Below are 113145 nucleotides of genomic sequence, written 5' to 3' on the forward strand. Positions count from 1 at the left end.
GTAAAAACTGGAGAACATTTGTTCCAAATTATTTTTTTCTTAAATTATTATGTTCATCATATTACTATGGCTATAGGGTTTCAAATTAATGTGTTACTTCTTCACGAAACGTTTATAGTTTTTGTACGTGGTATAAATTTAGATATGCGAGTACTTACCTATTTTATATAAGAAGCACATGTTAATTGAAAACCATAGAATTTCCTTGAGTACAATCCAAGTAAAAATATAGAAATATTATATTGAATTTTCTTTCTATATAATACAGTTGTATTCTTAGGTACATAATACATGTTCTTCTGAGATAGTAATTGTATCGTATTTTAATAAAATCTGACGTCGACGTTTTTCAGTTTTCATTCACGGAAATACTTAAAATTTTATAATTTATTCAGAAATATGAATTTTAAAAGTTCTGGTATAAAAACCAAGGCAACTACATAACTTTAACACAAAATAAATTAAATAAAAATAGTGAATGAGAATAAAAACTTCATGTATACGTTTAGTTTGTACTTTTTTAGGCTTTAGTAAGATCATTCCAATAATTATTTATTTTGTTTTGTATATTTGTATATTGCTTAAAATTTTATTGAAGTAATATACTAGCTTTTATATAACTTGGAATTTACCTTTTGCAGAAATTTAACTTTTAACTTCTAAAAACTTTCAAAACTTTAAAAAGTTTTGAACTCTTTTGATGTTAATATTTAATTTCAGGCTGTAGTTAAATAATAATTTTACAAAAATGCCCAAAAGGTCATAAAAAAATTAATTGTTTCAAAACGTGGTAATTTCGTACCGCGCAAGACCAAATGAGTATTTACTTTGTAATCACACGTGACTTTTTTGAAGATTGAAACTTGACAGTTTATGACAGATAATACACACAATATTTGCACGTCAAATAACCACAATGTGTCTTAAGAGGATATCAGAAACGAGAACTTTCAAGTTTAATCAAAGTCTCTAATGAAATTCGAACACACTTGTGGCTTAAATTGATAATTAATGTTTTGAACGTAATACAGCACAAACGTATTGTAAACACGCGACATGTTACACATATCCACCTTCAAATATTACATTTTGCATTATTTAACTTACGGGTCGACCGCTATAAAGTTAACACGAGGGATTTGTTTACCGTACAAGCAACTGTGAATTCTCATTAAGGACCATATGATCATTCGTGAGTTATCCGTGCAATCATTAACCGTACAAAATGGTTTTACGGTTTAATAATTGTTTGACCATATTTTCGATTTGTAATCTATGGCGACTTCAGTGTTGTTTTTGTTTTAGTAATAATTAATTGAATTCTACGCATTAGTTGCCGTGTTTAGGTATACTCCAGTCAAACGGTTTCTTCTTTGTACATGTCGTGTGGTGCATATTTAAGGTTATATTTCCTTTTCAGTTTGCTGCGAGTGGATTTTGTGTATTGTAAACCGTTCGAATTTTTCCGCCAAGACATTGATTTATTATCTTGTCGAAATTCGTCGACGGAGTTATTGGGTTTCCCGTTCGATAAGTAATTTATTATTGGTCAATTATGGGCTATTGCATCGGAAATACCTAGCTCGCTCTTCCGCTTTCATTCTTATAATAATAATACGACATTTAAAGACAATAGAATACTTTTATCGATTAACTTTTTAAGTGGCTACTGATAATATTTCTCGGTTACATCGGTCGTTCGTTATATACGGTTATGACAAGTCTCAAACTCCCAACTACATAAGTACATAACATATAATAAACAAACGGAAAATTAAATGTTTTCATTTTAATTACATTCCTCATTCTTTTGTTCTACAATCGATTGGTCGACGTAATGGCTGTTGCCCACGAACGAGAACTTAGCACTTGGACTTGAAATTTGTCCGTGATAAGTGTATTTTTTATAAACTTATTATAAAACGTTGCTTTCTTAACAGATACTATGATGGAGTTTGCAAAAAGGAATTCAATTTAGAAACTTTTACTTTGAATTTTAAAGTAATTTCTTTTTTTAATTTATATGTTTTATTCTGTGGGGAATAATAGTTTTTAGAATTAATATCTAATGGTTTTGTTCTACATTAAATTTACTTTTTACTGATTTTGTTCTTATTCGTAAACAAGCCTATTGAAACAAAACCACACATATAAGAGAACAAAAATGTATGCCTTTGACAATATTCAATGCGTATTATCGAAAGTACATAGTCGTAGTGCTATCGATCAATCTGCGAGTATTACTGTGAGTTTCGACTTTCGATTACATTTGCAAAGCGTGTTAGGGTCTTAAACTTTTTTTTTAGCTTTTCAGAAAGACGAATTGAAATTTTAACTTTTTCCAAAAACATATGGTATTTGCCCTTCAATCTAACATTACTCTCCGTCTTTATATCAAATCGCGTGTTTTACGCGTAGACTGTAAGTTGTGTATTTTGGAACAGTGGTAAATTGTTGTCTTCTTGAACTATTTGTTTATCCGACGCATACACGCGTAAACAGCGCGACTTGTCGTACATTTATGATTAGTAAATGCAGAGTTCCAGTGTATATACGCGTTACAATGTTCTAGACGTTAAGGAATATTTCCCCATTGATCTTTTTACAAATGAATGAATACAAATATTGTTTATAAAATTAACACGATTACAGTCATTATAATATTATTAATGTATAGTTTTAAATGTTTTTATAATACAATTAATGTTTATCTACCGTGGTATAACAGTAATAACACTGATTTCACAATAATTGAATAATGACATACCTATAATTATATAGGGATATATTATATTATAAATTAACTATTGTATTAAATGTTAATTATTAAAATATTGTTATACCATTACAAAATCGTTCAGATAGGTATAATTTGTTATTCTCAGAGTATATTATGATATTTAAGACTGCAACCAGTATTAAATACCTGCTTAAAAAAGCAATACTATAACAATTTATTTTTAAATTAATTTAATGTAAATAGTATATTTATTTAAATATTATACATTGTTAATTCATTGATAATTTAATAATTTAAATTATTCATGTATTACTTATTAGTTATTTTACAATTAGGTAATTTCTAAAATCTAAATAAAAATTAAATAATTAACGTATTATTTTGATGATTTGAAAATTTTACATTACATATCGTTGATAAGTCGATCATAATCTGGAGAATAGTCACTTGCCACTAAATGAATAGATCACTTTAAATGGTCATCAAAAAGTGTATCTTGGTATTCAGATTTAATAATTTTCTTGTGAGAAATAGCTATTTCAAATAATCGTGTCGAAAACTAATAAGGTTATCACCGGTTATCGAACTTTTCCGACACTGGGCATTTAAAAAAAATATTGATTAAAAATAAATTCTAAAAATTAACATGACTTTGACATTGTCCACGCGATCGACAATTTGGCCGCCCCCGCCTTATATTATAATGTTTTGATTAAACATTATAACTTTTAAAAGTTGATATTAACTCGTACAACCGTATTATAAATATTAAACAAATATAATTACATTTTTAAAGAAAAATATTAGTTTATTTTACATATCATTGTCATTTGTTAATAGTTAGTAAATCAGAATACAATAAATTATAAAATATATTCATATTATTTTAGAGAATAAAATATTGTTTTTTATTGATAGAGAATTAAATAAAAGTGTATAATATACAATATACTTATGTAATAATAATAATATTATAATATACACATTTAGACTTAAATGTATTAAACATCAACATTGTGATAAATGTTGATAAACGATAACGTCGTCAAGACCGTTATTTTTTTTTGTATTACAAACACTGAAATATATTTCTTGTATACCCAAGTATTTCTGTTAGTAAGCATTTACATTTTTACCAATTTAATTTTGAGACTAAACTATTTGGCATTTTAATGACAAAATACACAAGAATAGTATTTCGAGTGAAGTAATTCAATTTAATGTGTTTCGTATAACATCATTAATTTTAATTTTAATTCATCAAAACCTTACTGGTTAGTGGGTATAATACTACATGACTTCCATAGTTATGTTTATCAACAAAATAAAAAATATTCTATTGTATAATATTCGTATTAGTATGATCATTTTTCTTTTTGGTTAAAAATGTTTTTTGTGTATAGGTACGTACCTATTGTGTAGATAACTATGCAGTAGCTACACGTATTTGTGGAAAATATGTCGTACGTCGCTATCAGTTCCAATTTTACATAATGTAGTAACCGACTTAACAATAACATCGCATTACCTGTGGGCCGTGGTGATATGCCACAACTCACAAGGCTATCAAGAAATATTGATGGTGTGCTTGAACCTTATACATATCAATAGAATAATATACGTAGTAGATTATCCAATGTCGTAACCTAACGTCAAGGAACCGACGGTGTGCTAATGAAACTTTTCCCATTATAATATTTTATAAGCTTATTGATAATAAATCATAATACTAAAGCTCAGTTTTTGATTCAAAGCAGAGCTTATGTATTTGTTTTAATTTATCAACAATTATATTTTTAACATGTAAGAATATTTCAATTTTCTTTTTTGAGAGTGGTTTCATGTATTAAAATTAGATCTAATTAGTAGGTACTTAGGGGGAGAGGAAGGGACAAACGTAAGATATTTCAGGTCATTTTCAAAGAATCCGGAAAAATTAAAATCAAAATACTTACGAAATTAAATAAAAATCGTCATAAAACAAAATTCATAAAATTATTTCATAGCTAAATATTTATATATTTTTTTAAATTTAATACCTAAAGCTTGAAAAATGAATAAAAGGTTTCTCATAAGGTTTTTACTGGAATCTAAAAAAACAAGTTTGTATATAGCCACGTTTACATTTTTTACAAATGTTTGAAGTTAAAATTTAATGAAATAACCAAAAAAACAGACTTAGGGTTTTTAATAAATTGAATTAAACGTATAGAAAGTATAAGATGTTCACATTACTGTAATGTTTTATGCATAATATATTATACTGGAAAATGTATGAGATTTTATTGGATATCATATTTTTAAAACAAACTTTGATTGTTTGTAAAACAAATAAGTACGGAAGATTCGAATACATTTCGCCGAACATTACGGCTTACCTTATCATATTAATATTTAAAATAATAATTTTGAGTTGTGTTAATGTATTATATCATGCCATGTATATCGTATACTATCTGTGTACAATGCATTATATAAAATTTATTATTTTTAGTGGTGGCGAATAACGAACTATTTCTCATTATTAAATACCTACGTAGTGTCGTAGTAGCACATAATATGCACTACGAAATAAATTACTTTTTGTATCCGGGACGGAACATTATATTATTTTTATACAAGCACTTAAAAGAGTTCATACGTCAATTATTTCGATCATCGTTCTAATGTGTATAACGCCGACGACAAAACCCAACCGCCATATTATGTAAACACACTTAAGCGAATTTTCCCGATCATGTTGCGTTTTGTGTAATATCGCATACTTACTGCAGGGTTTCGAAGTAGATGACCTCGTCTAGATTTCTTCTGTATAAACGACGAAATCGTGTCGCATTTCAGAGCGATCGAATTGCAGCTGTTGTTTAAGGTGTATCGATAACAACCCGAGATATTTGCGACGTGTGTGTAACCCGAATATTTACGCACCCCCACAACATCCGAATGTCAGGCTAAATCGAAAATTTAAAACGTTTACACGAAAACGCCGATTCGGCGGGTCGCACTCGTGCATAATAATGATATATTTTTATTGTATTAATGTGTTGTATTATTATGTTGCGTTCATGAAAAACCGTTGTGCTCGTTCAAACACACGTTTGTAGTCGTCGCGTGATTGAAATGTTTTGTATTTCCTCGTGAATGAGTAGTGCAGTGTGGACTTGCCATCCATATAAAACATTACGTAACAATAATATTATGTAGATGCGTTATATTGTAATATTATGTACTCTCATGTGTATCATTCAGATCGATCGGATCAGAGCTTAAAGTGGAACTAAATGACAAAGGGTACTGGGATTCGTATTTTATTTTAGCGATTCACGCAATATTGTCTCGTACAATAAACCAAGTCATTGGTTAATTTGAGGAACCAATAATATATTTTCTCGATTCACTCGAAAAACCGTTTACTTTCTTAAACGACAGTATCAGTATAACCGAAACTATTACAATATTTTCCTTTATCAATATTTTTTTATGCAAACTAAAAAAAAACATATATTGCTACTATTATAAATAAACTGTTAAATCTAAAATGTTAAAATTTCAAAAACAAATAATTATTATTATTATGGTAATATTTATTTTTTTCAGAGGGACTGACTCACTTCAATGCTCCCCCACTTAAACCCCCTTAAACGTATTGTGATTATAACAGTGAACTCAAATTATATGTTATCCGGATTTCAGGAAAATTTAGCTCTAAGGGGTCAAGTTGAGCAGGCGATCGCATAAGGGTCGGTGTTGAATTAGCGGGAGGGGCCAATGGAGAGCGACACGGAGAAATTTATGATTTATAACAGCGGCAAACCAATTAGTGCATGGAAGGTTGATGACGACGAGACGTCGCGGTGACGATGACGATTTGATTGGTTCCGTCCGCGCCACCACTGCTGCCTGTGCCGCTGTATACGTCGTGCCTGCACTATCGATTCGTCTCCAACACTAAAACTAACCTTACACCCCCCCCCCCCCATGAACCCCAAGCCCGTCACACCACTATCCGCTTACCAATCGTCGCCGGACAACTTTTCGTTTTTGTTGATAAAATATTACACGATCGCAATAATAGCTGTGCCCGACGGTCGCCACGTACAAGTGTAAATTCCCAGTAGGCCTTTCTCTGTGACATTTCTATAATTTACAGTAGTAAACACTTAAATAAGTCAAAGCGACTTTTCTACGTATAGTTTGCGTGTTTAACTGTCGTATTTTTCAATTCCACATCTCACAAACATTGTATTATAGCGTTCCTACTAATTCTTTATTTAACGAATATAAAATATATTGTCATTAATACCGAGGACATGATTTTTTTTTGATTTTTTTAAGGGTTCATGTGTCCAATAGACGTTTTATTCAATTTGGATTTTAACTATTTAATAATGGTTTTTCGTAAATTACGTTTTTTTTATTAAGCGTTTGTTTTAAAATATCTGTATTATGTAGGTACGTATATTATTATTTAAGACCTTCTGTCGGCATAATTTATATGACAATGTTACCCCGCCATAATAATTAGGGTTTTAAAATGTTGAAAAATGTATTTTTATAAAATATTTCATTTATGTGAAAAATAAAAAATAATATCTGTAGTCATATACTTACTTTGCGAGAGAACATTTTTAAAACTATGTTTATTGAATGAAACAAAGATAAATATTATACAATATAGAAGTTGCTTTATACATATATGTAAAATAATTTAAACATAACTAAATAACCCCATAAATTTATAACTCATGACATCAAAACATATTTTAAATTTAAAATAAAAAAATATTTCTTGTTTTATATTTATTATTATTTGCTACTTAATATTGTTGGATTATTATTTCAAAATTTCAAATTATAAAACTAAAGTATTGCATTTAGTTATTATTATTATCACTAATAAGGGAATTTACTAGTTTCTAACAAAACGCAAATTTTCAAATACTCAATACTGCGATGCATTTATACAAAACAAAAACAGTGATGCTATCATTTGGTTCCATAATGCATAAATTGATAAGTGATAACCAAAGTTATAACTATTATTCCAATATAAGATAATGGTCATGGATCACTCAGTAACATAAATGGCTGGGGAATGGAGATACTGACGTATATTATATTAAATAGCTGTGATAAACTGGTAAGTGGTGACAATATAATAACTGTACCTATTAGATAATTTAAATTTGTAGGAACTAAGTCTTAAGGGATAATTTTAAAGATTATCACTGAAACTTCAAGTTTTTAATTATATATTTAATGATATAGATCATATTATTGTCATCATGAATTATTAAAGACATTAACAATGTTAGGTATTTGTAATCTTTACTAATAACTAATAAATACTTTACAGCTAAGGGTATCAAGGCGTGTACACATATATTATAATATAATTATACTTTTACATACTTAAGAAATTATTTTCATAATTAATTCATCGATGCATAATAGTAACAACGATAGTAATTTAACGGAGTGGACGAGACGCGAATATTCGTCGGATGCTGTACATCTCACTATGTTTATACTTATGACTACGCGCGCTTTACGCATTAGAATAAATTCGAAGAACTTATCCCCGAGAATATTAAGTAGGTACTCACCTTACGTCGGCGACAAACGCTAAACAGCGATATCGATACAACACGCTGGAGCGAACACGTGACACTCGCGTGAAATCGGGACGTTTTTAAATTCAGTGCGGCAAAGCGGAGCTATTATCGGTTTAAAAGTGACGTGCACTTTTTTTTTTATTTTTCTAGACGACGACCTCTTTTCAGCGTCGTTAATATTTAATGTCTTCGGGACATGTGTATTATACGCGTATCGCTACGGCGTATGTATAATATTATACAACGTGTGTGCGTATATATAATGTGAGTGCTTCGCAATTCATCGATCGCTACCACCTATCTTGCAGTCATCGGAATTGAAACGTCTTCACAACGTTGAGCGTATATTATATTATGTACGTGTACGGCTCAGAAAAATCAACTTTTTACGCGAAATGCGCGTGACGCATGTACAACGCAATATATAACGCGGATGGCGGTAACCGTCACCGGATAATATTATTATTATGTTATATTGTTTGCAAAAGATAGATTTACGAGACGGCGAGCCGTAGAAAGAGGGGCAGTGGTGGTGGTGATGGTGGTGGTGGTTGTGGCGGCGGTGGGCGAGGGGTAAATGCGGCGCTAAATCATTTCGCGCGGTTCGTCCTCCGTCAAACAGACGAACGCCTTAGATATTGTGCAGCCGTTAAAACGTTATAACAATATCTCGTTAATACGCGTCTTAAAGCGCGCGGCGTGTATAATACGATCGGACCGGGCGCGGGCGAACGGGCCCAACCTCGGGGATAACAATATCTTAATCGCCTTCGTCGGTGTAATGCCCGCGCATTATATGATTATGCACATAATACTCGTATAATATTACGTTGCGTTATTACGCGATTACGCGATCGCGTGGTACCTACAACACCGGCAACGACTACAGTGTATATTTTGGTCAAAACGTTTCGGCAGTGATTGCAGTAAAAGCCTTATCTCAATCGAACCGCGAGTAAAAATCACGGTTTTTTTTATGGTGGGTGGGGGGAATTCGAGTCACACGGTGGTTGGGTTAGCAACGCGTTGCTAGGTACGTCATTTGCAGATCGTAACGCGAAACGATCGCGGCAACTCGAACCACTGCAACAATAGTATTCAGTCGCGAACCGCGTACCTACGAGTACTTATGCATAAATAATATTCCACGACAGATGTGACGAGAATATTGCAGACGTGATGGTTTTTAATAGAGTACTTTTATACGCGTATATGTGTATTTTTCAAGAACCAACAATTTGCAATACGTTTTTAATATATTGTTGAATATTCGTATTATTATAAGTACTCAATTGAACTTAACATAAAAAAGAAAGAATGATTATTAGTTAAACTTTTTTTTAAATGAAACACTATAAAATTGAGTTGTATTGGTAAGAGATACTATTGGTATGGAATTTAATTCTAAATAATTATATTATTTTTTTAAGTTATCCGGCTGTAAACTCAAAATAATAATTTTCATAAACGTTGACATGTTATTAAGGTTTTATAAACTAATAAAACGTAAATAAAGCTTATATTGCTTATTATTATAAGACTATAATAATATTATATACATAAGTCGCATCATAAGACGGCTCGTTTACTTGCAGGTCGACTCGACTGTTTATTATTATTATTATTATTTTTTTAATAAAGGTCTAAACGACGACAATGCAATACCAATAATACACGTAATAATATTACTATCCACGCTTATCTGACATAGAGTGTACCTGCTGAGCTTATTTCCGATGATATTACTCGTATTATTTTGACGGCGTGTGACCCGGACGTGGAGGTTATTTTATTTATTCTTTTTTCGGCAAGTAGCATCGAATACTTCCCTCTCTCATCAACCTAAAAATAGGCGCATTGGATTTTTTTCAAACTCTTTGTCGCACGAGTAATAAAGCGAGACGTCACACCGTTAAGTTTCCTATACGGACCATATGAACTATATTATTATATACTCATAAAAACTGTGTCACGTACTCACACCTATACACACACAATGAAATTGTGAATAAAAACATGACCCGGGAGAATAATGTTTATTTTTTATGCTCTATTTGAACGACGTCGCAGTCGTTGCGTCCGTGCCGTTGTTTCGATTAGGAAACTGCTGGAAGCTGAATCCACGTGCAAATGTGCTGATTTCGTGAAGCGTGTACAACGAGGAGATCGTATGATATCTCGGCTATCGTTTTCGTAGTTGACTTTCAGAATTGCAATGCCGTTAAACACAACACGTTGTCGTTGGAAAAATTTTTTTTTTTTTTTTACCGTAGCGATTTCGTATTGAGCTTTTTAATTATTTGTTTTTAATGATCAAGCCGTTCAAGGAGATCGATATCGTGTGAGATACATTTAAAATAGGATTGCACAATAAGATGTTTAGAAAAAATGTTGAGCCCAGCCTAAATGATGATGGATGGATACAAAATCGTGACGGTTTCCCAGTTATTGATAATCATCAAATTTGTTAACGATTGTTTAGGGCATATTATTATGGTGACCAGACGTACTATTTTTCGTAGGATAGTACTCTTTTTTGACATGTGTCCTAATGTCCTTAACAATAGTGTTAAGTACATGATATTGTACTTTTTTTTTTTTAATTATTATGGGTTAATACGTGTTTATGTGTTTTTACTATTTTTTATAATTTTATTATTAATTTATATTTTATGGTTCGACCTAAAGCATTCTTATTGGTTGATAGCGCGATTTAAGATATACTAAATCGTATATATTTAAATTTTACACTTGGTATTTTTACCTTTACAAAATAATTTATACTTTAGTTTAAGTTTGCTTTAAATACTTCAATATCAAAGTAATTTCATCATAAAGACACACTCTAAATGAGTTGACATTATAATTTAAAATAATTGGTTTTTATAATTGATAATAATAATAAAATAAAATAGAGTAATCAGATAAAAAAAAAAAGATTTTTATAGAAGGAGATGACCTATAGAAATATGAGTAAAACGGGTAGAATAGTATACGCATTGGGAAATTACGACAGAGAAGGAGCTAAGTTTTAAAAATATGTACTTTTTTTAAATTTTTGTATCTGGTCACCATACATATTATAGATAATATCGTACGATTTACACAACAACATTCGTTATTTCCGCTGATCAGATACTCGCCACGCTTTGCGAAGGAAAATAATGGTTGGTTGGTCTTCAGACTTCAGTTATTATTAGATATATTTTTCCCTGTTTCAGTTTGAACTACTGAAATTAAAAATAATTTTTACAAATCTGGCTCCACTAAAATATCTTAATATACCAAGTACTCCGGCTAAAAATGTTCAGAATTATAATTAGTGCGTCTTAATACGTTTCAAATCATACTATTCACACTGGTCATCACATTACTCATTCGCTTGCATACAGGCATGTCCATATTATACTTACCTTTATTATATTTTGTGAGGAGATGGCTCCACCTGCCATTTTTTTCACATTGAAGGCGGTTCAATTTTTTTTGGTGCAGGCTATTTTATTATTTTAATATTATGTACCGAGACGAAATATAAAATATACTATACCATAGTTGCCGATAAATAATAATAACAGCAACTATACCGTTTTTACACGATCTGAACGATACTCGATTTTACTTTGGTACCCGTCGAAGGTATATATGTGTGTTTGTGCATGTATTATATTATTATTTATTATCATAGATAGGTACCTATATGCGGATTTGCGTCGTTATTTATATTCTTTACCCGTGGGTGTAGGTGCACGGTCGGCGCCTCGGGTTTTTATATGCGTTTCGTATACAGAAACGCAAAATTTACAAACATTGAAATCCATAATGTTATATAAAGAAAATCGCATTTTCGAGTGTGTTTTGAGCAATATCTGATTGAAAATTCGTTGGATGAATATTCAATTTAGGCTGTAATATAAATATTATTAGTATCGTTAAATTTTTCATTATAATATATATTATAAAAAAAATCGTAACGATAAACGATAATTTCAAACGAAAATTGACAGCAAAATGTTATCAGCATGTTAAGTGGATGCAAATTTTGCGCAAGATGATTAAATAATAAAAAATATACAAAACAATTATATGGGTAAAGTTAATCTTACAACTAATATTGGTTTAGTTTTTTGTTATGTAAAGCTGAAAAAATATAAAAATAAACCATACAAAGTGACAAGAAATGCTAACTACATACGTACCACAATTAAGTTATTCGTTAATAATAATATTGTAAAATAAATAATTGACAAGTATAAGAATATAATATATTGTATATAATTATGTTTAAGTATAAAAATATTTTGTGAACCTGACATGAACTAATGAGTAATGAGTATAGTGGTTAGCTCTGCCATGGATAATAACTGTCTGTTTAAAGCCTTACTCACAGGTAGGATTGATGGCGTAGGTATTAAAAGAAACTGTTCAAATAGCCAGCAATCGCGATTTTCAGTATCTCCAATCCGTCACTAACGCGGCACAAAAATAAATATTGTCGATATTTCTGGAAATCAAGACACTATGGAAATGGATTAATTTCTCATGTCTCCAAGGTGTGGTTTTTTCGTGGAAAATTAAATTCCGTGACTAGAAATTCGTAATTTTATTTAGCATTGTATACGCGTGGTCTTATGATGCCTGTAATCCTTGATTCAATCTGATTAAACTATCACGCTAATTATGTTTGGCCGGTAAAAGTTGTTTATTTGACAGAGTTTATCCTTATTTAACCACCGTGCTCGTATGTCCTGACACTTTAATTCTCAGACAGTCTGATTAATTATAATGTAATATAATTTGTATTATCACCGTCAACGTTTTATTGAGACTTTCAATAGTTTTAAGTCTTGCAAACGCTACACGATGTCTAGGCCAGACAACGAAATTCTACGATTTTAATGGCTGATATCTACGACCGAACACTTTTGATAGTTATATATTATAGTCGAGAGACATAAAATATGTGAGTACTACAACCAGCGTACTCTAACGCTTGAATCTTGCTGATTTCAGTTGTTTGGCTAACTTCAACTCAGTCTAACCTGGGGTTTACCCAAACCCGATCGATGGTCCAACACCATCGTTGAAACATTGCAGAGAAGCCACAGTAAATTCTTGAATTGAATAGGTCGCGTGAAAGTAGGTGTAAATATTATCACTTTTAATTTGGATGATATAAACGGACGAAAATACCTAATATTATCGTCATCGAAAAGTTTTAGTAGTACACGTATAATGGCAACCATCGGTGTAATCTTGTAAACGAATCGTATAAAAATCATATTCCGTTGTATTTTTGTGGCAAATGGTTTCAATCATTTTTCTAAGTATTTTTATATTTTTTTATGCATAAAATATTTATTAAAACTATATAAATAAAATATCCTCCTGGTATAATATTATACAAATCCTGATTACTTTAAAACATTCAAAATAAAGATTATACAGCCCATTCAATAATAATCCCCAGAACCAATGACCACTATACTCTTAATATAAGTCATTTAACTCCGTAAATATCTGATTAAAATAAGCATCCATGAACAAACATATTCACTATATGAGCAATTTCATAAAAAAAAAAAATGGTATTTATTCATTTAATTCTCTGATTTACAGCTGTATACACATCATTTATGTAAATCTAATAAACATCATCTGTTTTTACAGAATTTTTTTTCTTAATTATGATAATTGATATTAATATGATAAATATAAATTTAATTATCATACAGTAGTAAGTTTATTATCTAACTTACAAGTCAGTAGTAGTATTTGGATACGCAAAATTTAGATTATATAATGTAACGAAATAATAATATAATTGATGCGGAACGAAAATAAACTTTGTAGAATTATTGATTTGCGTAAATATATAAACATAATAATATATAAAAATTATTTTAAAATAAATGTTTATACTATAGTGAGTAATGATAATTAGGGATTGGTGACGACTTTTTTTTTTTTTGGCTCAATTGTTTCGCCCGGTTAATATTTATGTTTAGATGGATTGGTGTTCTACTGTATATATAAATATTTATATTATATATTAATCAAATTCTAATATATTTGTTTTATTATTATTAAAAGGTTATATTAATTGTTACTTTGTGAATAATATATTACATGAATACATGTTTCGCTGCTGATTGATACTAACGGATTTATACTCTAATTATGTAACTTTATGTTATTTTAATTACTAGACTTTCATCACATTAACTCATTTTATTATAATAGAAATTATATTATACATAGTTTTATTGAAAAAAAAAAAAACATAAAATTAAGACATTTGGCAAGCTTTCGATTATATTATATTATATAAAATAGTTGTAGTTTACATTATACGTATTTAATAATAATAATAACAATAATAGATAATAATCATAATACCACGAAATAATGGAAGAATAATATTCATGATAAAGTATTGCAATAATATATTATAATAAAACTCTTCTCGTTCGTCGAATAGTCGAATTTTCAACATTATCGTATAAACTGCGGTCGTTTGTGGAATTATAAATAATGCTGTTCCGTGCGTGCATATTATTATATTATACGCAATAATTAAAATATATTATTATTAGTGCTCTGTAGTTCTTCTGGCATCCATCCACCCCGGTAGTTCATAATAATACGTGCAACTCGCCTATTCTTGATAATATATATTATTTTAAATTGTGTTTTACGATTTCTAAAGTTTAAACATATATTATACCGAAAAGTGTATTATTATTATCATTATCATTATTACTATCCTATCTTTGTGCCGGTGAAAATTGCGCAATATTTCGCATGACTGACTACGGTATTTAGTTGTAAATCAGTTTTTGAGTCGAAGTCGACGTCGTTATATTTTTAACACAAAACAAAAAACAATTCTAAACGTGTTCGAAACTTTATATTATACGGCCTTTAGATAATGCCTAAAGGGTGAATGTTCGTTATTATTCTAAAACAGTCGAATGCCATTAATACAATATACCTTCATAATTAATTATTGATGTACATATTGCTATTTTTTCATTTGTATTAAATTCGCGAGTCAAATATATTAAACCTATAAATAATAAATGATGGAAAAAAATAATAATTACATATTTTTATAATAAAATTCCATATTTGTCCTGGTTGATTGTATATATTCCAAAAGTTATTGATGGAAATTCCTAAAGTTCATACGTATATAAAAAAAATGTATACTCTGAATATATTATTAAGTTAATATAATGAACATCACAATAATAGTATTAAACTAATTAAAAATTGATTCATTTAAAATGCAAAATATTTTATTAATTATATCGTTTATTTATTTTTTTTAGATTTTCAGTAGAGCGATGAATGTACCTATTGGTTTACAATTATATGTTTTTTGTGTATGTGTGTATGAGTTAACAATAAGTGATCAATACATTTTTCGACTTTGAGTAAGTTTTTGGATAGTAAATTGTATCTAGTTAATTCTTAAAAAAGGTCAAAATTAAAAATCCTCAGTATTTTTTATTTTTTATTTATATTATCAAGTAAAATAAAAAAAATCGTTAAACCAGATTTTCATTAAATTAATTTCTTAATTTTGTTATAGTTAAAAACAATAAAAACTTATAACTACAAAAACTTTAATTTTTCACTTAATATGTATATTATTGTTTTCTGTTCGTAATATAATTTATAAAATATTAGAACTTTTTTCAAGTTATTTAAAGACAATTGAAATTTTTAATTTTTATAAATGTAATAAAAAAATATGAATTAAAAAGTAATGAAGTAAAAAATCTTAAAAAATCGTGGCCACAATATTTTTTTATAACCATTTAAATTTAAAATTTTGATAAAATTCCTAAAAATGTCGAACAATACAAGTTATTTTATAATTATGTTAATCTTTTGATGCTATTAAATTTAGAGTTATATACATTTTTCATTATATAGTATAATATTATTAAATTGTTATTAAATTAATTAAACACTTGTTACATTATCCAAGAAAAAGTATACCAACCTACTGCAGGCTACTGTAATACTAAAAGTTAACTAAATGGCTATATTTTTATATTTAAAAATATTTCACAAAATATACCTATCGATAATATAGGCTGGTAAACCGTTTCCACTCAGAATAATTTTTCGTATTTAATATTACAATGATATATTATAGAATTAAAATATAACACATTCATGATAGTGACTAATTCGTAATCTTATATCAAAAAAAGCGATACCTTTTTTATTCTTGAAACAGATTGCCAATTATAAATAATTACTAAAATAGGTCACGAGTTCAATAAATTAAAAGGCTGAAGCCCAAAGGGGTAGTAAACCGTGAAGTACCGATTAGTCGATAAATCCATTTGCTAAGACATGATAGAGTTCAAAATTAATTATTTCTATAAGTTGTGACTGATAATTATAAATTATGAATATTAGAGCATAAGTCATTTATTTGTAAAAATCATGAACATTGTTGAAGTCAAAAATCTATATGATTATATTATATAATTTTGTTATGACGAGACATATTACAGTCTACAGGTAAATACTTTTTTTTTCAGCAATTATGGTTCGATTAGGTTAGGATATTATGTATGTATTGCTAAAATAACCAGGTGACCACTGATCATCCACCCGGGAACTAGCATCGAAATCACTTGCATAATATCTTCTCTTCTTGTATATTTGGTGCATCTACTGCGCTACGCTATATCCTAGACTATATATATACATATATAAACTGTTTCAATATTTTGTATTTGTAGTATGTCAGATTTTCAAGATGAAAATTGAACTTAATTATTCCATTATAGAAATTGTACCATGTTATAGCTTAAAATTATACTTTGAACATTTGAAGTATTCTTTAAAAAAAATGTATTTTTATGATGTCATTCAAATATTGTATAAAATAAACGTATTACCTTTCCTTGACAAATGATAATCTTTCTTTTAATATTTTAGATTCGGAGCGAATTAATGAATGTATTGATTTTACAATGTGTGGGACGTGGGTGTATGGTTTTAATTTAATACAAGGTTTCAAATAAGTTTGTTTTGATGGAATTAAAAAAAAAGTCATAAGTATAAAGATTTAAGCCACACATATTTTTCATGAGTGATTGAATTTCCAATTTTGAAGATATGTCATCTGTTAATCCCTTAATGTAATTTTTGGTTCTTGTACTGACAGTAATAAGTACTTTAATGATTCCATGTATTTAAAATTATTTTAAATTTAATATCATAAAACACTTGAAAAATTATCAATTATAAGTAACAATAATATATTTATAGTTTTATCAATATGTTGATTGTAGGTTACAAATAAAATTACAATATTCTAGATTTACAAAGAAAAATTATATTAATTGTATCTTGTGAAATTACGATCTGCTGGCAGATTATGCCTAAACCACCGAGTGACTTAAGACGCTAGATATATTTTTGTGTTTATTTGAATCTCAATAAATGAACCTAACTATATTTTATATTCCAATAGCCATATAGATTTCACAAAATAATATAACTTAATTGAATTATAAATTTACTTATCTTTATATGTATTATAACTTATACGTTTTATAAATTAATTCAACAAAAAATTATTTAATTTAACACTTTTGTATGTTGTTTTATACTTTCTTTTGTATATTTGTAAATTGTGATTTTAGTAAATAATGATAATAATTAGATATATTATTAAAAGGTTATAATAATATGATAGTATACGAAAAATGTCAAAAATCTTTGATCTACCTAGTTACCAAGAACGTTTGTCCAAAGGGTCATAGATTTATGAATTATTGAAATGAAAATTAGTCAATTATACTTTGTAAGCTTGATTATACTGTGTTAATGTAAGAATAATAATTTATTTAAAAAATAAATCAATATGTAACCTAATTAATTATATATCTTATTTTTGTATCCAATTAAATTATAATCTGTTTATAACTAATATAATATTATGTTGTCGATGTTTTTAGATAAAAAAAAAAAATTATTTATTTTATAATTACTGTTATTTTTAAAATTGTATTTTTATATAGTAGTGAAAAAAAATTTCTTATATCGTTAAATTGACTTTTTTATGATAGTAAAATAGTTGAGATGATGTCGTATTTTTAAAATAATAAAAAATTGTCACTAAATTTTACTATTTGTAAATTTAAATAACTTTAAAATTAATTATATATAAACACTGATAATATTACAATATTATAGTATTAAAATATTTTGCTATTTTATGTAAATTAAGAAAAGTAAGTTAAATCTAATTTCTTTTTTTTAAGTTCGAATCAAATTATATAATAAATAAAATAAAAACAATTTCGCCGTTTTCGTAGTGTTTAAAACAGAGATCACGGAATGAAAATAAAAAAACTACTGGTTGGTGCACCAATAATGTATTGATTTTCTTTAAAATACAATGATCACTTTAATACTTATTAGTCAATAGCAAATATGCTTAAAACGAAAAAATATGTGTTCAGCCGCATTCATACTCAAATTCATCATAGATAATGCACTTTATATATATGAATGTGAAATTCCTGTTTTTATTGACATAATATAATATACCATGCACTGCATTATATTAGTTTAATACGACGTACTTAATACCATGGCTCTGAAATTAATAATTGGGATAATGCTTTATCGTTTTATGACATAGAACTTTGATTATAATGATAATACTTTGGCGAAGTGTGGTGGCATCGGTTTACAGCCTGCCAACTACACCTGTCGTATACATGTTTTGATTCAACTTTGCGTTAGAATGTTTTTTGATGTATTTCAGGCATAAATAAATCAACACATACTTTCGAATTAAGACGTGACTGTTTCGTCAAACGTTATAGTGTGAATAAATAATAACATACAAGTCACGTGACCTGGTGCTACAACTGTTTACATATAATGTCGGTCAATGTCGATAGGATGTTCGATTCAAGCGCGTGATTGGATAGTGGTTATTATGTAGGAGAAACGTGTAATTGATGTCGAGATGTGAGCATTGCGAACGTGTGCTGCGATAAAACTATCGGAGTTGGATCTTCAGGACGTAGAGTTTATTGACGTCTGGTGTAAAAACATGAATTTCTCGGCGTCGAGAGAAGTACGATTTGCGTGTCGTTTGGTTGAGCGAGGTGAGCAATAAGAAAAAAAGACGGTGGCATCGAAACCAGCGTGGAACGAAACGACTCGTTTGTATCGAAAGTGGCGTAGACGATATAATTGGTAAAAATATAAAGGATCATAGAAATATAGATCACGGAAGTCGTATACATGGTCATAATACAGTTGTATTAAATTTAAGTAATAAAAACGAATTTAAAACAAAGATAGTAAAATTTGAGTTGCAATAATGGTAAATTATGATATGTTGGGGACACAGAATAAGTAGCCATAATACCAATGACTCTTCAAAAGATTAAAATTTTAGGTTAGGTTGGATTGGGTTGCGAACCACCAGAATAGTATGCTTCTATCCAGTGATTATTTTAGAAATTATGTTTATAAAATGAAATAATATGTATTTTCAAATTGCGAAAAAAATTGTTCGTATATTTTATTGGAAGTCTTAAAATTAAAAATATAGTAAAACATGATTTAAAAAAAAAATGATAACATGTGTCTAAAAGGGATTAATTATGTGCTTAAACATTTTAAAAACCAAAATGTTTATACATTTATTATTGTGTAAAAACAAATTTAACATGCTTGGTGAATAAATCGGTATCATTTTACAATCACATTATTTAACGATGAAATAATATTTTATACTTCATGTCATTAAAAATCTTTAAACCAATAATTGGCACACTTCCGGGAATCTAACAGACACTATAAATGCATAATTATTTATAATATGGTGACATAGGATGGATCTAATTGGTGTTCATTATTTCTGATACCAATAATACATTTCCGGACGGATCTTTCGTAAAGAAAACTGATAACTGGTGAATGAAATAGTAGAACGACGATATTATCACACACACAATTATTATACTATAATATTAAGCTACCATTTGATATATTTTTTCAGTAGTTGAAGCTTGCTAATCGATCATTGTTTTGTATTCTGAGCATAACGAATGTATTTGAATTCTTTAACCATAATATTATGTATTATTAATTAAAACAATGGTTAAGCCTATTGTGACTTATGTTTTAAATTATTGAATTGCGCCGAAAAGACATAGTAGTATAGACTTTTAAAACACCACTGATATAATAATATTATATACAGAGCACATTTTTATATTGTAAATAATATTATACAGATAGCATTAATTGATAATGCTAATATTTAACGGAGATGTTAATATTTATAAAATATTATCATTTTCTAAATGTTACAGTGTGCTTTACCTACAAAAAGGTGTTTTTGTAAAAATTTCAGTAGTGTAATTTCGAAGGCGTATATTATACGCAATGCATTTGTACCAGAAAAGCTAAAATATATTAACTAGATTCTATTCGCTAAGCTCAGAATCTAAAATAATATAATAATCGTTCGTTTAAATTTAATAATAATAATAATATTTGTTATTATTAATTTTATATTATAATTTGTAACATTATTATGTCAATGGAATCTAAAAATTTAAAAATGAGAATGGAATGTTTTAAAAAAAATGGAACATCTACACGCTGGTGTAGCGAAATTGCATATCCACTACGCCAGCTAACGGATATGCTAGCTATGTAAAATATTACGTTGAAATAATAATGTATTAATTTTATTATTGAAAACATTCAATACTTACCGACTTTTTTTTAATGATCTTTGGTTGATTTTATTGCCAAAAATAAAAATGTTATAAGACATTTGAAAATATTTTATTAAAGTGTTCATTATGAAATTTACTTGAAATTGGTCGTTCTATTTTTTTGACGTTTTTTTCAATTCCATTAATTATTTTTTAAAAACTATTTTGTTGTCAAATTTTAAAATTGAATTTAAGAGAAAATATAAAAGTTAAAGTTTGAAAAAAATTAGCAATCAATCTCAAATAAACTTTATATTAAATTCAAATAAGTTTTCAAATTGTCCAATACCGGTTTTATTAGCATGGTCGATAAAATATATATATGTTTTTATGAAAAAAGGTCATACATTGTCTATGGCAAAAAAAAAAAAAATAAACAGTCCGTGAAGGTAATCAAAGTAGTATTCCGTTATTATTTCACCCGCTAAATGGAAGTAATTTTACGTATTTCGGCAAATAATTTTCACTCCACCTGTATTTAAATGAGTTATTTTCACTATCTGACTAAATGTTTTAACGTGAAAAGATTCGTTTGACCTATAATAGTGAGTATAGAAAAAAAAATATTTGAAACATTCTCCTATTTTCACTATAGAACGTTATTTTGACATAATATAAGTAAATCTAGAAAGTTTGGCGGGACACCTTCATAATTTATTATTCATAGGTGGACAAGTTAATGAAAATAATTAACTTGCGCTAATTAAGTTAAGTCATTGTTAAAGACATAAGACTACAAGTTAATTATTAATATAATATAATATATATCAAACTCTAAAGTTCTAAAATTCTAAAGTAAATAGGTAGAACTATAAATTTAACTCAGTTTTAAATAACTTTTGTTTTTAATTACCACCTTGGTTAGTCTTATAATACTAAGTAGTTGAGCAATTTTTATTTTTTTTTATTCGATATTTAATACTAAATATTTTGTTAAAAATGCATATTATACTATTCTTTCTTATTTCATACTAATCGTAGTGATAATATAATGATACAGCTGTGTAAACCAAATTATTAAAACATGGAATATTTGTTTATACGTAAATAATGTGTAAAAAAATATACTTAATTAATTTAAGCTACAGAGTAGTTATAGATGTGCATAAAAATAATTTTTAATTAATTAATTATTTTATTTTTAATTTAATGGAAAAAGTTAAATTATTACAACATATTCTGTAATATTTAGGCTAATTATATATTTACTAACTAGTAAAGTCAAATAGTTAAAAAAAAAAAACTTTTTTAAACTTATCTTTCACTTTTTAAATTAATTCAGATTTCAATCTACACAACTTGTTTCTATACATCGTAAATCATCATTATTTATCCGATTAATATATTAATATGTATCAACCGACGCGTTCTGTAAACAATGTGCCTGCTGGTTTAATGCCGTTTCAAATGACCTTTACAATACATTTAGTTTCTAAAAGAAATCAGTCGATACCGGAAGAAGATATTATCAATTGAAAAATTAATCAGTTCAACTTGATTCAGACTAGAAAAAATAAGAATGAAGACCAAGTAAAACGAAAGTGGACGAAAATGGAAACGGTAAGCGATCGCGGGTCACACGTCTGCCACAGACACGTAATTTTAGTGTCGGTAAACGTGTCTTCTGTTTGTGGCGGATACAATTTTTTTCATTTTTTTTTTTTTTACATAACACGTGTCGCGTTCGATTTATTTCAAATCATTTGTTACGGCTACTCTCTCCGTTGGTATAATGTACGACAAATCGATAAGCTTATATCTATACAGTGTATGATATTATTGTATTATACTGTGTCGTGCAACGAAGGCGTTTTTTACGGACGGCACCGTTTGTGCAGTTCAATTAGTCACACGCACACCTCATCTAGACGGCACACGTCCGACTCGCAAGAAATAACTTGTTCCGCGGTGATACGATTGAATTGTTTTGAAGTTGATCGTATCGCATAATAGCACATTATAATATTATACAATCTGCGGTACATCGCACAACGTATCGTTTTCTTTGCTTTACGCGTTTTTTGTCACATTAATTCTGTAATTTTAATCGTCAATTTGGACGCGGATCAAAATTATAATCGTTCGATTTGAGAATAGACCGCGGAATATTATTATAATATTACTAGTGTAGTAGTATGTAATTTAAAATCATAAAAAAACGGTTTAAAAAGTTTACGTAACATCCACGATACTAATAATAGTTTTTAAAATCTAGTCAAAAGTAGCACAACATTAATAAAACGGTTTATACCGACTTTGGGGTCCTGTTCATTTTAAACAATTACCATATAATTAAGTTTTTTGTTAAAGTTTAAACAGGTATGCAAATAGTGATTTAACATTCTAATTTAATTTTTTTTTATACACTGTAGGTTACTCAAAACAATATACAAAAATAAACTGGAAAAAAAATAAAATAGGTAGTTTTTCTAATTTTGTTTTTAATGTTGCATACTTATATAACATTTATTGTTTTCGTTATAACACTATTAAAATTAAAATGTACACATCAGTTGTAACCTGCACTATGTACGGTTAATAAACTCTGTATGATAATAATATATTATATAATCTTAAATCTTATAATATTAAAGGACAATTTAAGACACAAAAGATAAATTTAAAAAAATAAATTGAATGTTTTCATTTGTTGTTTTATGCCGATAAAAATAAAAATAACTGATCGAGCGGAATTAATTATATTAAAGTTCGTTTCTTAAAATTAATATATTTTAATATGCACATGATGCAATTGAAGTTTTTTATTTTATATTTATATGACAATTATTTCGCATTTACTTATTTTACTTAATTATTTTGTCGTTTAGAATTTTATGTATTTTGAAATTTATATTTTACATTTCTGCGGTCAACTGTTGATCGGTTATATTTTTTGATGAATTATTCTAGTACAAAATTAAATATTATGTATCTTCTATTTTTATCAAAAGCAATATATGGAAAAATCAATGTATACAAATTAATAAGAAAACATAAATTGTAATTATTGTAGGATGTGCTATAAATGTCAAATACTGACATGATTAGGTGACCTAACCATTACCTAACCTGACATGATGTGATAATACACATTGGAAAATAATTAACTTTTAAACTGTTAGTGCTTTATACTACGTATACATGTATATCATAAAATATTATATTGGTTTAAATTTTAAATTCATGTAAAGCGTCAAAGCATTTTCAATAAGACATGGGGAACTTCAAATCTGCTTTTAGATCTTTTATCTCATCATTTGTACGATTGATATGGCATGATGAAAAAGGGGTCTTTTTATCTGCTTCTTCCCCACAAAAAAATGGTCAGTTTCCAATTCCAATAATGTGCTACTGCATAATGTACTATATTTGACGGGATTTATCAAAGTCGATTAATGAAAGTTTCAATTTTACTGAATATGATTTAATATGGCTGTATTAAATAATTTATAATAGATTATTATACTTATCAAGGGCATATCCAGGACATTTTTAAAGGGGCGAGATCCAAATTTTTTTATCTTGTAAAAAGTATTAAATTCTGTCAATCAATGGGAATAGTTCTAACCCGACCGCCCCCCCCCATACGGGGTACGTCCCTGATACTTAATTTGTATTATTTTTATTGTTAAGGTCAACTGAAAGGTAAAGTATTCAATTACATACTAATTATAATGCTAAATAATATTATAACTGGATTTTTTTTGAGTGCCACGTCATTATTTCAATCACATTATTTTTTTTTTTTTTAGTATAGTGCTATGATCGGGAGTAGTCCAGACTAAAGGCCAAGTTAAGACGCCTAAGCCTATTTAGCAGAATTTCAAGTTGGGCACTCGTAGGTTTCTGCTATGCCCACATAACTTAATACGCATCAAGAATAATATATTCTGTACAATTGGATTGTTTTAGTTGTATTTTGTTTGATAAATAAATTGAGTTTGTTGTAATTTAAAAATAATAGCATAAAATATTATATTATAATATACTATATTACAATATTAAAATTATCACAAAAAAATCGATTAGAATTGTGTAAGAACAAAACTTCCATACAAAATTAATTGGTATTTTAGGATACTGTAGTTTTTTAACTGATGTGGTTTTCGTAAGTTCCATACTATTTACCAAAAAAATAGAATCCGGATTGTACATAAATTATATCTATAGATTGTGATTATTATTTGTTATATTTTTATCGTTTTACTATACAAAGTTTAAGTTATTTTTAAAATAATTTATTCAGAAAGGACTTATTTTATGTTATCATTTAAATTTTTGTTGTTCAGTGAATATCTACACATATATCGTTATGTATACGAAAAATAAAAGGTTTTTTAAATCGCTAAAAATGTAGTATAATATTATATAAACAACGTTCGACTTAACTGAATTTTTGTTTAATATGATATCTAGCTATAATATAGATCAAATAAAATTTAAAGTATAAAAGTGTTAAAATATTTTTTGCTTATCGTCATACAATTTTAATACTTATCAAGGTATCATTACAATAGTTACAAGCTGATAAGTTAGTTTAAAAGTTTATTAATTCACTTGCACATAGTTACTGGCATGTGAATGAGAATTCTACGTATACCGCTTTCCGTGAATAGTATTTTCGGTATCTCGTATATATGTCTGATATATTGTTTTATTGTTTTTTTCTTATAAAATATTTTAGAATTTCTGGTCTTAATGTATTTTTTTTAAGTATTGTATACCTTAAATATTTTGAATAATAGTTAATACTTGTTATATAGTGTTAAACCCAGTTAGATAAAAACAACAGATGTGATTATTAAATAAAAGTAAAAGTATTCAGATCGATATTACAGTTTCATGTCATTAATCAGATTGGATTACAACATAATAGGTGTTTGAACTAGAAACAGACATATATAAGAAAATCGTATGTGGTGTTTTATGAACTGTTGGGAAAAATTTCGTACTTCGAGATTTAAATTAAAAAAAGTTATCGAAATGCCAAGAAAAATGTACATATGTGTAGATTATATTAAAATAAAGTTATATATTATTATTTCTAATAATAAATATATTTAAAATTGAATATTATGATCAATAAATTTAAAAAAAATTAATATTTACTAAAATTATATTATGTTTTGGACATTTTAATACTCGTATAAAAACATTTAGTTTGTTTTTAAGGTTTATAATCTACCAAGTTTTAAATTAATTAATTTTGTTTGTTTTTTTTTTTTGTATTTTTGTATATACGTATATACGTATTATGAATAATAATAATGTAATAAAAATCCAATGAAAATAATGAATATTATATTATTACCATTATTTTCGTAATCAAAATAATAGTTTAAAATAACACTTATTTAATTATTCATTGTAATAGACTTTTGGTTTGACGAGCATAAATACTAGTAGAATTATATAATTTGGTACAGATAATAGAAAAATATAATTAACTTTATAATAATAGGCATTTTTTGTAGGTAAATAATATTATTCTATATTATTTATGTTTTTATTTTAATTAATAATATAATAAATTCTTAAGATGCATGTAAATGTAAGTAAGACTTAATAATTTATATTTAGAAACACAATACCAATACTGAAATAAATAAATAATTATATTGTTACAATTTTCTAGCATTGTTTACTGGTTAGGTTAGGTTATGTTAGGTTAGGATCTGGTATTCTTTAAGGCTTTATAATTATGATAAAATTCGGCCACTATTTAATTTTAGACACTTACCTATAAATAATATTTTATATTGTGTCGCAATTACTTCTAGACTATGATGCAGCATATCATGGTAATATGTTAATAATATTTGTCTATTTATAGCGTAAGTACGTTCAGATTTCCGCAGTCCATTTTATTAATTTCTGCAGATGAAACGATTTTAATGTAAAATGATTTGAATAATTATAGTTGCTTCTGTAGTTTTATTTTATATATATATCGTGACTGATGAGCCTATATTTTCTCAGTTTGTTAAAAATTCACTGTTTGTAAATATTTTAGGTTTCACTTTTCCCAATAGCATCACTTAATTAAATTATTTTTTTGTCATTAATGGATTATTGCTTACGTGGTTTATATAGGAATAAAATATTTTAAAGATCAAAAAGATTTAAATATTTTATCTTTAACAGTTTTAATTTTAAAAATTTTAAAGTTTGAAAACAATTTTTATTTCATAAATAAGAATTTTAATGTTATAAAAGGAAATATACTTTTTGCTTAAATTGGTACAGAAATGTTACATATTCATGAAGATGAACGTTATATACATTGTAATAAATATTATATAGTTAAGCCTAAAAGACTTATGGTTCACATAAAGTATTTAAAAGTTATTATTTAGTTAGTTATTATTTGATACATGATATCCAGAAGTAGATTTTTATTTTGATTGAATATTAAATATTATACTTACTATGCATATTATTATGTTTTTTCATAACGTATGATGTGAAATAAAAATACATAAGAAAAATATATACGAAAAAATGAGGACGTCTAGGATTCGTCTCTAGTAATATATAATGTATGTATACCAATTTTCTCGTTTATAATACGATATATAATAACGTTGGTACTCATTACTTATATGATATACAGTGGAAATCATAATATCAACGTATTTACTAGAAACATTAAATACGTCATATTCGAACTTAACTATATTGTATTACAATACCTCGGTTAGTAACTATAGTAATATATATATATATATATCATACATTATATTACTATAAAATAAATCAATATAGTATTTTTGGTTTGTCTATACGTATAGTATATCCGTCATCTATTGCATTGATAGATAACTAATATATTTTCTATAGGTACAAAACATCGTACCTGCACAATTTCAATAAAAATAACTATTGGAAAAAAAATAACAACAACAAGTTTAATATAATATACCTTAATAATAATCTTTAATAAGTATCGAAAATAACATAGCGATACAATATATGAATTCATAATAGATTTACAGGTGTACATAATAAATGCATAATATTATTGTTGTTAATAATTGTATTGTAATTTTGGTCGGTGTTTGGGACAAGCGAGATGTCTTCTGTTTTGTCATGCACACGAATGGTACGTATTCGGGCCGGCAGCTCACTTAATAACGCATTTTCTAGCAATGAATTATACACGGAAATATTGTAATAATAATAATAATATATACAAGGGTAGACTTTAGACGAGACCGCGGGAACATGGAGAAAATGAAAACCGCATGGTTTTACCGTGGTGGTGGAGTGTGTATGAGATTACCTGTCCTATGACGTTAAGATAAATGTGTTTCTGTTTCAAAGTACGCTGGTCAGACTGTTAATTTCTCGCGGCAAACTAAAACCCAACTCATAAGGTAAAACATAATAATGACTTTTATTTACGCGAACGGGATAAGTGGAACAAAATAAAACGGGAGAAAAAAAATAAGTTAAAATACATTACAAAAATCTAAAAATAGTATAATAAAAAAATGCGTTAAACCTAACCGGCATCCGTTCCGTTTTTGTCGGCGTACGAGAACGCGCAGGTATGGCAGGAAAAATTGTATGAACCTCTAGGTCGAAAATCGGTGCTGACGTCCACCGAAAAGTCGAGTCAGCCGTGTGATGCTTAATATGACTACAGATCATTATTCGGCTCGATAATGACACGATTATGTCACGAACCGCGTATAACCTGCCCAGTTCATCTTGGCACTCGACAATTGTTAAGATTTTTTAAAAAAAAAAGCATTGGTCCAAAAACTTTATTATACTGAAAAAACTATTGCAATTTCCGAATCAATAATTTTATTTTTTATTTTTTTTTAATCATCGTAACTTCTTTCATGTGTCAAGATGAACTGGACGGGTTATATTATGTCAATTATGAAATCGCGTGACATCGAACGCGACGATTTCGGTACGTCGTCAACGGTATGTTGATCAGTTTTTACACCTGCTGATCCTCCGCACAATGTCCGTGCACGTACGGATTTTCATCACGACGTCCTGTTGCATCAGGTTGAAGCACATGGCAATAAGGGCCATGCCCAACATTAAGTACATTGAACACAATATGAAGCTGAGCTCGATGACGGTGCCGGCGCTAGTTCGGATTCCAGTGGTGCCGGCGCTGGGATTGGTGCCAGTGCCGGTGATGCTGTTGCCCGGCACGAAGTCGCCGAATCCGATCGTGCTCAGTGATATGAAACAGAAGTATGACCCGTCGAAGAACTCCCAGGACTCCCATTTTGAGAACAGTATGGCGCCTCCGGATATATACCTTGGTGAGAAAAATAAATAAAATAAATAAAATAAGAAAAATACATATATATAAATATATTATATTGTGACGATAGTCTGTGGATAAAAAATAAACAGTGTGATAGAGAGGGGGTTGAGTGGTTCAGTACATTCATGGAACGTCTAGTAAATTTTTAAACACTAAAACACCTTCACACATACTATTTTATACATATAATATAATATTGTAATGTATGATTAAAATATGGTTTATAAATTATAAACATAAATACAGATTTTAAATGTATCGTCTTTTAATGACGGTTTATAATTATTGAATAATTCCCAAGTGTATTCACTATGTAAGGACTAAAGATAAAATCGGTAAAGATATGTTTTTCACGTTAAAATCTATAGTGGAGAAATATCTTAAAGAGAGAAATTTTACAGTAGAGAAGATAACATCACACGTTTTCATAATTAACTCTGCCAGGAGAAAGAAACTACGAGACTGGTCAATAAAATAGACTTAATTTTTTTTCTTATTTTACTTCCTTTTAACTGTGAAATTCGATATAATAATATTTAAATATATACATGTTGTGTCTTATTTGGTTTTCAAGTTTACCTATCAATAACAATGACAATTTAAATTGATAAAATATCTTATTTTCCAGTACATATATTATATAATTAATAAATTATATTATTTAATCCAGTTTCAACAAAATAAACCGCAATTATACTTATTAGTAACTTTTTTCCGAATCGAGTTTGACCTACGCATTTAAAAAGAAATCTAATATGTTCTACAGAAATCAAAAATTTTGATTTTGGTCGAAATAATATTATAATACAATAAAACCAAAGATAGATTCAGTTATTGTTGAGTATAAAAAATTACAATCCATGGACATTTGTTTTACGATTTATGTATATTTTATCAAAACGATTATAATATCTTAAAATGTGTACGATATATTTTTTTTTAAATTACGCCGGCAGTTATCGCTATAGATAGTATAGATATTTATTATGCACTTCATTATTTTATATATTACCACTTTACAAATTCGATGATATTTTAGTTATTAGTGTAATATTAAGTACGTTTCAATCGTGGCTCGTCGCATCGTGTTCATTCATTATATCCCAGAAATGACAAAATATAGTTTTATTTCATTCATATTTATCAAATATCAAGTATTAACAACATAATTTTATAAACATTATTTCAAGTTTAAATGTAAGTGTAAGTGTATATAGTTTCATACAAGATTAATAGTTAACGTTGCGAGACGCTTTTAGGTGATCTGCAATCGTTTAATTTCAAACGATAAACACGCACGCATGTTCTAAACATTCGGGTGGTCTTATCGCTCTAGTCGTTACCCACAAATGATTTATTATTTATAATATTGCTGTTTGAAAAATAATTGATGACTTGATAGTCGCTATATTGTAATCTACTACGTAATCCGACGGTTGAAATTGCAAGAATTTAAAATCTATATAAGACCCTTGACGGTTTATTTTAGACAGATCGCGTTGTACGAGTTCATTGTATGTTTATATCAGAAGATAAAATTGACAATTTCATTTTTTTAACTAGGTATATCACTATACTAATCTATGTATTATTTTAATTAGAATTTCCAAAAGATATGAAAAAATGTATCATGTGTATTATCACGTTAATTATGGATTGTTCGAATGTGCAATGTACATTTTTATTTCAATAATAATATTACCTATAATTAATATTCAGTATGTATAGTCGGTATTTGATTTTTTTTTTGCGTTGTGCACCTTATTTTTTATAGGTACTTTTTAAATTGTCAAATATTTGTTATTATTGAATTAATATATAAATTAATTTAAAAAATAAGTATTTAGCTATGATTATAATCACAAATATATTATTTTCTAGATTTATATTTTTTGAACTACTTATAACATCTTACAGTTATGTTCGTATTCGTATTATAAATTAAATTTGAAGCACAACGGAATCTATAGGTAATATCAACAACAACAGTAGCAGACCGAATCGATACAAAATGGATAGAACATGATACATATGATATACATGCCCCCTCTCCCCACCGGACCATGGAAAGGTATAAGCCAAATCCCGCACGTGGCATTCCTCACGGAAAGATAACAATATGATATTTTTATAGACTGATGATCGTGGATCGGTCATAAAGTGAATGACGACTACGTACCTGTCGAAAACGGTTCACCGCCCGCTGGGACGATAAAAACTGACAAAAACGACGTTGACGACGAGAAAATAGTATGTAGTGTAGCGATTCGACGTTTTTGATCGTGAAAAATTCCACGTGAATTCGGTGATTTGTTTAGTTCGGTTTATTTTTATATGGTGACGGGGGGAGGTTTGAGCTAATATTATGCTAACGGGATGGGTCTGAAAGTACGATGCCGGAGAATGCAAAAGTTGCTCGTTTGAGAAAACTCGCTGTTTTACAGGGCGTATAGCATGCAATATCGGATGGTTATGATATATCGTTTGTCGAAATCCCATTTCGATTACACGGCGGCGTAGTGTAATATTACGAAATCACGAGCCAAAATATACAATATACAGTACCTTTATATTACTATTATGTTATTATAAATGCACATAGAAAGGAAAAAATGGGAATTCTAATATAAAATAAATAAAAGTAAAAATTGATTTATCGCAGCCAAACGTGCTCGTTTACCGGTGCGGTATTTTTATCAACTCGCTGCCGATACGACCAGTTGCCAAATCACAAGTGATAATATTATTGTATTTACATAGGTGTATTACTCATTACGATTGATACTAATTTTTATTGTATTGCCACTGCATTTAAGATTGAAAAGAAAATGATGTTGTCACCTACTTCACGTCTAACCTAACTCTTTAACCGCTGAGCAAGAATTTCGTCATTAGATAGATTATCCCCGTAACATTTCCAGTTAAAATTATTCCACCGCTTAAGTTTATTGTACATAAATTGTTTATTTTAAATGTCTACATGTACGTTTAAGTTCACCTATATCGTATACGTGGTTTTGTCGACCTTTTTTGTGCTCTTAATTATAGGACCTTCGCAGTATTTATAGGTACATAATATTGTTGATATTATTATCGTATAGTTTCAAGTCATTGTAGATGGAGCTAAAAACTTGGTAGAGGTTGAATTATTTTCCTGATAACACACACACACACAATTCGGTCGAGTAGGTGTGGGTGTGATCTCCGGTAGGATAATTAAATGTTTTAGACCCTCTCTCTAGGGTTTTCGACAACCTCGCCTACTGTTTTGTGTACTATATTTTCTGGGAAGGTTGGTAGTTTATGATTTTTATTATTATTGTAGTGTGTAAATTCGCGGAAGACATCATCAAATAATTAAGACGACATAAAAAAAAAAATCGACGACGGCGAACGACAAGGAGGACGACTTAATACAGGTCGGGTGTAAAAAAAAAACTGTTCGATTAAATTATTAATTTTGTATTATTTTAAAACGAAACTCAAAATCTCGACTCTGCGTGGCAGGAACGGCGACAGTCGGGGACATAGCGTTCAAATCGAATTATAATAATGAACGGTGAATGCAATCCCGATGTCATCACCTCCGGACTGCTGTGCAGTCGTTATATATACTGAATTCAGAACTCCAATAGCTTTTAAATTGAAAATTCAATTTATAATTACATATTTTATTATACGTATAAATAATATACACTGAGGTAGTATGATTTTGAATGGTCTACTATAAAGCGATATTTTGAGAGCGGCTACGTTATTCAAAGAAACTACGGAAAACCAATATAATATTATAATGTTTTTGCATCGACTGAAAGACGTATACATCAGGGGCGGCCAAACTTTTTTGGACGTGACCTACTAAAAATATACTTCACCTTTGAGGATCGAATTCCAGAAAAAACCTAACCACCATGATTAATTTTCGTATGCGTAGCCTAAAAATAAATTCTAACACGATCGACTTTGAAATTGTTTGCGATCGACCGTTTGGCCGCCCCCTGGTATACATTGTATATTTATCACAATTTCTACTCGACTAAAAAGATCTACTCGATTCGTGTCCGGTGCGTATGTAATTTCTCTACGAATAAATTGTCACGAAATCACACTGGCACGAAACATAATAATTTCATCACACGTTAACGCTTGTCGTCACGATCGCGGTGTATTAATGCATCTGAATAATAATAAATAAGTACACTAAAATATAGTGTACAATATTGTATTACGATATGATATACTGTATATTACTGTGGTTATGGCACACGCGGACGGAGGTGGCACGTGTTGGGCTTAATTCAATTTAATCCATCGCCCGCGTATTACGGTTATTATCGCATTAATCTAACGAAAGAACGTTGACGAAACGCACTCAAAAACTCCAAACGCACCCGGCTCGATGGGGTTTCGTATATTATATGAACACATATGTTGTCGATTATCGTTGTTTTTGATCATATTCTTATAAAATATATCGTACGGGTAAAGTTATTTGTATTTATTTATCATCATTATGTTTTATTCATTGAACGTATCGCAGAAACATAGGCTATCGAGATAAAAATAATTTTATAATATCATTGTGAACAAATGGATTATAGTAATAGTAAATATTGTGTAGAACAAATATAAACAGATAAATAAAAATAAGTTTATGTTGTACGTATATAATAATAATAGTTATAGTATCATAATTTCTTTAAGAATTTTGAGTCGTTTATAAAATTGGTCAGTGTTTCGATGGAATTGAGATGAGGTTTGAAGTATAACGTTGTGTTATACGTGTAGTCGATATAATATTATTATCTATATAATTTAAGACTTATTATATTATTGCAAGTCACGAGTTACTATATTATGTACGACCGGAGTGGTTTTACATAAAACGCAATTTCGTTTTTCTTTATATAATGTATTATGTATATATTATGTATTACAACCACGCGGAGAACAAATATTTATCTAAAAATTAATCTTTACCCTTCACGGTCATAATAAATACACCTAGTTTCGTTTGTGCGTAACGGCGATAAGCACGCTTGCGGTGTACAACAGCGTAAAAAAATCAAACGACCACAATCGAGAAGTTTCCGCCCCGACGTACAAAACATAATATCGACCATTGGATTTTGACAACACAGCATGGCACACGTTTATCGTGTGTATCGGATTAACCTAACGTGGTATAACGACCACAGAAAGCGACCTGAAGTGATACACGGCGTGGGCGGGTCTGTGTGTGAGACAGATAGATCAATGAGTGAGGTGGATTAATCATGTTTATCAGATATTATATAATATGATATTTCATCATATAATTCGCGATCTACGTAATATCATTGTCTATAGAATAAATTCTATAATCAATGGTAATATTAACAACGATTGATGAAACGGCGTACAACTGTGTCCGGTACGAGTATTGAGTATTATGGCGTTATATAATAATATTGTGTATATTATGCTATGCGATTTCGGAGGCCATTGTCGGAATACAGTTCGGGTACGGGGTCTGAAGCAGCAGTGGTCCTAAACCATCGATATATTATTATTGTTTGCAATGTTAAAAGTATTATCGCCGTTTTCTCTCCAAATGGAGCTACAAAAACTATACAGAAAGACTACCCGGGGTTATTGTTCGGGAATTCTAAAAAGGATTACTGCCATGACTCCTTTAATTGATTGGTTTTTTTTTATTGGCTTATACACGTCATAAACTAGAAGTTTATGAAAATATTCGAGACAACGGTGGTTTTATGGGATTTGAACTCTATACACCATAACTCTAGCCTCGCTAGCTGAGTAAGCCAACCTACCCACACTGAAGTACCTTTATTGAAGCTCTTTGTATACACCTACAATCAGCCTAGCAGCCAAAACCCAACGCACCACTACAATAAGGGTTATTGAAATAAATAATTAAAACTAAACAAATTCTATATTATGATGCGTCTACTTATTGGATTTTGAACCATACAAAAGTTATGAACATTTAAATGTAAAAATAGGTATGTTGATTTTTATTAAAATAATACAATTTTAATAATGGATTAATTCAATGCATACCGAAAACAACTATTTGGAATTAAAATAGTTATAATATGTTTATTTGCAAATAATTTTGTATGTTGAACATGTATAACGCAACTTACATTTATCTTAAACTTTTTTTCATACAATAGTATTAATAAGGCTATATTGTATCCAAATTATTTTAGGATCATTAAAATTGTTTTATATTCTATATTAATATAATATAATATGTATAAAAAAATAATGATAAATCGTCAGAATTTTATAATACGATGCTAAAATAAATAATTTTACTATATTATAGTGAACTTTATAATCAGTTATAGTTAATAGTTAGTCATATTATTTAAAATATTTTAATTGAAAATTATTTTTAAAGTTAATTTATAGGTAACCATTTGTTTTATTTATTAGGAATTATTAAAATAGGTATTTATTTTATCAAAAATTATTATTATAAAATAACAAAAATCAATTACACTTGATATAGCTATTAAATAATTCAAATATGAGTACATCATTTTTCGAAGTAACATATGTGTAGGGTTTCCAACCAATGAATATGCTATAAATAAATTCAACAAAGAATCTTGAGTGCATTATTTTTTTCTCAAATAAATAATTCATTATTCTATCTACCAATACATTTAAAACGTCATTAACATCATAACTTAAATTAAGTTAAAAAAAATCACTTTTTAACATTTTAAAACTTTTTAAAACTTGGAACAAACAAATATTTTTAATCGAACTTTTGGTCTTGATAGGGTTATAATAATAACTATACTACTTTATTCACGCCCAGAGGGAAATAAATTAAAAACACCCGTCCATTTCTTGAGGTTATTATACAGGTAGTCGGCCAACGTACTTAGAGTGGGTTCACACCGAACATTTTATCGATCAACTTTCATACACACTCGGTATACGGAAAAGGTACGATGTCGATAACCCAACACCCTTTCACGGTTATAATATTATGTGAGCGGTTTATTTAATACACAGTATTGGGTTGGCGGGCGTACATTGTTTTGTCGTATAACCAAGAAAGTCTGGCTTACGCCGCTATCCCTATTGTGTTGAACACGTTTAAAATTGTCAGTTTGCTTACAACAAATAGTTGAGGTGGAGGGTTTTTTATCACCAATTTTACCAAATAACTGTTTGTATGATAACATTTCGTTTACACGCGATCCGAATACATAATAATAATGTCCCTTGTTTTACGCATTCATATGCTATTCGAATACTCGTTGTTCAATCTGCGTAATATTGTTTTCAATGAATTTTGGACTCACTGGAGGATACGGCGTGGTCGTAAAAATTACAACTGGCGCTCAAATGTTTTATGGTGTGTACATTAATGGATTAATAACCACGGTTGCAACACAACGACGATGATGACTCGATCATATAATTCAGCAAAATCATAGTATTTAAATAACAACAAACAGTAACGATATGGTTTCCCCGATATAATGTAAGCGCTTACATACGGTTTTACGTTTTAACAACGTTAATAAAACTACCATTCGTTCAATATCGGACGCAGTTGACAAAATTCCATCACTTCTGCTAAACATTTTTAACTACAATCTGTAAGTCCTGTAATATATTGTGTGCAACAAGTCGGTTATAGAATTCATTGGGCAAATCTTCTTTTGTCACATTGTCACAGTGTGTGTCCATAAACTATAACGTTAGATTTTATTGAAATACGCAGTCATAATATTATTATTTTGTTATACGCATCAACAGAACGGCGGTGGTGCAGAGCAGTATTAAGACTGGAACACCAAACACGGGTCATATACGTAAATTCAGATGACACTGGAATGATCTCGTTTAGTCGATTTTTCTCCGTTGCAGTGCTTTGGTCGGGGTTCAAAAATTCCGACGTGCCGCGAAAGTAATGTTTCGAAGAGAATCCGTGGGCTGGTGTACGTAGGTATCTATGTACAATAATAATGGAATTGTAAAAAAAGAAAGACGCTGACGGGTAAACAATGCAGTTATTTTATAACAATATTATATAAGTCGCGGTATAAACCATTCGCGTAATCTGGTCATCGAAATCATTTGGGTTCTTCGCGGGGCCCGGAAACTATGATAATAATAACTATGTCGATTGTATCGGCTCTCGAATACCGCAGCGGGGCAATACTGCGAACAATAACTCAGTGACGAATCCAATTCGAAAGTCTCGCCCTCGAATACGATTTACGAGCAAATATACGTCCTCCAGCCCACTATTATCCCTCGTCCTGTCCGTTTCGTATTGTTGTCGGAACCTCAACCGCCAGTCACCGCTACCGCCGCCGCTGCCAGAGACTTTCTTTTTTCGCTTTTAATACGCAGCAGAAACTACGGACTGCAGCAGTCTCGCCGGCGGAGTTTGTATTCCAAGACACCCGACCTACCGACCCACCAACCGATCGGACGGCGGTGGCGGAAGCACAAAGAAGAAGAAGAAGGAGACGATGGCGGGAGACAGGGCCGCCGGCCATAAATCAGTCCGTCGAACGCCTCTAGAGCGAGCTGAGAATAAAATGTATGCCGTTCGACGCCGTTCTCGGCGGTCTCTGTCGTCCGTATAATATATCCTCCACACATGATATAGGTCGTCGGGAAAGAGACAAAAAATAAAATAAATAACGAACAAAAAATACATATCCTTTGTACATACAGCTAGTAGCATAAGTAGTACTGTAGTAGTAGCCAGTAGTAGCACATAACGTAAGCGATATATTTATGGCCTACGTATTGCGCCGTGAATATTGGGACGATCCCATCTCGTAGGAAACGGAATTGAAAATGTTTCCGTGCGAAATTTATGCGCACGCGAACTGTCGACAATACCTCCGTTTTATCGTTTTTACCTGCAGCAGGTGGGTATTTTATTATATTATTGTACGATCGTAAATTTGAAGTACTTGATGATTTAATAGTATCTAATATCTACTCCTCATAGTAGAGTCGGCCATATTAATTATTATTACGAAGAAAACGCACACGAAATCAGTCTACGCAGCCAGTTTTCCGTTCGATATTAGATAACGATATTCTTATTATAATAATTTTGCCTTCGTTACCTTAGTATTACACTTCGATTACAACAAAGTATGAAATAACTCAAATAACAGTATAATATTATAATTTTAAAAAGGTAGTCAAGTAGATACAACTCTGATGAATATTAGAAGTCTAGTGCAGCGTTTCTCAAAGCGAGTTCTTTGGAATCTTAGGGTTCCGCCAGATGTATGCGATTATTGAGGAAATTATTTTATATTATAATATATTTAAAATTTTCGATTATTTATATTAATTTAAAAAAGGGGGCTCCACGAAACACAAACTATTTCAAACTATACCACGGCAGGTCGTAAAAGTTCGGGAACCACTGGTCTACTGGATCGCTATTATTACTTATGAGTAAGTAAAATTCAAATTCAATGATATATAATTTTATACGAAAAATGCGGAGACAGTTTATCAGCTTGTATCACTAAATATATTTTGTGATATGCTTTTATTATATAGATATTATGTAATTTATTTTACTTTTAGTATTAAGGTAGATTGAAACAAATTTTTATAGCATTTATTATATTATTGGTACCTATTTAGTAATTATAATACGAGTAATATATGTATTTATATCATACCATATCAACTTATAGTTCAAAATGTAATAACAACTTTCTGTAAATACCGAAAAACATTAAAAATTGAATTTTAGTCTAAACATTTTCTAAACTCTAAATGCATAATATCTTAAAATAAGTAAAAAATATTATTGCGCATAGTAAAAATTAAAAAATATACTTGATAATTTAAGTTGCTTATGACGCTATTGTTAATTAATTTCCAGATTGTCAATTAATAATTTAATTAATACCATTAATTGTCTCAATACCAGTTAAGATAAATCCGAAAGAGTAAACCATCTTAAAAAAAACTTTGTAGATATTACAATCTTGGTAATTGATTAAAATATTTTTTTTTAGATTTATTTCCCATCTAATGAAGCAAGTGATGGAATTATCACACAAAATATATCCATATGGCACCAATACGGAAATAGTTCCAATGCGTGGATGACATTGAATTTACTGGTTATGTTACTGAAACCATATGTTACTGTAGATATAATATATAAGGAAAGTAAACATTCCGAATTTCAATGATTCCAACACAATCGTACCTGCGATATTTTATTCATATTAAAATGCATAAATTTATTCAGTATACACAAACATCTATTAGGTATAATTTATGTTTCATTGCAAATACAAATAATACGAAATGTAATTTTATCGATAAAAATGATGTCAATTCAAACCGAAAAATCACTATAGACAATTCAGTATGTATATGTTAACACAATTAATATGAGATCAATATTAAAGATGATAGTATTACAGTAATAATTCCATAAAAAAAAAAAAATAAATATCCAATTCTTAATTTTAATATTAATCGAATATTGTTTATTTTTTTATATATAATCTATTAATAAAATATAACAAAATGTTCGTAATTATAATAATTAGTAATAAACTTAACATCGTACTAATACCGGTAATATCAATGAACAGTCCCAACAAAGTTCAAAGCCTTTTCATAGGAAATATGTATCGTGTACATTTTCACCCAAACATATAACATAAATTGCTTATAAAATATTCGCTGTTCCGTGCTACCATCAGCTTATCAAATTCCATACGATCGGCGGACCTAGTACGTAGTGTTTTCTTGTAATCAATATATCTATTATACCAAAGGGGTTTACGGAGTTTATGATAATTATAAATCGGCGGAATTTACATTATATACAACGTGGGTTAGTTGTAAGTACGTGAGTTCGTGTAGGGGCACAAGCAGTGTAATATTATTATTATTATTACGAAAATACACACAACTTAAATGATACATAATATTGCACAGGTTCCCGTCACTAGACCGAATTACTGAAAGCAAGATAGGAGAGTTACGTGTTATAAAATGTATCGCGTGTCGTGGCTTAGGCCACTGTCCGCAGTACATACTTGTATGATATATATAAACCGCCATCGTAGGTATATTAGTTATCATCGTCCTAGGTACCTATATGATACCATACGGTGTACGATATTTCCGCAGTCGTGACGAAATACACGTCAAATACAGTGAGATACAGCGTCGTCAACGCGCGCATATTTATCATGCCGGCCGTGAGCATTGCAGTAAAAAAAAAAAAAAAAAATACAGGAAATTCGAGAACGCCCGTTTGCTGCAATATTCATATGTTATTATCGGGTTCCGCCGACCCTCGTAATATGCCCCTATATATTACTGTTATATTATAATCGCACGCGTAGACGTACGGCGAACGTGTGGAAACGTTTGCGCGTGGTAGTTATGACGGTAATGGTGTTATATTTTCGTTTGTAATGCGCGCGCATAGATCAAAAGTAATAATATTACGACGCCACGGCGTGTTTTCCCGCGAGGCCGGCACAGAATATCCGGAAGCAAAGTGAATATATAGCCATCACACCTTGCCCGGAAGACGCGACCCGCCACCCCCGCCACTATCATCCCCCTGCAAATACAGTAAATATAAAGAGACTTTCATTCAAAGAAATTTTCTGTTTAACGAAACATTTTTTTTTTACATCATTCCACGAATTTCTGTGAAATAAGAATTATTTTTCTTGTTGCCCACTGAGACTTCGTAACGTGGAAGTTTCACTGGGCTACGATATTATGGACCACCACCTCGTACCCCGATCCCGCGACCGTCGTGTGTCCTTTGTGAATAAATCACGTGCAATATATTTTATATGCAAAGCCGACGCCGCGCCGAACGTTATCGCCCACGCGTTATATAATATCGTAGTAGGTACACGTTTACGCGCGTGTGCGTCCGGGCTGATAGCAGCATTATTCTCGCGCGAAACGAAACCCAATCGTCGGTCGTAACTATTAATAATATAGTACACGTGTATAGTGTCTGAAGTTTGAGATGTTCCGCGAAACATTCCATTTTATCGAGCGCGCTGACGAAGAGTAAAGTATCTCGTGTTTTATTTTTATTTTTACTCAACACTTTAACGTTTATAAAATATGTATGATTTCATTGACCATATCGAAAAAATAAATACATATTATACGAGGCAAAGGTTATATTTAATCGTAATAACATACGACATTATAACGTAAATGTCCCGTGTCTATTAGCCTCATGAAAAAGTGAAATTTGTTTTAATATATTATTATTTATTATTTGGGTAATTTATAAGTTACGAGAAAAAAGCTAAAATTTATAAATATAAAAATATTATCAGTCGTAGATATTATAGTATTTTTTTTTATCTATTTTACTAAAATCTTAAGTTCATAATACCTAGTGAAAGGACAATAATAATATGATACATTATATACATATAGCCATGTTTAAGTGTTTCTATATTTTTACTTTAAATATCATAATATTATTTAAAACTGTTATATATTATATATTTACCACTGATTTTATTTGATTTAACCATGCTATATTATTATTTATATTATATTTGTAAATATTGATTTACGTTCATATTGGTATAATATTATTATATATAAACTTATATATTTCTTCGAAATTAAAAAAAAAATATATTAATAAAATCGTTATAATATGCATGTCAAAAAGTTTTTATAAAAATTTAAATAATTCATACATCTTAAATATTTAAAATTTGTACTACGTTTCAAGAAATTTATAAACACTTGTAACAATTATTGTTTAATGATATGTACACAAATAGTAAGCTATCCCATCGATAGATGATAAGATGATTTATTCCAATAGCCTGGATACTCAGTGAACAGTTCCTACATAAGTGTACAAAAGATGTAAAAGAAAAAAAAAGTGTTTTATTTTTCATTAGCAACATAAAGAAATTATTATTAATAAACACATCCGTTGCGTGACGTCACAATCGTGAACGTTGAATTACATTGACATTTACGGTTGTCCGTGCTTTGCCTGCCACGTACGAAATATCACTCTGCGAAAACACTTTGGAAGCGTTTGTTGTTTGTGTTTTGTGGTGTTTTTTCTCTACTCATTCTCACACAAACCGTATACTGGGTATAAAGAAAAAAGGTAAATCCCCGGACGCCCTCGGGGGCGTAGTAATAATGAATCGGGTTCGGCCGCCTTATTAACCGACGTTTGTCCGTGCCCACGGCGCATTGGGGAGATAAAAACAACGAAATATTACGACGGTTTCTGGAGTACGTACAATAATACGTGCGAGCATTGTTTTTTTCGATTTTATTCTTCGAAATCTGCTTTCGTATCCATTTTACCGCGTATGCCGAGAGATGGAATGAGATGTGGATAAAACAGTATCATATAGTTCTGGTGAGATACAGTTATTATCAAAAAACTCAACCGTTCGTGCAACATGCGTGCTCAATAAATAAAGAGAAACAAAGAGGTGCTCAATTAATCTCATTTCGAGGGTTAAAAATTATTCAAACTAACCTAATAATTCATGTATAATACTCGTGGTGTAATATGTGCCCTCTCAAAAGTTTTGTTTCATACTTTTAATAGCATTAGCTTATAATATTATCATATGCACACTATTTTTGTAACACCACAGAAATAATTATATTAAAATGATTAAAATAATTACTCAAGTAATAAATTAGTTGGTACACACAAAAAAAAAATACGTAAGACCAATAAAAACAGGTACTGATTTTAAAGTTTATTAGTTTTGTACCACCGCCGATTTTACGTAACACGTGTAAGCATAATTATTATGTTTTTTTACAATCGTATATTTGTATCGTTACATAAATATTATTTTAAGTGTTTTAAAAACATGATTTTAACTTCCCACCGTGTGCTTTATCCTAGTCCATATTATAATTATTATTGCAATAAATCGTTGTAAAATGAATATTTCGGAAAGTTCAATTACACGGGGAACATATAATCGGCGAAATAAACCCATCGACTTCCCCATCCGGTGTTTTTTTTTACCACTGTTCAGTGTTCATAATGTACGCAGTATGAAAATTCGTACAATATTAATACATATATTATGTTCTAAACGAGAGTAGTTCCGCGAATTAACTCACAATGTAATTTTGTATGCTGGGAGTATACCATTATATTTAGTTTGCTAAAATGGTAACCTACATTCCAGATTTCCGTGTAAAACGCAACTTCAGTCATATTAAAACCTAATAACAGTAACATATATTATAAGTATTTCATTTTAACTCACACCGTACTTATGAAATATGGCAAAATGTCGATTGTAATATTGTCGCAGTAGGGCCATAATTCCGCAGTGGACCTGACAATCTAATGCCGTATAATTATGACCATGAAATTTAATATCCAATACATTATAGTAATTAAGAGGACGCAATTCTCCGTCTTATACTAGTACGTATAATTATGAGTTATGTGAGTTATGAGTATTTTTATATTATATATGCATAACTTGCTAAAAAATTGAACAATCGTAAAAAAAATCAACATATGAACACAGATAATGTTCTTAATGTTCTTGCCATCAAGTTTCACAATTGATCGATTCACTCTAATTTTTAAACTATCAGAGCTAAACGTGATCTGCTGAGCGTAAATTTGCTATATTACGTACTTTTAAGACGGAGACAACACATGCGGGTTTGGCGTTCTCTTAACAAAGGCGGGCAGGTTAATGAAAAAATTTACCCGAGTTTGTTAATTTTTCTTAGTCGTTATGTAATAAATTGATTGATAGCAAAAAATATATTTAACTTCAAATTTTAAAGTTGTATAGTGAGAAACAAAACTAATTTAACTAAATTTAAAGAAGGTTTATTATTAATTGAATTACTTTTAGTTGCCATCTGAGTCATACACAATGATTGTACAATACATATAGTACGTTTTTTTAAAATTATTACTAGACCTTTTCAAATATTAGTACACTATTTATTTTATCGTACACTTGCTGTTATGGTCTAGGGCCTAGACTCTAGGCAACAACACATTTAAGTCGGTTAAATTATTAAATAGCAGAATATTTTTATTTGTATATATATATTAATTTAAAATCATCCAACATAAATTAAACATAATATTACGAAAAAATTAAAATTAAAAGATGAATTATTTAGTCCTAACGATAATATTTGTAAATATGTTTAAACGATTAATATAATATAAACTTTTATACTTGTATAACTTTTATATTTTTCACATTAATGGGAAAAAATAACGAAATATAACTGGCTATTTTAACTACCTAGTTAACCTTTTAAGTCAACCATAAAATCAACTAACTAGTTAATTCGCCATCCATTTTTGGTAACCGGGAAAGTTGTATAGTAAATAAAATCATAATTAGTTTAAAATATATATAATTATATTATTTTATATTAGATCGGCTGAAATAGTTATAAGCCAATCGATTAAATCATCAGTTTTTTTTTTTATGCACTCATGTTTCATGAAATTCCTAAAATTAAACTATATAAATATTTTTAATTAATATACTTTTAATGAGCTTACTTTCAGTTTTTTCAAGTAATGGATTCGAAATAATTTTTTAAGTCAATTATATTTGAAAATAGTTTAATTTAATTCAAATAAACAATTACATGTAAAAGTATGAGATTTGAAGGTGTTGTGGACTTCAACGGCTCATATTATCGCATACGTACCCGCTGGTTAGCATATCATAATAATTAATCTAATAAAAAAATAAAAAGGCAATTATTAATGACCTTGAGTCCTCAAAATTTAATATTATAATTATTCAATAGAGCCAATCGTTTATTGACAATCTTAAGCCTGTAATTGGAACGAATATTTGTAATTAACAATTAGTTCATGTTTGAACATATAGAACATATTATATACATACTATAAATTTTATGTTTAATACATAACCTGAAGATGGATTTTTTGTGTAGGTATACAATATTGTAGTTAGGTATCGTAACGGCTAAAGTATTCAGTAAAAGGAATTACACACAATTTTGAAATGTATTCAAAATATACAAGTACTTCCGAAAAATGAGTAGGAATTCATCAGTGATAATAATATTTTATAGACCAGTGATTGCAGACACTGAAACAAAACTTGATTGATTAGAATATTATGCGTACACCATTAATTCTCCTGGCCGAAACGAGCGTTTATTTATTAGTATTAAAAACGTCAAAAAATTTCAGCAGGGAACTTATTACTACGAAACATAATTATATGATAATGAAATCAAAATTTGTGGTTAAATATCAAAATTGTTCCATTTTAATAAATTATTTCTATAGGTATGTGATGATGGAGAATTATGGGGTATCGATGACCTATGAATTTTACACTTATTTAAGTAGGTCATTACATCCCGTTTTATCTGTTGTCATTTAAAGACTGTTTCTCGTGAGTATAAATTAAACATTTTGTTTCATTTTTTCCAACCAATTATTGTTTTTGGTATAACAACAAACATGTTTTTGCTATGGACAGTTATTATATTTTTATTTTTTACGGTTTGTCAAGATGATTCATGTTTGACAACTAAACGTTTCCAAGAAAAATAAATGTAATTTAATGTGAACATATTTTTCATGACGAAAAAAATGGTATAAAACAATTCTCGTCGGAGAAGTTTTGAGTTTTATATTTTTTTAATTGAGAAAACTTCAAATCAGCAAGAACTTAATATAAATTTGCGACAGAGATCGTTTTTTATACAGCCGAGTTAGTCGCAGTGGGAAGAAAAACAGTGAAAAACGGCTATAACTCAAATGCGGAGAAACATTTTTTTTCTCTGCTGTAATGTATTATATTATTTTAATATTATAGTATTTGGAACATTAAAATAAAGTCGCTAAAACTTATAACCAGTATACTAACCGTGGTAATGAATTGAGTGAACGTGGTAGTGGCATACAATTTAATTATTCAGTTATACATTATTTTGGTGTATTTACTCGACATCCGAACTAACCTTTTGAAATGATTCAAAAATCAGACGTAGGTAGTCTGAATCATTTTACTTGAATGTAGACATTTGATAGTTTAATGGAACCTACGCACAATAAGCATAATAAACAGTTTTTTAGATGGACTGTCAATTGATATACGAGTATATAAGCCAAGTCCATGATCGGATTGATAACACTTTGCTAATTTTTTCAAGACATTATTGATGCATTATTAAAAAAAAAATCAGCATTAAAATGCTAAAAAATGAACTTTTAATTCGGACGTATATTTTGTCTACTATATTGCTGTTATGTTTTTTTTATTTTGTTCTTTTATGGAAACTATGAGTTCATAAATGATGTTATCTTACATTGTGTTATCATTTTGAAAATAAAATCAATAATTTTTTTTCGACATAATCTTTTTCATGTGGATTATTATGTATTTTTTTTTTTTGATCTATTTACTTTTATTTTTAAGGTATCAATGCACAGCCGTCCAGTGATAAACACGTGAATATATTATGTATTTATTATATTTATAATCAATAGTAATATATAATATTATGTACTATGGTTTTACGTGCTATGTCACATTGTCACGTTGTTTAGCTGCCTGACTTGGTGGCTACATTATTATAACTAGTCGACGACTGACAATATGTGCAAAACCAAAAAGCTAATTTTTGGATGTATTATAACAATATTTTTGTAGTAGTCTTGCATAATACCAAACGTAACCAACAGGGAATGTTAAGTTCCTACACTAGAGTGGCAGGTAAAAATAACATACGTTAATTGCTTAAAACGGAATGTATTATTTCCTACACGATAGAAAAAATTTACATGACGTGTCACTTTCTATAATACGAGTCGTATTGTTTTATTTTGTTTATTTTTGTTAATTTTTTTTAATCCTTTTAGTCCTTATTATATACATTGTAATGTATATAATATACTTTGATACCATTTATTTAATTATTAATAATAGATTGGATATTTATATACTTTAGTATCATTGAATTCCTTATAATACGAAGCGTATATTAGGTTGATATTTTTTTAATTTTGATAATCATTACCGTAGATAATTGAGAAATTTAGTATTGAATAATTTTTTAGCTTTTTGTATAACTAGGTATTTCTTTAAAACATAAAAGATTATTTTCGATTTTTATTATCAATATTAGACTGACAAAACTTGTGTGAATATTATAATGTACATTGGGACTCTCATTGTAATTAACAAATAACGTATCAATTTTAAATATTATAAATGTATAAATTGTCTAATAGTTCAAATAATTTTATTATTAAGTACAGTCGAACTTCTATTTAACAAACATAATGGTTCTTTGAAAAAAGTTCGTTAAATAGAAATTTCGTTAAAAATAAATAACCATTTTCTTTACTTAAAAACTAATTTTTACTGTACGAAAATTATGAAAATATGTATGTAAGTATAATAAGTATTAACGAATTAAGTAAAATAAATAAAAATACAAAAATGATAGCATGTTTTCTTATACACTTACATAATAACATTCATTTTATTCTTTGTTGAAGAACTTTTTGATATTCTGTTGTACTACTAACTACTATAATTTATATATTAGGTTTTATAATAGATCGTCTTTTATATATCAACATCAATAACAATAATCTAATGTAATAAGATTTAACGAGATATGATGATAACATACGATCTGAATTCTTGAAGAGTGTGTAGGTACATTATATATAATAATAGTTTTTATATTTTTTGAAGAAATGCAACACAAAATTAGTTCGTTAAATAGAAGGTTGTTAAAATATATAGGTTCGGCTGTATAATATATTTGTACAATTTTTTAATAATTTAACATTTAAAACTATACCTATACATAATATTAACTTTCCAAAAATCACAGGTTTATGATTAACATAGAAATTAACATAAGTAATTGTATTTTACTTTGTCTTGATTATTTTCACAATGTAGGAACTAACATATTATTATGAATTTTTTTTACCTGATATAGGTCTCATACAGGATTTTATATTCACCCTGATAAACGTTATCGTTAGAATAAATGTTGAAATATTTAATATTTTAAATTGAGTAGGTTAAAATACGATATATGCAACATATATGACACATACAACCTAAGTATATAAAATTGTTGATTTCGCACTTAAACCAAAAGCATGACAATCACAAAAGTTAATGCGCTAAATAATTACCACCATTTGTTTTGAAAATATCAATGTGAGAGGGTTGTGGAGGACGCGTACCTATAGTATATAAACAAAGCGATCAAGTGTAGTTATTTTTTCAACCGAAACGCTTTGTGATTTTGTATAGATACCATCATATAATATCTACCGTTCGCTACAATAAAATCATTTATGCGTTCACTATCAATGTTTTTCGAATGTTTAGAAGGCTGAGAGGTGCTTATTTACGTTTCAGCGAACACCGTGATGAATGTCTAGTGACAAAACAATTTCGTGAGCGAATATCTTGTGCATACGGCGCACAAACACCGACACTGTGGCAACAGAAATAATAACGTGAAACTTTTGTTTTTCGTTATAAGCCAGCCATCGGGTAAAATGTCATACGCACTGTACATGATTATAAGTATGGGTAAGCGAATGATATTATTATGTACACCAGTGGTCTTCAAACTTTATGACTCGCAGCCCAATTTTCTTACCATACATTTTTTACGACCCGTTTCAGCTTTATTAGTCAAAAAAAAGTTCAAATTTCTTAATAAAGGTAATATTTAATTATTATTATATGTATATTATGTATGAAAAAATGTTTTGTGTCATACCTAACATACATAATATATTATAATATTATATAATTTATAAAAACATGAATTTTTTAAATTTTAAGCAGTAGACTTACCGTGACCCAATCTTAAATCTTACGCGACTCAACATTGGATCGTCACCCATAGCTTGAAGACATCTGATGTACATGATATATCAATGTCTAATTTAAGAGCATATGACATAAAAAGTCGTTGGGGCTTACGACCGGACTGTACGAAATTGGTTCTGCGTGCCCGACAACGACTACGTGCATATTACGATATTTAGTGCAGGAAAACTGTAAACCGTTTAGAGTGATCAAGGGCGAACCGGAAAGATCGAAATGTCACAATGACTCGCTACTAATAATACTAATATTAATATTATTATATCTTTCTAGAAACTGTGTTGACAACGGACGAGGTGGTGTGTTTATTTAAATATTGTTGTGATTTCACACAACGCTCGTGCACTAGAATATTGTAGCATTGACGGCAAAACAACCGGAAAATGTATAGAATGCCGGTGGGGATTATCGCCTCGTAAATAATTTACATCTATACCTACCGATGCCGTGATGCAAAACGAAGAAATGACGAAAAGCGTTCTTTTGCTATCGATCCGCTGCACTGATTTCACGGGACCGTCATTGTGAGCCCGGATAAGTATATCGATCTGGCAATGGGGTGCCGGTGTTTTAATTAAAATATTTTTTGATGCTTATGAAAAAGTGATTAAGTGTGGTGATTTTTTTTTCACTTTTAATTTAATTTTAATTTTAACGAAAAGAAACAGTGATTTGATGAACCAGACTTTAAGGGCGCCAAACAGCAATAATTATATTTTGCCAATAAAAATATCATACTTAAAAAGACGGTTTTATTTATTTAATTCTTACAGAAAAACGAGATTGTATCTGGGACCATACATGGAATATAAATATTATATAACAGGTGCATATAACGACAAACAAAAGCATAATGATAGGGCAATATCAAAACTAACATCACAATATTGAAGCTGGTGAACGAAAATTTACCATGTCTTACGTGTGTAAGACAAAGACGACATATGCGGGTATGATGTCCTCTCTTAGGTTTCTATCATAAATGCATAATGGTAAGAAAAAATATAAAATTGTAAGTACAAATAAATAGAGACTAGGTATAAGGTACCTATATTAAATAATAAACGAGAGACCGATGTTGGCAAGTATCGTCATATGGGTAATAGATTCGTTTTTAGAACGATTGGTCGAGCTGAGGGAAATAGAAAAGTATTATGAATTATACGAGTATATCGAGCATGGACTTTACTTAGCGTGTATAAAATAATGTGAAGTAATAACATAGTGTATTAGGAGAACTTACAAACAGTTCTTTGAATCTTCCGTTTTTTTTTCTCGGAATATCACGTTTCATAAACGCATAACAATTGATAGAATATTCAATACCGCCTAGGTTTTAATATTAAAAACATTCTAAAAATGTAAATACAGTAAGGACTTACTCTTTTTATTTTTACACAAAACGTAAAATAAAAAATATCGCTTGAGAAATAAAATAAAATTCTGTCGTACTGTATTGTGTTTATAACGAGAATGAAAATCACAAAATTAAAAAAAATCGTTTTTGCACAATATTTTATTATGGCGTGCATTTTTCAAGACATTTTTGTCATAAGAAATACATTTAAAAATCTCTGAGAATCACCTGAGTATATTATTAAATAATAATTATATTCTATTGTCCGTTATGTGCTTTTAAATTTCGTGGTTTATCCACCCGTTATAATATAACGCGGCGATTTTAATAATATATATACATACATATATTAAATATTAATTATGTAGCACTATAACGAATTATTAACGATACGATTTTGATTACACTCAGATTGCAAATGTTAACCAATCGTAATATACAAACGCTTCAACTACTTAATATAGATGATTTATTTAGGCAATAACATACATTCTGAATATTATATTATAATCTAATTTACGTATATTAAAATTAACTAATGATTTGAGTTTACTGACGTGGAGATTTAATACATTTTATGTTTATGTACGTCTAAATATAGAAATTATAATAAAAAATTTCATAATTGGTCATTAATTCGTTTTTTAGGTATATGTTGTGTAAATTATTATTTTTATTCATATATCGAAAAGCATACAATCTATCTGGTATCAACCTAGTATGCTTTTTTCCATTTTTTTTTTTTTAAGTATTTTACCAAAATGAAATATTTCAATGTAATTTATGCCCGGTTTAATATATACATAACGAGTTTCTAACCCGTAAATCCACGTTATCGTCGCATGTCATAATAATATAATATTATTATTATATCGTCACTATCACCACGTTCGCTTACCCGACCATTATGGTTAGACACAAAGAGATGGGCACGGTAACCTCTTGCGTGTCGTTGAAGCTTAACGAGGAACTTCCGTCGGTCGTGCCCTCGTCGTCGCTCTCCTCGCCCTCGGTAAGCACGCCGGTGTTCAGTTTGAAGTCTCGCATATCCATCTGTAAAATATTATTATTATTATTATTATTACTATTACTCTTATTATTATAACGACGGGCACAACAAATGAATTGCGGCGCGGGTTATGTCACCAGAGCTTTGAAAGAAAAATCATTCTGAATTCTATAACAGTACTCTAATAATATAATATGATGTTATATATATATATATTCACAGTGACATAGGATAGACGACGTGGATTATAATACAAATACAGAATGATTATTTCGAGACTAGGAAATAGTTTTCTCTGAAGCAGATTTTTATCTCTACGCGTATAACATATTATGAGTGGTAGCCGACAACATTTTTGCAAACATGAAAAAAATGGCATATTCGAATATGCGATTTTCATCGGAAAACCATCAAGGCACGTTATTATATATTATTAAAATATTGTTTAAGTATTTCAAAAAACACAAAAGTCGACGTTCTAAATAACTGCTGTTATTGCGTATAAATATGAATAAAATAATAATAATAACATAGTATAATATTATTATGATTTGGGGTACTCGACGGGGAGAAGAGACCGAACCTCCCGTTGCCAAGGTCCCCGCGCCGCACACTACCGGTTTAAAGATTAAGTGCCGTTCGCGCGAAGGCGATACATCAACGTCATTTTTGATTTACTATCGACAGTGCCGGTGTATTATAATATTTATTATTATTTTTGTTATATTTTATGTATAATGTTATTATTATTATTATTATTATATAATGGCATTGCGCCGTCTCTTGTTGTACAGGTATTATACCTTCCACTGTTCCTTTCGCTGTATGGCCAACATGCGCTTTCGGCGTTTCTTGCAGTTCCGGCACAGGCAGCATTTCGCGTATATCCACTTGAAGCTCTTGGCCAGTATGTCACCGATGTTGGATAGATACAACAGAAACAACGGCATGCCCACTATCGCGTACAATATGGTCGCCAGCTTGCCCAGTAGCGTCCGCGGAGTCACGTTGCCGTAGCCTGCAAACACGTGACAATTAGTCATTATCGATTTGTGTAATAAACTAAATTTTAGTATAGGTACAGTATAAATTTTGTACGTGTTTTTTTTTTTTTTGTTATTGCGGGTTGGGGTGATCCGAGATGGACATTTTTTTTTACGCCAAGTCTATAATACAATTTACAGTGTTGTACAGAGATAATCCAATAATTATCTAGAATCTAGATAATAGATAAAATATGACCAAATTAATAAAGAGACAAATAATTTAAGAATTGTATTTATAACTTATGCCACGATTATAATTAAAATAACCCCAATCCCCAATAACGAATTATGCAGTAAACATAAGATAATCAAAATTATTTGAAAATAACATCGAATAATAAGTTAAAGGCAATACATTGTTCATGAGAATCCCTGTACTTCAAAATATAATGAGTAGGTAAAAATAATTGGTTAACTTGACACAAGAAATTGTTTAGATCATTTATCTCTGATAACAATTTTTGTATTAAATAGATTGATAAAAATATATTTGTATCTATAGAACGCACAGCACTATCAGTTTACTGCCAACAACATACGACTACGCGTTTTTACACGAATGCGGATACTATACAGACATAATTACAAACGAATAAACCATTTTTCATTTTCAAACTCGTTGACTGATGGCATTAATTTAGATCCAATATATTCGGCACGCCACTGGTACGGGCTTCCGGCTACGATGACAATATTGAAGGCCTATATTATATTTAAAAACGTCAACGGTGAATATAATAGGAAGACAGTGATAACGGTGAGAAATTTACATAATACCTCTACAGAGCTGCTCGCAATCATAGTAATATTTTGACATAATATAAATTATACGTTGCAAAATATAATATTTTGATACATGTCCTATTATAATATACTAACGGTTAAATTTTAATGAAAAACAGAATGAAATGTTCGATATTTTTTTTTTTTTTTTTGTTAATGACGTACAATGGAGCTGAAGTGAATCTCGGTGTCCTATTGTAACGATTTACAATGCGGTATATGGTGGATCGCCGGAAAGGTGCAAACGGTTTGACGAGTTTTGGACATTTAGTTATGGTAGAATATTATGATATATGGTCTGTGTCTCTATGATATTCGTACTCTATATGTGTATATAATATTATATTGTATTTTACAACGCATTGTGCCTGTTATAGATGCACGTGTATTATTATAATAATACAACATTAATATTTTACAATATCAACATGAAGGGCAACTCGCCGTTCAGTTTATCTCTGTCGATATTATTTTTTTTTGGTTATAATATTTTTAGAAACATAGTGCGTTTTTTATTTTATAACCGTAAGTTCGTTCTGGTTTATGCGAATAACCGAGAAATGGAAAAAATTAATTTGATTGTGTATGAGGTACGGTACATGTCTCATGGTGTGTGTATCGTAACGTATATAATTTGCTACTGTACTGCTACGGGTCAAATACAAAAATACGTAAGTTATAGTACTAAAAAAATAAATTTTAAACACTTTAATATACTAAAATTAGTGCAAAAATAGCACTACAGAAATTGGTAAATATGAAAATAAAACTGTTAAACAAATTTAATATTTTTGTAAAATATTTTTTAGATTTTTTTAATTTTACGAATTTAGTATATATTTTATAGAGTATATAGTAGTATCAGGTATTTAGGGACTATACGTATTTATTTTAATCCAACTCTGGAACACAACATTTATATTACAAATTCGATACCTAAATTATTGAAAATGAATGATATAAATTGTGAGAACAACCGATAATGTATATTCTAATATTTGAAAATTAAACGCATGTTTTCGTTCGCATATTTATATATAATTTATATTTATATTATAATAATTTATTATTTTCTTTATTATATAAAAAATATGTCTATAACTAACATTTTAAACTCTAAATTAGCAAAATAAAATGTCTTATAATATAATATCTGGAAAGTGTGAAACAAATTTGTATTTTACTTTTGATGTTCTATGACTTAATAAAATTATGCTAGAACTCTAGATCCCCGATTATAGCCTTAAGTCTTTAAAGTGTGCTAAATGCCTTTGTGTTGACGAATATAATAATTATACAGAAATGTATTTGACCCCCATATATTAATATCTTATCAAACAATTGTATATTATCTTTAAATACAATTTATGCATAAATTAGAGACACATTTAAATTTTAGATTTTAATTAAAACTTGATAATTTAAGTACAATAAAATAAAATATATATTTGCATAGGTTAAAATATTCTTTCACTTTAAAATATTTTTCAGTCAAACTACCTGATTACAAGACAGTCACAATATAATAAAATATTAAACTATACAAAAATATAGCATCGTACAATGTACAGAATATCAAATTATTTCCTATAATTCATATGACCATTGATAATTTATACTATTTATAGTGAAATAAAATCTGATATAAGAGAATATTTAAAATATAAACTAATATTTTTTCGAAGAAAATTTCTATAAATACTTGCGTCGATGAATTTTTATTTTGTATACAAACAACTTTTATTATTTGTTTAATAAGTGTTTGATCTACATACATCAAAACTAATAAAAGATTACTAATAAAAATTACTTTTCTCTTTATAAAATTTGTTTATATTTGCAATGTTTTCAAATCACCCGTCATCGCTTAAATATGAATTTATATACTTACACTATAAACTTTTTTCTATGCATTCTCTACTAAAAAAAACCATCAACATCCCTTACTCTTGTAGAGATATATAAGTACTTTAAATAAACATATATATATATATGAGTATATATAAAAATGTATACAAATCCAAACTTAAGTTATAAAATAATGTGTGAAAATGTGTTTGAGGTAATAGAATATTTGCTGTTATTTTTTAGTTAATTATAAACTAATTTTAAAGTCACGAGTAACTTACTATCTCCATCATATTTTTTCATTAAAAATAAATATTTTTAGAATATTTTTTGAAAGAAAAAAATGTTTTGAATCTTGAAAAATTAACTTTTTATGTTCCTAACTGGATAAAATTTTGAAACCAGCAGTCGTCGCATAAAACTTTCAAAGAACTTCCATGCCACGGTAACACGTGTATAAATTATGCATGGTAATAAATTGAAAATAACAAAACGCATCATGTTCTGGAACCCGCAACACATATTACCCGTCGTTCCGCTCAGAGGCTTAAGTCATTTGTTTTTATACCCTATTATAGTATAAAACTAAACTATGCATAGGGATCTATATCATATAATAAGTGTTATTATAATAATGATACAATTTAATAATAATAAATGTAAATTTTATAATGAATAAACACTCAACAATTTTAGAAAAGTATTTAGTTATAGTACCGAGGATATAATAATAAATTACAATGAATTACAATTTCAAAGTAGTAAAAAAAAACATAATAATTAATAAAGACTTTATTTTTTGGTTACTATGAAGTTTTATAATAAATATTCAAAAATATTGCGAAATTAGAGAAGTGCATAGTAGGTCAAATGGATTACCCTGCGGCCTGCATAGTGCATATCCGTCAACTCAAAGGCGTCTATGTCAGTGTAAATGTTTATTGTCATTTTACATATTATACATAATTTAATACAATAACAGTATTTGATTATTAACTTCAAACGGAAAACAAAAGAGAAAAATAAAAACTGTCGTCAATATCGAGTCACTTTCAATTACGACGACGAGGAACGTTGCGTTGGTGAAAGAAAAATGTCAACGACTGACGTGATTGAATTATACGAACTCGCTGTGCCCCCTTCTAATAAAGACGTTTCAGCTCGGGGGCTCAGTTTTAACCAAGTCGCGCGGTGTATTTTATATTTATATATACATACCATTAATATAAGGGATTCGTGATGAATTATTATTATCGCGCGATGTACGAGAATTGTTTAAACAAATATTCTCATTAGCCAGTCTCGTCCCGTTGTATTTTATCAATTTACGAATATAAATAATAACGTGACCGTGAATAAACTTCGTTATGATATATTATAGACAGTATTCCCGCGATAGAATCTAATAAATCATGTTCTGGCTCGTTGAGATTAAAAAAAAAATGATTAATTTTTAATTTTCCGTGTACAACTTAAATTATTTGTTTTAACTCTCGTCGGTGTGGTTACATAATTAATCTAACTGCGCGAATTTGTTAGCATTGCGGCAGAGTCGATTTTTCTACCGATGCAACGCCACAGAAATAAAATCCAATAACTTTTACGAAACAATATAAAAATATTATGGTAATACGAGTTCTTGTCGGGTCCGTGTATCGTATAATATATTTCGTTTGAATTATTGTATACATAATACGCCGTAACGTGTGTTTAAACGCTTGTGAAAGACATAACGTACCTATATATGTATATATACGTATTACGTATGTATTGTTGTTTTTATCCGATTCGTATTATTTTTGTTTTAAAAACCCATATAGGTACGCGGCGTGCCTGCTGCAGTTTAAAGTCGTCGATAAATCATGACGGATCGTTTTAATAATGTGCTTCTCTAGAGATATTACGAATAATAACACTCAAAATGTCTGAGAACTTCAAATCTTCTAAACTCCATCACGGACACCATTGATTCGTTGTGTTATGGCCGAGTCATTGTAGCTCGAACGACTTTTGTGACTAGCAAACGGTGTAACGCGATGTCGTGATACAATCACATTGCCCATTATTTAAAAAGCCACCTAACCGTGTTCCAATAGAAAGTGCTTTGCCGCTATGCCATAAACGGTTTTGCACGGTCATTGTAAAGTCAACCAGTCAGGGATCACCCGGATTGGGAATTTCCGGTCAAGTGAATTGTGTGTCGCCGAAGAACGGCTAGCCTGCAGATAATATTATATTTTGCCCTTTAATCTTTTTTCGAGTGACTTTTTTGACCTTTTTGGATTAGAAAAAAAATTCAAAAAGTTGAAAAAACCTCTAACGACAAGTGCAACGGAGTCAAATATTATTGAACACAGTATACATAAAATATAATTAATGTACTTATTTATTTACCTATAATGCTTATACAACACACGCCGTGTTATACATTATATAATTACCAATTACAATATTATTACGGTTGAAAAAAATAAACCAAACAGGATACTACAGAGATCACTGATGATTTTTTATTAACTAATTTCAGCATCGAAAATAGCCAGTATTATATAAAGTTAATTTTAAAGATAAAACTTCAAAATGGTCAATTACACGCTTTTTTGAGTTACTCGCCGTATTATTTTCACAAGTAAATCATTCATAAAAATTAAAAATATTGAATTTTTGTTGATCGTTCTTTGTAAACTTACTTTACCAATTATTCTTCTTTATATATTGCGAAAATTTGTATTTTTAAATTCTTAATATTCAAAACCTTTACTATAAGTTTACATCAGTAGATCAATATTCGAAATTTATGTACACATAGCCAATAAAATAATAATAATAATGTGCTGCTTCAGAAAATTAAATTACAATGTATAAAAAAGGTTATAAATCAATATGATAATCAAATAAACCTTGAATAGTTACGTTAGACATTTTCGATTCAACAAAATATTTACAGACTGAAAAAAAGTCTTACGTTAAACAAAAAAATCACATTGTATAAATAATTATTTACAATATTATATTATATATAGATACACAATGAATAAAAATTCCGATTTTATTATTAGAGCTAAAAACCATAAATCTTTTAAAAAAATTCAGTACGCAATAATGGCAATATTTACCAATCTCGTGACACACACTTAAATATTATATTATATTCGTAGGTAATAATGTAGGATATCATAGAATCGGCAAAAGCTAACTATATACAGTAATTTCCTAATCATTATCATCTTCCCCTTTTTCTTTTATAATGGATTAATTAAAACTTTGATTTTTATAGTTTTTAATTATACTTATTTAATTAAGCGTATAAACAATATTATCATATTAAATATTATTATCTAGCATGATATGGACAAAAGTACGATTTGTTTTAAATAATATTTGTTATCATTTGCCCCCTGTGAGATTGCGTCCGTTTATGAGCTACACCTTTTCTTCGTCAAGTTATAGTGATAATGGTGCCAGCCAGAAACGAGATTGGGTGGTTAGTCTACACGTACACCGGAAGCGTGTGATGTGTGACACGGCCATTGCTGCTCGTGGTTTTATTATTATGATTGTAATAAAACCGCTGAGGAAACTGACCAGACATAATTTCATTTTAAATAAAACACGTGCACGATAGAGTGATGAAACGATTATCGTTTTGTCTTTATCAAACGTAAATGATTGATCGGAAAATTATAATATTAAGCACTTTCTATTTCTATAAGATTATCCGTTAAGTTGTGCCGTTTAATTTATATACGATAAGTGTGTTTAATAGTAATATTATGTGAGTGTAAAATGCATTTAAACAGTTTAAATTTTAATGATATGCAAATCTATATTACTCAATCTGTTAATGTACGATGTATAATGATGCCTTTGCCATTTGCTATACATCACGTGCCCTATTCAAAATGTTGCGTTTTTGGAAATATAAAAATGTAACCAGTATTGATTTATCTGAAGTATCAAGTATTTAATATTGCATTTTAAATTGAAGGATATTAAAAATATACACTAAAATAGTTTTACTTTACAATGTGATATATTATATTATTATATTAGGTAGTAGTGTAGGACTATTAAAATTTATAATATGAAAATTGCCAGTCATAAATTATGTGTGATAATTTCTACATTATATTATAGGTAAGTAATATGTGTGTGAACTATAAATCAAAATTTAAAAGTAAAATGTTAAAAATATTTTTATTAATACAGAATTTATGATGTAATCAAAATTCAAATTTAAAATTTAATACAGTACCTAGTATATACAATATATTACTACGCTACTTTTAATTTATTTCTCGATACTGTAATGCAAAATATTAAAGTTATTCAATAATGATATAACAAAAAAATCATAAAATGCAATCTATTATTTTATTTTTTTGTTTAACTCTATGAAACTTTCAATGAAGCTCGAGAGAAAATTAATTTTATAAAATTCTTATAACTTTTTTACATTGATTTATTTTTCATTAACCGTCATTTTTTTATCTTCTATTTTTCATCACGATTATAAACCTATAAACAAAAAATATTAAATTTATAATTGGTCAGATAACATCGACACATATAAAGGCGGTTCATTCTACATAGTCGTTACGTTGCCATAACGTGTTAATGAACAATCCGACTAATCCGAGATGACTATACGATAGATTTAAATTCTAAAGCTAGTTGAACATGATCCGTAGCTTAAACAAAACATGTCTACGAAGTATAAAGTGCTATGTCACGTTATATTAACTGTGTGATTATGGCATTTTCATTTATAAAAGGTGATTGTTAAATTACATTGTTTTTACATATTTTTATCATCATAAATTCATGTGGATACGTTTTTAAAGTTAAGCAAATAGTACTATTCATTATGGTTTGTGTAAAATTTTAAATAGTTATATTATTCATCATAATACTGAATACAAAAGATTTAGTTGTAAAAAATAAACAAATATTACAGTTATAACAATGAAAAACACCTTTTTTAAATAAATTGTTTGTATTTTTTAGATATAATTTTATTTTTATTTGGACTTTCATCATTTTTTAATTTTCTTTATCGGAATATATTAAATAAAAAAAAATTATAATGGTCGCCATTTAAAAATCAAAAGATGATGGTTGCTATACTTAAAGAGGGTATTTTTTTAATTTACATATATTTGAATATGTATTTATATCCTATTTTGGACGAATGTATATATTATTATAACCACTGGAGTACAATTATTATTATAATATTTTTTTTCTTACTCCGTCCAATTTTACTCTCTCAGCCACTTTTTTTTTTTTAATTTATGATAATATCACGTTATAATTTATGTGAATACGTTATATTTTTGTACTCATATTTTTTTTCCAAGATTTGAAGCACTCTATTTTTTTCTTTAAAGAGTTTTTCTGTGTTTTTTTTTATAGTGCTCCCCGTTACCGTTTTTTCCATACATATTAAGGAAGATTCATGCGCCAATCTGATTATCGTCAAGTGTGAACGTATACACAATCACCATTGGAAATAATAATCGTATTATACTCATAGTTTTGTTTGAAAAGATACAATTTAAGATTAATCTATTTATGAAGCATTTACATCCAATCATTCGTTACATTTTAATATATAAAGACGTTTTTATGCAATTAAAAATAGTGTCTATACGCACATAAATATAATATTATATCATATGGGTTATTCTTGCGCTCGGAAATAAATATATGACTAAAAGAATATATACTTTGGTTCAATTGACATTTCTACAAAGACACGTATGACTATAGTATATTATATTAAATAATAATTTTTTTTTTTAGGGAAACGTGCGTTATCTGATAACAAAACGCAATATTCACACAAACACACTCATACACTTTGAAACGTCGCTTAATGGACTGCTAACGAGGAGCCGATACAATTAATTAACTTGTCCGAATGTCAAACTTTTCCTTTCTTTATGCTCGAGTACATCATAATAATGTGAAAATAATACGTGAGTGCCTATACGTCACGCGTCGGAAATATGTATCTTCATTATCTTCGATGTGCGCGAGTAACATTATCATTATGTGTAATACACCCGTCAACGCATGTCGATATACGTTTGTAAATTGTAATTCATCATCGATGACACTGCGTCATATTATTTTTTAACACACTTTTAATATGTTTATAATCTAATATTATATTTATATATATATATACACACACACATTATACATACGTACGATATGTGTACATTGTATATTATACCCATTAAATATTTACAATATTAGAGAGCGCCCACGTATCGTCGACGTTCGCCGCTGATCGATCATCCTTCTATGCATATTATACAAATTGTTTTGATCGTACATACAATATAATTAGTTATGTATCATAAAATTGTTGTCTGTCAGCCTATGATATTATACAACACAATGTGTAACATAACTGATTTATCGACTTTAAAACATCCGGTGGAATGGTTCCAAAAACGTGGAAAGCATTATCCATAATTATTATATGCTATATTTAATATCGATTTCTTGCAGACGGTCAATGCTTACATTACAACAATATCCGTCTTTGACAGGATTATTATAATTATCTGAACTACTCAGAGCTAGACAAGTTCGCCCAACTTGATCGTTAGTCTCTTGGCGTTTTAATGATTCTCCATTTTTCAAACCGGTGCAAAAATAAAAAAAAACATTGATGGAAAGAGGGACGCATGATTGGTGTAGAAAAATAATGGTTCAAACTGTCAATCATATCCAGTATCCAAAAGAAATCAAATGATCAGCCTAGCTATGACCATCTCTAGAGAATATACTGATAAGACATGAGACCTCCATTAACTGACATAGAATAAGTCACAAGTATTTCACTTATCAGTAACTAATGAAAATAGAGGACATCCTTTCATTTATCCGCTATCAACTGTGGTACAGTATAATACATTCTTACTATCAGTGTCTTCTAGTTGTTTATTATTTTTTTAGGCATCCACTTGTTTAAAATAAATGACAATAATCTTGATATCGCCACACATTCACTTATTTTTGACCACTTTAGGGTATACAGTTGACCACAACTTTGAAAAAACATTGTTATTAAGATATAATTTATTACCATATTAATTTATCAATCGTGTATTTATTTTAAATTTATATACTATAATAATATGTATATATATATATATATATGTGTAATATATATAAATACTATATTACTCAATACATTATTTTAACCGTTTACAAGCACTATGTACCTGTATAATTAATTTATCTAGCTGAAGTACACGGGTAAATATATTTGAACCGTTTGACGTATACACGTGATATATGAACTATCGCTCGTCATAGAAAATATTATATTTATACGATTTTGCGAAAGTATTATATATATATTTGCACGATTTTTTGCTGAAACAGACTATTAATGTCAAAATGTATGAGTAGAAAAAAAAGAGATAGTGATATAGAAATAGCGAAAGAAAGAGACAGTAAAAATCGAATCGACCGTTGTTAACCGCATAATAATTTTGCATAAAATATATTTATATAATATAATGCTGAAAGTTTCAGATAATATATATCATATATATATATATATATATAGTCTAGACCGATTTTTCGAAAATCTAAAGACGTTACTGAGAAATCTCACGCATGAGAGGTCGGTTTGATCTCTCGTCGACGACGACAACGTCTATACATACCTGTCTGTCAATCTATCGTTCGCATCGTATAAAGGTACCTATACAAGACAGTGCGACGACGATAAAAAAAAAAACTGAGCTTGTGAACGTCGACGGAAACTGCAATATATACGTATATGTGGCAGTAGATGTATCTACGGAGGGTTTTACGGGTCGACGATGATACGAGACGAACCGGTAAAGGAAGAATAATAGTATTGCTGTCGTCGGGGAGAATGATGAGGAGAAGCAAGAGCGGTACAAGGATGACGTAGAGGAATAGATGGCGGGAGAAAGAGTGAGGGAAATTGCTTTTTTTCTTTTTTTTTCTTTTTTTGATCGGTTTAATATGTGAAAAATCCCAAAAACTGCGGCCACGACCTCGGCAGCGGAAGGGATGGAAAATCTGGGATTTGATCGAAATTCGTCAAAAAGTGTAACTCCAGTGAACACGATAAACGTATATGCAGCAGTCGTAGCATCAGCAACACTAACAACGTCACCACTATTTCCACCCACAACGCCGCCGCCGCCACCGCCACCGCCGCCGCCAATACTTCCGATCGTTACACTTTGCGGTCTACCGCGTGTATAGAGGTTATATAATATAATAGGTACCCTATACAGGCTATAGTATTATTGCTGTACCGTTCGCATTCGGAGCGATTCGCGTAAAAAAAAAAAATCACGAATTTTTGTTTTCCCCTCTTCTTGGACACGAAAGTCAATAAAATCCCGCACATTCTTGCGGTACGGTTTGGTATTAGTTTTGGTTATTTTTCCTGTTCCCGATCGTTTTTTTTTTTAAATTAAGGGGCCTGATTGGGTTTACGTAAACGTGGGGTGGTTGTTCGAAAACGAATACCACCGCGCTCGACTGCGTCGAAAATCGATGTTTGATGAGTTTTCCAAACTACCATAGGTATATATATTATTATTATATCGCATACACAAACACCACGCCGTTGTGTAAGAATAACATAATATGTCCGATATGTAACGTGATTTTAATCGAATGCCCTTCTGATAAATATTCAATTTCACTTTCGTGCCGTTGGCCAGAGGTTTTCCTTACGGGCGAAACAGTAATAATCGAATTTAACTTATTTGTATACAATATTTCACAACCTTTTTTTAATATTTAATAATTAATTGAATTTAATTTTATTACATATAATATTTTCATTTTATATCAAGAAAATTATACTAAGACTGATACGGATTTATTAACATACACATTTATTACATAATATAAAGTACACTATAACCAGTAAAACAATTCTTTAAAAAAAGTCTTGAAAATCAACAAATATGACCAAATATTAAAACTATTCATGTATAAATCTAAAATAAGATTTTAACGATAGAAAAATGCCCAACTGTAAGTAATTTCATAGAGTACCAACATATTAAAATAGTGAAGTTTTTTTTTATCTAGCCCTGTGTTATAATATCATTATAATAACACCGTTTCATAAATTTATTGGCCGATGGTCAAGTCAAGTGTTTCCGACTACGACAAATTATTTCCAAACAGTGAATCTTCGTCTTATTATATAGGTTAGATATAATATTGTATTATTAAGTATACATGTATAATACATAATATACATCATGTACTCATGTTTGCCGTGATCACCACACACACACGATAAATTAAACGATTTTCACCGGAAATTAGCATAATTTTATACTATATGAATTAATATAATACCAAAAAATATTTCACAACATAAACTATTTTAACGTGTAGTTGCGAGTGATACATGTTTGCTCGTTTACAAAATGTAATAATATAATTTATTTATTTATTTACAATTATTAATATGGAGATGGACCAGTTATGTCCTAGGAAAAAACATTGTATTCTCAAATCATTCCGTTGAGGTGATTAGTGTGCATTCACCGGATATTGGATGATACAGTCATTTTGGCCAGAGAGAATGGTAGGTGGCTTAAATTAATGGTTCTGCACATTGGAAGACTATCTTTATTTTTGACGTCATATTACTGCATTACGCTAGTGTTGTATAATATATTATTTTATATTGGGGGATGACCGTTTTCTGTCTGCGAATGAAAAAATATTTACTTATTACAATGACGCGTGAGTTAAATCATTACATAATTATTATCAAACTTGCGGTTCAATTTTTTTTTCGACATTTGCGCTACTCTTGCCAAATCAATTTTGTATTATACTAACATAGTCTACCGCATTGTCGTGTGTGTGTGTGTGTGTGTGTATGCGTATTAACAATGAACTCATCGACTGAAACAATGATTCGTGCTCATAATCGTCGGTTTTAATGATTATCATGATCGTAACCGGAGAACCGTTTTACGATCCAGACGCACACGTAGGTATTAGTTATGATTGATCGGTATCTATTAAAATAACGGATGGACTGGCAATGGTGGGTGGCTCGTCTTCCACAATTTCCACAATATTATATTATATTATAACACGATATGCACGCACTGTGGATGTAAAAAAGTGACTTTGGCATAAAACTATTATACCTTTTACGGTGTTTTTACTAAAATCTAATCGAAATAATGTTAATATAATAAATAATTACATTATATTATTATGCTGTTCTAAAATATATTTCGTGGTTTCGTGTCCAAGTCAAATATAGTAAATATAACGTGACGTGTTCGCATAATATGTCAGTCACACCATTGAGTGATCTTCATCGTAGTTGTCTTCAATATTACCTCACCCACCACCTGAACGAACTAGTTTGTGAGCGATTTTTTAACAATAAATACTAATGTTATCTCAAAATTAATCGATGATAAAGTATTTGTAAATATTTTTAGTATCATTATTAATACGTTTTTGCATCGTTATAATTGTTCAGTTTTTACTTTTTTAACAACGTATAATTTCAATTTCATATTCCAAAGCATAATATATTTATATATTTTTTTTTTGAGAATTTTGAACGAGTTAATTAGTTTTATAAGTATTTAATGTGATGATAAGCGGAGTAGTGCACCTGCATTTTGCGGGGACCCCAATATAACTTTACTCCGTTCAACTTTAGGTAATTTTATTTTGACTAAATATTAGATTTTTATACACCAAGATCCAAGAAAAATATTCTGCTTTAAAATAAGAAATTAAAAATCTATATTAATATACAATAATAACGTTAAAAATCTAAACATATATTCTATCTTATTTGTGATATTATGTTTTACAATGATTATGTCCAAAAAAATATTTTCATAAACGTTAATTTGTACTTTTCGATATAACTGTTAAGAAAATCACTCTGTATATGTACGCTATATTGTAGAATGATACCTTTTAAACGGTCAAACTTTTTAATGAACTGTAGTTGTTATAAGTAGATATTTTGTACTCCTCTTTATCGTTTATCATCCGAGTACTTGAAACTTTTAAAAGTATAAACCTCGCGTTGTATACGTGTATTTATTAATTGTTTTACAATAAATATTTGAAACGATACCAATATCAACGTGAGACTCAATATCATTAACACCTCCTCTATTATTCATCACTAGATTTTATATTTTCGTTGCAAATCATTGAAATCATTGGAATATATAGGTTTATCACGTCAACAAGCATTGCGTTATTTCTTGTTAGTTTTTTACGTTAAAGTCGAGCTTTCGATTTATAGAAGAATAAAACGTTTTGCACGGTCGTTTAAGTAAATAAATATAGATTACACTGTGTATATGTACATATATAGACGTCTCGAAACGACATAAAATTAATACGTAATGAAGCGTGTAAAACAAATCGACATCGGTACAGTAGGTGATGGGCGGACTGCGGGTCATGATGCGCTTATACGACGAGGGACCATGAGCGAAATAGTCAAACTTTCGAGGTTGCTGACTTTGATGTATAATAATAATATACAAGGTGATTCACTGAACACGTTCACCTCACTTTTTTTTCAACAATGCAGTTATTCAAAATCTGATTTTTAGAATGTTTAACTATACTTAAACACAATATTTTCAAATTCTTGAAATATTTCATACGACCAAAAATGATCCAAACTTTTGTTTTTTTTTTTCTAATGAGAACTATTCTCCCTCATTTTACTGTAAATTATATAACGGTGAATTAATATTGAAACGATTAGTTTTTGAGTTATTAATCTACATATACGATGGATAATAGGTCCACGATAAAAAGTATGCAAAGACATATATTATGGGAGGAATGGTGATTTGAGAATGTTAGTAATTAATATTAATCTATCAATAATTATAAAAACATAAAAATATAAACATTATGCAATTATAATAAATACTATACCTAATATTACATATTATTATTTTGATGATGTTACATTTGTATACTTAGTGGCTAGCGGTAACATACAGCCTTATATTGCTATATTTCGGTTTAAATCTCAATTAACTTGTAAATCGTTAATTTTTAATAGATTTTCATAATCGTTCTTTTAAAATTAACTGAAAACAATTATTTTGACACAATATTGACAGTGCATCTATAAATGTGAGGTAAACCACTTCGCCAAAGAAAAATGTTTATCATTATTTATTTTTTCGGTACATTTGCCACTACCAGTGTATTTTTTTTTATCGCTCAATATTCCATGGACTGGAATTAGGTCCATAAATTTATGCTTATAACATGTAGTTCCTCAGTATACTGTTTAAATTGAAAATAAAAACCCGTTTGAATCCATTCTGTAGTTTTCGAGATTATCTCAAATGTAAAAAAATCACTAAAACATGAACATAAGCATTATCACATACATAAACAAGGATAACGGTCAAGTGATCGATCCGTTACCATCGTCCAGTTTATATTGTTATATAGTTATATAGGTATAGTAGATACCAAATGTGGTATCACGTAACATGCCAATACAATAATATAAAATATACATCGACGGCGTGTAAAGATTTTCGTCAAGAATACTTGTCATGTGTTTTAGATTTCTATAGTTTGTCATTATATTATCATTAGACCGGATGCTGTTTAAGCTGGTCTTATCTCATTTATTTTCAATTTAAAGTTCCTGTAGAGTGTTTTTGTTTCATTCGATTTCGGTCCAAGATTATTTTCAGTCTTGCATCAAAATAACGTCGGGAGAAAAACGTTGTTTACATAGCTGTGTGTATGCTTGTATGTATATAATAATAATATAGCATGCTATATGGAGTTTGACATCCGTTCCATCGTTTGTTCGTTTAGGTAATCCTCCCCAACCCGTGTGGTGTATTCGGCCAAGTGACCGTCTTGTGTTTTGTCTGAAAATATTTCATCTAAATCATTTCTGGCACAAGCGGAATAAATAATAATAATGATAACCATACGTCAGTGAAAAATGACCGACACTATAAGGGCTAAGGAGGTGCTGTGGCCGATCACCCTCGGCATGTATAATATTATTGTTAGTTATGTTCTGCAACGTTATCGTGACATATATTTTATAACGATATGATATCGGAATCAGCTTTATCGACAGTTTCTGCGTCAGATTTCATGTTGGTTTCGTGTATATTTTGTGAATATTGTGATATTAATGTCCGATTAAAGCACTATACTTTGACTTGAGGACAAATCGAATTTGTGATACTTGGAATAAACGTAAAAAACATAACAGGGATAAACAATGATGGACTTGACAAAATTACATAGTAAATTAAATTTAAAATAGATTCAGCTTTCATCAAATAGAAAAAAGGTTATGTTTATGGTAAATAATTTCGATATTTTTCGATACAATAGGTGGTTGGTCAACTCTATTATAATGTACTTATTGCAATATATTACGGTACCTATACCCTTTTAATGAAGAGTCATGGGTTCACGGGCTTGACCTTTCATAATAGTAAATTAGTTACACGGTCACATGCCATGACAAACTGTAAAAAGACCCTGTCATCGTTTTGTTTGGGTACCATTTATAGTATTCACAAGCTCTTTACACTTTGATAAAATAGTTTAAAAATAACATGCCGAGTTCCGGATATATCAGCATAGTAAAAGTGCATATTATAATTATTTTAATATACGTCAGATACATTACGTAACGCTAATAGCCGATAAAATTAATAATAAATTAAAAATAATGAATAATAATTTTCTAAATCTATATTTGAATTATGACTTAAATATCAGTATATCATCATATAATATTATTTTGTGTTGTTCAGTATTATCGTCTGTAGTTTAGTGTGCTGCGGGGTGGTCCATGTACATAAATCATTCGACTCGCGAACTAAATTATCGTTTAGTTATTCTCATATTTTTTTTGTTTAGCCATATGTGCAGTGGGCGTATCTAGAATATATTTTCTTTCAGCTCGTTCAAACAATCCAAACTAATTATAATTAGCCAAACAAATGCAAATGCGAAATTATAGCGTTTTTAGATTGCTGTTTTATGTACACCCATCTGATAATAAATACTATCGATTAATATATTGACGTATCAATATATTAAGCAAAATTCAATTAATGTAAAATCTGTATAAATAACACATAATATATTAATATAAATTAATGACGTATTAAGCGAAAACGTTTAGGTCGTTATGTATGTAACTAAGGGACATGATACTCTACCAACCAACTCTCTAGGATAGTATAAGTAAAATTATTGTTTATAAAATATTAATATTTTAAAATGTTTTAACTCATAGCTATCATATAGTTTCTTTTCTTTTATGTTATTATTTATTTAATTTTTGTTAAATTACATGGAGATATTATTGACTGAAACATTAAAAACACGACACACTTTTCGTTTAATATATAATTAATAATAATTAGCAAAGTATCAATGAACAATACAACATATTTTTAGATTTGGCAAAACAAAAATTATGGACCAACTGCAAAATTTGAAAATCACGAACTTACATAAATTAGCTAACTTTTATATCATAGTTGTATTATAACGTTTTAAATTCGAAATACACAAAAAACCATTAAAACAAACTTTGTCGTTATGTACAACTTTGTTGTAGTGTTTATAAGAAGTATTTCAAATTTTATGTGATCATAAAAAATAAAACAGATTTTAAAATGTCCGTATAATATATCTTATTGTTGCCCGCCTACTATGTTTATAATATAAGTCTTATCACTCACAATCTTGAATTCCCGTCTAATTGGTCATTTCCCAGTCTTAAAGTATACGAATTCACTTGAAAAAAAAATATAAATAAATAACATAATAAAACTGAACTGCAATATTTTACGAGTTTAGTTGCAGCGACCGTTTTACTTTAATACAATTATCATAATACGCACGGCGCCTCCCACCCCGGCCCACCACGCAAAACACGCGTGTGAAAATAAATTCAAAAGTTTGAAACGTCAAAGCGTAAATGATTTATACTGCGCAATACACGAAATGCAGTTATAATATATTATATAGTTATAGCAAAGACCGATTAATGTGTATATATATATGTGTGTAACTCGCAGGACGGTATTTTTGACGCGAGTTAGAAAATGAAATCGAAAAAAAAATTCACAAGTAACAATATTATTATATTACGGGTCTGCGCGTAAATACTATACCTATTATTGATAAACGAATCCAAAGGGTACCGTTACTGCGCATATTAAATAAATATTATACAGAGCGATTCTTTAAAATGTAAATATTCTCATTTTCTTGAAAAGTTGTAACGTTTTTTAAAATAGTTTTTTTTCTTTAATTTTAACACATTACAAAATAACATTTTTATAATTCATTTAATTTTCAAGTACCTATTAATATTTTTTTTACGTTTTCAAATGACGGTATACATTTAAATAATTATATACCCCGAAGCAGAATAATAATATGTTTCTGAGAATTTAAATACACAATAATTAAATTCCGGAAGAATATGATTTAAAATATGTAGTACATAATATTTTCAGTTTGTAAACTGTGCAATACAGTGACCAGAGACGAACATACAACTTTTCGATAATATGATCTTTCGTTTACCTTTGAACGAATCGCTCTGTATAATATAATTATAATAAACAAGCGTGCATCGACAGACACTGGGAAATTTTCTAATTTACGCACGCGCCTCGCTCTCTTTGCCCTTTCACAAATGGCTTTCTGCCGGCCGAGCTGAGTTAATAAATCCATTGGGGGTGCACATTAAGCGTCGAAACAGATGACCATATCATGATTAATGGACAAGCGATCACACAATGGTCAGCCATACAAACACACACATACGGAATTATAATATAATGTACAATACAGTGGTATTTATACGTGTACACACTGCAGACACGCATATATATATACATTATATATGCATTATATGTGCGAACGGACACTGTACGATCGTTATATTATATATTACATACGTTTGCAAAACGATGGCGTTGTATTAATAGTACCTGCGTTGTGTTATGTATATCGCCAAGTATAATAATTATACGTATATATGTAGTGCGTACCATATAATAATATAATTAAGTTATAACGGGTATCGTTGGCCCATTGGTGTAAATCGCGAGGATACTAAGGGTGCTTTGCACCCTGAATCTTAATGTTGGAAATGTTAGCACCCCAATTATCGTGATCATTCTAAATAATAATTAAATGTCTTTGACCTGTACCATAGCTAATAGGTAAGCTATCTGACTTATCAATCATCTACATTGAAATTGATCATAATATTCATAAAACAGAATCTTATATTATGATATTATTTTAAATAAATATGTTGAAAACCATTGTCATGCGATTTCTAGTAAAAAATTATTATTTAATAATAATTTGTCTGACATAATAAAATGTTATAATTTAAGTAAAATATATATAGTTCATTGGGTTTTATTAATAGAGATATAAAATGTAACGGAGATAGAATAGTAATTGGGGAGTATGAGAGGCAAAGCCCTTCATTGGTCTGTTCCGTCTACATGTGTAATGTGTTTGGTATTTAGACCTACTATTATTTTTAGACGATTTTTCTTATGAGTATACAACCAAAATAAGTGTTTTTTAAAAATGATCGAATATATTAATACTTTATTTTCTGTCTACGGGTGCTTGAAACCAGATTGCGACGACTTCGTGTATACTTGCAATGCACACGCACACAATTAGTAGCGATAAGGTATATTATTACCGCGCAATGAGTACTAGTGATGATGACGATGAAAATGATGAGTACATAGTAACTTTTTCAACATTTTATGCAAAGTGTAAACAAAATAACATTTTTTAAGTTTTCGATTGTTTTATTTTAACATGACGTTGGTAATCAGTTTTTGTATGACTCCGAGCGGTAATAATTTAAATTTTCAATGTCACTCATGTCATAACTATTATTATTAGTCCTAATACCACTAGTGACGATCAGCGCAATGAACGTGTCATCGCGATAATACCCTATGCAGTATTATAATAATCATTAATTACCGTATTGTTGCGCCCTCGAACAATAATAATATTTGCGATATTATCATAGTTTTGTAATTATGTAGTATAATATAAATTAGCGTTCCGTTTTCAAAATTATATCTAGTATTCGGTACATAACAAATAACAATAGTATTACCTTATAGTATATTATATACAGATACATGCAATATTTGCAAATAATATGTATGTATAATATGAAATATGGATATCGGAAGATATATCAAGAAAAATATATGCTTTAAATGTCTACCACGTTAATGATTAGGTTCTGTTCTATTTTTCATTTGTATTGGATACAACTATATAATTACTATTTCATTAATATTATTAGTTTAAAATTGAGTAGGTAGAGTGAATCGACAACTGAACACATCCTGTGCAAATGATATGCTGATTAAATCTAGAAAATAGAAATCATATTGGATTTACGGCTTAATATCGAATCGCATAATATAATATGTACAATCATTAGTTTTGAATATTTACAATATTTTATAATCAATGTTACAGTTTATACGACGTCACCGCGTTCGGATCACATCAACAACGCACTGCGTTCAAATTATTCAGGATATATACGCACATGCATGCGTAGGCGTATTGTAAACCAATTGGATTTATTCAATATGTTGTTTGCAAGATCGAAATCAATCGCAAAATAATTAAATCTCTATACGACGTATATGTTTAATAAGCATTTACTGTAATCCATTCATGGCGTATATAGCTAGATACATAATAATGCATTGTTTCAATCTTTAAATCGTGAAAATAGACATGAAAATAGATGATGCAACGTCCATTCATCGTGTAATAAGTATTTTTTTGACGTTAAACAGAGGTCTTAAAGTAAATTTTATTTTTTCACTTTGTGTATGACCTACCTATTCAGAGAAGTTATAATACGATCGACCTGTTAACAAACTATAAAGTATTTTTTTTTTGAATTGAAATTTATTTAAAATTTAAGTATTACAAAGAACATAGTATTACCTGTTGATGGTAAAAACCGGCAATTCCGCTGTGTTCTATATTTTATTTTTATTTGTATTCATTGGATTATACTTGTACGTAATATATTTTGCATCGTTGATTCTTGTAATCAGATAGACTATTGGGATTCAAAGGAAATGCTTTTATAGTTTTATGATATTTACTATATTTTGAAAAATGTATTTCATAATTGCATTTTAATATATATATACGCATTATACATGAATATAATATATAGTTTTTCGTATAAAGCCTTTGAGCAACTTCACGTATGCCAAACAAACCACTTTACTCAGTATTGTTGATGAAATTTGAGTTTTCTAAAAATTCAGATAATTTAATATTATAATATTTTAGACTATCAACGATAACTGTAATCGAAACATTTGTTTTTTTTTTTAATAATTATACATCAAGAAGGAACTGTATTTTTTTTTTAGTTTAAATCTGAACCAATAATTAATGTTGAACAAAAATTTGTACAAATTTAATGTCTGACAAAATAACAGAAATGTATAAAATAATATTATACTTTTACGATAAAAACAAACGTTTATTTTATTTATAAATTAAAATTTAATTATAGGATATGTTAAAGCTAATATAATATAAATTGAATATTTATATAGTATGCATTATTTAATATTTTACCAAAGTTTTGATAAAGCTGTGACTTGGCCCTTTAAGGGGCTAATGCGCACATAATGTTTGAGAGAAACACTTAATAAATTACCTGTAAGTCGTACCGTATTGTTCCACCAAAGAAATGTCGGCAAAACTCCCATATTTTAATAAATATCCGAAATGGAAGTACCTATAGGTAACATTTTAAAACAAAAATAAAAATAGTATAGTTGAGAATAACCATGTTGTATTAACGAATGTCGAATAATAAATACAATTTTAAAAGATGTAAGAAAAATGTTCATAATAATTCGGGTACTATAACATTTTGTAGATTTAGACAGTATAATCAAATACATAGATAAATTTATAATTATAAAATAGTTAGTGTAGCAAACGCATATTCGACATAGGTACATTAATGATTATGACATTAGTGATATTAATGACACTAATAATCTTACAGGGAGCAGGGAACTTTACTTGGATCAATTATAGATTTTTTTTTTTTTAAATAATTTAATAAAAAATGTTTTTGGACATGGTTTGAATCGTGGTTCCTACCTATCTGGTAGGTACGTCATATTTTAGTTATTATAATAAAATAATAGCTCAAATAAGTTTGAGTAAAACGTTGTATCGTATTGTAAAAGGAAAAAAATTGTTTTGTCATATTGAAAATAATAAGAAACACATGGTCTGTTTGGCGTGACATAGGGAAATTAGACGATATTACGATAGACATTACAATGGCTTAGTTTTGTTGAAGAAAAATAATTTGCTTGTTGCTTATAGGCCAAGGGCTTATGCCGTTCAATTAGCTCATCATCAGCGGATAGGAAAAAAAGGTGAAAAGGCTCTTGGCTATTTACCACAATGTGGTAACGGACGGAACTATACAATGACTGAGAATTTAGTTAGCTACGTTTAGCGTTCATGGTAAAAATGCTTAATGCACCAAGTTCAATGGTGAAGCGTCAGCCATTAACTCGTCTTTGATGTAACATCGTGATTGAAGTGCCTTGCGATGTGTGGGCGGATTCATAATAGAAAGAAGATTTCATTACGTGCGTGTGCTGTGGGTACGTGCCGGTGGTGCGGCGATGACATCGACGGCAACGGTGTTCCGCAACAGCTGGTGGTTGTGGTGACTGGTAAATAAACACTTGAGCAAAGGGGAAAATTAGCGTATATCGCATGAAAACTGATAACCGATTATATAAATAAAAATAATCAACATTATTTAGGTTCTATAAATTCTTTGACGTTTCAAAGTGTAATTTAAAACACCAGTTAATACCGGGTGGTACTGGTTTGTGCACAAAAATACCACTAGTATAGGAACAGTTGATTATTAAATAGTTAAACCATATACATAGTTTGCGCACACATATATTTTGCATGTTTTATTAATAATTGTTAATAATAATGCTTGTTTAAAATATTATTTACATACATTTTTCTTCTCCTTAACAGATTTAGCACAACGTTAATAGAAATCAATATTTTTTAAAACACAATACTTATTAAATTTAAAATTATTTATACTAATACAAATATTTCCACTCCGCGATTCGAAAACTTCACTAATTTTTATATCCATGGTCAGTAAATATATAGGTTAGAGTGACAAAATGTTTTTACGTGCACTGTAAGTTCTCGAGATATATTATTTGTAGAGAATTTAATAATATTTCCGTACTTTTTATGGATGATTATCAGTCTCCAGATAGGTATAGACAAGTAAAATACAATTATCGCATGTTTGCAAACTAGTTATACATTAATATCACCGTATGCCCAAACAAGTTCTAATTTTTTAGATAAAAAATAAAAATTTTCCGCAATCAAGTTGCAGTCTTAATAACGTGGTAACTTTTAATAGGTAGTAATTAAGGTTTTAATTTTTTTATTTGTAAGAATGATACCAAAACACATACAGTTATATTATCGATGGACGATGGATAAAAAGCTAACCGTAATTATATAATTTTTATTCTGTGGTAATCTTAGAGTTGAGTAGAAAATTAACATTACCATAATCAAGAATACTTTTATTTATGACATAGTTGAGAGTTACACCATTGGACATAAAAATAATAGTATGACACAATTTTTATTTATAGTAATATATATTAGGGTTATTATACGTAATAGAATTATACTCAAAAATGTTAATATCAGTATTTTATATTTTATTATTTAAATTCGAAGTTTCGGTTTGGTGCGAGGTGTTCTAAATACGATAAGTATAGGTTGTCCAAACTTTTAGTTAGATTAATTCGTATCATAACATTTTTATAGGGACTAATAACATTTGCCACTATTTATTGTTGGATAACGATATTAAAATAAACGAAAAAATGAAATTTCAAGTTATAAAATTTGGTTTAAACCTGATTTTTGACCAAAGTTACAGTTAAACTAAACGCCTTTTAACCATCGTTATTATTTTTCCACACTATATAATACAATACAATACGTCATGTGAACTTATGCGGGTGGAATTCAGGATAATAATATACATTATTATATGCGATTCAGAGGGGCAAAACTGAATAATTTTAATATGCCGAAAACGTTTAAAAATTATATGAAAACGGACTATATCACGCTTTGAATGCACTATTATAATATAATATAGCTTGTCTGTTTGTCCGTTTCACTTCTACATATTATAATATTATTGTTATGCTATATTTTGTTGTTATTTATTTATTTATTTTTTAAATCCTTTTTGTATTATTATTCACTGCCGTGCTGTAGAAATCTCAATTAAAAAAAACCCTGGAATTTGATAATCACATTAAAATATTGTTATGGAGGGCAACGTTGGCAGCCTGACTGGCAGTCGAGTTCTTTATAGGCGCACAGCGCTCTTTAATTAAATGTGTTCCAAATTGGGGTATATTCCGTGCTTAGAATTGCTCACCAATGGCTCCTGTTGTATCCATGACCGACATCCGTTTCCATTTGATATTTTTTTTATTTTTTATTATTATTAAACATTTTTATTTTATTATTTCTATTTTTTTTTTTTTTAAGTGCTTCTCGGAAAAATAAAATAACACTACTGGAATAATGAATTAGTTTTATAGTTTTCGGAAGAAAAAAAGATATTAATTTCATAGTTTTTGCTCATAAAAAATTAGGCACCAGACAAATATATATTATATTATATCGTGATATATCACATAACAAAAAAATTTGAATCATCTTACTGATATGCTAAATATTGAACGATCTTCAATTAAGTATCTTTATCATTTTTTTTTTTTGTATACTACTGCAGCACTAGGTACTGCATACAATTTTTGTTTATTAGGATGAGTTTAATACTTTAACTTGAGAGAGAGAACAGTTTTACACACCATAATAAATATTATATTTAATAATTGCTAAAATTATCATTAATAATGTAAATTATTTATTTAAGCGTTTAGTACAATATTCCACACATTTTTACACTATTACTTATATATTATTTCGGAATCTACATACTGCATTGAATATTATTGAAATTGTATGTTTAATTTTGTATTTATATATAATTGTGTTATTTTTATTTTGTAATAGGTACTACGATGTTGTTTCAATAATTAATATATTATTATTCATGTTATTACTTTTATAATTGAATTTGAATTAAATCGAAATAATTGGTATTATACTGTTTTATAAACACAATTTAGGCATAGGTACGCAGTGTTAATAATAATTAATATGATTAATGAATTTAATAAGACTACTTGGATTAAGACAATAAATAAATAAATATTATCCATAACATAATAATATATTGTGTTATTTGTGTATGCATGCAATACATTTTGAAAATAAAAACTTAACTCGTAAACTTTTTTTACGAGCATTTAAAATGTCAATAATGTGTTATAAAAAAAAAAACTACAATAAATATTTATGTCTTATCGGAATTTTTTTTTGAATGCTATAGCGATTTATTATTTCTTTCTGATTTGCAATAATCTAGGCATATTATAATGAAAATGAAATGAGTAGGGTTGGAGGTATTTTCTTAATGATTTTACAGGTTTCTGTTCCAATTATAGTTATAGTTTCAATTCTTTGAAATACGCAATTCTTTTTTAAGTCATTCTGATCAATGTTTTATTTTAAAATTAATCTGTAGATTTTTTAAGCGAAACATTATATAAATATTAAAATTTTCAACATTGTTTTCAATACTAAATACTATAATTGAATTTGAATATAATATACAAGCTATATTATATTATTTAATCAATGACTTTCTTTTGTTGTGTTATAAATAGGTTCTAATGCAATGTGTTTTATTTTGAAAATAATTTTAAATAAGCGACAATATATTAATTAATGTATAATTTAAGACAGGTAAATAATGTTGTAATTATTATTTTCGAGATATAAAATACTTAAAAAACATAATATAGTTATAATTATTATAATAAATCTCAATTTTGTAAATTCATTTATCATGTCGTTTTGAACTTACTTTAACGATTACAATATTACAATTTACAATAAAGTTATGAATGCAACGTACTGTAAAAATTACTACTTTCAAACGGGCGAACCGATACATATTATCATCCAAACAAAACTGTGCTCGGTAGTCGGTATATAATATATTATGTGTATGTGTGTGTGTTTATATCACGGTCTCGGTAGTATAATAGGTACAGTTTACGAACAATACGGGTTTAAATAGTCGATTAACAATATTAATTTATTGTGAATAAGTATAGGTAGGTAATATGATGTGAAGCGAACCCCGATATAATCAGTTTTCGAACTACGTAGGTAGTATTAATCATTAAATTAGTTAAATTTATTTGTTATTGAATACAAATTGGTGTACCGCAACACCGCTATTACACAGGTATAGTCAGTATATTATATCGGCTGTAGACTTAAACGGTACACCAAAACCAATATTGTCCGCTCAGAAATCCTATTTAAATATTATACCACGGCCCACCAGTACAAGTTAGCTCAACAACCATTTATGCAAAAACATTGACCAGATACGTATGCTAAGGTTGCTAGATGTTTCATGGCGGTCATCCTATTAAACAGCACTCAAAATACATATTTTAGTATTGTGTAGTATAGCGTAAACATAGGTTTTCGTTAGGGCAAATCATTACACTTAACACAGTGTAATACGACATTTATTGCGCACAAAATATAATTTATTTATTTAAATACTGTAATAGTTCGCAGGGTTATAATAACTTATTAAAAACTAGTATAAAACGATGACGGGTCTATCTATTGATATCTGCGAGCAAAAATATGCGTCCGATCATTGTTTTCGATATAAATCATTTCAACATTTTAATATAATTGTCTGTTTGAATTAGGTAATCATTATTTGTCTATTCAGTATAATTATGTTTTAAAATTAAAAAAGATAAATACAGTTACTTACTCTCTTCGAGAAATATTATTAGTACTACCAAAAGTAACGGCAATGAAGAGAGTAGGTAATAAACATTTTAAAACTGTCGGTTTTGGAACATCACCGCAGACTTAACTACGTAAACAATAAAGTACAAAACACTACGATATATAATTATCAGACACGTTCAACAATGTTCTGCTCAGAACCAACTTTGCGTAAGTCTATTATTGTTTTTATAATTTCTTGTAAATATTTTTACTAAAAATTATTAAAACTTTCCGTGGTACAACAAAGACACTACCGTAGTTCGTACTAGCCCAAAAAGGTCAAAATAATATTTTTATATTATGTTGATAACAAAAGAGGTTATAATTATAATTATATTGAATTATACATCAGTATCGTTTAAATGTGAAAAACTCTAAATATGTTCTACGAAGCGAATACAAATAGAATTTCGAATAGGAATAGTTGTTTCTGTTATTTAAATCGTACGGATAAAATCGCGTAATACACTATCTCCGTTGTTATTGTAATACAGTTTGCAATATGATCCATATCATGCTCTCGGGTAAAATGTTCATCACGTGTGTGTGTGTGTGTGAATACAAATCTAATATTCTCGTGGTCACAGTCCTTTTCTCAAAAAAATATACCACGAGCAATTCGTAATCGTGACGATCGTTAGGATCACACACATCTTAAAATGTGTAAATTCCATACTTCTATTATCAATTATATTATTAATCCATCTCATGCGTCCGTCACTCCAATTCTCAAATCTTCTGATAATACATAGAATCATCATAATCTAAATTCCTGTCAGACTTTAATTCCATTATAAGCTCTTCCTTCTCTTTCTCACCTAACGACGGTTTAAACGAAATTAGCATTCCCGTGACAATATCTTATGCACGGCACTTAATAGAGTAATCGTATTATTATATTTTACCTTCACAATATATCTTAATGCTTCATAATATTATAATATTATAATATATTTTTCTTTATTTTGTATAAATGATGCATTAATTTTCTTTTTAACTATTGACTTAGGTACTCTAATGTAAAATAATAATATTGTTAAATTATAATAAGAAATAGGTGTTTGATAAAACTAAAAAATGAAATCCCGTACAATAAATTAAAACTTTAGAACTGCTAATGTTCGGAATGTTTGAATTACAATAACAAATAATATAGCGCTTTATTAAAATTTATAGCAACAAATACGATTTCTTGTTTTGATTTCGTCGTAGTAATCGATTTCGTTAGCGGCGAAAGAGAAATAAAAATACTTGCATTTAAAAGCTTACTTTTGTGCTGTATAAATACCGCAATGAAGGTTAATTTATTATTGTGTATAGGTATATTTTTGCAAACATGTGCGTGCACGAAATATCTATAAAAAATCCAACGCCTGTATAATAATATAAATACGCGCGCACGTACGCAAAATGCGGCCTTTGACGAAAAGCGTTTTTATATTTTTTTGCCCATCTCTCCCCCCCCTGTTTACCGACCTTTGTGCCAGTGGTTTTTGCCTTTCCGTTTTTTTCTGATCTTTTATCCTTCCAGATTTTATTTGCTGCCGATCCGTCGCACGCACTGAGACTGCACGTTTATACGGTCTCCGCACGGGCACGTGCTCGATTATTATTATTTATTATAATATATATACCTTAATATACGCATGTATTTGTAAATAAAACATTAATGAAGTGCCTATTACAGTAACTAAACGCGATATCCGCCACTCACCCCTAACGAGTTTTCCTCTTTTTTTGTCATATTCATGAATTACCAAAGTCTGGTAGGTACATCATTGGTTAAGTGATAACATTTTTAAAAAACTTTAACAAAACACAGAATCTTATATTATAAGTGAGTATTAATAATAAAATTGGTCAACCAATAAAATTTAAATCCAAAAAATTTAAATTAGTGTCAGCTATAACTTTGTATTTTTTCATAATTTGAATAAAAATAAAAACTTTGTATTATAGTAATTTAAATTTAAATACACTGTATACAAGTCGAAGTAATTGCTACTTGTTTATGTATAAAGAATAATATTTATTTTCGCAGTTAAGAAATTTTAAACTATGTTGAACTTTAACTTGGTAATACATTTGCAATGATCAGTTATAGCGAGTTTATTAAAATATAAAACTAAAAATTATTCATGAGTTTATCTTTGAAAATCACCATGGGATTTATCGCATATTTTTTATTAAAGAATGTTTGACTGGGATTTTCTATGAAACCCCGGGTGAGAGTTATGAGACATTGATAAAAAAAATACATATATATATATATATATATCAATTCAAAGCTAGTATATATTGATTTATTTTTTTATTCTGCAGCGATTTACATTTATATTTCTGTAAGAAATTTGTGTGAAGAAAACAAATTTTAAAAACCAGAATAGTTCATAAGACAATATTATTTAATATTAAAACAGGGTTTCGTTGGATAGATTATATCGATCAAGTTTGTTCTTTAACCATTTTTCTTTAAAAGTATATTGATAATTATGATGTATAACATATATTGTTATAATTTCATTATCATCATCCATTATATGATGTATTGTGAATAAACTGTAAAACTGTTTTTTTTTCAATAACTTTCTTTTATCGTATTTTATCGTTTGTGTATACATTGTTATATTGGCCTTGTGGCAACAGTGTATATGCAGCTTGAGTGTATGAAATAAGATATCACTATAAACATTTATTATTTTTGTTACTATAATATGATGTGCTTTTAGGAAAGCTGGTTTTGTTTTGGTTTTTTTTTTTATGGTTTAATTTAATTTAGTTTTTCAACCAGTCAGAGTTACGTGCACTACTAACAACTGCCCAAGTGACCACCATTTGTAGTAGGTAATCGGATTAATAATACCTAATAAAAACAAAAAAAATAATTAGTATATATTATTATTCTATTGGATATAATAATATTTTACACACCACGCACTACGCACCTGTCATCATAGGAGTGATAGTACCTTTGTAAATATGAAAAACTCATTTGTAATATTTATTATTAGTTAATGTGTTTATGCTTGTTATTTATAACACATAATTTGTTATACATCAATAATGAAAGTTAAAATTATATATATAATATATATATTTAATATAATATATTTTTTTATTTGAATCTAAACAGCTGGTATCTGATTATAAAATTGTACCTAAGTGAATTAAAAAATTACAAAGATCATCAATATTTGAATAAATGCATACTAAAGGATAAAAACGGATGCGAGTAAGCTCGCATCCATAATATTTTATCTGCTCTGATTCGAGTTTTTCTATGTAGTTGTTATAAATTACACGTGATTCGAGTTAAAAATTACGTAACATTATACACTTAAAATCTGCTCATATGCTGTTGTGCCCATTAATCATTTAAAGTAGGTGTTAATTTTTATTTTTCAGCAAAAACTATAGCGATGACATTTATATCGTCGACGACTTTTTCGTTGTTGCAAATATTATAATATACTTTTTATATGCGATCATTGCGTATTCTTGAAGCTTTTTTTAACTGTTTTTTGATTTACTACCTATAACAGTTTAATTTTTTGTTAGGTTCGTAGAAAAAATTTGGAGAGATGTTTAGCATCCCTAAATTTAATGTTAGTATCTACAGATATTTAATAGTATCAATCAATTTGTATTAGCCATATTACAAATTCGAATACTTTTATTTCCAATATTTTCTTCATTATTTTAATAAAAATACATAGAAAAAAAAGATACATAAGGAATTGGTTATATTAAGGAATTATGTATTATTTAACAACAAAAAATAAATTCAAATTAAGTAGATCTAAGCACTTATATTTATAATGACAGAACCATAAGTATTTTTAGCATGTGTAAAAAATACTTATCTTTAATATAATTGTAATATTATTAATCTTATTATTATAAAAATAAACTTCGTTATGATTTATATCTAAATTATAATAAAAAAATGTTGTATATTATAAATTTAAAAAAATAAATATTAAATAATAAGTAATTAAAATATTGTGTTAAAATAAATGTTTATAGATTGAAGTAGTAGTAAAATAATAAATATTAAATCAATATTGTAGATCAATAAGTTAGTTGGTTTAATGAAGGCGTATAAATGTTGTGTAGGAGAGTGATCCTCCACAAGCCACTTTGGTCGACATAAAACAGCTAGTACGCCAACGATTTAATCCAAATTGCGTCAATAGTAAGTTAGGTTACCATATAATATTGACGTTCTGAAGAACGGAATTTTACTGTATAATTTTGTAGATGTACGACCTCGTTAAGTTACATATTATTATTTACGTATTTTAACGCATAGTTTAAATTAAGTAGATATACCTATATCGTATATATATATATTATTATAGCTCACTGACCATCGAAATGCATACCATAAAAATTACACTAAGAAAATGACAGATACTTATTTATATTATGATTATTCATAACTTATAAGTAATCATGAAATGTGAACAAACGAAGGTTATAAAAAAAACAACTTTAGTTAATTATGTTATGTTTACGTTAAGAACGTTACACTAGAACGTTTAATAAATAATAAAATATTTAACTTTAAAGTTTAAATAAAATAGGAAAAAAAATATTAACTAACTTGATTTGGTTAAAAAGAAGCTAATTAGTTTTTTAATTATTACTTTGGTTAAATTTTTTACATGCTACAGATAGGGTCTTGATAGAAACGCTCAATTTGTTTTTATGTTAGCTTCTAAATAGCTGGTTGAAAATGCATCTATTCCATTTCTTCTTATTTTACATTAGCTGTAGTAGTTTAGGTATCTACACATCTGTATTAATTGTATCATACAATATTAAATATGTACAACTTATTGATTTTTTTTTTTTAATTAATATTTTATTCGTTCGATAGTTGTTTAAAAAAAAACAGATCGCTTGAATATTACTGTTCCCAAACAGATTTTCCAAAAAGTATCCCAACTAAACAAAAAAAAAATATATGTAAAAACTTTTAGAAGGGTTCAAAGATATTCCTGTAAAATAATAGGGTGCCCAAATGACGGAAGCGGGTCGCTATGGATATACATTACGGATTTTCATTAAACAAATGCACTGTATGATAAAATCCACCTTATTATATGTATGGCCGAACGAAAGTGGAATATATTTTTTTTTATTTTTTTTTTTTAACACAATTACTTGCGCCGTTTGGTTACAAAGAAACAGCTTACACATCCAGTGTATTTTATTATATTACTGTCTCCTATTATAATAATGTATTCACGGATCGGCATGACTATAGGAGATGGACTATCTGGACCTTGAGCTACGGATTAGCAGTTATCAGCTTTGTAAATGATGTACTTACGTTTTATAAGTGAATTTCTCGTTTCAGCTTTATACTAATCCCTTATTCAGAAATGTTGTATATCCAACATACATGGATATTGCATATTATAATAATTACATATGCATAGCAGTATTATGTACATTTGAATATGGTTCATTCTATCCGATTATTTACAATTTAAAAGGCGTCAAATACCATAAATTATTCTATTTGTATATATTAAAATCGATTAAGTAGGTACAGGAGTTCGATTCATTTACTCGTGTGTACGATATCATTGGAATGTACTTATATTACCCACACACATTCTGATAGTCTCTATCAAATTCAACAAAACCTTTTAAATATTTCATTATATTTTTAAAACTACCAAGCATTAAATTATTTCAATATTTATGATTTTATCTAAATTGAATTAAGTCGCACGTTGTATGCATTTTTTTAAGACATGTGATTTAATTATGTATTTTTACTTCTTACAAGACTACAAATATATCTGGATTAGAAGTGTATGTAGGATATTCTTTAAAATATTCATAGTTTTTAGGGTGATCTTGATGAAATATAAACAAGTAAAGGAGGTAATTAAACTTATATTATTTGTTTACTTGTTTTTAAACCATATTTATTCTATAATTTTTAGTTATTTGATGAATTATGATGATTTTTATGACCGATTAAAATTTAAAAAAACATACTTCCTGTAATAACATAGACTATGTGTGTACATGTGACTATAAAATAATAGTATAAACCGCTCAGAGTCGTTTTCGAATCTAATGATTTATTACCGAGTTTTTAAATCTATTATAAAACACAGGAAACGAGTGACCGACATTCAACATTATCACTGTAGCTTGTCCGCACTTTTTACTTTTTTTTACAATTAAAAACTATTGGATAATTATTATGATTTTATTATAATAATTTTAATTTTTTCTGTGTAAATGAGCAGTTGTTATATCGTGCTAAAATATTGTCTCGTTCAATTAAGATAAAGTATTATTATTCTAAACACGCTACTGTATAATTTTGAAAAAGGAAATTGTTTTCGTTTAAGAACTATTCCTATTTTTCACTCTCCTCTGGTGGAAAATGTGCATAAAATAAGTTTTATAATTTAGTTAAAACACTAAACAAATTACGCTGTTAGAAACTTTATATATTTTTGTTTTGGTAAGACATTCTACCAAATTTTATGAAAATAAAATATATTTTCAACAAACGAACGAATCTTAAACATAGTAAAAACTAAATTTAGTGTTATTCTATATTTCCTTAAATATTTTATTAAATATATATTATGGATATATACTGGGTAATATTAAGTTCGTTCGCATTTATGATAATATAAAATTATTGTGTACGTCTACAATTTTTATGTTATTGATTAAAGATATTTTAACTGAAAATATAAAGAAATTATCTAATATAATATAATATTATAATGTATAGTCAGATAGTCTAATTATAATAATTATACAATATAATGATATATATGTTTAACAAGCTAAAAATTAATAGGTTAGATGTATCAAAAAATCTATTTGATTTTTAACTTCAGATTTTATTTACATCATAAATGTACCATAAACAATATATTTTACTCAGTATTCTGTATTTAAATTATGCAATTCCAGATAATATCCAGGTAGAACTGTTATAATATAAAATAAAATAACTATTTTTTATTATTATATAATATATATGATCTACTGTATATACGAAACATATTCATATACTGAGAAATTTATGATTAGTTAAATTAATTTTATAAATCTTTTTTTTAACACAATATTATATTACTAATAATTAATTACATTTTAACAATTATAAATTATAAAAAAGGGGGCTTAATAAATTTAATAAGTATAACAATAATAATATATAATTATCCAGAATTTATTAAAATTTTATATAATATAGTAAAATATATTTTATTCCTATACGTGATGGTAGAAGCCAGTTAAATTTTATTAATTAGTACAATATAAAATTAAGATTTTAACTGATAATGGTAAAGACAGAAAAAATACGTTATTATTACCGAGTAGTATAGCCTTCAAATACTTTTTTTTTTTTAATACGAGAACAAAACTATTTAACATTCATTAAATCATTTTCAAAAAAATAATAAATAAATAAGTATATTTTAGTTATTCCTGAAAATGTTCGTTATTAATTATTATGAGCTACATCCACAGTCAATATTACTATGAAATATTATTTATTTCAATATACTGATTTTTCTGATGAGAAAGTAAAATTAATATATTTTTTGAGTGTATGTGTGTCTGTGTATGTGTGTGTTGGTTGCTTGTTAATAACTTTTGTCGTTTGCAAATATTTTAAACTCTGTCAAAGGTAAAATGAAGTATAATAATGATGTATTTTGTTATTCCAGTTAGCTCTTTTCGGGTCAAAGCTCGAAAAGTTGTATTCAGCATGTCGATGGGTTAGGAATTGAGCACAGATTTTACTTTTGACAGGTCATTTTACGAACTTCTCGCAGTTTTTTCTTGAAAACTACTGCGAAAAAATATGTAAACACGGACACCGGTTTTTAACGAGAATCTTCGACCGTTTTCTGCGATTTGCAGGAAATTCGATTATTGCGTTGTTTTTTTTTCTCCGTTTTCATTCTGGATTCAAAACCATCAGTAGGGTTGATAATCGTCATCGATCAAAAATACGTGTAGATCGACACAAGAGCGTAGGAAGACTACTAGGAGAAGGAAAACGATGAAGTGGTAGGTGAAGAGGAATAGGAACAGGTGTAAGTGGAAACGGTTATTGTGAAGAATTTTCGGCAATGAAACCTACGGTAGTACGGTGCATACTACGGTAGAGGAAGAAGTAGCGGTACCAGCTGTGTAATATATGACAACCGTGGGCGTTTTAGCGAGCGTTAAGTTTCTAAAAAAAAAAAAAAATGAAAAAAAACGAACAAATGTTTGACGGGAGATTTTGGCCGAAATAAGTCAGCTGGCCCGTTTTTGGCACTGAATCTTACAACGGTAATAATAATTATTATTATCGTCACGTGTGTTATTTTGACGGCAACCGTCGTAGTAATAATATTTTGTTCTGTGTATATAAATTATATAATTATATAATATACTTTTTGACAGAAATTGTTAAAGGTATGATTTTTTTAAATTATTATAATAATTTAAGATTTTACCTAACTTACACGTTTTTCGCCAATACAGACAGATGTCCTATTTAGTATTGATTTTATAGTACAGCGCATGACCTGATTAAATATCATATAATATTATAATAGCATATTATAGTCAACGTGATGACGATCATTGAGATATTATAATTCAGATATTTAGTTTTTAACCTAACCTAAAAGAAATTTCTGAAATTTAATTGTTTTAATTCTCAAATTAAGTTGTATATTTAGATTTCTGATACAAAACTTAAAATAATTTTCTGACTGAGAAAATAATATGTTGGACATTATAAAATAGCATAAACTATACCTGATGGTTTGTGTGAATGATAATAAATTATACTAACATTTTATCCAATACATTTGGAAAAAATGTTCATTTGTATAGATTACATATTATTGCAAGAAATTTCTAAATTCAAATTTCCTACCATCATCACTATAGTGTTATCCGATAGAAGTTATTCTAGTGTTAAATGTGATTTGACGTTAACTGTGGGCGGTGACTGATGCCATTACTTAGATAAATAATATTATCCAGAAGACAAACACCACTCATAGTTTATATCGTTTATCTAGATATAATAATTAATAATATATGATTAATGATTATACTATTATAGTCGTATAATTTACATAATTTTCAAGTTACATAATAATTATTAAACATTGATTGATTTTATTTTTTAGTATTTGTTTTTGACATTTGATTGAGGACCCAACACCGTAACTGAAGAATTACCACGACATTTTTCCCAATAATCTTATTAGTCATTTAATTAATATTCATTACGATATATTGAAATAAGTATTAAATAATATGATAATCTTCCGATAACAGATTAATGTCATTAAACATTATTATTTCTTTAAGTTCGTTAAATTGGAAAATATTAAGAAATTGCAGATTAAACTATAGACATTATAGCTAATTTTATACACGATAAAACTTAAGTATAACAATATAAGCACTTAACTATAATATTATTAGAAGCATGTGGTATAAAGTTGCTAAAATATAAAAATGTTATAAATTATTGTTCCATTAAACTCTGTTTTCTTATGAATATATTTCATATTAATCATTTTCTATAATAGTTGTATTCGCCTTTTCTATTCATTTTATAATATTTTATCATAATTATTACAATATCGGTATATATATATATAAAATTGTAAATTAATACATTTGTGCATATAAAATATTAACAAAAACTATTATCTTATCCATTATATATATAAAACAAATTATAATAGATATGTAAGGCTCATACATTTCTTTAATCCTAAAACATAATATAAGGTATGAGATGTATAATGGCTTTAATTAGATTGGACTAATTAGAGGAAAGATCATCCGTACACGATAAGTTAAAAACAAAACAATTTATTTTTTCTTTTAATTTGGTCTAATGGGGGAAATTTTGTCAGTTAGAAAATATACATATAGTATGCTTTATAATCATATTCTATATTTTAATTAAATATAAGTATATAGCATGTGATGTTGACAAAAGCAATTATTTTTTTTTCATTTCAAGAATTTTATCCACTTGTATATACAACAATGCGACTTGCGAATGAATACCCTATTTATTTCAAATATTTTATTGTACGAGTTATGTATTTAAATTAATTTATAATATCAATCGCTTATAATAAAAAACATATCAATGTAGGTCATGTTATGTTTTAAAATATTTTTAAATGTTTTTTTTGTTTTATTTTATTTTTTTGTTATGTCCATTGTTTACCCAATAATTGATTATTAAAGTTATTTATTTTTAATCGATTTAGCGTTATCCGTTACCCGCAATATATGCATAAACATTTTATATTGTTGTAACACTCATAATTTGTTTTAACGATTTCGATGTTTCCGATAGTGTGAAATATTCTAAGTTATTTATTAGGTAATAGTTTATTTTGATATTTTTATAGTGATTATAATTATGTAACGGTAATATTCGAATAAAAATTATTAAACTATACATTACCCATGGGAATCATCTGGTTATAGTTTATTTTCAATGTAATATTATTTGCACATTTTTTTACATAACCGCATACGATTATTGTTTTTAATTTAAAAAATATGTAAATTAATATCCATTTAGAAATTGTACACATACTTGTAAATCTTTCGAATCTTTAAAATAATATATTATTATTTTATTTTACTATTAAGTTTTAAATAATTTTTAACGTATACTTTTAAAAACGTTAATAATAATTGTATGCTAAACTTGAAAATGTTTCTTTTACTTTCTTTTATTGAAATTTAATTTATAAAATAACAATTACAAATATTTTTTTATAATTTAGTTTGTTTTTTGTTTTACATGGGAAATAAGTAACGTGGATATTGATATTTTTAAAAATGTAATGAATAACTGAATAACTTCTCATAAGCTTGATTTACCCAGAGTACTAAGATCATAGTTATACCACTAAATTTATACCTCTATATATGGCTACATTAGTAAAAATATAATACAAGACTTGAGTACCTATCACACAAATGCACTATGTATATAGTACGAGTCAATTGAAACTTCAATGATCGTAATAAGAATAACATTCGTTCACACATTGAATGGAAATAAATTCAAATAGATTTACAGAACACGAAGATTAAATTTGATTAGGTAATATACACATAGAAGTAACGCGGAATATATAATTCGCACACGCCTGCAGTATATAATGCTGATTATTGCTTTCTATCCAATTCGATTTGTTATTTCATTAATTTATTACGATTTTTAAATAAGATTCTAACTGATCTTTGCACCAATATAACCTACCACAACCTATTCCACCGTGTAGAGAAGATAGTATGAATAATATTATATAAACTAAGAACTAAGAAGAATGAATTATCGTTTAACATGAACACACGTATAATGTAAACAACTCCTTCATGATTAAATTACTTTTTGTTCAAACATAATATACGGTTTTAGACAATAATCTTAATGCAAATGTTATAGTATGATCGACTCATCCGTTTTTCTGCTTGTTTAAATAGATCATTACCCAGCTCATACATAATTATATGTATACAATATACACATATAATAATATACAAAACTCGATATCGTGGAAATATTCGACACGTATATATTTTATTATAACAATTATTCCATCTAATATTCCATACACGATGCATTGAATCCAGTATTATTGAAACTGATTGCATCCATTCCTTGAATAATTGGTGTCGTTGATTAAAACTGTTTTACAATGAAAGCAAAACTTTAGTTTGGAAATAAATTTAATTTGTGCCACTTATTTAAGATAAACCAGAGCGTCCAATCCAGATCAAATCAAGATAATAAGACGTAATAAATTAAATCAAAATTAGATCCAGTATTGACAAAGTATATGAAATTACGACTCGTGAATTTTAAATTTCTTAATGCTTTCACTATTGAGTCGATATTTTTTGATAGGTACCTACAATATCAGAATATTTTATAAGCCACATCGAGTAATTATTTAATTATTCGAGTTGTTTACCATTACGATGTTAGTAGTATACTATAACTTTTCGTTTACTTTTCTATATTTTAACCGTTCTCTTCTGTTTGAATAATATAAAACTTTATATTAAATATTCGTCTTAACTTTATTGGGTCACAATATTTCTATTTCGATTAGTTGCAATTCATAATACACAATATGTGACATACTGAACATTTATGTTCGGCACTAAACATAATTATATATAATGTAAATGATTATGTTATTATAATATTTAGGTAGGTACGTCTAAAATAGTTTAAATTATTGTTACAACACTTATATCGTTCTTGGTGGAGTGATTTAATTAAAATCCATCGTTTGCATATTACTATATAATAATATTATCGCGTGTATAGGCGCGCACGTGCCACTGCGTAAACGTCGGGATGTCGATCAGTCGTTTCGTGGTCGTTATAATATTATTATTATTATTATTATTATTATTATTGATATCGAACTGTAGCTGCAAGGTTGCAACAAAGAAAACCCATGGACCCGCACAGATTGGTTCACGATTGCGGGTCGTAAAGTTTTTTTCCGTTTGCGTAAAAACAAATAGAAGCTGAGAAGTCGAATACACAACTATAGAAAAACGTCCTTCCTAATACGCGTATAGACAATACGGCGTGCCGGACCGCACTATAAATAACTGTCAGTAACCGTAAAACAATAATAACAATACGGTGTGCTGAAATTTTAAAATAATATTACGTCTATATAATAATATACTATATTATATAGGTTACTCGCGTGTATTACGAGTGTTGGAGACGCGACGAACGAAATAATATCCGTCGTGCACGTAATAATAATAATAATAATAATAATAATATGTACGCAGACGTCTTGTGTTTATTTCCCCGCGAAAAATGCGAACTGTACACGTATTATTATTATTATTATTACAATAATTTTGTTTACTATACCACTCGTCGCATATGTCTTGCGACTCGATTGCGAGAAAATAATATTTACCGAAGACGAGGAATATTTATGGCCCCGTTGGATTTTGACATAGGTTTCCCGCGAAAGCGATCGAACTCTCCGGGAATTCAATTCCGATGCAAAACTCGGGTGAAAATCCAAACAAACTCCAGTAACTTATCTACAGCTATGCGCGATATATTACGCGTATGGTGTATATTTTTTACGATTGAATGTTCAATTTTTTTCCGATCTCAAATCATGCGCACGTTATTATATTATGCATCGGATACGCGGGTACGCCATCATTTATATATTATACTTATTGTAGTGGATCTAGACGTCATGTACTCAATAATCATGTAAAATAGTAGACGCTGTGAGCTTACAATGTAAAAGCCTCATAGAACGTTACCAAATATTTTAATTTTTATTGAAATTAAATATAACTGTGTGTTTCTCTTTCTGAATTAATTCGATTAAATACCTATTTAAAAATATAAACGTTATACTAGTTTAAATTTTAAATTCGTCGATCTCAATGATTTGTATTTATAATTAAAGTTGATTTAAAAAATAAATATTTATCAATTGAAAAGTATTATCTTATTTTTAATGAAAGTTTACAACTTCACATATTCACAATATAGTTTCGTTAAAGGGTTATTTATAGTTCGTTTACTCGATTTGTACTTGACTAAATACTATATAAATAAATAACTTACAATACATAAAAGAAAAACATACCTAAAAAATACAAAAGTATTTATAATGATTACGTCCAAACATAACGATATCGTTATAATATATAATGTATAAGTACGAATATTTTCTATAAGTGCATCCGCTACCCGTTTGGTATTTGTCCCGAAAAAATGTTACACCAACGTACTACACCGCAACTACATTTGAAATATCTATACACATCCGTAATTTTAGTGCCAGTCTGAATAAGACAACGTGAAACTTAACATCTTTCGGTTTGAGTTGGTTGGTTGCATAATGTTTTTTTTTTTTTTTAAATTATTTAATGGCCGCCTGCATTGCGATTATTGGTTATGCAGTTCATTTAGAATTTTTGAATAAGGTCCAATCATATTATATCGCGTGTAATAAAAAATGTTAAGTTTTCACTGCTGAAACTACCTATAATGAGCATTGACATTAATACTTTTGATTCATTTGAAGAAGAAAAAAAGGAATAATGATATTCTTAAAACGAAAAATAAAAATTTCCAGACGTTTAGAGTGTATAATATAATTATTACGATTTCCAATTTATTAATTAATGTGTAGATTCGGAGGCCTGCAACAGTAAAAATGACACTATACACATTATTGTGTTCCGGGGAAGTTTAAATTTGGGTTTGTCTGGGCACTCGTACACCAGTCCAGACGTCGTTCGATCCCGTGGTGATCCGGCTGACCACCAATCAATGCAGAGACCATTGAGACGGAAAAAATTCCTGTCTACCCGTCAACTGAAATTTATTAATTTCATTTTCATGCCAACACGCTATTTGTCTGTCAGCCTGTGTATATTATAGAGACACGACTCTACGAGGACGCGCATGTCGTCGTCGCCGTGTAACACAGTTCGGTAATAAAAATTGTGATTGTTTGTCGTCAACCATGTTTTTGCCGCGTGTAAAGTGTAAACAACGACCGAAAGCGGTTACCGTCTCCTAAATCTAATAAAAATATGTTTAAATTTCCGAACCGTCGCCTTAGGGAAAACGTCAAGATTAAAATGTACAATATTAAATAGATTAGTATATTATTGCAGTATAGGTATTATTACGGCATAGACCAGCTAAAAACATTTTTTCGATATGATTTGATTAAAAATCATATTACTATCAGAGATTACTTTAAGTTCCTGGTCAACTACTCGGTTAGATTACTTACAGGGTAATTTTAGCATCGCACTTAAAATATAAAATATAGTATACTTACAATAATAAAATTATATCATCTGATAGTCGTGTAAATTTTTTACTACAATTATTAAAACATGAATACGTAGTTTATTATAAACTCGGAACAATAATTTGAATTTCATAAAACTAGTGATTTTGTCTTCGATGAAAAAAAGCTATAAATTTATTCAAATGTAAGACTAACAAAATTGATTTAGGTTACATAAAAATTAACTTTATTCAATCTGTTTCAGCATTATAAGTGCAAGCTTATCTTTCACTAAATCAATTAGTTTGGAATATATAAGCAATTTCGCATATTTTATCATATTTTAAGAAAATGAAATGCATATTTTATTATTTTATATTGTATGTATAAATCCTAGCAATAATAATTATAGCCGATCGATACGAAGACGGGAATCTGGCCAACGGTATCGTAAATGCTTGCCTTTTTTCCGTGGGAATTCAAATAATAATATACCATTTATACATGACGTATATGTTCGATAAACTATAGATTCTTGTTGAAAAATTATTTTCCCTAGCCACAGGCAATGCGCGTTCAATATCATGGGTTCGAGTTTCGCGCAAAATTTTTCCAATATTTTAAAACAGTCCGGGCGATCCAGCCATTTCTGTCAAAATAAATCCGGATAAGCCGATTTACTTTCAACGCGCCCGAGTTTACATTAAATATTATTAAATTCGGTTTATTTCGTTGAGATTTATATTAATATTATTATTGTGTTATTCGGTGTTCTGCGTGATCGGTGGACGAGATAAAATATGCAACGCTATATGCATAGTATATAAGTTCGTTTAATATGATCTATAATAAATTCCGTCAACCGTACGACATAATAATATTATGTTCGGCCTTTTATAAGATCTATAATAAACTACATGAATGCCATATGACAAACACAACGACGCACTAATCTCTATAATAAATTTCGTCGAATAGATTTTGAGCACAAGTAAAATAATAATATACCTTATTATTATTATATTTATACGTTTTTAAGAATATTTTTATCTAGGGTCTCACTTTTTACGCCTTTTAAAAATATTTGGGACTTATATTCGAAAAAAAATAGGAAAATGAAATATGTAATATAATCATATAAAAATTTCAATAGAACTTATTTAAAAAAAAGAATAACGGTATGACTGTACCTATAATATTATATTTCCGCCCAATTAGATTTTTTTGTACTTCTTTGTAACATATTTAAATTTAAGGTTTTAGAATTAATGCAATTATTATATTAGTATTCATTTTGATAAAATAATATAAATATTATATATTTGTCAGAAATATTACAATAGAATACAAATTTGTAAAAAGAGCATTTGCCCGTAAAAATAAAATAATAAAATAATAATTATTAAATCACTGTTGTGTGTATAAAACTAAAGAGTACAGTATTATTTTTTAAAAACCCTAGAGCTTTATTTGCTCCATGCACTACTCAGTACTCATAATGTCAATTTATTTCTCGGAAGTATGGTCGTATGGTATTTCTCATTCTAGCTTTTATGACATTTTTGGCATAATGCAAAGGCTACACTATTTGTTGTGTTTATACGGAATTATTTTGAAGGTTTATTAATTTTGAATCAACTAATATGAACAGTAAATAAGTATAAGGATTTTAAAAATACTTGTAAATAGAAATGTATGTTGGCTTCATAATTATTTTTTCATTGGTCTCACAATTATTTTAGCTACGAGTCGCACAAATCCTAAGGTTTTTTCTGATCATTATTATTCGTCAACAATTTTATACCTCATTCAACTTCAGAGTTCACTACGCCAGACATTAAAACTATTATCACACATTGATGGTTGATGTTAAACACGTGTTTAAATTTTCCTTTTTCCAGTCTTAAAATGTGATTTGATATCTGTTTTTAAAAATAGAAGTAATGTTTTGCAATGGCCAAAAATGCATTTTTAAATACGTAATCAAGTAAATTATAAATTTATTTTAAATGTAACAATAAATTAAATTACGATTCAATCGTAATAACCTAACCTAACCTAACGGTTGAGCATACTATTTTTTCAATTTTTTTTATTCCATCGTTACTAAATTCATTCATTTTCAGAATAATATAAAGGATTTAAATAGTATTGGTATAAGTTATATTATTCGTATGTATTACAGTCATATTGATAACATTATAATTATATATTATATTATTTTGATGAATATTTATTTTATAATCTCTTACAATAGTACCTACACACTACACGTTAGTTACCTTATTACATTTTTCAATATTTTGTAACCAATGTGTTACAATACATTTAAATGCTAATAATTTTAAATTTTAGTTCTAACTTACATGACACATAATGTTTATTTAATTAACCCTAAATAATAACGAATATTTAATATAGTATCGTTATTTTCATAAAGAAATAAACAAAAATAATAAAGTTACTAACTTATTTTGTAATTTGTAATTTGTAACTAATAACAGTATTTAATAATCAGCTAAAATTAATTGAATAACTTATCCCTAATAATTGTATACCTATTACCTAGTGAAAATATGAATAACATGTTTTTCAATAAGTTAATATAATTTGACTTATGAATTTTCTTTTTTGCAAAGTTGTACGTTTGTTTTGTCTTTGTATTTTTTTTTTTTTGTTCGCTAAATCATTAAGAATAAAGTATTTAACATACTCAATAGTTAGTAACTAGTAAGATCACAGGTAAAAATTGGTAAATAGCGGAATCAATAGGTTGTATTATTAAGCTACCTTCACTGGTGAAATAATCATAATAGGATATCAAATATCGACTTGTAAAAATAAAACAAAAAACTTATGATCTGCTTTTATAGTTTAAGTTCTCTAAGATTTAACCATACATTTTAGAAATAGTTAACACTACGGATAATAAGTAACGAATTATTTTATAAATTTGTATAACTTGTCATAATGCCAATTCAGTTCCAGTCCCTGACATATTATAACTAAGAAAATATTTTATTTAAAAAAATATATATTTGTTGAAAATATAGTGGAGTAGTGACAGTAGACCATTGATCCCCGGGTGTATTAAAACCTGGCTGAAAAACGATTTGAGAAGTCTCGACGGTTTATCGGGATAACGGTTGAGATTTTTTTTTTTAAATTTTAAAAATAAGCTTGTAAGATACAATAAAAATAAATGTGTTCAATTCCTAATCCAAAACGACACTTTTTAACACTGTAGCTCTTGAAAGTGTATTTTTGGAGAAAAAATAGTGCACCACAATCTAGTGTCACCCCTGCAATAACTCCTCCGTCGTGTCGCATTGAAAATAAAAGCACATAAGCTATATTTTGTAAAACGATAAAATACGATTCTTATCAAAAGATAACATGAGCGTTTTTCACACGGACAACCCGTCAGCATATTTATTCTAATAAATTACAATACTCTTTTCGAGTGATTACTTTATATTGGTTTGTTGTTAATTTTTTTTTTAATTTTCATACCATCGAACGACATTCTGAAAAAAACAACGTGTGTTTAATAAATGAAATTCAAATATTCTATAGATAAATTCTGCCGTTAAATATTAATAATTATTTTTACTATTACAGTATTACAATTTGTGTATAATGCAATGTAAATATTAATATTTTATCGCGCGTTCCTCGAAGTTAAGTAAACTAAACTTATATTAGTGTAACTTTCATTTGCGTTCATTTCCTCGTATATTTTGTACATTTAGTATTACACGATAACTAAACCACTACGTATTGCCACTATTATAACCACACTGGTCATTAAACACAAACCAAACTTTAATGTTTGTATGTGGGTGCAATCAAACGCTATACGACCTAACGGTATAAATATAAAAATAATTGTATATGAACGGGAGAGAAAAAAATCAAATACGCTAGACGGAACATCCAATGTAACGATGTGAAGATCTTACATCGATATGAGCATATACAGCGATACGAGTGTAGTACAACTTTTGAAGTTCTATTTTTTTTAAGAAACAAAAAAGGGTCTACACAAAAGTAGAAATGGGACACAAAAAAAAAAATACATCTTCGTAAAACCAATAAACCCGTCATTGTCGTCGGGGTAATCTACAATATGTAAATAGAGCCGCACGAAATACGTATGTAAGTCGATGTTTTCGCAAAGACGTCGCGGTCTTTCGTCTTTCCCGTTGGATAAATCATAGTAATAATAATAATAAACAACGGGCGATTTATCATTCCCAAGCACGTCGTACACACAAAGAATCGGGTGAAAATACTGGCTCGTTTCGGCGCATTACCAGTGGACTGTGTGGCGTTTATGACACGAAACCACGAGCGCGCGCGTGCACACATATACACACTCACACACACACACACACACACCTTTCACTGTGCTCGTGGTTTCAAGTAGCTAGCTCCATTGATGCTGTTTTAAATACGAAAATAAACCGAGCGCTTAACACTGGTTGTACGGCCGGAGATGTGAGAGAGTTGTGAAGAGAAGAGGAGATACTATGTGCTAGAGAGAATGAAAGGGACACAGACGGAAAGAGTAAAAACTCCACAAACACGATCGTATAACGTCGGCGGGACCTTCTACGAAACGCTATGTGTACAAATATAATATAATATTATTATATGTATTGTGCGCGTGCAACGGCCAACGGATCTGTCGGTAATTTAAACATTATTAAACGGTACTGAGAGTTATGTGTTTTAAATGTATTTTTACTCCAGCATAATATTTTCGCTGAAAGTCAAATGTGTTTTTTATTATTATGTTTCTTTTTTTTTTTATCTTATTTATTAACTAAATTAAAGAAAAAAAATCAGAATTAAAAATACATTTAACGAGTCGGACGATTTTTATCGGACGACAAACATTATAATATTATTATTATTATTATTATTATTATTATTGCCTATTAATCTTGAAACCACGCAGCGCTAAAATACACACTGCAGTATTTCAGTGCAATTAATATACGATTTAAAGATGAAATAAAACCGTATAAAACTTTTTGCATATTTTATGGCAACATTAAATGTTTACTTTTAAAATTCTAGAGAACAAAATTAGAATTGTCAACCGTATTTAATAGACTCGGTTCCCATTATTTATATTTCACGACACAGTTACCTATATATTGTTGTTGTAAAAATGTAAAGTATAAGTCGATGAATTAAGCATAATACAAATACATTTCACCTAATTTCTATTTGTAAATTTTGTAATTACTTATTACACTTATGCCTATTTATTTATTTATTTTTTGAGATTCTTTTTTCCCACCAATTGTTTTTTTTATTCTTTTTTAATAATATTATATTTTTTGAAACACGGTTTTAGATACGTATTGTTTATTTATTCCTTCACAATGTATTTAGTATTTGCAGTTCTTACCGTGCTAATGACACAATATTCAAAGTGGATTGCCTTATTATAAAATTACTATGTCTTATTAAATCATATTTAGTTTGGTATTAAATAGTTAAAAAAAAACACAATATATCAGTATGATAATGTGTATACTGTGAATATTTTTGTGTGAGACACAAATTTATGGATAAAGACTGTATAATCTATTTGTATATGTTTATACTGTAAAGTTATGTTAGTGGGACATACTCTTAAATATAGTGTGATTATCGCTGTTAAACAACAAAATATATCATATTATAATATTATTAGTGTATTACTATATATTGTATTATTAATAATTTATGTTCATTAGCTGATGACAACACAGGTGGATGTGTATCTTTAATATACGCATTAGAAACAAGGACGAACAATCTGTAAAGTAAAGTGCAATATAAATTTATATTTAAATATTTTATTATTATAATACACGCATTGATACGCGCGCAGCGGAGATGACGATGTTAAAACTTTTCCGACGAACGGGAGGACAGTTATTTATTCAGCCAATGTGTTTACGAACGTAACGTTATGTATGCGTCCAAACGTCCGAGACACGAACACTCACACCGTTTCGTTGGTGTATATTATAAGAGGTATACTTATTATTATGCTATACCACTGCAACAGCGAGTCACAAGGGACGACTTCTAAAATCACAGTTAACGCACACGGAAATGATAATAATCTAATGTATTACATGATATTATATAATTATAAAACAATTATATATAATGTCATAATTATATAGTATTTAATATACCCACCGTGAGACGTTTCGCACGTTTTCGACCCTAAGTTATAGCCGCAGTTTATGCGCGTGCTGCAGGTAATGGAGGTTTTGGTATAGGTAGGTAATGTTTAATTTGACGAGGGAGAGGTAGCATAATTATTATGTACAGCACTGCGAATGGTGTATAATATTATCATAACTCGCATGCCATTTTCACTTTTAGCCAACAGTGGTAGGACGCTTTGGGGTGTTTGACAGACAACATTTATACGGGATGATCCATTTAACATTACACTCATCATTTAAAAAAAACACTAACGTTTTTGAAAACATTTCTTTTACATAATTATAAGTTGTTCCGAAACAAAATTCATTTTTTTTCTATCTAATATCTACCAAAATTGTCAATGTAAAACTTTTGAAAAATCTTCTTTGATAGAAAATTAGACCTTTTTTGTATTTTAAAGAAATAAATTTAAAAATTTCTAGAACTTATTTTATAATCAAGAAAAACAAAAAATAATTTTAAGAAAAATGGGAATTTTTACCAAAATCCAATTTTTGACTAAATATAGTTTTTTTGTGTACCCGAAAATATATAACCATAGATACTTGAAATTTTCACCGTGTATTTATATTCTTATTTTCTATTTGTGAACATTTTTTGAAATATTTTGACTATTTTTGAGTAATTTACAGTCATGATAAATTTTAAATTATTTAAATTTTTAATTAGTTTTTTTTTCACAAATATTTTTGGAAGAAAATACTTGTTTAAAAAAATATACTCAATGACATTTTGGATTTATTTTCTATTTATACTATGGATCTATTTTTATTGTTTTACTGTATTTACAGAAGTATGTTATCAAATGTTGAGTTATTTAAGTTGATATAATAATATGATAAAAATATATTTCATCATAATAATTAAATACCTACTAATAATACAATAAATGCATTATTTCTGGAGAAAAATATTTCAACCTTCCGTTATATTAAAATTAAAATAAATTACTTTCATATCAAAAACATATCGTGAAATAAAGATTTCGATAGAATCTATGAGACATTTTCGCTAAGAATCGTTTTTTATATAGGTATCGTTAAGTTCAAATTGAGCACACTCATAACAGTGAAACACTCGTCATCTAATCTACAATAGATCGGTACCTAAATGCCTACATTTTTTCTTTAATAATGAATTTATTCCGGTTTTTGGTGTTTTTAGTATACTTTTAGTATTTCATATAGACGTCAATATAATATCATTTAGACATTTTAAACCATAAAAAAATGTCATACGGCAATACACATATTTCTTTTTCAATTAATATCGATTAACTATTCAATTAATGTTTGTATATGGTTTTTAAGTAACCATTAACTAACCTATCATATTATTATAACTATTATAATAGTGTATAATAGTGATATCGATTAAAATTAAAATATACATTAATATACACTATTATAATATTTTTACAGGCAACGCATCGTCTAGAAAGAACAGACCAATTATTTTGAAAATGCACAAGCTTTTTTCATTTATTTCATAGCGAGTAAGAATATTGCAAACGTTGTTAAAAAACAAAAACCATATTTATCATCGTGTATGGAGATTATTTTTCTTTTAACGGGCAAACGAAACGTCAAATGGCATTCGATATATCATATAGTATGTATGTTTATATTTTTCTTTGTAAATAGAAAAATGCACTTAAATTAGAATATAAGTATAATACTTAAGTATATTATTATGCATATAATACTCCACAATAAAACTTTCATGTTTGTGTATATCATGATTATAATTTATAATATAAGGTCCAAGAAACGACAAGAGCCACTGCTGTCTGTGAAAATATACGTTTTGAATTATTTTAGATTTAAATTAAATTATATTACGATTGTTTTTCTCCTTTTTTTCTGATTTCAACAATGTGAACAGAACACGGTTTGTTTAGATGTGGTCCTAAAAAAACTATAATTTCGTAGTATAATAATTATTTGTCTCAAAGTGAATATCCAATTTATTGTATTAACATTTTTCTGCAATTGTTGAATAACATAAATTATTTAACTGATAATCTTCATTGACAAAATAAGATGCAGCTATATATCGCATTTAAAAAGCAACAAATTATACGACGATGGAAAGAGATTCAAAGTTTGCAAAATTATCACTAAAAGACTCAAAATATTATATTATGTACATTTTTCAATTTAAAAGTATCAGTGGTAATAATAACAGTTTGAAAATCAAATATCGTTTCAGCACTGCTTCAGTATTGCAATAGTGTTATATTTCATGTTTCGTATAACATAATTATTAGGTCGTGAGGCAAGTTTTTTGTATTTTCGAATTTGGCACGTCATGTCAATTGTATCGCATTGCGGATGGTGTACCAAAATAATAATAATAATAATAATAATGATAACTGACGAGTTTCTCTATATTTCATCACCATATATGTCAGCGTGTACTCGATCATAGTTTTGACGACGAATAAAGTATTTTTTTGTTTTAAATAAAATGAAGTAGTCCATTAGCGTCGCATCCATAAAACCACATATTATACTCTGGCGCTAATACAGCTGTACCATGGTTGAACTGATATATAGTACTTAGGTAACAACATGGTATAATAAATACGTTCCTAAAATATTTATTTGCGCTATACCTACAGTTACACGCTCATCATCGTAAATATAATATTATAACGTGCGTTGTGTACCTACTGCGTGTGTATACTTAAGTTTATTTTGCTTATGTTTTTGGTTAAAAATGTTACAATGGTTTTCATTACATCCCCGGGGAATATGGTAATAAATCCACTGCCGGCGTATCCTATCGAGATCGATCACACGCGTCTGCTACGTATCATAATGCGTATTATATAACGTAGATACATGATTTAAGTACCTTTGCGCAAGATGTTACGCTATAGACACTATTATATTGATACGCAATTATGTACGTGGGATGTCGTCGGATGTAGTCGAGTTATTAAAAGTGCTCTAAAGTAGACTATATTATAACGTTATAACACGGTCTATGTAATATATTCACGGATGACCGAGATGCGTGTGGCGGTTCGCTTGACGCTAATTATGGTTTGGGATAATTTGGCACCGACGTTTTTCCGGAGGCCCATTCCCCGTGTATAGTGTGCTACGTATACATGATATATTATATACGACGGTCGGTTACCGTCGTTTTCGAACAAACTGATACACGAGCCACCGATAGTGGCATACCATCTTAGTTATATATATATTTATATTATAATCAAGAATTTCTAAATGGCCGTCTACTGGGGGGGGATGGGTATGGTTATAAAGTATGAGAGGCAATTATATAGGGGTGGGAGAAAGATATAAAAATGTCTACTACATAATATATCTGTATAGCTGGAGGTATGTACAGTATGCTTCCAGATGTAATTGTGACCAGTGTTTTAAAATCTATATGGTCGCGCAATACACATATCAGGGACGATACTTCGTAGTTTTTTTTCAAGATAATAAGAAAATAAACAACATTAATATGTAGGTAATCAGATATTCAGATATTCTATTAAAAATAAAATATAGCAAAATAAGTGTCAATAAATGATTAATATCTTGGAATTTTTTTAAATAAAAACAATATATTAAATATTTGTGTAAAAATTCTTGTTAAATAGAAAAAAAACGAATAACAACTTTTTATTCTAAATCGATGTCACGTTATAATTTAATCTTTTTATATATATATATAAATTAAATTATTTAGTAAGTAATTAGTTCTCTACCAAATAAGATGTATTAAAGGCTACGTTACGTAATATTTTTAATTTTTTGAATCGGTCAAACTTTAAAAATATAAAAATTATGGAATGAATAATATTGTAATGACAACGCATATAAATATAAACAATTCATTTTTAAAAACATTCCTAGGGGTTTTGGGAGAAAGGGTGTAGTCCCGGACCATCCCCATTCTCCAAAAATAAATACAATCTTTGTGCATATTATTGTATGAGTATTACATATTATCTTATATTGTATTATTACTGTTATGAAGAAAATAGTTTATGTTCATATGATTAGTTTTAGTCTTCGATTTTATTTTTTATAAGTTATTTATTATTATCCCTTGATCGGCCGTGAATATTTTTACTTTTCGGCGCGGTATGCCAAACAGTTTATTATCTCTACTATATTTTATAAACATTGTAGTATAAAATATAGTAAAATATTACCATTTACTAAATTAATAAATTTCGTAATAAATGGATTAGAATGGTGAACAAAACCTTTTCACACTTATTCAGTTTCGTTATCAGAAATCGAGTAAATCTGTTAATTATAACTAATATAAAATATACTTAATATTATATTGTTGCATATTATGTTTTAAATACAATGTCTTGCGTAAAAGTTATATAGATATTATATTTTAATCAACAGCTCAGCATTTATGTATTTATGCAAGCTTATTATAATAAAAAAAAACTATATAAACATTATATAATTTATATATACACTCATGGGTCGAAGATTTACAATTTCATTTTAGGGGCTGTTGTAATGCTAACTCAACTTTACAATCTCGCGTTACCATCGGTGTTATCGCACAAGAATTTTTAATAAATTATCTTTTTGCATAGCTTTAAAATATTTAATATATAGGTAGACAATGATTAGATATGTACGTCACCAAAATATTCTATACAAATATAAATTACATATATAGTTTTAATTGTTAAGCGTCGTCGATGACATATATTATTGTGTTAGTTTTTGTCCAAGTTGATAAATAATACTGTATTATAAAGGGTAGTATAAAATAAATAGGGTTTTAAGTTTTTACTCGCGTAAGCCTTAAAAACATTCAAAAAGATCCATGGTCTATACGGATTATATACCTGATAGTTTGTTTCGTTTAAAAACGAATTAATAACAATATAATATACGTATGTGTTAATAATGGCATACATTTTAAGAGGGTGATAAAAATGGGGATCGATATACTTTGACTGAGTTTATAAATATCATTATAATATTCACTTATAATATTTTAAAAATTTTAAGCGAATTCTATAAATTATTGTTAGTAATTATTGTACGTGCAATCGTTTTCACTCACAGCAATTGCGATACAAGAAAAGTAAGGGTTCGAAATGTTTGTATTTTAAATCTCGCATAACCTATAATTTAGATGAATTAATATTTTATTTAAATCTGTTTTCTTTAAAATGTTTAACGTTTTTGAAAATATTGTATTTAGATAATTTAAAATCATTATTATACTACACTGTTTTTAAAACAAAATATGTTTTACTGAATGTTTACTTTTAAAAGAATCAATCTACAATATATCAATATAATATATATATACCTTTAATAATAAATAAAAATGTATGATTATAGATGTACGCTTTGAACTTATGAACTCTCGATATAAACCTAATATAAAATATAAATTTATACTGAATTATAATAATTATTATCATACTACGTAGGTACTCTTATAGATATTAAAAATTTATATAACTAAAATCATTAATTTAAACTTATAGTTTGCGTGTACAATATTTTCTTCGAATTAAAACACACTAATATTATTTAAATCACAGTCACATGGAAAATTTATTAAATTATTTTCCAAGAGATCTTAACAAAATATGTTTGTATCGTAGTGTATATAATTCATGTACGTTCGTGCATGTCGTGCATGCGTGCAGCTTAAGGTTCGCATGCCAAGTCGGCCCGGAGGATAAAAAATGAATAACTCCGTGGTCTGACAAAATTGAACCCAATCAATTTCACGGCGGGGAAAAAGATTATTTCGATAGCGCCCATCACAAGTCGCAACCAATATTTTGGTGTAAACGTTCGGGCAGAGCATTTTTAATAGTAATTATATACTATATTACTCGAAGAATATAAACGGATAGCACGCACATTTCTCATATTATACACCTACTTTATGGAGAGATACAAAATGTATGTCACCATTATTTTATCATATTGATATTCAAAATAGAAAAACATTTACAATACGATGGTAATTTTTTAGAAAAATCTAAAATTATTTAAATTTCATAGTAAAATAAAATATAATAATAATATAATACAATTTTTTATTTTATTTTTGTTTACACTGCTTTGAAAAGTGGAAGTGTCAATTTTAAAAATTTAAAGAGAACCTATAATTTTTTATAAACATAATGTGAATATATTATCATAAACAATATTTGGTTAATACACTTTAGATTTATCAACAATATCTAATGCAAAACTCTATGATTGAGACCGTTTTAAAGTTTATTCTTTATCATTTTTGTCACCATTTTTCGATAGAAATTATATACTAATTGATTTGTTTGATCTTGTGTATACAAATTAATAATTATTAACTATGTACTTCTTCAAATTCTTTTAAAAGTAACGTTAAATATAGTCGTTTTTGAAATGTATTTTTTGAATTGTTTATAAAATATAATATAGGTGCTATGCTATTTTTGTATAATAATATAGGTACTGTTTAAAAAAAATAAAATAGCTTTTAAATATTCTATTGATTTTACACGGAGGTTATTAAGTGAATAAGTGATATGAGACTTTTAGGCTTTAGCATATATTATATTTAAATGCCCGATATAACATAGGTACCTACTTAATAAAGAAACAGGTAAATTTTAAATGTTGTGAATTTCAAGCATACCATTGTAAAAAATATTATTAAATATATTAAGTTTATTATAAAATAATAATGATAATAATAATCCCTATGAATTATAATTTATAATACGTTTGTTGGAGTATGATTCCAAAAATTAAATGTCATTGTAAATTTTAATTTAATTTAATTTTTAAATTTTTAAACATGACGTTTTTAGTGCAATTAATTTGTGCTCGAAACTTATTTGTATCTTGTTATTGGTCAGAACTTCGATAATAATTGTGCAATGATTTGAATAGGAAATAAATTAATGATTTTTTTTTTGTTGTATTATTAGGTATCCATTATACGATATTATAAAAGATAACTCGCCTATAATAAATGCTATAATTTATAGATCTATATCTTAACAAAAATTGTATTCTTTCAATTTCAATGTTTTTTTTTTTTGTATAAGTCTAGCTAATAAAGATGAATGAGTTCACTTTAATAATATTTTAAAATAACTCATTTTTTCGTACGACATCAACATTATTAAATATAAATTTTCAAAAGTCTATCAATTGAATTTTGCAGATAAAGTATTAGATAAATGGCAATTTTTCAAAAAATTAAATTTACAATTACATTTACTTTTCGGAATGGCACCGTTGTATTTAAAATTATGCGGAATCGTATGTATATAAATATGAAATTTCTGGAATTATGTATGTATATCAATGGTTTTTAAAATTTACACAATTCCGTAAATTTGCGGAATCGCGATATAGCCAATACGTTTAACATGAGCATAATAATGTAACTATAGGAATAATCGATAATGAACGACAACTAATCATATCAAAAAGGGTTTGGGTGGATGACCTACAAATATGGCATAACATTAAAGTAAGACTGATAATTCTCGTCCTGCCGCCGCTCGTTGAAGTATAGCTGTAAGGACTTCTTCAATATGCACAATATAATATATAATATTACTGTAATATAATATAGAATTGCTTCCATACAACATCCATTAAGTCGACATTGATTCCGTATGATGTATTGAAAAAGTGTCTTACCTAACCTAACCTAACCTAACATGAACATCAAAATTAATGCCAAAAAAGCATTCAAAATTGGTAAATATGTAAAATAAAATTGACAAGAACATTTTTTTTTACAAATTTTTTATATTGCTTTAATTTTACAAATTTGAATTTTTTATTTATAAAAATAGTAATAGGTATTTAGAAACTATAGGTATTTGGTTCTACACTGGAACACATAAATATGACAAATCCACTAACCAAATTATTGAAAATTAATAGGATAAATTGTCCGATGTGGCCGGCAATAACAACCGACGTATTACGAGTACTTGCCTACATTTGTGAGTATGTAAAATATTTATATTTAAAAATGTTACTAATTTACTTAAAAACTAAAATATCGTAAAAAACTGACGAGAGAACACAAATACTGTTCTCGCCTTTAAGTTTGATAATAGGTCATTTCACTCTAATATTTAAGCTTACACAAAATTTATCCTACTGGACGAATATTATCCATGTTATACATTTGTAGAGAAGATATAACGCATGCGGGTGTGGTGTCTTCTTAAGCCCAATAGGTTTCATTTGTTCTGCCACTGAATTAAATATAATATTATTTATATAATTTCATACATCATCTATAATATGCTCTATTTCTTTGTCTGCAGTCATATAATATTATTTTACTTATAACAATCAAGATGTATACGGTATACTTCTTCTTCAAGTTATACCAAATAAATACCGTTCATTTTCATTTAGAGATATTAAAATTTATCTAACTCATTTTACTAAAAATTGATAATATCACATAATATCATTAGCATCATTATAAATACAAAAATATAAAATACATTTAAATTTTTTAATATGCTGTTGGAATTTATGATGTGTATATGCACCTGGCACCTGCACAGACGCGTCTTCAGAAATGATAAAAGTGTAACAGTTAAACAGAAATGAGCGATTTGTCCAAACCACAATATTGAAAAACATAATATTTATATATTTTACTAACGCAAGACAGACATATACTTGGAACTTTAATAATAGATTTGAACAAATCAGTTATTTCTCCGGCTGTTATTAAATTATGTATGGGTTGCTCAATTGTGTTCACAGCTAAACAAGAAAACAATGATAGTAATAATAATAATATTTATTTTTATAGGTACGAGTATAAGAATACATCAGGTAAATTTATCAATTAATGACCGTATTCAATGAAATAATATTACATAAATTAAAATAAACCAACATGCATGTACATTTTACATATATGAATCGTAAAAAAAAAAGAAGAAGCATATAAAAGAAATAATTGAGCTGCCTATATTAAAAATTAAAGTATAATATATTAACTACAAATGTACATTAAAATACTTTATTAAATTTAATATAATTCTTCCAAACGTGTTTAGTTGTTATACTCGTAGTATAATATACCATCATAATATTTATGACGTCCAAAAATTGTTTGTAAAATTAGAGTATTAAACATGGTAATTGTTTTAAAACGATGATTAACTTATAGTTATATAATATATATATATGGCATAATATTATAATATACATTGTGAAGTGATTGTGCGAAGTTTTATTTTTTGTAGTGTGAATCCGTATTTGTAATTATTGAAGGAGAATTATTTTTATAGGTTAGGTGGAGATACATAATACATATATTTTGAATCCAATCAATATTTTATTTTCAAGCACTAAAAATTATAAATACATTTTTATATTCTGCATAAATGAGACGTAGTATTTAGTTCTTACGTGAATTTTGCGAAAAACACTTATTATTATTATTATTATGAGGTGGTAAAAAATATATAATTATTGCAAAGTACATTTCGTTGGAAATTGAACACACGTCACAAGAGAGTTACAGAATTTCTTCGTTTATTTCCATAATAATGGTTAAAAAATCACTTGTTGAAACAAACGTGGTTTTAACTGAACATTGAAACATTCTGGTAAACAGAACATTATAAAACCAATTATGAAGCAACCGCTAATTTTTTCAACTCATCTTTAGATTTTGGTGCATTGCATTATTAATATCTGCATAATTATATTATTCACTGTAGTTGTGTTATTATAACAATTGATTTGTAGTCTAACGCAACAATTTTCGAATTAATAATATTATACCCAAACATTATTTATGATTTTTGCTAAAGAATAATTATTCATTGCCTGTATAGTGAATATAATATTATTATATTAATACTAAATTTTATCGGGTCGTTAAAAACTTTAGTAGTGAAAATTTCTTTATGTTAAAATGAATGATTGTTATAGCTTTAGGTATTAGATTACTGTGAATAAAATTACTTCGTCATTAAAAAACAGAAAAGTTTAGGTTGGTACGTATAAAAAAATAATATACGTAATTATACATATAAAACGATTAAAAACTAATTTTGTATATTTGTATGTATACAAATTTATAGAATGAATTCTACGACTGTTATATAATAATTTAAAACTTAATCGATTGTGAAACGTAGTAGTTAATTAAAAACTAAAATGTATATTACCATAAAAATAAAAATAAAGATAATTGGTTTTTAGCAATGTTTCACGTGAAACCGCCAAAGCAGGATGTATACACACTTTGAGGACAGTTAGAGTTAGGGTATGCATAATATTACTCATGAAATTGACACAGACAGTAAATATTGACTTGATGTCCTCAAAAGAACGTTAATACGCCTTATATTAGATTAATAACTACGAATCTTGATCGAACCACAACGTTTGTCTAGTTTATAAGTTTCTGATACCACAAGCTGCTGATCCTTTAGATGCTACTATAGTTAGACGGGTCTACATTGAAAAAAAAAGTGCATAATTTAAAAAAAATCTAATGTCTGTAATATGTTTAATACAAATTATTTACAAAACCAGTTAAAAAAATACCATCTATGTTTTATTTTATTTTTTCAGTAAAATCAATCATTCATCAACAAATATATCTTAATATTATCAATATATTATACCTATTACAATATTTTACCAATTGGTATTATTACATAATAAGTATATTAATATTATTACGTAATGAGTCAAACAAATACTAAAATAAAAGATAAAATTATAAATTATGGGTAAATGATATTATCATTATCTGTAGATATAGAGACGAATTTTTGAACTATTTGAAGTTTTTATATTGTGGACACTGGACAGTTCATAAGAACGAAACACCGAAGAAAGTCTGTACGGGTCCGGTTAAACCAGATATAAACTAGATATTTTTAATTTCAAAAGTTATTATAATTGCTTTTATTTCTGTTAATCGCCAGGTAATTTATCATAGATATTTACTATACTGTATAATATCACCTTACTCAGTTAAACCAGTAGAACTAGTAGATATCCACACAATAATCCCAATCATCAGGATTTTTTAGAGAGGTTTTTGATTCTTTGCGAGAAGATTTCCTAGTAAAAGCACTGTCCCAACCATTACCACCGGCCGGCGTGACCACTGCATGTTCAAGGAGTTATAGGATCATGCCCGTCTAGAGACTACGATATGATGGATCAGCAATCACTCACCTATAGTTGTGATGACGGACAACGAGTAGAGGAACGATCCGGAAAACGACCATCGGGTCATCTGCTTGTTGGGTCCCTCGTAGCTGAAATTGCGGACGGCCTCGATTACGTGGCTCTGGAAGGACCGGAGGTGCACCTGTACTTCTTGCTTCCACTCGTCTTCACAGTACGCGTTGCAGCACACCATGTCCCAGATCCGGTCCGCCGTGCCACTACGGTTCGCGCCTACCCGGTCGATGACTGCCATCGCGTTGCCGGGCGCGCCCTCGATGAAGATGAACATGAACGCTCCGGCGATCGTGTAACCGACCACCAGGCAAATGATGCCGATGTTGCTGAACAGGAACGCTATGAACTGCCGCAGGTAGTCCTTGCATTGTTGCGTCCACGTCTTTTTCCGCTTGTTGTAGTACCGCCGGCCGCTCCGTTTCCGTTCCATGCCGGCGTTGCACGATCACGGTCGCGGTCACCACCGGCACCGGTCCGGTCCGACGACGGCGACCGCTGCGGTTGCAGCTACGCGTAGTTCATCATCTGCACGTATACCACACGTGACCGGGCGCACACCACACGATAAAATACGCACTGTACGCGTCCCGCTCTACGCACCACGCACCACGCACCACGCACCAAGCACCACGCACCACACACACCACACGCCACGCACCACGCGTTACGTAACACGGTTTGTAGTTTGGCGCACGGACTACACGACTCTCGGCTGTCCGCGTACGGTTACGTGTGCGTTTTTGTCGACGGACCGACGGCCGGCCGGCGCGCGCGCGCGCGTCCGCGTCTGCTGTCGACGCGTCTCGGATCCCCCGACGGAGGTTAGTCGTCTCCCCCGGTCCGTGTGCCACCGGCGCCGCGCGCGCGAGTGTAGGCCTATTTATAGACGCGTCTCTAAGCTCAGTGGACTACCGAACGCCGCCGGGGACCAGTCTCGAATTAGACTCCGACGACGACGACTGCATAATAATAATATTATACATGACGAACAATATACTCGCACGTGCGTACACGACACGACGGCCGCGAGATGACGGTACACCATGCGCGTGTTTTCGTCGTCGTATTTTTAAGCGGCCCGTCGGCGACCTCCGAAACAATATAATAATTCTGATATTTCATACGACATAGCATTTAAGAACAGGGCCGGATTTATAGCAGCTATGCGGGGGGGGGAGCACAATATACCGGGCGGTCACGAGGCATGAGTTTTATTTTAGGGGCCTAACATCGGATGCATTAGATTTAGGTACTTACTTTGT

General features: G+C 28.6%; 1 protein-coding gene across 1 annotated transcript; it reads right to left on the minus strand.

Annotated features, from left to right (window-relative positions):
• Positions 1 to 28056: 28056 nt before the first annotated feature.
• On the minus strand, positions 28057 to 112685 carry LOC132932147 (TWiK family of potassium channels protein 7). The gene is made up of 4 exons (XM_060998384.1): positions 111875 to 112685; positions 52540 to 52754; positions 51626 to 51780; positions 28057 to 29424 (listed from the first exon to the last, which is right to left on the minus strand). The coding sequence occupies exons 1-4, from the start codon at positions 112311 to 112313 to the stop codon at positions 29085 to 29087; spliced, it is 1149 nt and encodes a 382-aa protein (XP_060854367.1). The 5' UTR covers positions 112314 to 112685; the 3' UTR covers positions 28057 to 29084.
• Between the last annotated feature and the right edge of the window lie 460 nt (positions 112686 to 113145).

The sequence above is a fragment of the Rhopalosiphum padi genome, chromosome 1 (genome assembly GCF_020882245.1).
Source record: "Rhopalosiphum padi isolate XX-2018 chromosome 1, ASM2088224v1, whole genome shotgun sequence".
NCBI classification, from domain to species: Eukaryota; Metazoa; Arthropoda; class Insecta; order Hemiptera; family Aphididae; genus Rhopalosiphum; species Rhopalosiphum padi.

Coding starts and splice junctions, on each gene's coding strand:
- LOC132932147 (XM_060998384.1), bottom strand. CDS start 112,313: ATGGAACGGAAACGGAGCGGCCGGCGGTACTACAACAAGCGGAAAAAG. Junction 52,755..111,874: donor GTCCGTCATCACAACTATAG/GTGAGTGATTGC, acceptor ACGTGTTTGCAG/GCTACGGCAACGTGACTCCG. Junction 51,781..52,539: donor AGCGAAAGGAACAGTGGAAG/GTATAATACCTG, acceptor AATATTTTACAG/ATGGATATGCGAGACTTCAA.